General features: G+C 40.7%; 4 protein-coding genes across 25 annotated transcripts; 3 read left to right on the plus strand and 1 right to left on the minus strand.

Annotated features, from left to right (window-relative positions):
• Positions 1-33,936: 33,936 nt before the first annotated feature.
• Positions 33,937-49,717, plus strand: NFE2L3 (nuclear factor, erythroid 2 like 3). The gene is made up of 5 exons (XM_030444635.1): positions 33,937-33,946; positions 34,266-34,327; positions 44,887-44,988; positions 45,917-46,000; positions 48,395-49,717. The coding sequence occupies exons 1-5, from the start codon at positions 33,937-33,939 to the stop codon at positions 49,601-49,603; spliced, it is 1,467 nt and encodes a 488-aa protein (XP_030300495.1). The 3' UTR covers positions 49,604-49,717.
• A 6,320-nt stretch (positions 49,718-56,037) lies between these two features.
• HNRNPA2B1 (heterogeneous nuclear ribonucleoprotein A2/B1) lies at positions 56,038-69,703 on the minus strand. Of its 8 annotated transcripts, none has more exons than XR_003987171.1 (12): positions 69,462-69,703; positions 64,057-64,167; positions 62,968-63,114; positions 61,600-61,810; positions 61,166-61,267; positions 60,996-61,076; positions 60,452-60,514; positions 60,049-60,168; positions 59,663-59,785; positions 58,668-58,750; positions 57,216-57,346; positions 56,038-56,388 (listed from the first exon to the last, which is right to left on the minus strand). XR_003987171.1 is itself a non-coding variant. In XM_030444351.1 (11 exons), the coding sequence occupies exons 1-10, from the start codon at positions 69,489-69,491 to the stop codon at positions 58,689-58,691; spliced, it is 1,050 nt and encodes a 349-aa protein (XP_030300211.1). In that variant the 5' UTR covers positions 69,492-69,703; the 3' UTR covers positions 56,038-57,346; positions 58,668-58,688. The 8 variants fall into 8 exon arrangements, 6 of the variants coding, with proteins under 6 accessions (XP_030300211.1, XP_030300209.1, XP_030300210.1 ...); XR_003987170.1 differs by having other exon boundaries at positions 60,987-61,076; XM_030444351.1 differs by having other exon boundaries at positions 56,038-57,346.
• CBX3 (chromobox 3) lies at positions 68,573-89,143 on the plus strand. Of its 12 annotated transcripts, none has more exons than XM_030444357.1 (7): positions 68,592-68,948; positions 71,588-71,638; positions 73,410-73,535; positions 75,438-75,580; positions 77,118-77,283; positions 78,661-78,755; positions 80,550-81,194. In XM_030444357.1, the coding sequence occupies exons 3-7, from the start codon at positions 73,494-73,496 to the stop codon at positions 80,674-80,676; spliced, it is 573 nt and encodes a 190-aa protein (XP_030300217.1). In that variant the 5' UTR covers positions 68,592-68,948; positions 71,588-71,638; positions 73,410-73,493; the 3' UTR covers positions 80,677-81,194. The 12 variants fall into 12 exon arrangements, with proteins under 12 accessions (XP_030300224.1, XP_030300217.1, XP_030300222.1 ...); XM_030444359.1 differs by lacking the exons at positions 68,592-68,948; positions 71,588-71,638 and adding exons at positions 69,759-69,872; positions 88,596-89,143 and having other exon boundaries at positions 73,423-73,535; positions 80,550-80,678; XM_030444354.1 differs by lacking the exon at positions 68,592-68,948 and adding an exon at positions 69,759-69,868.
• Positions 89,144-101,926: 12,783 nt separating this feature from the next.
• SNX10 (sorting nexin 10) lies at positions 101,927-138,556 on the plus strand. Of its 4 annotated transcripts, none has more exons than XM_008494221.2 (7): positions 101,927-101,991; positions 118,194-118,248; positions 123,660-123,746; positions 125,829-125,929; positions 126,504-126,602; positions 134,760-134,975; positions 135,422-138,556. In XM_008494221.2, the coding sequence occupies exons 2-7, from the start codon at positions 118,225-118,227 to the stop codon at positions 135,498-135,500; spliced, it is 606 nt and encodes a 201-aa protein (XP_008492443.1). In that variant the 5' UTR covers positions 101,927-101,991; positions 118,194-118,224; the 3' UTR covers positions 135,501-138,556. The 4 variants fall into 4 exon arrangements, with proteins under 4 accessions (XP_008492443.1, XP_030301929.1, XP_030301928.1 ...); XM_030446069.1 differs by lacking the exon at positions 101,927-101,991 and adding an exon at positions 102,073-102,128; XM_030446068.1 differs by lacking the exon at positions 101,927-101,991 and adding an exon at positions 102,359-102,498.
• Positions 138,557-143,565: the final 5,009 nt, after the last annotated feature.

Consider the following 143,565-nt stretch of genomic DNA (forward strand, 5'->3'; position numbering starts at 1 on the left):
CACAAACACAGGCAAAATTTTACGTCTTAACTACAGCTTCCAGATGTACCTCAGAGCATGTAGAAATTATTACTGAAAAGAAAATCATATTTCTTTACTAGGCACTGTGTCCTGTCTCTGTCAGCTGTGTTTTCACTGTGATTTATATACATAACTTTTGCTCAGTTTAATGAGTGAAAGCTATGCATGTGAAATGAAGAGATTTATAATTCTCAAGGCTATCTATGACCAAATCCTGGCAAGAGTAAAACTGTTTACTTTTATAAGAGTCATTAAATGATAATAAATTGTCTCAAAGCTGTATCTTTCTTTGCCTTAAAAACTGCCTTATGGAAAGGCACTCTACAATTTTTATTACTTGTGCATGTGTAGGAAAGGAATTCCAGTGAGACACTCAGCCACACACATGCGGTCGGAGCAGTTCAGTAAATGGCAGTGTGGCATAAAAAGACACTTAGCAGCAAGAAGTTGTCAGTGACACATCTTGAAATGTGCTTCATCACATTGTGGGAAGCTGGTTCAGTACTAAGGCAACAGGAGGAGGGCTGAACCATCAGCAAAGCTGCCTTCTCTGCATAGAAACTTGGGGTTTCTCTCTGGGGCTTCCCTCCAAATGCTGACTCAGCTTTCTATTGTGCATTTCTGTGCATCGAGGTCGCAGTCTCTAGGGCAGCGTGACATTTGTGTGTACACACTTCAGACTTCTCCAGCAAGAATATACACCAGTGCTTTGGGGAAAGGATGTGGGTTTCATCTCAGTGTGAAAACCCTTGTCAATGAGTTAGCATGTGTGAAGGTCCAGAAGACTGCATGGCTAGTGAAAATTATATAGAAAAAGTCCTACTGCAGCCTCTAGAGGAGGGAAGTCTGTTGCAGGTGTGTTAAGTAGAAATATATGAACAACTTCATCACTAAATAATTAAAAAAACCCTCTTAGCAATATCATCTCAGTGCATGGAAGTAGTAAGAGCCCAATTCAAAGCCAAACACAAAGCCAAAGTGTAGTTAGGAGGAAGGTGCTCACTAAGTTTGTGGATTCCTCCTGTGGAATGAAAGAGGGCTCGTAGCCAGGTAAACCAGAAAAAATGTGTTGGCAGAAAATTCTTTTCACCTTCATTAATGAATTTGTTGACAGGTAAGGCATAGAAATGGATATGGACATTGCCTGTACATGAACAATTTAAGGAAAAATTACAACATGCACCCTTTCAGAGAAATGAATGACAAAAATAAACACCTACAATGAGAACAAAAGCATCTCTGAGCTCCACAATTCATCATGTTTCAAAGGAGACTTGTACTAAGAAAATTTACAGCTGGAAATTTCAGGGCTATGCTTTTGTGGACTTAGTCTTAACCAAGAATAACATAAGCCCTGTTGTGTCTAGAAAACCAGTTTTAAGTAGGCAAAGCAAAGTAATTATCAGACTAGTTTCTCCACCAGGTAAGGCTGCTGAAAAGATTTAAAGACTAATTCTGCAGGCTGGAGTTTGTTGTGGGTTTTTAATTTATTATTTAAACTACAGCTACCAGTGAGAGGGAAGTGTTTCAGCAAAAGAGAAAAGAATTTGAGATTATATTGGGAAAAAAACCCCAACAACGATTTGTCATTTACAGAAAGAATTACCTTTGGAAAATGACCTGGGGGGTGTAACTATGCACAATTGTTCTTATAGGAGCCAGCAATTGGGAAGTGGCTGGCCTAACCTGTTCCTCCTGAATGCAAATTCTTCACTGAGGCAGTGGAAGGGGTTGTATAATGTCTGTGCTGGAAGGGCATGGGCAGTAGCAATCCCCATGTGCTGAAGGAATAGGAGCTTGGCAATCAAGTAAGCAAAGCTAAAACCCCCAGCTGATTAAACCCCCTTTATTATCCAAGACAGGGGGCAAAGTGCAGGGATCAGGAAAGCCAGAACTTGTAGCTGCAGTGGTGGAATAACTCTACAGCCGAGGGGAAATGGGCTAGGTTCATTTTACGGTTGTCTAATTCTGCTACATTTGCTATTTCTACCCATAAATGCAGTGCAAGGACAGGAAACATCAAGAGAATATATTACTTTTCCTATTTTTTTGGTTTTTTGTTTGGTTGGTTTTTTTAATGTGTAATCTTTTCTTTAACACATGAAGTAAGGAAAGTGGTTCTTTTTGCTCCCTTTTCCAAATTTAGTTAACCCATCTCCTATGGCATCTGACATACACCTGGTTTCAGAAGAGTTTGCTCTTCCAGTCAAACTCTGTTCAGTTGGACTTGAGCTTGTATGTGGTATCTTACACTCCCTGTTTTTGCTTCTATTATAGTGAACTTGGAAAGTTAGCCTTGAAATTCAACATGTCTCCAAACCTGCAGATCAGTGGTACCTCCCCACTAGAGGCATGTTTTTTTACCATGCAAACACCACAATTCAGGGAAACCTCATTTAAAATCTTATAATTTCCAGGGTCATTTAGGTTACCACAATAAATGAAGTCTTTTTCAGACAGTCAAGCCTGACAACGCTGCAATTAGTTTTAGCCACTTACTGTTTCCATACATATATAGCTTAGGTTCTGAATTGCAAGTTCTGTCCCAGCAGTCTCAATGAAACACAATAAATGTTTTCTTTCTAGAGTTGATATAAAACTTGCCACAATAGCATTCTGTATTGTAACTTCATAGTTGATTATCATCACTCTTGCTCAGAGTGAAGTAAGATATTCCTAAACAGTTTGTATTTAAGAACAAGGATGCTTCAGAATAATATATAAAAATTGAGTTTTATTGATCATTGAGCATCTGCTGGCACTTAAGTATCTGGACACATAAGCATGAACATAAGCTTTGCAAGCTTGCATTTTTTGATGCTCATAAAATTATAATTTATAATCAAGTGCACCACTTTATGTTTTCTTTATCACCTTCATAAAGATAAAGTAATGTAAGCAGAGCCTGGATTACAAGACCATTACAAGATTGCAAAGACTTAGGATTTTATGATTTATGGAAGAAAGATTTCATTATTTTTCCTTTGCAGCTGACACCATTTTGTTGCATTTTGCCTCCTGTGGGAGAGGAGCTGTGCCAAACTGTGATTTTTGCAAACAAAATTGGAAATGTCATAAAATACTGTTTTCTTACAGCACATCCATTGTCTAAGGGGCTGAGCAAAGAGCTTTGTCCAGCTTTCTGATCACACAGTTTTGACCCATGCTTTCCAACACTAACTAATAGAGAACACAAGCCCGTGCTGCTGCAGAGCCTTTTTATAGTACATGTACTTCACACACAAGTGTCTCTGATGCTCACACCTGTTTGTGCAAGTTACAGCTTGAGCAAGGAGCTGGGAGGGGGAAAGGGATAGTACTGGAGAGAAATAAAATACGAGGATCTGCATTCCTTATGGGTGTGAATACAAGAAAGTCCTCTGGACATGGGGTGGGAGCTGGGAAACTATGTTCATGTATGAAAATGCAGGTCATAGGAACAGAAAGCAACTCAGAAGAAAGAACCTTTGTCTCATTTCCTGGAGTTATCAAGCTTCTTTCATGTGGCCCGACCTGATAAAATTCTCTCTGTATTCCCAAAGCCAAACGTGAGCTAAACCAAACATGCTAGCAGCATGTCCAGGCATGGAAGCAGTAATGTTGTCCCCTTTGAGTTTACAGATGTGCTCCTCTGCTGCTGTAGGTCTGACCAGCTCCAGGTTCTAGGAAGAGGACTGTGTTAAACACAGGTTGTGCTGGGCAAGGGTTACTTAGAGAGTCAAAGCCTACTGGAAGATGCGACTGCAAAGGTTGTGAGAGTATCATTATCCAATAGGAGTTGGGGGGCAGCTGAAGTGAAAAATGAGCAAACTTATATTCAAGACATAGATTTTGTAAGAAGTGCTGTCCTAAACAAGTATCACGCTTAGCTAGCTAAAACAGGCTTCAAAACGCTTAGGTAAGGTGATCTTTCATAGATAATAATTAGCAGTCCTCCATCCTTGATTTTTAGGATGCAAAATAACAGTGAAAACCTACTACATGCTTTTGCCTGTGGTTTTAATGAGATATTTACCCAACATGACAACGCTAATAAATTCCAAGATATTTCTTCCTCCCTCCTTCTCTTTCCTGCCCCCTCAGAAGTCCAGTGCCTAATCACTATTGCTCAGTAACTAAATGCTGCAGATTTAAATCCTATAGACCATGACACAGAGGCTGAATAGATCATTTTGATTCCTGCACATCCAACTCCTACACCAAGGTTATGGACTGTGTCACTTGATGGTCTCACTAGAGGGCAGCCGATAAAACCTTGCAAAAGCTGAATGTCTCTCTCTCTTTTTTTTTTTTTTTTTTTTTTTTTTCCTTCTGAAGTATGATGGGATATAAAATTTCACCCCTGAAATTGCTGCCAGCAACTCTTCCTCTGGAACTTTGTGTTTGTTTTTCCTACGTAGAGCTATGGAGGAAGATCCATTTGCCACTTTAGCTCCGTGTGATTCTGCAAGTCTGAGGGAGCTGGAAAATCTTTGTGAGGCTTTGAAAAAACATAAAGATGTTACTTATTACTAGAGATTAATTGTTCCTTTCCTACAGCTGTTTCTTTTCCATGACTCCCTTAAGATAAGCACCACAACTTACAACAAAATCTGCATGGTATGATATGTAGTCCAATCTGAGGTTTTCGCCATAAATAATAACTACTTCTTAAGTAGTTATTAAGGCTCCAATGTATCACAGTATTTCTTTTTCCTTTTTATGTAGTCCTTGTAATAAATTAAAAGATTAAATATCTCAAGGTTGTGTCACCTTTTGTTTCATAAATGCTTCCTGATACTTGTTTTATCCTGCAATACCAAAAAAGAAGTTTGCTATATGCTTTCCAGAGGAGCACAAGAACAAGAGCTGAAGAGCTTCCAACATAAATACATTCTCTGAATTCCATACATTCACCATGAAGTTTTTATTAGGCCAAAAGTTTGCTTACAAGATTTTATGTGGTTCTAAGATACATTTTCTATTCCTACAGAAATGTCTATTTATTTAATTGATAATCTAATCATACTGCTATGAAAAAAAAAATAAAAGCATGTGTTTTCTCCAGTCTTCAAGTACCAAGAACAATGTCTATCAAAAACAGTCCTCTAAAACATAAACTAATTCAGAAATAAAAACCATTGGATCTTTATAAAGCTGTGGCCGCTAAACACTCTGTCCTATGCAGAAGTTCAAGTTTTAAGTAATTCTTACTTCCTCTGAGGCAACTAAGTGTATCAGGATCTACTGTATTGTCCTAAATCCAATCTCATTTTAAGCTACATATTAAAAACCTGCCTTTTTTTTTTAATTTCAAAGGTAAATATGGAGAAAACCCACTAAGCTGGAATCTGATAGGTAAAGAGTTTTCATCAGGAAAAAAATTGTTTATGAAATAAAAGCTGTTGTAGAAGTTTCCATGTCACCACAGTAAAGAGTAGTTGTTTTTCAGTACCAATTAACAGAGCTGAGTGAGCAATTAAACACTTTTTTTCTCCTTTTTTGTGTTTGCATGACAGCTGTGCTTAGTTTGCAGCTTCACCAGTTTTATTCATTAGCCATACATAGTAACCTATTTTTGTTCATAAAGGTAGCAATTTGAGTCTTTGTTTCTTAATCAATTAAGAATGCTTGGTCCTTTTTTTTTTTTTTGGGGGGGGGGGGTGTCTTGCACACACAATTCCTACTAAATTGATTTTGCCTGTGATTACAAAGGTTCTGTAATACTGGCTCAGCTCCCTGGTTGGGTGATCCTATCCCATTCATCAGGAGAACAGCCTGAAGATACTATCAAACCAGTGCTTTATGGAGCAGAAACAAATAATACATGATCAGAGATTTCATAAAATGTTACATTGTTTTCCTCCTTCTCTGCACCCCATAGACTTTCCTGAAATCACCACTCTTAGACCAAGAAACTGTAAGGTATATTGGCTCAGAGAAGAGTTTAAGTCAGTTCTCACTCAATGCATTCACACCAAAAAATTGAGTATGCATGCAGAATCTGGTTTTGAGGAGTACAGTCAGGCCCTTATCTGATTCACCTGAAGGTCTCATTGATAAGGAATTGGCAATGATTTTCAAAAGCCTGGTTGCTGACTTGTCTCCAGCAGGTTTCCACCCTGAGGCAGGATTGAGTCAGAGGCAGAGCTATAAGATTGCTCAGGAAATGCATAGTGCAATATTTTCGGTGCATTCATCCAAAAGATCCTAAAAAGTTGAGATCAATACCTTGCTGATTTAAAAAAATATTTGTAAAGGCTTAATTTTTTATTACTGGTAGTACTCATTTGATATATGGGAGACACTGTCGTATGTTCACAAGAAAGCAGAATGTAAGGAACTGTGGCTTTGCGTTTAATTGCTTTTGTTCTTAGAAAGATACAGCTAATGTAGAGCCTACCAAAGTCCCTACCATATCCCCAGCTGTGTGACTGCAGCTGTAGATACCACTTAGATACCACTAAGGAGGTTTAAAACCCCCCAGTCTGCCTGGCTCCATCCCTCAGCTACCCAGCCATGAGGAGCTTAAGAATTGCTTCCAGGGCCAGCTGCAATAAGTCAATGTGTGTAACAAATTCAGGAATTTTTTTTTTTTAATTATTGCTATAGTAATATTGCCTTGTAGGACTGTAGCAATAACACTTCTCTTTAGTCATGCACAATCCCTCCTCCCCTTCTCTTGATTTCACTTGCTAAGGCATAAGAACCATACGGGGAAAGACTCTCTGAGCCAAAGACTCTCCGACTCTCCAAAAGACTCTCCGAGCCAAAGGAATCTTTCCTGGTGTCCAAGGGCCCCTTTCACACAGCTGGGACAGGGAATTTTCAGGGATAGAACTCCAAACAGTCTGACCTATTTCTCTCATGTAGGAAAAACAGTTTTGTATAAACATACCAGAACTATAGCTAAAATTTCTACACATATTCAATCCTGTTCAGGTGCTTACTTCCCATCTGAAAGGCAAGGTCCTACCACATTCAGGGCAGCTTATAGGACCTTGGGGCTGATACCACCTATCTCCATGTGTTTGGGGAGCAGTCATCACAACCCAGACCCCCCAGCAACACTGCTGATTTGCAGTGTGAATATGTGAGGGCCCAAATCCACATGACTTGATGATGGGGAGGAACTGCTCCCTTAGAGCAAGTCAGTGACCAGAATTAATTACCAGACACAGTAGCCTTGACTACACAGCTCCACATCTGGAAATGTTGACACCCATCCTCAGAAGAGGGGCCCTACTCACCCAGTTGGAGCAGGAGGTGACACTACCTCCCTGCTTCATAGCAAGAGGAGGAATGGCTCTCCCCTGAGTTTGTTTCGGTAACTCAGAACATGCTTTTCCATTTATCTAACATATGGATGCATTTTATATTTTTGTTACATTTTGAACGAGTGAGGCCATGAGTCTCTGCATATTTTCGCTTCCTGAAGCAATTTCCTCTCATGTTTCATGTTAAGTACAAGCTCCACAAAACAAATTTATTAATTACAGACATGGGCTGTCCTAATGTGGTATGATGCATTCCTTCTGCACATTCACTTAAATGTCTGTTGTGAAACAGTCATACATATAGTGATATTTTATCTATAAACTGTCTGAAATACAAGCATTTATAATGAAACATTGATTAAAGCTGAAATTCTGCAGTGAAAATACTCAGTTTTGGGAACAATATTTTCCATATCCCATAGTTGCCTCATCTCATGCTGAAGACCATTTCATTTAACTTCTTTCAGTTAAGCTTTTGCTGAAGTAGTTTGCTAAATCACAGTAAACAAATACCTTTTCATGGCACTGAGGTAGGTGGTAAAATACCCAGTGACTGGGTCCACTCCATCTTTCTGTCTATGAAATATCCTTCAAACTGCAAAGACAACTGTATTGACACTTCAAGCCCCCTGGTACAGAAACTGTCGAATCCCTTAAAAATGCTCATTTTAAGCCAAGTTCACCTTCATACTGGCTCTAAACAAGCACTACACAGACAAAAGAGTATGGGATTTGTTGCTTATTTATTTATTACAGTTTTTCAAACCATAGTTTCAATAAATGGTTGATAATGGACTGTACCAATTTCCAAATATCTATGCTCCTTTGCATTGGGAAGATGATGACAAAGAGAGAATGAAGAGTATAATAGGAAGAATACTATTCAAATCCAGGAAGTTGATGTTACTTTCAGGGGTGCTTAAATCTTTTCCTTTTTGCCAGTCTTACATAAATACCCACACAAATTAAGACAGAGAGTGGGTCTGTGGTTAATAATCTCACTAACCAGTAATTCTTGAGCAGACAGTAGGGAAAGAGGTAAACTGATGAGGAATTAAGTTGAGGAAAGACTCATGGCAGTGGGGTGCAGCCTTTTCATTTCTTACCAATGTACTGAGTTTGTCTTACTCTATTGCAGAGTGGCTGCTTTGATCAGATTGGTTTTTTTCTCTGCCAGAATTGATGATACAAGGTGCAAAGTAGTAAAGAATCTGGCCCAAGAGACTTTTAAAAGCTGGCCAGTCTAAAGTAATATTGGATTCATACTGTGTTCATTGACTACATCTTCACAGACCACTTAATTGTATCCCAACATGAATTGAGCTGTTATCATAAATGTTGTCTGTAGCAAAATAAATGTTTATCACTGGTGCACATTTTAAAGCAACTGCAGATTATTTTTCATTTATTAATGTTAGATCACTGTCACTAAGTTGCAGTGATTTGAGTGTCTCTGATGCAGCAAACAAACTAAATCTATGGAGATGCATTTCTCAGGTGCCTTTGTACCAAGTGTGGAGGTTCCTGTGATGTTCAGGGGAGAGAGGAGGTGAAACAGGGCATTTACACTAGGTTCCTGCCCTTGTTCAGCTTGATAGATAGTCTCCACATCAGTCAAACAGAGACTAGAGTATTAACACTAGTGCCCATATGGGATGAAGGAGGTCCCCTGTGCATCAATCCTGAACAGCTCTCAGCCCAAAGGTGGGTGTGAGTAGAGTTGAACATCATCAAACTGGGAGCTGGCTGTCTCCAAGGTGGATTTCCAACTAAAAAGAGACCTGGACACTGCGTCTTCATGATGCTCATCTCCACCAGCCAGCCCAGTTATCACTGCCAAAGTGACAGTGACTTACCCACTTCACTGCCACCCTGGAAACACCCGGTTTTGTGGGGGTAAACTCTGGTAAAATCAGGGGATGTACCCACTGGTTACAAGAGAGTAACGCAATAGGACCAGTGCTTGGCGTTACAACCCTGCTAAGCTATTTTTACTTGGTCACTGTAAGGCACATTAAATCAAACCCACAAAAAAAAGTGGACTTGGGTAAGGGGTTATTACCTTGCACTTCTTGTTTCTTATCATTAATAGCTCGTGGCTTTGCCAAGAATCTAGTGCCTTTTATGCAGTTCTCACCTCCCTCAGAAAAGCAGACAAACCAGCTTTGAGTGAAGGTAGGTATGCAGTGTAGCCAACAGTGACTGAAGCTAGAAGTAAGAGGCTTCAACATTTTAGGTTCCTCTGCCATACAGGAAACAAAGCTTTGCATACCTATGCTTCACCCAAGTGGTTCAGGGTTATTTTTGTCTCCAGAGTTAGACCCTGAGATAAGAAACCGACGCATTTACGTGCTCTGAAGCACGTAACTGTGTTTTAATGCTTAATTTAAAGCTACAAACACTCTGCTTATATCGGCAAGTAAATAATGAAACAATTCACAAAATATATTTTTTAATGGTCCTAATTTTCAGGATGTGGGGGGGGGAAGAGTACACTGACAACTTTTAACATGTTCAAGGTATACAACTGAAAGTGAGACAGCAGAAGGCACCAATTAGATGGATTGCCAATACAGAAAGCAGAGAAATAGATTTTTTTAAATAATCATTTAGTTTTTCTTGGTTTTCTCAGAGAGCTGCAATAAAGGAACAGAAAATGGAACAAACTTTTTTTTGGTTTTGCAAGTCATGTTTCCTAGGCTTTCCCACTTGCTGTACAGCAATGAAGCTGTCAGCATTTAAGATACTTATTTTTAAAGGAAACAGATTTTTCAGGGTTTTGCTCTGTAGCTTTTAGTTTCAATTGCAAAGCAATCTGAAGAAAGTCACCTGCTGGAAGACCAAAACCTGTCGCTACTGGATGAAGAAGACTTCAATGTAGCATTGGCAGCATCTCTATAGATCAGACAGTCAGAGTTTTCATAAGAGCTCAGATTGCCACTTCTGTTTTGCTCTTCACAGTTTAACAGGACTTCAGATTTTGCCTGCAATTTGTTTGCTGCTTTCTAGTGGGTTGGAAACTGCAGCAATAGGTCCAGTGGGGAATGTGCAGCATCACTGGGCAGCTTCTGTCTGCACACCAAGTGTGGCCTCTCCAGGCCTCTCAGCAATGGCATTGGTGTTAACATTACTCTGCTCTGCTGTCTGTGAACCAGAAAACAGCACTTTGAAATTAATCTAAAATCAGCCTTTTCACTCTCTTTTTAAACGATTTTAGCCATGCTGTTTCCTTCCAACTTCATTTCTTGATTTCAGCCATCTGTTACTTGAAGAAACATTGAAAAGGAAACAATTATATTTCACTCCCTGGTCTCTCACACTCAGTAGTGTTCTCCAGGTATTTCTAGCAAAAGTAAGGAAAGATGGCAGGATCCTAGCAGGATCTATAGCAGCCAAGAGGTAGCCTCTTCTCAAAGCCACACTGATGCTGAGAAAATGCAAGGGTACAGGAGAGATTTCCAACATGCTGTTTATGATAGACCAAGAGGCTATGTGTCTAAAGCATAAAAAGTGTTTTTTAGAACATTTGTTTTCTGCTAGGGATAGCGACATACCTGTTTCCCCTCCATATCCATATGACTGTGTTGGCAGTTCTGCAATTCTGCAGAATCTGAACCTGCAGTTTAGGGATTTATTCCAGGTTAGAAGAGAAGAACAAAGCTTCCAAGGATATGGCCTACGTGAGAGTCTTCTAGATCTGTGTGATCAAGACAGGTTGAGGAGGATTGATGCCAAGTGATAAAAAATTTTATATCCAAATTAGATATCCAGCATTGCCATTGGACCTGGAATTTCTGTAAACTGGAGGAAGATCCCCCATGCATGAGGATTAGAGTATTTGAATGGGTCTCAGAAAGGTGGAACAGGCTGGGAAATTATACTGCTGAATCTCTAACTATCATGTTACCAGAGTTCAGTAATATACAGATTTCTATTTCTGCAGCTGAAAGAAATACAAAGGAACTACTGCTATGGCTGAGCTGTCACTGCATCTCCTTCCCAGGCAAATGAGCCTTTACAGAAATCGTAGCTATGCTAAGAATAAAGGAAAAATTAGAGAACTATCAAAAGAGAATGATAGGGTTATATAAGGAAAAATGTAGGAGCTTTCACAAAATTATAGCACTACTTTAGCAGTTAAATATGAAAGAATGTGATGAATCACAGTGGATTGGGGTTTTTTTGTTTTCCTACATACATATTTATAAGTGTACAAACTTAGTATAAAAGGAGCATAAAACGTTCCCGTTCTGAGCTGAGGGTGTTTTCCATTTTGCCTGGGTCTGGTTAACTCTGAAGGTTTAGTAGAGGGAAAAAAAAAAAAAAAAAAAAAAGAAAAAAAAAAGATTCTGACAATGTAAAGTATAAAATTGTGAAAAAAGTGAAAGAAATGAGGCCCAAGGAATAGCTTTGAGTAAGAAATACTTTCAAGAAAACTGCCATCTCGTTTTGGACAATTTACAAACAAAGGAGGTGAAAGAACTCAGATAAATTATTCATTATCTGCCAAGCTCTAATTAGAACACACCCACACAAGGACTGAGGGGAGCTTTTTAACTTATGTAAGCAGTTTTGGTCTGCCACCTAAAACTCTGTAGTGGATTGCCAAACCAAAAACATGATGCCTCAAGACTTGTCTCAAACCTGAGCTTTCTTAGGAGGTTTATCTCAACAAATAGTTCTGAGGGCATCCCCTCATGCCAAAAAAATGCGCAGATGAGAATTCGTCCCGTAGCAATGGAATAGGGAATCCCATAGATTGGAGTGTTCATTGCAGCTGTGTATTTATTGATGATTGATTACATCACTAAAATAGTTTTCTAGCTGTACCTCTTAATAAAATAAAATCACACTTAATGATTGCAGTTCTTCAGAGCTTGCCAGGAGAACCGGATGCCTCAGAATGCATTCAGGTAGTGGCATATAAAATCCATCTGTCCAGAAACTCCATAATATCATTCAAGTCCAGTATTTTGAAGGTCATATTTCAAAAAAAATTGCTGGACTAATATTTAACTGATAGTCTTAATTTGGCAGCAAAGTTGTAACAGACTCTATACAGGCTTTGAGTCAATCAGTCACCATGAGATTTGGTCGTCTATTCTGTGACCTGACTTCCTTTATTGCACAAATAAGGGTTGCATTTGAGACCATGAGCCTGGTATTTCCCACTATTATACCTTCATGTGGAGAACTACATGCATAAATGTTCCAAAAAGAGATGTTAATGTTTTCATTTAATTGATCAATTTATGCAAGTTGCAATCAGACTCGTTTGCTCTCAAAAACATGGCCTAAAACAAAAGAGATTCTACGAAACAAAACAAAACAAAACAAGACAAAACAAAACAAAACAGAACAAAACAGAACAGGACCTGGAGACTTAGGTCTCTCCTTTTCTTCCCTTTTCTTCTTTTTGCCATGCTGCTGTCACCATAATTGTGAGGAATACGGCAGATGATACAGAAGAAAAGCATACTGAATGTTGTTGGTACTCCTGAATAACATGGATCAAACAAAACATAGTGTGTGGCATAGCCTAATTCCTGATGTGGTGGGGAGCCTATGCCACATACTATGTTTTGGTCAGCTCTAGCCCATGGTGGAGCAGGACAGAGAAGTCCTTGCTCAAGACTCAGACTTGAACCTCATGCTTTTGTAAGGAGGTATTTGATGGTGAAGTTTGAGAGCCAAAGGTGACTGGGCCTAATGGCAGCAAAAGTATTCTTGTGTTTTAACTGCCTGAGTTATTAAGCTCAAAAGAGCATTTGAGCTTGACCAGTTTCATACTCAGGTCATAAGGCTGAAGGTGAAAAGAAAGGATTTATGGCATTAGCAGAAGAAATAATCAATGACAGGCCTCTTCCAGAAGTGACATGATACTCTGAGAAGTTTTGGAAAGAGAGTTGCATCTTGTTCAGTCAGCTTTCACTAATTTAATGGTAACATTTAAATTAAAATATTGTTTTATCAAGACAAACAGTTCTTTAGGAGAAGAATCTTTATCCTTACAGAGCCATGCTTTGTACTTAAAGAGCCATGGTACAGGAGAGTTAAAGAAACAGAAATTCTTCATGTAAACAAGGGAGAGCAGCTCCGTTTTCCCTTAGATCCAGTTGTGTGCATTCAGGTCTTGCATTAAGCATAACTTACATACCTGCTTAACTTCAGGAATGAGCCCTCTTTTCAAAATTTGTGTTTAAATCTCTGTCTTCTTTGTCATGCGAGACACAGTGGCCTTTAACACTGTAAGCCATGGAAATATGATGATATATTCTGTTTTTCTCTGACTGCTTACCCATATATCTGCACAGTGATTACCTCTGCAATTAGCAGTTGTACTTATTTTAGGGTTCCTAAACAGAAACCCAAAACTATCTTGTCCTGGCATCTTTCCAATGCAGACAGATGTGAAAGGTTTTCTTTAAACTACTAAAAGAGAAAGGTTTTCTCCACTTACCTTCTACATTCACTTTTTCCTCTACATGCTGAGGAAGCAAAATGCAAGATCTGATGAATCAAAACTTCTTTTCAGTCTCTATGAGAGAGGCTGATCCCCTAAATTAATTAGTTCCTGGTAACAAATAGCAGCCCCTCAGGCACATTTATTGGAATAAAACAATGTTTTATTTTGCTTTGTGGAGGAAGTGCAGAGACCACCTATGAAGAAAAACCTAAGACATTATTAGAAGATTGTGAAAGGTATGCATAATTTCAGGATTACAGTAATTGACATGCCTCCTATTCTTAGATTTCTTTCAAGTCAGAGGAGCATTAGTAGATTTGGCTCTTAAATGATAATACGTGTGAATTAGCTATTCATTCCTGTATCTTTGCAAAGCATAACACATTTATGGAAAGCAATTGTCTTCCATTTTTTAATTGCTGACCTCAAGGGGATTTTGTTTTGCTTCTGGAGATTATAGTGGTAGATTTTAAATAGTGGTTTCAGTTTGCCTATCCAACAGCAAAATTACATCATACATTTTAGAAGAGAATTTGAAAACATTTTCTTCTTAGCTTGTATTTTCTTAGTTCCGCATTCCCAGACATGAAACCATCCCTTCATAAAGCCATAGGAAGCAAGATTCCTGCCCCAAGAAGAAGATAATTTAATCCAAATATAGAGGGTATGAACAAAAAGATCAAGTGAGGAGGTGGTTGCAGATAGTGCCAGGGGACACACCGACTGAAGTCTAAGTGGAAGGAGACATCTAAAGAGAGTTTTGAAAGCAAAGAAGGAATTATCTTAATGAAGGGGTGGCTGATCCAAGCAAAAAATGTTGCTTGAGAGTACATAGAACTCAAGGAGAGGAGGAAAGACAAAGAGAGAATTAGGCAAGAATGAGATGAGGTCTATCCCTCATCCCCATTAAAAGAGGTTTGCTAACACAGTTTGTGCCAATAAAAATCATGTGCTGGCAAGAATATTTTTTTTTCATGAATACATCAGTTCAGCAAGTGGTGAACCAGCAGCTTTATACACACACACATATTTATCTACAGAACCTTTTAGTCAAAGAAAGATCAAAAAGACAACAAGCAAACCCACTACAGTGCTAAAGACCAAAAAAATTTCCTGCACAAACCTGGCCAAGATTATTCCAGAGGACAGTGGGATGGACAGGAGACAGAAAAGCCAAAAGACCTTTCCTTCTGTGCAGAAATGTGGCCAGCCTTGAAGAGACCAGACCTTTGTTTGAATCCTACACATAAAAGAAAGGGAACCAAAAATGAAGTATATGATCTTCCAAAGGGGCAAGAGATAAAAGGAAGCAAGCTGTGAAGCCTGTGGTCCAAACTCTTGTGGATATCAAGTTCAAACTGTCCTCAGGTGAATATCAGCTCTGATAATTTAATTTGTGCTGAAAAAAACCCTTCTGATTCTGAACACAACATAAGTTCAGGTAAAAAAGGAGAGATGTACATTGAAAGAAGGCTATTTGAAAAATGTGTCATGATTTTAGCCTACTTTGTGTTTACAAAACAACTGTGCTAACTATCATGCTGGTAGGGTGCTTTGTTTAATTTTTTGTTTGCCCTAATTACTCACAATTATCCCTGATCTTACAAAATTAATCTCTTCTCTATCCTCCTGCTTCACCTCTTTTTCTGTAAAAATAATGTAAATAATTTCACTTAGCTTCTGGTGATACTTAGAATAAATTTATTTGAACAACAATAACTCACCAGTAAATAACTAATAATACTGGCTAATTTAGTATCCAGTTATTTTGTAGTAGATTGTATAGATTTGTATTACACTTCTATCTTCCAGAACTGATCAAGAAATGCAGCAGTCAGCACATCTAAGGGGTTAAGAATATTGTAAAGTTAGAAATCAGACAATGTTTTCAGCTAGACACTGTAGTGACCTAAATTCAAAAACTAATCCGTGGCTCAAGTAGTTTTACTACAGATTGTACCCATGACAGCCATCAAAGAAAGAGAGATTATGATTTATCTTCATGAAGCCACTTCTGCTCTTTACAAATTACTCTTTCTGGAAAGCTATCATCACATAAGAGTATTGTTTATTTATACACCTCTAGTGCTGAGGCTTGGACAATGGGCCCAGGCCAGAGCTGCTTCGTATGGAAGTAGCAAAAGTAATTGAGACTGTGTCCTTGTGTATCAAAAATAATTGACATTGAATCCTTGTATTAATCATTAAAAACACCATTTATAAAAAATAATTGACTTGATGCTTTGAAAAAAGGTGTGATAAAGAAACCCTGCAAATCACACCCTGGATTCTGGCCCAGTCCTGGTCATGGTTGGTCAGGAGCTGAACCAGATGTTTCCGCATAGTGTAATATGCAAAGTCATCCTGACTTGCAGGTTGTTTAATATATGAGGCTGTACCCCCCTGCAGCAACTTTGGATGCCTCACCTACAGGTAGATGCCCTGTGTAGGATTTTCCCACTCACTGGGAAGGATTCTCCAAATCCTCACTGCAACCGGAGCTCCCCAGCAACTGCGGAACTGGATGACGGCAACGGATGCAAGTGGTGATGGATCTCTCTTAATCATTGTCCTTTCTCTTCAGTAGTAATGATTTGATGATTACCCTGTATATTTTCTATCTGTCTGCTTTAGGTACTTTGTTCTGTCTTTTTCCTATTTGGTTGTATCAGTTACCACTTTTCTATTCTTTTCACTCTGTTGTCCAAATTTTGTTACCATCCTCAGCTGGCAAAACAACCTCCTGAAAGTATGTTGAACATTTGAGTGCAGAAAGAGGCAGGATGCAGAAGAGAGGAATTTTTCAGTCTGACAGAACCAAGACTTCGCACATCAACTGTTCATTTTCCTGGTGTGGGTTGTTGGGTGTTTTGGTTTTTTTTTTTTTTTGGTTTGTGGGTTTGGTTTGGGGTTTTTTTTGTTTTTGTTTTGTTTTTTTGGCACTGCATGTATTACAGAACACTCTTCCTTATCTCTCAGCAGTGAAGATTTGGCAGGTACTGCTGGATACTGTTTTAAAGGTACAGAGCATGATACAGTATGCCAGTTCCAAAATACTAACAACTTCTCCCAGAGGGGATTTCCCAGTGTTTTATTGGAGAGAAATTCAAGTCCAGAGCATAGTTTTTAATGAAAGAAAAAAGCTTAGAAATCACATTCATGGATCTTGTCCTGTAAACCTTTCTACCAATGCTGCTTTTTTTTTACTGGCAGAACATTAATGCATTACCTTGACAAGATATTATTTAGCTATTTGTAAACAAAAATGGAGCAACAGATAAAATTGACTTTGAAATTGCACCACATGGTTCCATAATTAATTTGGCTCAATTGCTCTATGATTTCATTTGTTCTTATTAATGTAGAAGCATGTCAGAGCTTACAGAAAGTTAATCACTGTCACTGGGACATAGATGTTCTACAGCACAGTGCATCATTTCCCTGTTTGTTCTCAATGTGAATTACTGTGATAGGAGAAACTTGAATAATGCCCCAGGTCCCTCATACCTTTGAGCACAGGTGTGCATCAGTTTGAGCTGAAAGGTAACGCCTTAAATCATTTGCATGTGCTATCTCAGAAATTAATTTGACCTGTTCACCTTTTAGGAGCTCCAAAGACAGGAAAGCCAGATGGGCCAGGGGTGCTGGGTGGGACTTACCTGGGCAGGGTGGCATGGATGGGACTGATCCTCACCACCCTGAGCCCTCTCCTGGCAGGACTCTGGAGAAGTGCTTGTACACACGACACTTCCTTAACAAGGCTGAGATTTTCTGACTCCCTTCTGACTTCAGAAGTCTTCACTCCAGAGTCCTTATCTAAGCCTCAGCATCCAGATCCCACAGACAGCTTAGGCAATCCGTAGGCAGCAGAGACCTAAACTTGACTCCAAAACATCATGCAGCTATTGCTGAGCTGTGGGGATGCCTAACTTGCCTATGTCCATCCCTGGCATTGCTTGTGGTCCTGCTTCCAGAAATGCCCCATCAGTGCAGGCTGGAGCTCCTGGCCTACCCCAGCTCACGGGCAGCCAAAATCTTCCAGGTGTGAACCCCCTCATCCATGTAGCCACAGGGCTGACCTAGAGCAGGAGAGTCCCCCTTCTTTTGCAGGCAGCATAAATGGCCTGAAAATTTCCCTTCTTGGCCCAAAAGGGTTCTCATTCCCATCTTTTATAGCCAGAGGGGTACCAGGCTACTGACTGCACTGGGTAGTTTGCTCTGTCTTTCCTTGGGTGAAGCTGTGCCACCAGACAGCACAACAGGCACAGAGCCCACCTTGGGCATGGATTCTGCATTGAAGGAAAGTATCAATAACACCAGAACCTACGTTCTGAACACAAAAACCTTCCTGCCTTGTGAGGTCCCCTGCCACCAGGTGACAGCATCTGGGTCCCCCATTAGCTTCTATTTTCTTTCTGCCCATGTGATGGTCACTAGGGACCTCTCCAAGAGACAGGAGTGAATGCTTTAACCAACCAGATCATTGAGAGAAAGATAAACACCTGTGTGCTGCTTTTAGTAAAGGAGAAAGAAAAAAAATAAACAGAGATAAAACAAAAAAGAAAAAAAGGGTGGAATGGGGGATATTGATTAAAGGCATGTACTCTGTGGAGCAGATTTCAGGCTCCAGATGCCAAGAGGGTGAGGGTATGTGGCATGGCTCTGAGACAGACATTTCAAATGTGACATCCCCTTACCCAGCAGAACTGCTTGGAGGAGAGGAGGAAAGGCAAGATCCCTCAAGATCCCTCATTCAGAGTGGACCTTGCTCCTAAGATTATGAGCTAAGTCAGTAAGAAAGGAAAGACCGAGGGAGGGTTTCACCTGTGGGGCACAGAGCCAAGAGCAGCTCTGGGTTTTGAGGCTTGCTGGAAAAGAAGAGAGGAAACTTCTCAGCATTTTGGAAGAAGAGTTAGCACTTCAGATTTCCTAAAATGCTCCCCTGTGCTGAGAAGGATCCATACAAACACCTTGACCTTTCCAGCAGGGATTTTTGCCAGATTCCTCTACTGGAGGCTGTTGTAACCTAGGCTTGCAACTCCCAGCAGTCTCTGAGTTATTTCTTTCCCTCTGGCAAATGGAAGTAAGGAAGGTTAACTCACTCTGCTCATGGAGCTTCCACCACCAATCCTTACCAGCACACCTAGATATAAAAAGGAACTTTTTTTTTCCCCCGCTGACTGCTTCTCTCATACCTGCCCCCCAAAACTACCACCTCTCTTCTGACACTATAATTAAAATAAATGCTTACTGAAACTGAGCATACGTGTCTACAAAAGTTAAAAAAGTTACCTCTACTCTTAAGGAGCAGGACTTAGCTTGGAATAGGGGTAATGTGATACATTTTGTTTTAAAGCTTGCCTGCAGAGAGAAACAGGATCTGGCATCCCCAGAGTAGAACCTTTGGATGTATAAGTATTGAATGTACTGAGAGAATAGACAGGTGATGTAGGGGTGTCATGAAGAACTCTGTTAATCACTTGGAGATCTCTTTCAGGGAAAGGCAGAATCTCCAACATGCCTTATTTATTTTTGACAGCTGTTAGGATTCGCAAAGTCACAGAGAATATTAAAGTCATAAGAGAGATAATGAAAGCACAAAGGCCTAATATGATTTTCCTCAAGGTTGCCATGCACTGCTTATGAAGCCAGCACATTCCCATCTGATAGAGAGCAGCAGATGTTTACTGTATCTTGTGGTTCTGCTCATCAGGTAAGTTTAAAATCTAGGAAGGGTTGGCACATTCCACAGGGACTTAGTATGAAATGTTTCCAGGTCCTTCATTTGTAGGAATGTATTTAAAATGTTAGATAATATAGTTATAATAATAATACTAAATTGCATGACATTATGGCAAATATTTAATGCAAATCTAGGGCACAAACTTAGCAAATGTCTTAATTTGCCTAAGAGAGAGGATGTTTTCTACTTGCTGGAAGATGTCATGCCTTTGTCACATACCAGATCTCACCAATTCATGTTCCAGTAGTTGTAACTTCAGTCCCCATCACTGAGAGATGGCAGATGACCTGTCTCCCAGTAAAGATATGACACTGGGTAACTGTGGACACGAGGTAACAGTGAAAAGACCCATGTTGCTAAAAATTAATTATTTGACAATATATATTACAAGGTACTGCACCGTGCAGTGCTCAAGCACTGAAATGTCAACATCTACGTTTTGGACTCTGTTTCGGCTCTGCCACATTTTGGGAGTTCCCTGCAGTGTTGTGCCAGTGCTGAACTCTGTCATGGCCCTTGGGTTCCCAGGCTGTCCCCAGCGAGGTGGCTGTGCCCAAGGCTGGGGCTGCTCTTGCTCCCTGTGGTGGGACAGGTCCTGCCTGCAAGGTCCTGTCCTGCTGCCCTTGAGGAGCTTCCATGCTCCTGGATCCCAGGGAGCCCCCAGCCCCTGTGCTGCCCAGGCAATTACTGCACAGTGACTATGAAGTAGCCAGGTGGGGTTGGTCTCTTTTGCCAGACGACTTTCAGCAAGACAAGAGGGCATGGTCTTAAGTTGTGCCAGGGGAAGTTTAGGTTGGATATTAGAAAGAATTTCTTTACGGAGAGGGTGATCAGGCATTGGAATGGGCTGCCCAGGGAAGTAGTGGATTCTCCGTCCCTGGAGATATTTAAAAAGAGACTGGATGTGGCACTCAGTGCCATGGTCTAGAAACCGCAACGGTGGTTCAAGGTAAGTTGGAGGAGAGGAGGAAAGGCAAGATCCCTCAAGATCCCTCATTCAGAGTGGACCTTGCTCCTAAGATTATGAGCTAAGTCAGTAAGAAAGGAAAGACCGAGGGAGGGTTTCACCTGTAGGGCACGGAGCCAAGAGCAGCTTGATCAGAGATCAAGCAGTAGATCTCTGAGGTCCCTTCCAACCCAGCCAATTCTATGATTCTGTGATTCTATGATTTTATATAAAAAGAAAAAAATATAACAGCTGGCAAAATAAATTGAGCCATGAGTGTTTTCCAGTGCATTATCCACACCTTATTTCTGTGTGTGTGTCTGTGTGTGTGTGTTTGCTTGCTGAATTTTCTGAATTTCAGCATGAAAAAAGAAAACCCAGTTTGCAATGGTTCTTAGTGAGTTGTGCCAGTTGGCTTGTTTCTAGAAAATCCATGCCTATGACAAGAAGATGCATAAAGACAAACTGAGCTGGCATTGTCCTAATCACCTGCACAAAACTGGGGAACTCTACAAAGCAAAGGCTGGCTGAGGATGCTCAGTTCCAGCAGCAGTGATGTGGTTGGTGCTGAGAGGCTGGGGAGAGGGGGCTTTGCTTCTTCCAACCCTGCCCCAGGCCCTGCTAAGCCCAGGGCTTAGCTTGCTAAGTCTGGATCTTACAAATTCAGACAAAATGGTCAGAGGGTGATGCATTTTGAGAGGGATGTGTATACAATTCGTTAGATATTAAGATCAGGGACTTTCTTGCACTGAGTTAGAGAAAAGTTATTCTCCTTCCCTCCTCTTTCTGCAGCCTGTCAGGTATATTTTGGCTATACTTCAGTTGTAAAGCAGTCACATAAAAATCCTCCCAGTCCCTTCTTGCTAGTCACCTTTTCCATTACCAGAGAAGTATAACCTGATCAATAAAGGCACATAAAAAGCAATGTCAAATATCAAATAGCTCAGATTTGTTTACATCCCTAGATACTTATTTCTGTCCCCTGGTGCAGCCACCTGATTACAGCTTGCAACTTGCTGGGTTGTCTCTCTGAAAACTTCTTGTTCCTTATGCCTTATACCAGGACCTCCCTGGTTAGTTATAACAGTCTGTCACATGTGTTATCAATTGTGTTCATAAAGAGTCCAGTAAAGCAGAGCCTGTGTGTTGGCAGGCTCTTGTTCCTGAACAAAATTGTAAATAAAGTGTTACAACATCCTGGAAACCAAATGAGAAAGAGAGCATCATTATGTCACTGAATAAAATACCCTTACTGGGTGCAGAAAGGTGTGGAAACAGGCAAGAAGATGGACTCAAAGTATGGACTGGCTTGCCTGAAGGGCTGGAGTGAGAGAGGTCTGTATAGGAGTGTGGCCAGGTTGCCAAAAGCAAACAGGAATCTGGGGTTTTTTTACTGTTTCTCATAACACAGATCATATGATATAAGGGACAGTTCATAAAATCATTAGATAGCAGATTGTCCCAAGCAGCATATGAGGACACTGTGAATACCCAAAGCTCAAATGGGTTCAAAAGGCAATTGGATTCATTCATAGGAAATAATAAACCCAGAAACAGATGATAAACATGATGGTCCAAATACAGCCTCTGGCAAGGGAAGACCCAGTCCTGTGCATTGCCAGAATCTGGAAGGGCTCAATAGAGGAAAGATCCTGCCCTGCTCCTTACACTCTTTCCATCAGCACTGGCAATAAGTAGATGTAATGAATGATGTAGTTCCTGTTTATAGGCTGAAGCAATCCAAACACTAAATAACAATTGATGAAAGTCCATTTACTATTAAAACCAGCTGTGGCAATATAAAGGACATCTTTCTCCTGTCTGAGCTCTGGAGGGAGGGTTCCTTGCTGCAGGACCACCTGCTGCAGGGAGCTTCTGTGACACATAAGTGATCTCTATAAGCAAAGCCTCTAAAATCCATTGCCACTTGGGAGAGATGTTGAAGGTTTTCAGACCTTTCTCTGTGACATATAACTTTTTTCTGCACCACCAAGGAAATCTTTCACTTCTTTTATGTGTGAATTTTCACAGAGATTACAAGTTGTTTCTTAGACAGATGGAGTGCTTGAGTCAGTCCTTCTATCCTTTCTTTAATATCAATATGGGATTTGTTGGGTTTTTCAGGGAGAGGGAGGAATAAGTTTGATGGCTTTTCCATGAGATCTCCTGTACTGCTGATTAAAAGGGTCATAATGACACCTGATAAAAGATCAGTAAAACTGCCCATTCTAGACCAAGAAGCATGATTCTGGCATGTAGCTGGCTGTAGCAGAGGACAGTTGTTTAGAATGTAGCTATTTAATTTTAAAAATCTGTATAATACCACATAAAAAGGCAGTTTATAAATAGACACATTTGAAGAAGTGTCTTTACTCCTCATTTATCCAGGGCATATGGACTAGTGTGATGATAAACTCAGTACATGCACATTCAGGATCTCTGGTTAGGCTGCATGTTTGCCTGATTCAGCATAGCATGCTTTAATAATGTAATTCAATTCTTCCTTATTTTTAATGTTATTTCAGCCTGTTAACGTAATTTGGTGAGCTATTATAGTTGTTACAGCTGCTAGTTTTGCCCTTAATACTGATTTCACTTATGACCTCAGTCAGAACTAGATTTAAAGTTTGAGATGATGTAAGTGAATAAGGATTATTAGATTTATTCATATGGCAATTTAAATAAGAAACTGCCTGGCTTAAAATAAATGGTAAATGAAAAATGCATGTGATTTATAGACCTGTCCATTTAAAAGATTTATACATACAGTAGGATGATTAAGTAAGAGACAGACCTGATTATATGAAATATGTAATTTTTGTAATGCAATATTGGAAGCAAGCTGCTAAACAGCACCAGCATAACAATGATTGCCCAAACAGCTTTTATTACAATATGACTGTACAGCTGCTATGCAGTCATGTAAACACAAGCAGCAGGCCTCCAACTAGTTTTTTTTTTCTTTGACAATTCTTAAGTTCCCCTGAAGAGCATCCTCCCTGCTCAGTGGCTGCAGTACCACCTCCTGTAAGCAGGACTGGAGTGCCCTCCAGGCTTTGTGTACCCCTCCTGTTTACCTGTGCAGTTTTCCTGTATGTTTCTGCTTTCCTGTGAATGTGTGTACATGCACTGCCAAGGCTGTATGCCAGCATTACTGCTTTTCTTCCACTAAACTCTCCCATATCAGAAATATTTAGAGATTTCTGAGGGTGGGCAGAAGCAATCATGCCTCTTCCTCAGGACCCAAGAAGGTCCAGATCCAACATCACAGCAAACACAAGACCAGCAAAAATCCTTCCACTCACCTACTACATATCTGAAAAGCAAGTTTTTTATTTGCTCCCCATTAAACTTGAAAAGCAAAACAAAAAAAGAAAAACATTTTCTTTCACAGGCTTTAAGGTTGGAAAAAGCTTTAATTATTTAATCTCTCTACCTGCAAAAGGCAAGATGCAGATCTCCATTCAGCAGTTGCAGCCCCCTTCTTTAGTTCAGGACTGGATGAAGTCCTGAAGCTCACCATTAATATGATGAAAAGCCTTTGTGAATAACACAGGAAAGTGATGCTTTAACATCAGAGCATTAGTACAACCTGTTGTGTCTCCTAAGGCACTATCTGATAACATAAGAATAAAATGCCAATGCTGCTTGTGGTTACTGTGGCATTTTTGTGCATATAGATGCAAAGAGTTGAAGACCAGGAGGGAAACAAACATATAGTGTGTGTAGGGATGCTAGGCTGTGCCACTCTACCTGAATTAATACACTTTTAATGAGAAAGCTTAATAAATGTGTTCCAGACCAGGGGGTCCTCCATAACATAATTTGCATGAAGCAGAATTGACCCAGAAAATTCTAATCTAAATCCCAATCTGATTTGTATAAAGTAATTTAATTTCCTTCCTAGTAGTTATATGGATTTTATCAATTATACCAATTAAATTGTCAAGCAGATTTATTGACCAGTCATCTACTAGACACTTTCTTTGATGTACTATTCTGGTATCATCAACTGGTCGTGCATGTCTAACCTTAGTTTCTTATGTCATTATGTGCAGCTAAATACCCAAAAAAAGAAGGTTCTAATAAAGTGTGGTGTGAACCAAATGTTGAAATGAGGATGGAAAGCTCCTTATTTTCAATTGCAGACACAAAATTACAGGTAATGTCAGATGCAATCAAGTAAAATGCTTAGCCAACTTATATGGAAAACACACATCTGATATCTGGCTTCAGAGCTGGACTTCACTTTGAGATCTTCATGCTAATAGCTGTTATCCAAATGGAATCATTCTCCCAAGAATGCTCATTGAGGAGTTAATTTTCTAAAACAGAGGCGTAAAATTGAAGGTTGATTTTGAACTTGGCAACCTATGTTTTTCAATATTTTGGATTTCCTCTATTGCCTGGCTTCTAGGCAAGTGGCAAATCTTCTTGAAATAACCCTATTATCGATCTTGAATAATTTCATTATTAAAATAAATGTTATTTTGTCAGAACAGATTACTAGAATCAGATATCTTGTTTCCATTGAGTGCCTCACAGTGCAACTTCTGATTTCTTTGTAACCTATTCCTAATTGCCTTTTACACCTTTGCCAGCGAAATGAGAATAATACTAGAAAAGACAGTCAAGAAGTTACAGAACTTTGTAGTCAAGGGAAAAAAAGAAGCATGTAGTTGGTAAATAAGGGGACTGCTGTTCAGCAGAGTCAAAAGTCTAAAGAAGAATAGGAAATGCAAATAATGAACTTGACACCCACTGGTGTTTTTTGGTCCCCTTTTGATTACTGCATCTAGACAGGGCACACTGGCATGCAGCCTCCTCTCCCATTAGGGCTTCAGAAAATATGCACTGTAGCCTATGATCTCTTAGAATATTCTTCTAAAACTAATGTTTTTTTTAAAGAAATACTCGTCATCCAGCATGAACAGGAGAAGACAAAGTCACCGATAAAACTTAGCCCTGTGGCATTGGTTGTACAGAGCCACACATCTGGTGGTTGATGTTACCTCCTTTTAGAACTAAACCTAAGGTTGACCTAGGAAGTCTGAATTTCTGGTTCATGTCACTGCAATGCACAAAATCTAGTCTTAAAATATTTGGAGAATTTTGTAAAAAGCCATAAATGGCATAAGAGAGTAAACAGAGCTGACATGTGAAAGTCAAGGACCTTTTGGAAAGAAAATAACTTGTTGAAGCATTGAAGAGCCACTTGAACTATTTCAGAAATACTTGGCTACATGCATAATCTCAGTGTTTTTGTTAAGTGTGACTGTGAATGTATGCTTTAGCCAATAGCTCTGTATCACTCTAGTAAATGATGTAATGAACAATATTTCATTATGAATATGAAAGATAAATATCTATTAGCTATGTCAGTGCCAAATACAGACCAGATACACCTCCTTAGCTGTTTAATGGCCCAGCACTCTTTCTCTGTCACAATTGTCCTTTCCCCATTCCACATCCACAGTCCCTCCTTTTCCTCTTCAAAATACCCAACTTTTCTGCAGCCCTTATGTACATTTGAAAAATAAAGAGTAAGGGAACCAAAAGGTTCATACACAAGAAAAGAGTGTGTGAGGGGCTCCATTGGACAGGTAGCTGCTTTGTCTGTTGTAAAAACATCTCCTAGAGTCCTGGACAGCAAATGCAGATGTTGAGATGCATGAAGGCCACAATTAGCCAGTTAGAGGACTGGAGAAAAAAACTGATTCCAGATGCATGGTTTCCCTTCACTGGTTTTCAGACACCAGTCTGGTGTCCAGTGTAGAGAAGCTGTTTTAATTAAAGCACCTGAAGAGGATGCTGATGAGTGGAAGTGTGCAGGTCAGTGAGAAGTCACACTTGTGCCTAACCAGAAGATTGCCATATATAACCCATTATAACCCATATTCTATATGATTCCTTGATTCCCTCCACTTTGCCATCTCCTTTGTGTAGCTGTAGCTGAACAAAAATGAACCTTTGGGCCTGCACTGGGGTAAAAATGCAGACATGAGATTGTGGAATTACTGATTGTTTTCACCCCATATAGGAATCCTTTATATATTTCAGGTTGTAGAAGCTTAAAGGGAGTTGCAGACAGGCAGTGGCAACAACTTCCCTGTTCCTGAGTCTGACATTTCACCTGGAGTAAGGCAGCAATGTTTTTACTGGTTTGTTTTGTGATGCTTTCCCATTAAAGTTCAGGGGCAGGGAGCCAAAACAAACACATGAAAATGCAGGGAGTAACTGAGCTCTTGTCTTGCAGAAATCCAGGCACTGCAGCAGGGACAACAGAATCAAAAGTATTGTTAACCAAGCTGCAGGGTGCCCCACCTGCAAAATATGACTTTTCATTTTGAATATAACATTGTAACACCCTGAATCTTAGGAAATACTAATTTTTTACTATGGCAATAGAATAGCCTGGGTTTGATTTCTGGCCTTCAGTTCTTAACCTAGGTGTAATTACTCAGGACCTTGATTTAAGAAGACAGTATCTCATTCCTTTCTCCTCATCTAGGAGTAGCTTAAAAAAAAAAAAAAAAAAAGTGGAGTCAAGAACATATTGGTATCATCTGTATGACCCAAGGGCAGATAAGGCAGAGGAGGAAGAACTGCTATAAAATGAGCTCTTCCATCAGGCAGGTCAGCATCTGACACTATGGGAGGAGAAAAGCAAGGTCAGGAGAAAGGTCCTTATCTTGGCCATGAGACCCTACTCCAGAAAATTACTAACAGATCTTGTTCAGTCCTGAACAAAGTGATGTGAGGGATATGAGTTGGCACCAATTCATGTCTCCTGCTCTCCTGGCTCTTTTCAGCCACAAAGATTGGTGATGTTGCCTTGTGGGACAGGGAGCTGGCAGCAAGTATCTGACCCATGAGGGATGGCTTCTTTTAATCATTTATGTGAAGAGCTGTGCTGTTCAGACATTTAAAAACATCCCCTGCCAGATGACAAAAAAAAACCCAAAAAACAAAAATCAAAAACCAAAAAAACCAACCAAACAAAAAAAACCAAACCAACAAACAAACAAAACCAAAAAACAAACAAAAAAAACCCCTCTGGCTTTGAAACAGTGTCAATTTTTCCCTAACATTGCCTTGCTTTAAGTCTTAAAAAAAAGAGAAGTATTTTGGGAAGTGCTTAAGAAAGTGGTAGTTCTGATTTAATTGTGGGGTTCAAAATCCATTTTCTATTCAGGAATAACTTTTACTCTATTAATTCTGTGAGTTCAGTACTCACTGAGACAGAAGAGACTGATCCAGCCAATGTAGCACTGCCAGATAAAATGCAGGTAGCAGCTTCTGTCACTCTGTGAGCTCTGTTGGCTACTACTGTTATTATTGTTGTTGTATCTTCAAATATTATTGTTACTGATATTCTTATCCTCCTTGCTGGTATTTTAGCAACAACATCATATTAAGGCTTTCAAAAGAAATATGAGAAACAGAATCCCAACAGATATAAGGGAGTTTTAGCTTTTTATTTAGACGTGCATAGCTGGTGCCTTCTAGCATGCTCATCCCTTGGAGGAATTGGTGCAAAAGATGCTTGCAATCTGGCAGTGGTGAACTGTTTTCTCTAAGTCATACAGACAATAAAGAATGCCACGGAAGAAGACAAGCAGATGCTTGAAAGAGACTGCTAATGCTGAAAACATCAACAAAATGGGAAAAAAAAAACAGGCTACCCAGTATCCAGCATAAGCAATGCTTCTGTTTGCACACAGCTTCCCAGACAAAAGATAGTATGATACCTGTACAGCTTCGACATACATTTGGTCTAATTGTGGTGAAGATTGAGTCATTGCAAAGGTGGCAGCTGTTATATTAATCTAGAACTATAGATCCTATTCTACCTTTCCCACCCTTTCTCTGGAAGCACCCCAAAGCCAGACAGGTTAGATAGAGCATGTTATTGGCACCTAGCAACCTAGTATGGGAGATCCATGCATCACAGATATAAGATATCAAAAATGAAAAAAGAGAAAGAAAGAGATTTAGAAACCTTTAAAATGCTTTAAAATATACGATTTTAAGCACCTACAGGCACTAAAGTGAGTTACAAAAATTGTGCAGGCGACTAGAAATAATACATCTGCTGCTTGAACAAGAAAACTCAGCACTGATTTTTTTTTTTCCAGGCATAGCAAAATATTTTCTGACAAGCATAGATTCACAGATGCCTAGGAATGAGGCTTTTGACCTGGTGTAGGCCTCTGCCTAAGAGAAATTCCCATGTTCTAGTTAAAATCTCCAGCCTAAATAATTTAGAACAGAAGTATCTGTTTTTATTCCAGCGACTTCAGCTGAGTCAAAATGCATTTGTCATTTAGCCATGACTAGCATTGCTGGCTAGATACTGCCTTTCTAAATGCTGAGGCTGCAAAGTATGATGCTATCTTCCCTTTCACCTTTCACTGTCTTACCTTTCTATCCTGACAAATTGTTCCTGGCATACTGCTGCATCGATAAGTAAAAAAAAACTAAATATTTTTAAAAATCGTTTCTTCCAAGACCTTTGGATATAAAGCAAACAAATCTTGGAAACACCAAGTGCTCTCTCCTTCCTATTTTCCTCTACTTTGGTAGTTAGTGGCAAACAGTAATGTGACACTTTAGGCTATCAAGATTATCAAGACACTGACTGCCTCCAAAAAGTCAGGATCTGTTATCACATCACACATCCATGGAGCCCACAGATTCCACTGTCATGGAAGTGATTATTTTTACTGCTAAAGAAATGGAAATGTAGTCCTTCCTACCGATAAGTAGTAGCCAAGTGTAGTAAGCAACAGCTTTTTTCTTCTTCCCTATTCACAAAAAAAGCCAACTCATTCCCTCATTCCTGCTACCTGTATCAAAAGATTTTAATTTTTGTGTTTCAGTATATTTTCTTCTTCTTAAGATCACTTAGAGGGTTTTCTTGTATTTTTTTTTCATTTTTTTTCCCTAAGCTTTCAGCTGTTGATCCTGCTGGGCATTTTGTTGTGGTCTTTTGACTTTAGGTGTTGAATTTTTTCTCTTATATGGAAGGATCAATGCTTTCTCATTTATCACCTTCTCCAGGATGAAGACAAGCAGTCCTCAGGTCACAACTGTTATTTCCACTAGCTCTACACTCAAAGCGTGTTTTTCTATGTGTGTACAGTCTTCTGCTTTGGCACATAGTGTTGTAAATGTGTTGGTAGGAGGAATTCCTGCTGAGCCATGGTTTCATATCATCTGAAGAAGGAAGAAAACATTAAGGCACAGATTCAAAATAAGCATGTAGGTGACTAAAACCCATCCACTGCTAACAACTGACCTTGCACTGAGATCCATTAATGTAATGACAAGATGCCCACAGAAGAAAAAAGAGGGGATTTTCCTGAACTAAGGCTTCCAAGCCAGGACAAATGGTTTCCCTCATGGACAATGGAAAGGCAGCTGGATCCTATCCAGGCATACCTCAAAGAAGGCAATGCTGGATTTGGGAGGTCTGTGACTCTTTGAACTGTATGTCAAGGAGGGAAAATGATACTTTCCTGTGTTAAAAGGAATTGACATTTATTTTCTTTTCTGTGGGTGGCAGAGAGAAATATGCTAGGTAGATGGGCAATGGTATGGGTCAAAGGAGAAACCATAGGAGCCTGCTGAGCATACACAGAGAGACAGCAAGAGGGGAGCAGTTCAGATAAGGTGCTGGAGAAAGAGAGTCAGCAGCTATTTTAAGTTGTCAGGATGAATCCAGGATACAGGTTGCAAAAAGCAAGTCAGTTGTAACTTCACATAATTTCTTGTAGCATGCTCAGCTAGTTCAGCCTGTGAATGGTTGGCTCAGCATCCAGGGACAAAGCTTTCTGCTTTTTCAATATCTTAAACATAAGGTCTTCTTTTGTTGAGGCATAATTGCCTTCCCATCTCCAAGTGTACATATATATATATATATACATACATATACACACACATATAGATATTTATGTATCCCTTGCAAGGGGATGTACTGGGAGATGAGGCATGTGTTACATACCTGCTAAAGAGGATCTTATGAACCATTCTCCCATTATTTGTGCTCAGATCTATAAACTGCTGCCTCAGCTATTTTGGAGCCCTGTCAAAGGATTTGTAGTAAGACCTTAATAAGATACATGTTCCATCCAGGTATTTCTGTGGTTGTTTCTCTGATATAGTGTCTGTGTTTTTGAAGTAAAGGAGAGATGGCTTGAGCCATGTGATAAAAGTAGAAAACATAGGAAAAAAAAAGAAAAGTAGAAAAGGTAGAAAAGTAGAAAAGGTAGAAAAGTGGGTACCAGACATGCTCAGCTTGTGCTATTTGATTTAGAATATGCCAGATCTTGCCACTGCATATTCATTCTCTTTTTACCCTTTCTGCCCAAGCAGAAACATTTAATCAATTAATATTTTTCAAAGCACAGAGGAAAAAAATGTCCAAAATTAACAAAGGAAACTTTTTTTTTTCTTATTTCTTTTATAGCTAACACTGCTGGGACTGATAACTGAAACCCTTTATGCATAGAAGAATTTACAAGAGAGTGGTTAAAACCAGTACCAGTTGCAGTATCTCTAGTGCCACAAGAAGGATGAAAGTACAATTAGAGTGAAGGGACCCATGAGGAAAGTAACAAAAACGTCCCTACATGGTCACAGTTAGGATGACAAACTAATGAGATGATAAGAAACCAGTCAGATAACGCAGTAAGAAAGTTATAAGAGTCTAAAACTAGGTGACAAATTCTTGACATTTGTATGTTTGTGACTGACAGTACCTGCCTGCCCTGAATAAATAAATGCCTGAACTTAGCACTTGCGTGAACTGCTGCAGGGATTCCTTCTCAGTCCCTTGGCCTTCACCATAAGTGCTCTGATGCTAAAAAGCCAGACCATCCTTTTCAGTGCTGGCATGAAGCTCAAAGACATTGTGGGGAGCAATGCACTCATCTAACACAGCAGAATCGATACCAAGTAATTGAGTAACATATTTATTAAAGCTGATGTTAATGCTTCTCTGTCATAAGATTATCTATTAATAGCTTGCCCCAATTAAAAGTATGTTTCACAAGAAGTAGTTTTATAAATTGAAATAATCAGAAAGGATGTACAAAATGTCACGTGGAAGAAACTCTGCTGAAGTGTTATTAAAAAAATAACACAGAATTTAGCAGTACAGTCAAACCAAGGAGGTATTTACTAGATTTACTGGGTGTCAATCTAGCAGAGTACTTTAAACTTGAGAGACTTCTCTGGAACAAATGATTACAGATTTATTTAAGAGATGTAAGTAGCTGAGATGTACTCTAACTTCACCTGCAGCCCCATACACAGACATATGTGCATTCTATAGGAATTCAGACCAGGAATGCAGTGAAAACACTGTGGCACGTACCAGGACTTGTGTGCTCAGCTTAGTCCTCTGTGGAGATGAGTCTAGGGGACTGTATGCCATACGGACCAACTCTCTTTTCCATTTGAGTAACTCAGGAGAAACTCCTTGAAGTAATTACTCTATTGAAAACCAAGGAAAGAAAGAAGAAAGCCTTCATTTTCACATCGTAACACTTTCATCAGATTTTAATCACGATTTTAGTCAGACCTAGGCATGGTCTTAAGTTGTGCTGGGGGAGGTTTAGATTGGACATTAGAAAGAATTTCTTTACGGAGAGGGTGATCAGGCACTGGAATGGGCTGCCCAGGGAAGTAGTGGATTCTCCGTCCCTGGAGATATTTAAAAAGAGACTGGATGTGGCACTCAGTGCCATGGTCTGGTAACTGTGGCAGTAGTGGATCAAGGGTTGGACTTGATGATCTCAGAGGTCCCTTCCAACCCAGCCGATTCTATGATTCTATGAAGTCGGTTGTCTCTTTTCGATGATCAGGGAGGGATCACAATAAAGTGAACTGATACAAACTGTCAAGTTTGCTGTTATACTATATTTGAATAAGAAGTTTAGAGAGATCTCTTGTTTAAAGGGTTCATGCTGAAAGAAGTATTCATACTACAGCATCATCTATGTAGTGACTTATTAGTACCAACTTTGCAGGTCAGGATGAGGGAATGTCTGCCAGGTATAATGGCTGCAGTGTTGACTGAGAGGACACTCACAGCTCTCTGACACCCACACCTTCTCTGTGGGACACTGCTAACTGCACACACCCTTTTTCAGCTCAGTTTGAAGGCAAGATTTTAAAATTCTGATACCTGAACAGCAACTCCAAATCTAACACCTTAAAATCTCTTCTGGGTGGAGGTTATCTCCAGTTTAAGGTACCTACAAGAGCATGGCAGAGGTTTTTGGTCCCTGCCTACTGGCCTGTGTCTTAAGGACCATGATTCAAAGCCCAGTTCAGATGAAGAACCAACAATCAAAAGCAACTTCAACAGTGCAGAGCTTCTGTACCCTCTTCGCCTTTTAAATCCCACCATCTTATCAAAGGCAAAGTCTTAAATGATGAGACGGGCCTTTTCCATGCACGTTGCTGTAGTGGCCTGAAGTGGCCACAGAGAGGCTCTTTTCTCCCTTGAGGAATTAAATGTGCCAACCAGCAGCCCCGGCCCTAGGTGAGGCAGGAGGAGAGTGCTCTGTGCTGAAACACAGGAGCCGCGCTTCAGCTAAAACTGGAGATACACTGGGCACCGTCAGTGAAAAGTTAAGGGAAATACAGCACCGGTTTCTAGCCCTTGAGACATGTTCAGACATCCCCCGAGGTCGTCTCCCACAGAATCTCCACCAGCACCTTCAAAACACACTCACCTTTTCTACTCCAACTTTTCAAAGAAAGTCTATAGGCTATATTAAATCATTATATACTTTCTTAGCATTAGAGGACTTGACCTAAAAGCTTAAAAATTATGTGGAAAGATCTTGATCATTCTGCAACAAAAACAAAAAGGGTTAACAGCAAAGAGTAAAGTGGAATGTAAGGACTTATTGTAGGGGATGTGTGTCTTGGCATTTGTGCCATGGATCGTAAGGTGCAAGTGTATTTAGCTCAAGTCACGTTTAATTTATTTTTTGCAACAGCAAAATTAACTTTTTTACCTTCTGTCATATTTCCACTTAAAATGACTGAAATTTCCTCCTGCATAAAAAAAAACAACAAACAAACAAACAAAAAAAAAAACCACAAAAAACCTGTCAATTTATCAGATTCTGTATCAACTGTATCAGATTCTAGTTCATCTGCACTTTTGAAAGAAAACTGATGTTTTGTTGGAATTCTAGAAGCAAGGTGCAAGAAAATGCTAGGAGTATTGTAACACACCCATTGCATAGTATCACACTGGACCAAAAAAAGGGAAGTGTCATCCATGATAACAGAGAAATGAGAAACTGAACCCACCACACACTCAGTTATCATTGACAAAGTGACACGTTCAGGGTCTGCCCCAACAGCCTTATGCCTTGTAAATGACAAAACAAGCCTGAAACACACAGATAAGTGATGAGAAGTCATAAAAGGCCTTTTTGGAGGACGGGGAGAACACAACAGCTGGAAAAGATACTCCAGCATGTGTGAGGGTAAGTTCGGGTAGTGCCTAAGTAGATGTGTTGTAGGAAATGCAGTTCAATAGATGGGAAAGTAGAGGCATTGGATAGGTATTTAGACACTAGGTAGATTGTATTATTATTATTATTATTATTATTATTATTATTATTATTATTATTATTATTATTATTATTATTTGATTCTAAAAACCAGAAGGATGGGGGAGAAGAATGTTTACTACCAAAGGCAGGTAGAAAATTGCTTTGTATTTTCACATCAATCTTTACTTTGTTTGGGTGAGATTTTTTCTCCTCAGCTCAGTACTTTCTAACTCATCTCCTCTATTTCTAGCTCGCTCCAGCAACCCAAGGCTACCGCTCCCCTCGGACACGCAGGAAGTTCCCAGCGCGCAGGTGGGTGCCCGGCTCCGCGGAGCGGTGCTTGGCCGGGTGGTGCCGAGGTGCGGGGGTTCCGGAGTGAGGAAGGGCTGGGATTTCGGGTTGCTGGGGTGCCGGCGTGCGGAGGTGCGGAGATTTCGAGTTGTAGGGGTGCCAGGGTGAGAGATGCAGGGTCCCAAGATGCCGGAGAGCCGGGACGCCGGGGTACGGGGGGTGCCGGGGTGCGGAGTTCCCCAGGAGAGGGGTTGCCGGGGTCTCGGGTTGCGGAGGTGCCCGTCTCCCTGTCTCGCGTCCCCGTCCCGACCCAGCACCGCATCCCTTCCTGGGGGAAGGGACAGTGCCGGGGCTGGAGGGCGGAGGGATGGTGTGCGCAGAGCGGGGCCGGGAAAGAATGATGGGTTTGTGTGTGGCTGCGGGAGCGGGGACGCCCACACGCAACCCCCGTGGAGTGTCGGCTGCCGGGACAGTGGGGCTGCCGCCGGGCAGCCATGGGTCACCGACTCCCCGAAACTCTTCGGGTTCCGCCGACAGCTGGAACTGCTCTGGCGAGTGCCCTCCTCGGCCCCCGTGGAGAACGGAGGTGCCCGGCGCTGCCCTCCCCGCCCCGGGGAGGAGAATGAGGCGGTGGCCCGGCGGGCAGGCGGCTGCCCAACGGGGGAGGTGAGGACGGCGGCAGCGGCGGGACGGCCCGGGAACGGGCGCTGAGCAGTCCGGTCCCCGGCTCCGGCTGAGAGAGGCGGGGGGATGAGGGAAAATGCGTCCAGGGCGGTCGATCGGGGTGGCGGTCAGGGGATGTAGGTGGGGGGCCAATTGGGAGGACGCGTAGGGGGACAAAGCTTAGCCAGAGACTCCCTCAAAAAAATGAAGGGGGAGACCTCCAGGAGCCTGAGGGTGGTGGCGGGGTCGCCTGTGCTCTTCCCCCTTCCCGCGGTGGCCTTCCGTGTGTGTCCCCCAGCCCCTGGGGTCAGGGGCATCGGTGGGAGGGAAGCGGCAGTGAAGTGACGCCATGCAGCCTTGTGCTGGCGAACCAACTGGTGGTGGTGGTGGCTTCCCAAGCATCCGAGAGAAGTGAACCTTTCAAAGCTGCCCCAGCCAGGGCACACGTGGCCCCAGCCCCGCTCGTCACCTTCCAGGCCAGGACAGTCACTCCCGCTCGGCATTTTCTCTGGAATCACCTCAGTTTTCTTCATGCGGGCACAAAGGCAGCTGAAGAATGTCACACGCTGCTGCAGAAATGCTGAGGAGAAGAACTGCACCCCTAACTTGGGGAAAGACAAGTGTATGGCATAGTCTGGTGACTACACTTGCCAGGAGTATTTCTTGCACGCTGGGATTCTTACTGTACCAGGGCTAAGCTCCAGCCTGGTTGTATCTGTTTCCAGTGTGTCACCTTGAAGGATACACTCAGGCAGTAAGTGCCTGGCAGTGATCCCTGCTTGGTCCCTACTTGGTGGCACAGCCCATCTACACATCTGTCTGAATGCACCCTCACAACCCCTTGCCCTGCAGAAGAGCTTGAGCACATCTGTAATTCGAAGATTAGCTGAGCCATTCAGGTGCTGGGACTGCTTTTCTGAGCTAAGTCACCTAGTGGGCATAGAGCTTCATTTTTCCTGGGTAGTTCATCATCTGAGGCTTTTGTCATGCACTGTGCAGATACAAAGGATACAACAATGTCAAGATGATGACTTTTTGACTCAGATGTTCATTACATTTTGAAATACACATTGAACTACCAATATTTATCAAGTTGCTTTTGAAGCATTATGAATAGCTGATTTGTACTATGAATTAATGGACCAGCATCTAACAGTTATTTAATGTGTCTTGTGTAGTACGTTTTCCTTTTTTCCACTTCCTTTCCTGTTTCCTCTTTTTTCCCCAGATTCTCCATGTAGATTGATTAATTTTTTTTAAAGTGTATCTGTAAAGGAATATCTTGTTTCTGTGGAGAGAAGGTGAATCATTTCTTTGCTAAATGTATATCTTGGGCCTCTTTCTTTGCTAAATGCATGTCTTGGGCCTCCCTCTTAAGTAAATTTTATTTAAAGGAAAGAAAGATTGGAGTAAGATAAGAGAGTATTAAGTTCCTGATCTAAAATGTAAATAGACTTCTTAGTGAAAACCCCCATGTCTCTTCCAGCAGACTCTTTGAAGTGTATGGCAGTTCCAAAAACATGAAACAAAGAGGAAAATGTTGATCTTCATTTTTAAAGTGACCTCTGTAGGTTTGAATAAAGCCACTCGTGCTGTCAAAATGTTATTGTAACTGCAGAATAGATTTCAAAGTGGTTTAGCTAATTTATAACCTTCATTTTGCCTTTTGTAAAAATAGACCCAAGCTATTTAATGTTTCTCCTATCGACGCCGGATCGGGACGAGGAGTCTGTGTATAGAGATGAAAGTGATTGCTTTGTTCTGCCTAATACTGTGGGATTGTGTGGCATTCTGAAAAGGTAGCAGCTGGATTCACCCACCCCTGGATTAATTTCATTCATTGGGCTCCAGTCGCTGCTGAGAACATTGCCAGCAAGCTGTTGATCCACATCCTCAGGGAACTGGGATTTTAAGCCACTCTGGAAGACAAATGTAGATGAAAAAGAAAATTAATTCAGTGGCTGAAGCCTGCTGTTGGAGCATGCTAAGCTGTGTGGTGTTGCCTGGCCTATTCTTTTGTTGCATGCTGAGATGGGATGTAGAGCAGTGTTAAGACAGCCTGAGCACTTTTTCTTTGACAATTAGTGAAGCAAACAGGTGAGTTCCTATATTCAGCTTGCTGCCCAACAGGCTGGGATCAGCCCTGGCCCTTTCATTCACCACATCCCCAGCAAAGTATTTCATTCAGTCTCTTTCTGTAATCAAACATAAGTTTGCTGATGAAATGTAATCCCCACAGTATTTTGCTGCCTTAGTAATAAAAATAACAAAATATATATCTTCTGAAACACATCTTTTGATTTAGAAAATAATCATATGAACTCAAAGTCTTTCTATGTGTTTTCTTAGATGGATGTGTGTAATGGGACCAGTGATAAAGTGTTTGTACCACAGCAGAGACCTTTTAAAAAGTTTTTTGTTCTGAATCCTATACATAATTCACGACCCTGCATTACTTACAGTGAGTCATAGTGGCTACTTGGTAGAAGATGTGCTCATATATCTTAGGATATTAATTTCCTGCCTCTGTGCTGTTCTAATCTGGGTCAACTACAGAATCAGAGCTTGTAGGTTTAGTTCTCATAGAGTTTAAGATTGAGACTAAGGTACCAGGACTCCTGCATGGGAGCCAGGAGCTACATCTTCAGTGGAAAAAAACAAAACAACAAAAGCAATAAACTTCTTTAAATAGCCAAGAAAATATACATCAGTTCATGCAAAGAAGCGGAATAATTTCTCTAGTACTGCTAGTGCCCTACCACTGGCAGAATACCCTGGACCAAGATTTTAAGTGTTACTGGGCATATGTGGTAAGGAAATAGAGAAAAAGTGTAAGAGTAGACCTTGCCTTTTCTTTGGAGTGATTATTTCTCATGGGTTTGGGTTTTTTTTCAGACACAACAGTGTGCACCATCTAGTCTTGCTTTTCACAGTTTGCTGGGAAAAAAATGAAAAAAAAAAAAAGACAGATTGCCATCTTGCAGCACCTATTTAATGCCAACATCCATTATTGAAAAAATTAGTCCCTAAATTTTTTTCCTACTCCCCAACTCATACATGTTGGTCACACTGGGTAGGCCAACATGCTTGTAAATTATTGTTGTATTGCTCAAGCAATAGCAAGGGAAATGTGAAGCTGAGACACTGTATGCCTGTGTAAATTTTTGAAGCTTTTAAGCATAGAAATAGGAAAAGAAAAAATACAGAAAAAAGACATACAGCTGGCACTGGATACAGGTCTGATGCTAAGGGGGGAAACAGAATCCATCCTGCGAGCACTATCCTGGGCTGCAGTCCCTGCCCCACTCTGCCAGCTGAGGGCTGCATTTCCCTCAGGCTTCTCACTGTACACTCACAACGGTTCTAAAAGCTGCTATGTTCAACCTCAAGCCCATATGCAAACCAGCAATCCTATGCATGAATACAGCTTGGGAGGGGAAAGGATTGAGGGCAGCCCTGAAGAGAAGGACCTGGGGGTGGTGGTGGAGCACAAGCTTAACATGAGCCATCAATGTGTGCTTGAAGCTCAAAAAGTCAACCATGTCCTGGGCTGCATCAAAAGTAGTGTAGCCAGCCAGTTGAGGGAGGTGATTCTCCTCTGCTCCTGTGAGACCCCACCTGGAGCACTGTGTCCAGTTCTGGAGTCCCCAGCATAAGAAGGACACAGAGTTCCTGGAATGTGTCCAGAGGAGAGCCACTAAAATGACCAGAGGGCTGGAGCACCTCCCTTGTGAAGCCAGGAAATAAGTTGGAGTTGTTCAGCCTTGAGAAAAGGAGGCTCTGAGGTGACCTTAAGGCAACCTTCCAATGTCTGATGGGGGCCTACAAGAAAGCTGGGGTAGGGGCTTCTTGCACAAGTGTGTAGCAAGAGGACAAGGGGAAATGGTTTCAGACTTGAAGAGGGGAGATTTAGATTAGATATTAGGAGGAAATTCTTTACTATGAGGGTGGTGAGGCACTGGAACAGGTTGCCCAGGGATGTCATTTATGCCCCTTCCCTGGAAGTGTTCAAGGCCAGGTTGGATGCAGCCCTGAGCAGCCTGGTCTAGTGGGAGGTGTCCCTGCCCATGGCAGGAGGGTTGGATCCAGATGATCTTTAAGGTCCCTTCCAACCCAAACCATTCTATGAATGAGCCTATGAAAATGAAGGAGACCTGTTTTCTGAAGCACCTTAAAAGATGTGGGGAAGTGTGAGGCCACAGTACCACAAGATGTAGCATCCATCCCATGTGTATGGTAACAGTATTCACAAATACATAGGAAGTCTCAAGTACAACAGTGTCTTAGCTGAAGATTTAGCAAGAATTAAGAGCTGCCTTCCTAGATTCAGTGGGCTTTTTTCCCTTTTTTCTCTTTGTTTACTGGTATTTTTGTGTGTATTTGTGTATGTATAGATTTGAACAAAGGGAGTATAAAAATTGGATGACTTTTTTACCTTTCATGGAATATATGTGGGAAATTATTTAGGTCAGCATCAATGAACTGCATAACTCTCTCTGAATCTTACAGCAAAGAAAGTTTTCAGTTTCCAAACCATGTGATCCCCCAAGCACTGGAGAGGCAGTAGCTCTGCAAGGGCAGCAGTTGCTGTTCTAGGTTACCTTGCCATATGTGGGACATGCTCCAGCTTGGGATGGGACAAAGGAGCAAGGCTCTGCTCCCAGAGAAATCAAACAGATTTGTTATATCTGGATATATTACATTCTCTGTGTAGAGAGAACTCCCTTCCCAAGAGCTCAATTCCCGTGCTTGATTAAAGAACAGCTGCTCTAATGAATAATTAACAGCATAACATTGATGTTGCTTATGAATTACAGAAGTTAGGGAAGAAGATGCACAGTGGATAATTTGTACCCTTTGTACTGTAGCCCCTATGTCAGTGTTTAAAAAGGCCAGTTTGAGTCAGGTTATGTGAAATCTCCTCCAAGCACAATTCTTTGAACACTGTTAGAGGCAGAGTTTCACAGTATTAAAGCAATGGATGGGGTGAATCTCTCCCAGACTTCGGGCACCATTTGAAGTATTTACACTGAGTAAGAATAGCTTGAATTACAGATAATTTTTTCCCTGGCAAGTGTCAAAAGTTTGGTAAAGGCAAGTAGAAACCAAGTAGGTTGTTTGGTTTCTGTTGTTTTTCTGAGGGCTTTTCTCCAGTCTGAAAGTAGTCTCACTAAAGCTACGGGTTTAACTTAGAGAACATATTTCAAATTATTTTTTTTCTTTTGAACTCACTTCACAGCAATATTACTGTGAAGGAGCACCTGCAAATAGATAAATGGCTGGGTCCCTGCTCATAGATCATAGAATCATAGGAAACCAGGTTGAAAGGAACCTCAAGGATCATGTGGTCCAACCTTTCTTGTCAAGCATCCTGTCCAGCTAAGTCTTCAAAGTGTCCAATGCTGGGAGCAGAACTCCCCTGGGAAGATTATTCCAATAGAATGTTTCACATTGCCATTGCGAAAAGTTTTCCTTTTGTATCCAAACAGGCTCTCCCCAAGAGTAACTTGTACCCATTATCCCTCATCTTTTCCATGTGTCTCCATGTAAAAAAGGGAGTCTCCATCTTATAGGTAAGCTGTCCTTCAGATACTATGACAGGGTGCTGAGGTGTCCTCTGAACCCTCTTTTCTCAAGGCTGGACAAACACAATTATCTCAGCCTTTTCTCATGTGGGCAGGCTTCCTAATGCTTGGATCAACTTCCTGGGCCTTCTCTGGACACTCTCAAGCCTCTGCACATCTTTTTTGTGTAGTGGGGACCAAAATAGAATGCAGTACTCCAGGTGTGGCCTGAGAAGCACTGAGTGGGATGGCACTTACCTTTAACCAGAACATACCTATGTGTGTAATAAGAGGGGGTGTGAAGAACCATCTGGTGTTTCAGAGAGACGTGGGGTAAGAGCAGAACCTCAAGCACCCGAGGTGCCTATTGCCTATCTAAGGACTGTGATTTGGCTCTTTGCTACGGTGTGCTGCAAGAGGCACAAGGGGTTTTGAAAAATGGAAGTCAAACAAGAAGGGTGTAGGCAGAGTCAGTCAGGCAGTGCTGACCCACACCAACATCTTCCCCAGGGAGGAGGGAAGGGGTTCCAGGTATAGGTCATGCATAAGAAGTATACATGAGGGGAATATCAGGCAGAAAGGAATAGAATTGGCTGGGTTGGAAGGGACCTCAGAGATCATCAAGTCCAACCCTTGAACCACTACCGCTGCAGTTACCAGACCATGGCACTGAGTGCCACATCCAGTCTCTTTCTAAATATCTCCAGGGACGGAGAATCCACTACTTCCCTGGGCAGCCCATTCCAATGTCTGATCACCCTCTCTTTAAAGAAATTCTTTCTAATATCCAACCTAAACTTCCCCTGGCACAACTTAAGACCATGCCCTCTTGTCTTGTTGAAAGTCATCTGAGAAAAGAGACCAACCCCCCCCGGCTACATCCTCCTTTCAGGGAGTTGTAGAGAGTGATGAGGTCTCCCCTGAGCCTCCTCTTCTCCAGGCTGAACAGCCCCAGCTCCCTCAGCCTCTCCTCATAGGGTCTGTGCTCGAGTCCCTTCACCAGCCTGGTTGCTCTCCTTTGGCTTGGTCTCTTCTTTGGAAGAATTAGTGTGTGAGAAATGGGGAAAATACAATGGGTATTACATACTGTAGCAGAGGGAAGGTGAAGATACTCGAATCCTTGGGGAGCTAAAATACCAGACTGTGGATTTTAACAGCACTGGGTATTCAGAGCTGTGAGTTGGCTGGCATCCCCTGTTGCAGTGAGGCTGGTAGCTTGAGAAAGTTGGGAATTGGATAGCTGGGGAAGTGTTTGCCCGGGAGGGCTCAAAGTGGACAAAGTTTTATCAGGAAGAGTGGTCTCTGGATATTTTTATGTTTATTCAGTAGTGAGTACATCATACCAACGAGGATATACCAACAATCTAGCCTGGGTAACAAGAGAGATAGAGAGAAGGAAAGAAGAGGGTCCCTTAGAGAACCCAATGAGCATCTTGGGACAGCAGAGGCATAGAAAGAGGTCTTTCATTTTTAATGTGCTCACTATGAAAGAGTGACGGAATAAACTTAGTAACCTTCCTCAGGCTTACTGTCAGAGACGGTGGATTCTGTAGAATGAAATTAGTTTCTAGTGCAAAACACCAGCACAGGACCAAATGGCTAGAGTATAAAAACTGTTTGGTTTTTGTTTCGGAAGCATTCAGTTTGAAGGGGCTATCAAGCTGTCTTTGGCAAGAAAACCTGTGTCTTGATTGGAATTAGTGGCTATACTATTTCTATCTGTGTCCTCAACTTGTACTGGTCCACGTCTCCATTTGGGAGGAGGTTGGTGTTAATTTTGTGTATGTGCCAGGCATGTAGAGTGCACAGTGCATGTGTGCTATGTTAGGTCTGACACAGACGAGGTATGTAAGGCATTCAGTGCTTTTGTTTCTGAAATATGTTGGTTAGAAAGGTGCTAACAACTCCCTGCAACAAGCAGAGACAGTGAGTGCCCCTAACAGTGTGTGTTTGGTGGCAGCCCAGACAGTGTTTGGAGTAGGTGTGTCAGAGACACCTGGCAGGTGCCACATTTGGGGTCACATTTATGCCTCATTTGATTTACTCAGTTACATTGCTTTGTCTGATTTTTAAGCCTAGTCATATGTAACATAAGAGTTACTTTGATACTTGGTGTCTCTGATGACCATTCTACCCTCTATGCTTTCTAAACCCTGGCTGCATTTCAAATAATAAAGCACTCTTCTGTTCCTGTGTTTCCAGGTTATTTCATGGCTCATTGTGAATAAAGAGAAACAGCAAGAAACATTTCGCTTTTTAGCTGAGATTAAATAGGTATCTACTGGAAAGGTTAATTAACATCTCATTTAAAATACATGGGCAAAGAGCAACACCTGTAATCTTAGAGCTGTATGAAAACAGTTATGCATCACCATATTTAATAATTAATTTTATTGAATCCTGCAAAGTAGTACAGTGAAGTGAAACTGCTGGTTACATTACTACAAGCTGTATTTCTTTTGTCTACTTGTATTGGTGTGGGAGAATTTTCTGGAAATGTTAATTATTCAAACCATGGCAAAGACCATCAGGCCCCGTGCCAGGTCTTTTCAGCTGGAAGGAAGGAGAGGGTCAGTTAGAGACAGAAGTGCATTTAATACAGGAGAAGGGAGGTAATTTCACAGAAAAGCATCTCAAAAGTTAATGACAGTACTGGAGCAATTTAAAGCTTGACAACTAGAATAAAGAAAATGTAATGGAGAGAAATTACAAGACAGGATACATGAGCAACCAGCACAAAAGATTACATCTTTCTGCAAATAATGGTGGCCACACACCTCTGCTCCAGCACTGGGATATTTGTAGAGGTAACTGAGAGTGACTGCAGTGAGGGAGAGCTTTGCAGGGGCAGGGACCACCTGCCTCTCAGTGATGCCTGGGCACCCCAGCAAAGCCCCCTGCCTGCTCTGTTCTGTTCTGCTGCATCTCCAGAGAAAGTTCAGATATTTCTGTGCACTCGTAGCCCTGAGCAATGTAGTTTTAGCCCTGCTTGCCAACAGCACACTGAGCAGTAACTGGAAACACTCTGCTTGTGCTTTCTGCTGCTCCTACAGAAGGATCTTGCACACTCAACCAGTGCATTGCAGTAGATCTTTTTGTATTTAGATTATCTTTACGTGTTCTGCTCCCAAGACATTGTTTTATGGCCAGCAAATTATATATGGGTGTGGGTAACAAGGAGGAGATACTTCAAAGGATAGTTTGATGTACAGTGCACTCAATTTATGCTGAGATAAATACTCTGGTTTACTTTAATGGAAACTGAAGCCTTTATTTTTAATAGGAAGAATTGTAAGGCTTTATTTTTAGTAAGAAACCTGCCAGAGCAGGCAGTGTTCTTCCAATTTAACAGAGCCCAGGCCAGCAGTGAAATCATATTTTCTCTCACCTCTCTCCTGATTCTTAGACAACCTTCAGTAGCAGATTTGATAATTTACATAATTTGATAATTTACATAAATTACTATTTTTCATAGGCTTTCTAAAGACTGACAAAGTGAACCTGATAGTTGACTTGCACTAAGTTGTTCCTCAGGGAAAAAGCAGATGCACAGTTAGAGCCCAGCCCTTCAGTGGAGAAGGCTGATGGATAATTTGGTAAATCAGACTTAGTCTCAGATTGTGTTCTCAAGCCCATCTGAAATGAGTAAATGACAGAAGCAAGGTGAGAATTTTTGATACTTAGATTTGTTTTTCTTGTGTGTGTGTGTGTAAATTAGTGTAAATCTCCTGCCTTGTGCTTGAACAGAAATCCTTCTAAATACAATTTGAAGGTTGTCATCAGGTAGGGTTGCAATTTACAGTTCAATTAACAGCCCGCTGTGCGAGGTGTGAACTTCCACACCCTCCAGTGGTGGAAGTGGAAAGGCTGTTGGAATAAATGGGTTTAGTGGTAAAAGCAAGTCTTACACCATCAGCAAGAAGCAGTCTTTTTATCTGTACAGAGACCACCCACATGTGAGCCTTATCTACCTCTTGGGCTCATAGTGGTATTGCTGTAACTCAATCACTGTTTCTGCTTCTACCATTAGTATAAAATAAGGAACAGGACAGAAACACCAAGTGTGGCAGTGCATCCAATAACTAGTATTTACACCTTATCCCTTTTGTCATTAAATGAGAAAGAGAGGGAAAGAGAAAGAAAAGAAGAAAGAAAGAAAGAAAGAAAGAAAGAAAGAAAGAAAAAAAAAAAGAAAGAAAGAAAGAAAGAAAGAAAGAAAGAAAGAAAGAAAGAAAGAAAGAAAGAAAGAAAGAAAGAAAGAAAGAAAGAAAGAAAGAAAGAAAGAAAGATACATTGTACAGAATAATTTTGTCACCTTGTTGTTTAACAGGACTTGTTTCTTTGTGTCTTCAGGATGTGGAACTGAAAACATGTCAGGAAGCTTTGGATGGCTGCTGTCCACACCAAGGGGACGATCAGCTGGAACTGCAAGTGGAGGAAGAAGACATGAATAAAGTAAATGCTGAAAAAATAGGAGAACTGTAAAGAGGAAGTGAGAGAGGCTATAGCACTTACCACTGAGAGAAAAAGTAGTGAAAGAAATGGAATGAATGCTTTTTGAAGGAGTATTTAATTTCCTCTTTTCATTTGGAGTGTCTCTTGCAAGAGCAGGAAAGGAACAGTGACTTTAGATGATACTTTTAAAAGATGCTCTTGTACACAGTCTTGAAAATTGCACACCAGCACCCACCACTTCCACTACAGTTTATGTAGCTGAAATTTTGTAAAGTTTACAGAAGTCACTTGCAACTAATCATTTTGTGATTTGCTTTTATTTTCTCTGTAGTGAAGGTGTTGTGTTTGTGAGCAGGGATTTTCTTTTGGCATACAAACACTTGGGATGTGGATGCTAAATTATATTGCTTTCACTATTTATGTAAAGCTTGATGCTCAGATGCAGTATTAACATTTGTGAAACTGGATTGTTCAGATCTTAATATGTGTATTTTAACTAAAAGACAAAGAAATAGTTTTAATGATGGGTGCACACTGGGTTTTGTAATCTCTGAGAGCTACAAGGAAAAGAGTGTTCACTCTTCTTAAGATCTTATGAGAGATGAGAACATGGGATCCAATTTTGTTGCAAGCACCTCTGTTTGCCACTGCCCTGGCAGCTAGGCCTTGAAAAAATACTTGATTTTCCCCAATGGTGAGTGGGTGCAGCCTAAGGGAGAAGGAAATCCCAGTTCTGCTGTAGTAGAGCAGAGCAGGATTTTCTTGCCATGCAGTTATTCTGCTGACTGCAGCAACATGACACCTCCTCTCAGGATGAAGACTTGATGGCAGGGTCAGCAGCAGTATTTCACAGAACTCTGCTCTGTTTTTACCTCCTTCTATGTAAAATCCCCTGCTTTACAAAGTGTTTCTGTTTCTTCTACCACAGAGCAAGCTCAACCATGTAGATTCCCTTCTCTCCTTGGACAACTATATAGAGCTTCTGTCATTGCAGATGGAAAACATGCTAGAGGTAAATGGGAAAACACACCTATTGCTGCATGGATTGGGATACAGTCAGTGATTATTTGATAAAGGCTTACCTTGTTTTGTCCAATTAAAAAAAAAACCCCAAAACAACAATAAATATATCAACAAATCAACGCAGTAAAACTTACCTGAAGATCCACCTTTTACAGCAGCTGTCATTGGCTCCAGTAAAAAAAAAAAATAATAAAAATAATAATAATAATAATAATAATAATAATAATAATAATAATAATAATAAAAGCCCCAGTAACACAGTAACATGCCTGGGATTTGAAAACTGCTAAATTCTGTCTTCTCTGTCATCTGGTGTTCAAAGTTGGATGGAGCCACTGGGCAACTTAATTAGTTCAACTAGTAATTCCCTTTCTGAAACCAAATGCCAATTTGTATTTGTACATCAGCTCTTGATGTGTTTCTCTGGAGCAACACTGAGTTATGAAGCCCTAGCAGCTATTAAACATTTGCAGCCAAAGCTTAGAGTTGCCAGAAATATTGCATCAGGTGCTCACAAGGATATTAGACAAGAAAAACAAACACATCTATGCTTCAGATCAGGTCAAGTCTGCATGAGTAGTAAAACCATTCTGTTTTGCTTTGCTATCTTCTGGTCTTCTGATACTGTTGTTTACTTTCTGGGTGCCCATCTTCACCAAAAGAAGAGTTTTTAGCCCAGTTGGAGTCTCCCTCCTCTCTGATAGCTCAATTATTAACCATAAAGCTATTCCCTACATTCCCTTTTTGCAATACTCCAGGGATATCTTGCATATGCTTCCCATCAAAGGAGCCTCACAAGGTCATTAGTATTTTCTGTATCACTTCATGTTTATCTCTAGAACACAAAATTCTGGGAATCTCTAAGTCGGATAGTGCTTCCCAGATCATAAATTAGGTCCTCCTCTGTTCCACTTTGGATTCCGTGCTAACAAGGTGCAGGATTTCAAGTTTTGTTTTCTCTGATCTTTCCATAAATTTGAAAGGAATTCGTCTATAGCCTTTGTAGAGCCATAACAATACACAGTTGTGTATTTTATTCTGTGATTTAATACTACTAATGCACTGCCATCTTGTGACAATCTATCTGTTGAAAATGGATTGCTTGTTTTTTTAGGTACCAAGCCCTTAGTGTGGAGGATTTTGTAGTTAACATGCTAAAAATATTTTTTTTCAAGGGCTGAACTGAAAATACCAGCTATATCTGTTAGACTACAGAAACTCTAGTACAAGGTAACTCCTTAGCAGAAATAAGGCAAGACTTCTTTCTGCTACCCAAGCTTCCATCACATAGTAGAGAACTTAAAACACTCTGTTCTTTATGGTGCATCATTCCTTCTCTGTGGAAAGGGCTTTTTACTTTGTTCAATGAACTACAGTCAGAAAAGTCCTTTCCTGTACCACAGTAGGGATGCTCAGCTACAAAAGAATCATGTCATGCTTCTTACTTCAGGTATTCACATTCTCAAGTTTTTTGTGTCCATGTATTTTATTACTTGTCAGCTAGTGCCCTGACATGAATTAGTGCAGTGGCTTTCTACTTCTAGGACCCAGCAATCAGTACTTAATGCTACTGCAGCACTTATTTATGCTTTGGACTTCAGGGCTGAGGGATCATACAGAAGCTTTATTGTTGTAAAGAACTGAGTAGTAATTTAAAGTCAAAAGACAACAGCAGAAGGGGAAATTATATTTCCTCCAATGGCAATTAGTAAAGGAGTTGAGTTGAAATCTGAACACAACAGACCTCAGTTAAGAAGGAGCTAAGCCAAATGTGGCAGCTCGTAGCCCCTAAAGCTCTATAAACCATGAGAGAAAAGCAGTGAGAATGTGCTAGCATGACCTTAATGTTCCTGTCCTCCTCCCCTCTTTTCATACACAGTTCTTACCAGTTAGGTCCTGCCAGGGAGCTATTTCTCTTTTAATTTTTTTTAGTTTTTTAACATTTTAGCACCTTGAACCAGCTCACCCTGGAATCAGATAATGATCAAAACCACTACCAGAGATGGGGGCAAGGACCTTTTTTTAGACCACATCAGATGAATGCCAAGGTGGTAGCTTGATGTACATATAGCAACAGTCCCATTTCCACTTATGAACACTTGTCCCACACCATCCTCAGTGAGTCCTTCTCCCCCTCTCATTCCTTCAGTCACTTTTCTTCCATACCCTTCCCACTTCCTCTTGCTGTGTGCCAGGGAGGTTATGCTGGGTACAAATGGCAAACAGTATTCAGGATAGAAGAGTTTAATGTACAGAATTTTTACTTTAATAGATTCTAATAGTGAAATATTAAAAATAAATTGATGAAGACTGCATAGGTGAGGACTGTAGAGGTGTTCATTTTATAAAATATTCCATTCCCCCCCCTCCAATCATCTTTTAGGCAAGTTTACTGGAAGATACACAAGTTACCACTTCTAATAAAGGCCAAGACCCATCATCCTCACAGCACAATAAAGGTGTGATGCAGACACTTTGCCACTGTTTCAGTCCTCATGATGCCCCACCAAGAGCAGACCACCCCACTCAATCACATTCAGAAACAAGACATTTGCAAAGGCATCAGTCTTTTCCTCAGCAAAGCTCTAATATTACAAAACCAGAATCACTCTTTCATGGGTCAAATTTGACAGGGCTGGTTTCAGCTGCTGACATTAGAAACCTATTGACCCATGATGATAATTTTGATGAAATTAAACTCCTGTCTTTGGCTTTGGAGGAAGGCTTTGATCCTACAGAAGCTTTTCAGCTCTTTGAAGAACCTGGCTCAGATCTGGGACTGTCTTTGAATTCAAGTCACAGCACTGCCTCTTATTCAGTCTGCAGTGCAGGTGCAGTTGGGTACAGCAGTGATGTTAAACCTGTTTCTTTGCATGGCTTTGGAGCTGTTGGTGGCCATAGCCAAGAACACAGTAAAAAAACCCACACAGAATATCCAGGTGATTCCGAGCATTTTAGAGAAGCCACACCTCAGCAGTTTCTTCATAACCACACTCATAATCAACTGCTAAGCCAAGCAGCATCCACTCCAGAGCATCACGAGCAGACATGGATGAAGAAGCCAAATGACATAAAGGATAAGTGCCATAATTCTATCAGTATAAACCTTAGCAGCAACAAACACTGTGGAAAAGCTCTGAAAGTACCATTTTTGGCAGAGGAAATTGTGAGCATGCCTGTCGACTCCTTCAATTCCATGCTAGCAAAGAATCATCTTACAGGTACTCAGGTATCACTTCTACGTGACATCAGACGAAGAGGAAAAAACAAAGTTGCTGCCCAAAATTGTCGTAAACGTAAACTTAATGCAATTCTTAGCTTGGAAGAAGATGTAAGTAGCCTTCAAAGACAAAAGGAGAGCCTTAAAAAAGAACATTCCCAGCACAACAGATCAATCAGCCAGATGAAGCAAAAGTTAAACAAGTTGTACCGTGACGTTTTCAAGAGACTGAGGGATGACCAAGGTAGACCTGTTAACCCATGCAAATACATCATTCATTGCAGTAGTGATGGCAGTGTTCTCATAATGCCCAAAAACTTGGCCAAATCACAACAGAAACAAAAGAACAAAACCGAGCAGAATCAAAATTAAGACGGCTGAAGATTGCTTAGGTTCAGTTTTCCCTGGAAGAGTATTTGTATGAGGACTGAAGTCAGTGAATACAGAAAACATTGCACTTGAGGAGGAAGACTGCATATTCAAGGATCTAGCAAACCCATCCGATAGTTATCTGTTAGAAGGTCAATCAGCTCAGGCTTCTGAATAAAGAAATCAGCTTCATTTTAATTATAACTAAAAAAGATAGTGATCAGTACAAGTGTGGTTGTATAGAACTCTGTAAAACTAGAAATTTAGTTTCTGGCAATGGGGGAGAACTTTAGTTAGCAGAAAAAGGAAAAGTTCTAGACCAAAGTTACACAGTGAAGAAAAATGTGTTTTAGTACTGAATATTTGATTCTTCATACACAAAATTACCTTATTTTATTTTCCTTTTTTAGCACTGAAAAGTTGTAGCTCAAGTTCATCTTCACCCTCTATTCACTGTGGATTTATGTATTCCTAAGAGATACTCTGTGCTTTGCATTTGTTCAGAACTGATCTGTTCATAATGAGGAGAGCAAGACTATTGCATTTTTCCTCACTACTTACACTTTCATAGCTCCAAGCAAAGATAATGTACCAGTTAATTTAACAACTCATACGGCAGATTCTGAAAAATAATTACTATTTGATTCAATATTGTCTTACCTTCGTCCTTTGCAACTGAATCATTCTCAATTTTCTTTCATTAAAATGTGTGATGGTGAACAAGTTCCTGATGTTTCCTAGTCTGTGATATATTCACTTGTGTACCTTCCCTTTTCTCCCCTTCCTCAAGAAGTGCTAAATTTTTTTGTAGCTCTTTAACCCAACTTTTTTTTTAAGTATCTTCAATATGATGATTTTTAAAGTAAATTAAACTGAACCAAATTACTATTTATCTGCACTTGTGACAATAAGGCTACACTCAGAAAGCGGCTTTGAATTAAGAGCTTTTAGTTTTGGTATTTATTTATAAAATGAAAGAAGACACTTTATTCACTCCCAGGTTTATTCACAACAGCTTATCCTTTTCTATTGTACAACATGAAGAGTGAAAAAAAGATGGCCTAAAAGATATGTAATGAATTATAAGGAACGAATGTTAGAGGCATACTAGGTTTGTAAGATATTATAATAATTACTACTATTAACAACTAGATAGCAACAAATACTTTTTACTAACTTTTATAAAGAAACTCCATAAAACTTGTATTAAATAATATTATTAGTCACAGCACGATGACAACATAGCAACTTTATGGCCAGGTAGGTTTAAAAAAAGCACACCACCAAACACATAAAAACTACACCTATATTCAATACAAGTTTAAATATCACATTGCATCTTCTAAAAAAATAAAACTGTGCCATTAGCATGCACATCTAGTTTGCATGTGCTTACAGTAACTGGTAGCCTCAGGTAGCATTTTCTAAAAAGGAAACGCTGGCAAAATGCAGTAAATTATTGTTAATGAAATCAGCAAGTTTGAACAGTTTGCATTTTATATTAAAAGATTTCTTTTGATAAATGTGTGTATCTGTTCTTTCATTTATCAGTTTCACCACAGCCTCCAACTGATAGGGTAAATTCAGAACCAAAACTTTCTTTTAGTGGAGCCTGAAATTTCTGTCTGGTTAAGCATCAGTGTGACGTGTTTACATCCTAACTGGTATTCACAAGGAACTGTACTCACTGGTTTATGAACTTCAGCCAGAACATGTACCAGGTAACAAATACATACAACAAACCGTGAATTTAATTTCTAGTTTCAGGGAAAAAAAATATCCATGTCTTGAGTAGTCTTCTAAATTAAATTATAAATTCTAAAGTCTATATATGTAGCTTTTGCAAGAGCAGGGCTTTAGGTCTACTTCCACAGCCTGTGTGTTCAAATTCTGACAGTTATCAAATTAGGCCACTGATAAAACCACAAGCCCATGTCATTTCTGCTTTAGAGCCTTGTAACACAAGTTTCTACAATCCTGTAAGAGGGAGAAGGTGGAAAGAATAAAATAAAGAGGTTAAAGAGGTTAAAGCTTCTGAGGCCTACTTCCTCAGCAGAACTGGAGTGAGCTCCAACGCCTCTTGTAAAACCAACTACTACTGAAGCAAATGCACATTTGGCTGCTATATCGTTGCACTTTGGCACATGGTGAAAATAAAGGTGATATTGCAACTGTCAGAGCAATCCCAAGGGAAGGAAAGCAGTGTACTCCGGCTGAATGCTATAAAATGAATACCCAAACCCCAACCCGTTATCTGTAAATTTGAAATTTGAAAGTAGCATGGACTGTCCTGAGCTAATTCCACTCCTGTTATTGCTCAGCAACTTTATTTCTTAAAGAAAATTTATGCAAAGTATTTATCGTGTAAAACTCAGGTAGCCACTATACCCCTACACAATCAGGTGCCTTACTATTTATGGATGGACTGCAATAGTACTGATGACAGACACAGTCTGCATGTAGTACACAATTTTCTAAAACCTTCAGCTACCTACCCACAGAACACCACACTCTAGACAGAATTTGTAATTTATTTTCAGTTTTAGTAGAATGCCATTGGTTTGAACTAAAACCAATTACGCAAACAAACAAAAAACCCCCCCGCCAAAAACCAGAACACAAACAAAAACAAGAAGACCCCGAAATACTTCTTTGTCTTGGCTACACCTTACATTTCCACATATTTTGTTGAGTGAAGGTAGACAGATCAGGCTAATAGCAACCTTTCCTTCCAAGGTAAAGATATCCTGATACTCAACCTATACACAAAAAGGAGAAACTGTACAGGTGTTGGAGCTACTTGTGAAAATAAAGATTGTTACAGAACATTTCCAAGTGAAATGGTTGTAAAAGGTGGGGGCTCCCGCAGTTGAAGTCGTTCTCAAGTCCACCTCATCTTTCTTACTGATCAGTTTTCAAGCAACCAAACCCTAAGCACACAAACCAAGAACTATACTGTATGAAGATAGGCTGCAAAATCAAAACGTGGAGCCAAATGCCTACTGAAAATTGTTATGGCTGCATGGTAGCCTACTTAGCACTAATATGGAGAAAAGCTTTCCTGTGAAGTAGAAACAGTAAGAACACCTCAAAGACCTGTTACACTGCCAGAAACCCACAGAGCTAAGGACCATTGAGTTGTTGATACTAGCAACAAAAATAATGCTAATACCTGTGTGGGAGTTCTCACCAAAATACTGTTCCCGTGGTAAAGCTAATAGTCTGTATGCGAGTGGTAAACTGCATTTTTGTTATATTAATCATGAAAGGTTATCTGCAAGCTAGAACCAAGGTCAGACTGATTTAGAGAGAGAAACACTTGGTAGTGGGGAAATCACAAAGCATAAACTTCCCCAACACTGCATGTAGCAGCACAGGTGGGAACTACAAAACCACACTAGCTGCGAGCTCTTCTTGGACCTCTTCTACATCATTCATTAGAAATGAATCCAAATTTCACACTTTATTAGAATATTGTAAGCATGGTTTATGAAAGGTAAGGCTGAACATTCATGCACAGCAAACAAGCCCTCACAGAAGACACGAGGCACGCTGCTGTAACACAACTCTGAATGACCACAGACAGCACTGCACTCAGTGCAGCTTTAGCTTCATGTTCTGGTTTTATTCAATACACTTTGCTTTTTACAGGAGCTGGATTTTACACATTTTCTGACTATTCCTGCTCAATAGCTTACAATCTAGTTTTAGATGGGGTAAACTGCAGTAATGAACCTTTAAGAAGATACAAAATAACTTCATCAAGAGTAGTCTGTTGACAGCTCAGTCTTAATCCCAGATTTAGTTACATATGGGTACTATGGGAGTTGGAACTACAGTTTTAACAGGACGACCTTGAGGACAAATAAGAGGCCTATAAATGAGGCAACAGGACACTCAGCACCAGGTTCTAGTGAAAACCAGATTTATTTGGTTTAAGAGATGACACATGTAACCATGTGAAGTTGTGCAGCATACCTTGTAAAATCACTGCAAGTTGATACCTCCCTGTATAGCTACCAAAACACCATTAAATGCATCAACCATTTTCATACAAGAATGCCTAAAAACACTCATTGAGAAAGAGCAAACCAAGCAAGAGGGAGTGAAGGAGAGGGAAATCATGTGCTGTTGAGAACTTAGGGAGAAGAGCAATTATCTAGGACTTGCCCACAAAATCACCTTTCTCATACAATGAAGCAGCATTGGAGCTCACAGAAGCTGCTTTGTAAACTACATGGTCCCCAAACATGGTTGAACCTAATACATTCACAGCAGTCCCTCAGGAAACCCACATAGCTAGGAAGTTTAAACACAGTTGACTCATAACTGTTGACAAATAAATCAGTTCTTGTTTGCATACACTGGCATACTTCTGCTGCAATGCAAATCATCTGCAAAGAACTCAACTGTTGGGACAGTGTTAATCAGGGAAAAATGGATCAGCACCACCAGAACACCCACCATATTACACTCTATGTATTTGAACAGTATTGCTGTTTAAGGGAGAAGTAGCACTGTGGCATCCCACTTGCATCATGCACTCTGTTTTTGAAGACAACCTAAAGCACTAAAGCTATAGAGAGCATCCTGCTCTCATGCCCTCAGCAAACCATCCTTTCACAAATGCGTCCAAGATGCCAAAAGCAAGTCAGCTAACAGCTCCTTCAAAATTCCACTGAATTCCTATGCATCCAAGTTCTTCTTCCCTGGACTGTGTATGATTTTGCCCCCTTTATAAATGCAAGTCAAACACTGTGGTTTGATTGTTGTTTTATTGCTTGGATGGGTTTTTTGGGGGGGAGGGGACAGGGCCGTGTCTGCTCCCATACCCATCACCAACAAGTTGCCTTGTCTTTCACATTATTCCCTCAGTTTGCAGAACTGTTTGTTGGGGGCAAGCTGGGCCTGGTATTGACAATCTGATAGTACCTGTTAGTACCCTTGAAAAACACCATGACTGGCAAAGTTACCCTTACTTTGGAAACAGAGAATCTGTAGTGTGACCCAATTTCTTAGGAATAAAAAAAGAGGAAAAATATACCTCGTCTACAAGTTCAGGACCGGTAATTAACCACACACACACTCACTGACTTTTTTTATTCAAAGTTGCTGGCTTTCAGTAGCAGCTTTACTCTGAACGGTGACTTTTGACACTGAATTAATCAGTAAATATTGTGATTGTCACTTGCTTCATTCTTAAGAACATGCTGAGAGAGAAAAGTGATGGAAGTTCAACAGCAGGGCACCAGGAAACTCATTCAAGTACTCCAATCTTTCAATACTTTAAATATCCAGTAACTTACTCTGCATGCTGTTGTCCCCAACGTGCTCCCTTTCCCCGTCACCATTATATCAAAATGAAAACAACCTCTTTATAAAAAAATAATGTACTTATTTTAAGTTAATTTTAAACCTTGTTGCAGAACTACTGGAAGACTGTTAATGCACCAAACAGAAAGAGAGAATGATTACTCCTGTTTAAAGTGGTTGGGTTATTTTTGTTCAATGTGGACTTGACAACTGTAAAGGAAAAAAAAAAACAACTTTCATTATCTAAATCTAAGTTGCAGGGAGCAAGGCAAATTCCTCATCAACTGCTCAACTCGTTCTGCTGGAAAGAAGAAAGTAAAGCACATTTTGGGCATCTTCATTTTCTGCTTCCATTGCAGCCCAGCAGTTACCTATGCAAATATTTCAAAGTTCAACTTAAGAAACAGGAGAAAAAAAAAACCATGTGAATCTTTATACAATTTTTGAATTACATGAAGAAGGTTAAAGACATGATTCTGACAAAGCTAAGCATATACATTTCAAGTATAGAATAAACCATATGTATAGGCAACAGGTTAGAACAGAACAGACTGAAGGTTAACATCCCTCAAATACATTCCCAAACTGAACCTTTCCCAAGCTCACACTTGGGAGTTTGATTTTGTTTATCATTCTGTAATTTTTTGTTGGCTTTCTCCCCCCAGAAGATGCAGCTATCAGTAATGCAGTTCTGGTAAGGCAGGAACTCTGCATTCCCATTCAGTCTCTCCCTCTCTTCATGCTAAAAGCTCTTTACAGGCAGAAAGGATAAAGCTATTGTCCTATCACATTTTTGACAAACTGTTTTAAGAGCTTAGTTTCTTTTAAAGGAAAGAAGGAGGTATTTTTATGAAGTGATATAGAGCACAGCCAAAAAACTATTTAAAACAATTGTGTCCAACAGCAAAAACATGAGCATTTTTAATTTGTAGCACTGTTTCTCTAAACAGAGAACAGATGCCTATGGTAAGAGATCCAAGTTCTGTGAATACATTTGCCAAGTTGACTGTTTTAAATCCACCTCAAGATGGAATGTTTCAGATCATGGAAGGGTCTAAAAGCTACACATAAACATTATTTAATGTTAGACACACACTAAGTTTTATTAAGCATTACACTAGAACTACTTTCGTATAAAAAATACTTTATTTTAAAGCTATGAAAGTTATAAAAATATGTAGTTAAACTTTTACTCACAGAATCGTTTGCTATTTTAACATTAGTGATTTGTTTCTCCTAACGAATCTGAATTTTATTTGAAAGGTTTACAAGACATTATTACTATAATTTAAGAAAAACCCAGCATTACAGGGAGCTGTACTAATTGTGATGTTTTATCAGTATTCATTTAACCTCTAGGTTTTTAATGAAGGCAGCAAAAACAACTACTTTCTGATGAAACAGAATTTCTTATTTCTTGAAGCGTTTCTGTGGTTGACCACTTCTTCATTAGTTACCTGCAGCATGGCACCTTCCTGCCAAAGAAAAAAAAAGTGTATCTGAAGATGTTTATCACATATGTCTAAACCAAATTACCAATAGGGGAACTTCAGCCATTTTTTAAAGAAAAAAGTATAAGCAGTTCACTGGTGTGTCTAACACAAAAAGGAACAGGACTTGTGTTAGCTGAGTCCATGTTCTTCAGTGGGTCACCTTTTAAAGGCAACAGAACTTTGAATTAGGGCATTTTTTGGTTACTTTTTTGGTGGGTTTTGTCGATTTTGATTTAAAAACCAAATCTAGTAGAGTATGCCACCCTTACTCTGAGTAACTCATTACTTGATGAATTTTCTTTAATTTGAGGTGGAAACATTCAATGAAGTGAGAGTAAGGCTGACTGAATTTGGCACTAAGGTTTACTAGCTGCAAGAACTATAAAAAATGGTGGAAACCTCAACATTCTAGCCAAATGCCAATTTACATAATTACATAATACACTTCTGAAATACCACCTGCAGTTTCATTTGAAGTTCTCACTTTCCCTCCTAAAGAACTGCTTATGCAGTTGTTAAAAAGAATGGACGACACATTCCTTCACAGAGGCAGATGTATTCTGTGGTGCAATTTTTTTCCTTACACGTAAACAGTCTACAGTTACTTGGGAACCTTCAGGATGAAACATGTTATATAAAATAGTTTACAGTAGACAAGACACACAACAACATAGCTCATTTTCAACAGCACAGAACTACCTTTGTTGCATTACCTTGCAACCACCATATCGTATAGACTCCCAAGAAAAAAAGAAAATGTTGCAGGATGCAAAAATAAAGTTGTATGATTTAATTAACTTGTGACCTACCATTTTAACTACCAACACCAGGGATGGAACCCTTGCAAAGCTTTACTAATGGACACTTGCAGGTCTCATTTGTTCAACTGTAGCAGTGTACAGTGGCAGCAGTCTATGCTTGTCCAGGGTTCATATCATAGCTAGATTCCAGTAGGAAAAAAATATGTTAAGTAGCTGAAATTAACAGAAATTTGTTTGTAAAAAAATTTAATAATACAAGAAAACAGGATTCACAAATTTCTTTTCAAGTGGTAATTGTTAACTCAATTCATTGCTATGTTAAACTACATAACGATTATCACTATACTCAACAAATACTGTCAAGCAATATTAGTTTCTTGGTTTTGAAACATTAAGAAAGGAAAAGTAAATAAGATCTTACCTAAAGAAGTTTAACTGAAGCTTAGAACTATTTTGCTCTACACCCTCAGCCTTCGTTGGCATCCTTATCAACTACTGTAGTTAAAGCTTTGCAGAAATACAGCGCAGCTTTTTAAGACTGGCTGAACTTAGAGACGTTTTCAAGAGTTCTCTTGTACTAGACCTGTGTCCCTGGAAGAGTACCTCGCTGGGGATATTTCCTTTCCTTGCCATTGAAGAAGCAGCATCTAAAAGATCTAAAAAGGTGTTTCTCCTTGCAGAGATAACCCTTAAGTTATCTAGATACTTTAAACCTGATCATTTACAGACAACATACTTTTTTTCTGACCAGCATTTAATTTTACATGTACAACAATAGCTTTATATTATTTGTGGGACCTTATACTACCCACTCCTTGCCTTATTTTACAATATTAAAAAAAAAATCTAAAATTACACAATATTTCCTTTAGAATTATTTTATTAAATCATAAATGTACAACAGCTTCTTAACTCTACACACGCACTTAAATTTTTAAAAGGAAAACGTTATGTCTTATTACACCATGATCCTGGCTAATAGCTTTTCAAAACTTTGAGAAAAATCTTAAAAAAGGTTCACATGTCACCTGAAACTTACAAATTTAACATTATCAAAGGAATGCTTCTACACTTACAAAGACCACTAGAAAGAAACAACAATTAAAAAGCTAAGAAACTGTCTCAAAGGCATTTTTACAATCCTTCCTCCACAGTAAGGTAATGTTATTAAATAATCCAAATCCATTCACAAAATGGCTCTCTGCATCTGCTCTGGTGTCTTCTGCCATATCACTGCATATTTATGCATGACTGAGATAAGTGTTTCCTTAACATTGTTATTTCGATAACCTGAAGCTGTTCTGTTACCTCTGGGCTCTCATCCTCTCCTATTTATACAGTGAAGCCTGTTTCAACAGAAGTAAAGAGTAAAAAAATAGGTTATGAAATTATTCATCTAACCATTTTTTAAAGGAAAGATAATATGAGCCTAAAAAGCTTTTAACTCCTGCAGCTACTCTCAAGAATCACTGCAATTTTAGTACTTAAAAACATACTTACCCATAGCATGCTTGCAGAAACTCAGTAACGGCTCCTCCCTCCATATCCACCACTTCCTCCACTGCCCCCTGGACCATAGTTTCCTGTTAATTGCAGACCAAGAAGAAACAGTTACATCAATACACTTTAAAAATCTATCAGTGCTTTTGTTATGGTTTGGTTTTTTTAATCAACATCCACATCACTTCCAGAGACAGCACACACAGCATTTTAACATTTTGGTGGTTTTCTCTAAGTAACATCCAGAACAGCCACCCACCACAAGAACTACATGCTAAAATCTTTGAAATTTTAAGTGTCCCATGTAATTTGGCACAGTTTACTGTCTCGTGACTGTGAAAGCTGACTTTTATTTCCCTGCTAAACCTTTCAAGAAAGGGATTCATGTTTCAGTTTCCATTTCTCAAGCCTTACATGCCATATTAAATAACTTCTATGCAACAATAAGAAACAGGAATGTCAGGAAAAAATGACACTAGAAGAAAAAAAAAAAGCCCAGAAAACTTAGTGGACATTAACTACTCTCTACAACTAATGAGAGTTGATAGGAAAGACCACTTGGCTACAATTTTTACAGACTGGAAACTGCAAAACATTTATTAATATTCTGGAAACAGTCAGCATACTTTAATTTTCTTTCTACATATCCCTCTTAGAATCACAGAATAGTTTTGGTTGGAAGAAATTTTTAAAGGCCATCTAGTTCCAACTTTCCTCTCATGGGCAGGCAGACTTTGCCTTGCATGAGTTTACTCAAAGCCCCATCCAAATACTTGGCCTTGAACACTTCCTCCAGGGATGGGCATCCATAACTTTCCTGGTCAACCTGTTCCAGTGCCTTACAGTAAAAAATTTTTTTCTTAAATCTGATCCTTCATCTACCCTCTCTTTTAGTTCAAAAGTTTGTCCTTGTCCTACCTTACCTTCCACCTCCCCAAAAAACTAAAGCCCACCCACTCATTTGGCTCCAAGGCTTGTCAAGACATATACAATACCTCCACCATATGGTCCCCCCATGTTCCTGCTGCCACCAAAGTTTCCACTCTTCATTGGACCGTAATTTGAAGGTTGTTGGTTGTAGTTTCCAAAGTCATTATAGTTTCCACTCCCATAATTGCCTGCATTATCAATGAAAAAGGGAAGAAATACATAGGTGAACCAAAATGCATACAGTGATCACAAAATTACCTCATTACTAGGAATTTGGTATAAAGTAAAAAATCATACAAGGTATCCCAGCAGTGTAGGCAACCAACTGCTTATTCATAACATTTTACACCATTAGGAAAACAAAGACATTCTTTACACAACATTTATACCACCACCACCCCTGCTAATTCTCAAATGACTTGCACTAATTTATTTCAAGCCAGTGAATTACCTCCGCCGTAGTTGTCATAACCACCTCCATAGCCCCCCCCCTGGTTGCCATATCCAGGTCCTCCTCCACCATATCCTCCTCTTCCTCCTCCGTAACCAGGGCTGCCACCAAAGTTGCCACCTATGAAAATATAAACCTTTAAAATCAACTTTCCAGCATAGCAGGCAACCAAATTCTGCATACCCCACGCTATTTCCCTGTTTAGAAGTCTACAAGGACACAGTAATCCAATAAATGATCATGCAATTTACCATATAAAGATTTAACACGAGATAACATCCATGTGTGCCTCTTAAAGCCAACAAAATGGCTTTGGAAATACCCATTTTACGTGAATAGAAGGTGAATGTAAAAACGTTTCTGAATCAGAGAAAGAATAATCACACTGCCAAAGTACACTAACCTCCAGGTCCTCCACCATATCCATTATACCCATCACCAAATCCACGGCCACTTCCATATCCATCTGTTGGAGAAAAAAAAAATCTTGAAGTATTTCAATTCACCTGTAGCAAACTAGATCCCCAAATCCTTAACGACCAAACCTCAGAGATTACTGGTTAAGCAAACATGTACATGAATTAAGAAAAAAATATGTGAATTGCTCTACATCTATCATTTTAATTGCACTTGCAAGGTGCTCAGTTTTAATTCTGGACACAGCCCTTCCTCTGTAAACGTCAGGCAAACGCTGCATAGAATTACAGAGAAGTACCTGAATTCCTTTAAAAAATGCATGAGGTTCAAGAAAAAAAGAACTGCATTTTACTTAACAGTCACATTATCAATTTGTGCACTACAGAAGAGGTTTTCACATTTTTCCCAAAAATTTTTCAACTGCTACAGCTACATTAAATTAAAACAGCAGTAGCTTATGAAGTTACCCAAAACCAGAAAGACTATCAATAAGGAAAAAAAAAACCATGCTACAAACATGCCTGTCTTACCAGCTCCCCCTCTGAAATTGCTGCCAGGTCCTGGACCAAAGTTGCCACCACCTCCACGTGCATCACCAAAACCAAAGTTACCTGTAACAGTTTTAAGATTTTTAAACATGAGACCATGGAAAGCAAACTCAAAAATTGACCACAAACCATTAACTGTTAATTGTACATACCTCCTCTTCCACTCCTAGAATTTTGAACTTCCTGCATTTCCTGTCTAGAGAGAGCTTTCCTTACTTCTGCATTATGGCCATTAATGGTGTGGTATTTCTGCACTGTAACCACATCAAGTAAGACAGCATCAGCATTTAAGTACTGTTCTGGCAACAAGTAAAAACAAGACTTCCAAAAATGAATTCATTTCCAAATGAATCTCTAAATATACCATATCATTAAGAAAACAAAAACACCATACAAATTCTAAACCAAGAAGCCAGCACTGATTTAAAATAAGTGTTCCCAAACAATCTGCCAGAATTCCAATGTAGTCAGTATTAATGCACATACATTGAAGAGATAATGGGATTAGGTAAGTTTAGCTTTGCTCAATTACCGTGTCTGAAAGGATTAATACTACCAAATGAAATAGTGAAACTAGCTTACTTACATACTATTTTATCCACAGGATCATGGTCATCAAATGTAACAAATCCAAACCCTCTCTTTTTACCAGACTGTCTGTCAGTAATGATTTCAATAGTGTCAATTTTGCCATACTCCTCAAAGTAGTCACGAAGGTGGTGCTCTTCAGTGTCCTCTTTAATACCACCAACAAACAGTTTTTTCACTGTAACATGAGCACCTGGTTTTCCAGATTCCTGTTGAAAGAACCCTTTAAATTACCAGAAAGAAAATCAAAGAACAAACTCATAAATGATTATTTTGCCAATTCCAGGAATGGCATTCTGATAGACTAAGACTTCTTCAAGCACTCAGGTAGACCTCTTACAGTCCACACCCCTTGCTTGGGGACCTTTTGGGAGGAAAGTACCAAGGATAATTTAGAAAATTTTCCTCCCCTAAAAAGCGCTGAAAACTATACATGCAGAAGTAACTATAAAACACAAAGTACATAAAATGTCTTTAAAATATGTAGAGGAAAAGTAAGATCAACTGTTCAAAAGAACTGCAGTACCTAAAAACTTAAGCTAGAGCAATTTTTGTATTTGAAACACAGATGTGTCAGCTTCCTCTGACAATTTCCCTCAATAGCAGTGAAACCCATATTCCACTCGTATCAAAAGGAAAGGTCCTTAAATCTCCATGAATTCACAGGTATGCACTTTAATCCCTACTCAAACATGAAGGGAACTCCTCATATTTATGGCTTATTTTTACACTCAGAGCTTGACAGACACAGTAGGTCTAAATGTTCCTCAAGTACCTCTGTTCAACAGCAACCTGGTTGAGTTTAGAGGTGCACTGCATTCCTGTGCACTAACCTAACTTGTACCCTGAATCTGAAAACCAAATATACCTGGAGCTAAAGCCAAAGAAGTCCCAGGACTATTTTGCATACCAACACTGGAAAAAAGTTTCCTTACTACATTCTGCATTTTTATCACTTCAGTTATGTACCTTTTAGAAATACCCAAGATGATCTTTGAATAGGCTCAGGAGAGATTGAGTTTATTAGACATTTAGTAGCAGTAACCATTCCAGAGAAGTTAGTTTGGAATTTGTGTTAATTACAGACATGCAGTATGTTTTTACTAATAATACTTTGTCCATGTCATGCAGACATGATTCTACAACCAGAATTCAATCTAAGAATTCACTTAATAGTTTGCTGTAATTACAGCAATTTATGAAATACCATAATTTAACAGACCAGAAGTGGAAGAAATAGTAGTCCAACTATGGCCTTCTGACTGAAGAATTTAAACCCAGCTACTTTAAACAAGAACAAAGCAGAACTGTCTGATTATTCCTTTTTTAAAACAGTGCAAGTATCTGCTTTTAAAGCTGTACTTACCTCTCTAGCCACAGCTCTCTTAGGCTCAACCACCCTTCCATCAATCGTGTGAGGTCTTGCAGCCATAGCTGCATCAACTTCAGCCATGGAGGAGAATGTTACAAAACCGAACCCCCTTGATCTTTTGCTCGCAGGATCCCTCATTACCTAAAAACGATAAATGTTTGAAGTATTTCTACCTGTCTCATGTTAAGCTTAACACTAGCAGCATTTGGAAAAACCATGTAAATTTAGTTTATGCTTCCCTTGTTTGATTTCGATACCCAATTATACTAAAGTAGCAGGGCATGCCAACTAAAACACACGACTGGCACTGCTTGGTATTACAGAAATTCAAACTATTGCTGTTCTTCAAGATTCTCTCTACAATTCAGAAACAATCCTGTATCACTGATGATGTGCATTTTTTTTTCCTCAAAAAAACTTACCACATAATTTATTTTAAGCTTTCTGAAGACCACAAACTTTAAATTTTTATTATGAAATACTCATTTACTGCTCACGAAACAAATTCAATGGAGAAACTTCTGTAGCAGTGACCATGCCTGGAGTTACTTAAGATTTGTAAGCATGGTGCTTGGGGACCTGGTTTAGTGGCAGACTTGGCACTATCATGTTTACAATCAGACTCAATGATTTTAAGGTGTCTTTTCCAACCTAAATGATTTTATGGAAACATCACACAGAAAGACATCTTTTTCCAGCTCCTTTAAGGCTGCTTAACATAACACCAGCTTTCAGCCAAAGGTTGCCAATCACACGGAGCTAATAGTACTCTATGTTAAGCCCTTCCTAATGCACTTCAGCCAATCACTCACAAGTTAATTTTAAACTGTTGACATCAGTGGTTAGAGATAATCTGGGAGATTTTACAGGAAACAGAATATGAATGTTCTCTAACTCTATCAATATTTTCCAAGGGAAGTCTATGCATAGCTACGATGGGCCAAATTATGTATAAACCAACCGTCCACTGACAATTCAGTAAATTCATTAAGCTATCCAGAAAACAAACTCCCCACTTTAACAATTTTCCAGCCTCCTGCACTGACATCATATCACCATTGTGCATTAGTATGCAAAACTTACCACACAGTCTGTAAGCTTCCCCCATTGCTCATAGTAACTCCTCAAGCTTTCTTCTGTTGTTTCAAAGCTTAGGCCGCCAATAAACAGTTTGCGGAACTGCTCCTTTTCCCTCTATCACAGAAAAGAAAATTACATTAATAAAATTAACAACACTCTCTCTGAATCAGCATAATTAGACACAAAGTTAGATTTTTAGAAGTGTCAAAAACTACCATTAAGACATGTCTTGCAAAATTAGATTTGATCCTTCTAGATGTTCTACCTCTATTCAAGAAATTAAACAATTTACACTATTCTGTGTCCGCTTCTACATTACAGATTTTAATCATGTGCTTCCCATCTCTCCCTCCAAACAGGAGGGAAAGAAAAAGGGACCGTACTCAAATGGATTTCAGAAGTGTTCTCCAAGATTTTTAGAATATGATTTTTAAAGAAAAATAAACCCTGAAGTTCTTATTACAGATAACAAAAAGTCATTCATATTGGCCAACTCTATTCCATAAGGCTTTTATTTATTTACAAAAATAATTCTAGTTCAAATTGTTGTACATTAATACTTTCATGCTATTTATCAAAGACATTAGAATTAAGGTAAGTATTTTCTAAAATGGGCTGCAGATTCATGTTTTCTTAATAATTATTTAATTAATGAAAACCAGAGCATTTGTAAAACTGATCTGGGATCCTGCACCACTGGAATTAGCAGTAAACCTATCCACCCTCAAAAGCAGCAGCTCCAAAACTCAGTGGATTCTCTTTACAATAAGTATTTGTATATATATCCACTAACATAAACTATGGTTTTGGTAGGACTATATTACCTTTCAGAGAAATTGCTACTGATTGGTCAACAAAAATTTCTGTTGTGCAGTACATTATTAAAGTACCAAACAACAGGACAATATGATGCATTACATTTACGATTTTGTATACAGTATTACTAAAGTAGAAAGAAGAACCTTCCGAACTCTACTTGTTAAAAATACTTTTATACTAAGATTTTATACTAAGCAGGAACTGTAACTTCAGCAATAGCATCACTAGTTACACATTTAAAACATTTTATACATCAAACAGCAATAAGTAAAAAAAATGCCCTAAAAATTAATTCCACAAAATTTAAGATTTCAGAATGTTGTTTCAAAGAGACCTTTCCTGCTAGAGACAACTGTAATTCAATGATTACTTCAACTTTATACTCTTATCTAATTTGATGAAGTCATGAAAATCTGCTTGGGTGTTTGATTTTGTTTCCTTTTATGGTGGTGGTTGATTTTTAAACAATCAAAGCACTGTATAGTTAGCTGTAACTGTCAAACACAACATTACCAGGCTTCCACTGTACATTAAGAATAAATGTAAAAAAGAAATTACCCTAACAGTATCACACAATGATGTTTGGAAAATAAGCAAAATAGTTCAGTGCACTAACACTTTTACAAGAATTAAGCCAACTTGCACATAAACCACCATGTTTCATGAGGTTGTCCAAGGCAGGCCTGGATCTAGATGCATGTAAAAGGGAAACAATTGCTGTGGGTAGCACTGGATCAGTTTTTGTTCAAAATGAATCACCCTATCACCAGCTTGAGTTACTGCAGTCTCACAAGGAACTCAATTATTAGAAAAATCAACTATTTTCAAGATCATCAGTTTAAATCCAGCATCTTAAAACCAGTTTGAATCTTGCTGTTGGATGTATTACTTTTTTCTTCCAAGGAACCCAGAGGAATTTAGCACTGTCTTGTACTTGTACAAACAAGTAAAATTAAGACACACAAGTTTAAGAGAAAAGGCTGTGATGTCAAGTTTCGTTTCACACCATCTCTTAATAGGATAAAAGGGAAGGGCACTGCATATCATACTTGCACTAAGAAGCTACATGTTGTAAGTCATACACCATAATTTATAAATTGAGTAGGCTGGCATGGAAATAATTTTATGCAACCATCCTGCCAAAAGAATCCTACCTTCCAAGTACTTCAGTTATGCTGCTTAAAAATCAGGCACTACTAACTACAGTTTCAGAGACCTGCCAGAAGACACTATTCCCTCTAGAAACTACTGTCATGCATCTAATAAAGCACAGTCATGCTTCTATAAAAATATGAGAAACAAGCAAACTCAGTAAGGATGTAGGATTTTTCCAGTGTTAGTTTTACCTTTGAAAACATTTTTAGAAACTGTGATCTACACCATACAAGACACAGCAACAGTAAAATTTACTACCAGTTCTTAAATTAAAACCACTGGAAAATATCAAAATCATGTTGTTCCACTAACACACAGCCCCTGGATGTAGAGGCTATGCGTCTGAAAAGTTTCCAGAAGCTCTGGGTAGCCTAGCATCTACTTCCTACCAGGGTCCAGAGCCTCCGATGTTTATGTAGAAGCTGTAAGATGTACGATAAAAATTACTATCTCACCAGTCCATCTCAGAATCTTCATGATAATCCTAATTTGGTAAAAACAACCCCCCACACATATACAAGCCACTGCTGCAAAGGCCTAAACTGTAAAAGCTGGAAGAAAAACAACTTTCAAGATTACCGTAGTAGACACTGTGTGTTAGAAACTGAGTGCAAGAGGGTATCTTTATAAACGCTACAGAATCTTAATTAATGCTTATTTAAGTCCCCCTTCACAAGCTTAAAGCAACACTTTAAAGGACTGGAAAGTAGACAGCCTTTGCTGAAAAATGTATCAGAAAAGCACAAAAACGTGCTTCATATAGCAATACTACCTCCACAAACACTCCAAGCTGACCATATACAAAAAATTATTACGAGACAAGCGCGTGGGATCTCTGTACTGCTATGGCTAGGCCTGCCAAAAGCACAGCTAGGTTTACTGGTCCCAAGCCAAGAAGACGCTGTTCTTTCTCCCCTACACACACCGCGCCAAGGGCCCCGTTATTCTCTGTCCGTTTTGCAGGGCTCTGCAATCTCACAGCGTGATTTCCCCCCCTTCCCTCGCCCCTGCAGCCTGATGTTATCAGGAGCGATGCGGTTACTGAGCCGGCTCCGCCATGTGGCGGGTATCAGGAAAACAGGGGACCCCGGAGCTGGAAGGGGAAAATGGCGCCCAGAGCCGCCGTCGCCTCCAGGGACTGTGATGCGGCGGCAAGGAAAAAACTTCCGAAAGCACCGAGCCCAAACGGGAAAAAAAGAGCCACCAAAAAAAATATTCCACCAGAATCCTTCAGCTCAACACAATCTGAGTGGTGCAAACTGTTCTAGCCTGCCCCTACGGTACCGGGAAGAGGCTGCAAGCTCCCTTTTCTGTCCCCGCAGACACCAGACAACTACCGCTGCCTCCGCGCCTTGCAGCCCCTTCCTGCTCTCCCATCTTAGTCGCTTTCTCGCCTTCGGAGCGACCCTCACAAGCCTCACGAAAAAGCCAATCTCGGCGCCGCCATTTTAGCCCTCCCCCTCGCCACCGCCATTACTGGCAGCGCCACCCCGGCCGGTCAGCACTTCGCAGGGCAAAGGCGACTCCCCGGATGGCGCACTGACCGACCTCCATAAGCCCCGTGTCCCCCTCCTCCAGCGCCACCTTAGCGGCAGCTCGGCCAACGGCTACGTCCGAACGATTTCGGTACTCGCCACTCGCCATGCACAACTACGGCAGCTTCCGCCTCCCCTCTCGGCTGCGTACCAGCCCCAACCGCCGCTTCCAGAACCTTCCTCCTAACGCTTCTGCGGGAGGACATCCAGCGCCCCCCTACCCGCCGCGCACCCACCGGGCGCCCGCGGCGGCACCCAGACCTCCGCGGACAAGGGCTCAAGCCCGCTCGCAATGCCCGGAAAAATCCACTCCGTACGCGTAACCGAACATTCCGCCCTCCTTAAAAGCAATCTCTTAACTCTCTCCCTTTTCACGTACCATATTCTTCATGGTTTACGTATTCCTGCTTGAGAGTACCGTACAACAAGTCAGTAATGGCTGCCTTAACTGTTACGTAATTTGAAATTCAGCTCCACGTAGTGCTAGCGCCCTCCTTCTCCAACTCAGGCTCGTTTCCGAGTTCTTTTTTTAAAAAAAAAAAAAAAAAAATGCAGCTCGAATCCGGGCTTAATATCTCCAAAGGGGCAGCAGTTCTGAATAACGCCCCTCCGTGTTTTTTTCGCGCAATAAAACGTAATCAACTCCGTTAGTAATGGCTGTCTCCGAAATGAGCCGAAGCAGCCGTCGTCGTCGAGCTTATCTGCCTCGACAGTCGCCGGAAAAAGCCGAAAGGGAAACTGAAGTGCGTTCGACTCGCTTCGGCAATTTCCGGAATTTGCCGAAGCAAGCGCGAATGGCGCTCGGAACCTCTTCGGCAATTTCCGGAGAAAAAGACGCAGGTCTCATCCACCATCCGTCCCCTTCGGCAATTTCCGACAACGGAAGACGCTCGCAATACGTGCCCGAATGGAGCCGAAACGGCCCCGATCACTACTCGCAGAGCTTTTTTTTTTTTTTTTTTTTTTTCCGGAAATTGCCGAACCTCCCCGAAAGCTCAAACCTCAGAGCCAGGGGTTATAATTAGCCCAAGGGGCACCCTCCCTCGCGTGGTGCTCTCCCCGCGGGGCACCTGTGGAACAGGCAGGGAGCGGCAGCACCAGAGCGTAACGCATCCTCGAAATTTCCTCCTGTTCCTGTCGGCCGGGCCCCTTCCCCCTCCGCCCGGGCAGGAGGAAGTGATAGAACTACCCAGATTTTGGCGCCTGCACCGACACACAGCGGGACCCCGGGAGTCAGCGGAGGGAGGCGGACTTAAGGGCAGCCCGCTCCGCTCTACTCCGCACCGCCGACTTCGGGCGCTCTGCCCGCTTCGGCACTCTATTCTTCCTTCCTCTCCTCCCTCCCTTTTTCTCTCTTCAGCGGCCCCGCACGCACCGCGACAAAGGGTGAGTGCTGCCGCCCCGCGTACCAGGGAAATGGCGCTGGAGCTGCTCCTTTCTTCCCGCCCCCTCTTCATCCCCCTCCCCCAGCTCCCGAAGTAAGCCTGCACGAGGCTCCTCTACCAGCAGAGCGGAACCTCCCCAGCTGACTCCGACGCTTTCCCCCACTAATTCAGAACCTTTCGAGCTTCCACTCAGTGCTTTACGGGGCCCCTTCCTTTCCTCCGCGCCCACGCTACCGACTAGGCCTCCCCGCCGCAAAGCGGGAAATGGCCGTGCTCCAAATGGACTCCTCGGCCATGCCGCAACGAGCTTCAAAGCCCACCCCGGCAGTCCCCGCCCGCCCTCCCCGTTCATGGGGCTCTCCAGAGCCGCCCTTCCTTCGCCGACTTAGGGCCTAGCTCCGCGTCGGGGGCATCCGCCCCAGCCCAACGCGCCCTCATGGCGGCGGCCATCATGGCGACTGCAGTTACCGGGCGCTGCGGACCCGTTTCCCCCTCCCAGCCTCCCCCGGCTCACCCAGTCGCTTTCTCTGTCGCCGCGAGGCATCTTCCTTCTTTTGGACGCCTGACGCGGTCCTGCGCTAGCCCCCCGTTGGAGAGACGTCTTGGCCCCCCTCCCTGTGCTGGCGGCGACGACGGTAGGAGGTTGCAGCTCACGCGTAGGCGGCGTCGTGCGCTCTGCCCCGTCAGCCGCCGGCGCGCAGTGCCCGGCCAGCCCAGCCCCACCAGCCGCCGCGCCCGCCCTGCGCTGCGCCGCGCTGCCGCCCAGCCGCTCCCCACCCCCCGCCTCCCTCCCTCCTTCTCTCCCTTCCCCCACCCCCCGCCTCAACCCCCCTCAGATGTCGCTGTTGCCGCCGCTGCTCAGTGCGCGCAGGGCGAGAGCTAGGAGGAGACGGGAGACACGAGCGGCTGGGCACCATTGAAGTCTGTATCCTTCTCTCTCTCCCTCTTTCTCTTGCTCCAGCCGCCTCCTTCCCCCTCCCCCGACTGCCCTTCCCTCAGCGCCCCGCGGAGCGGGCCTTGCTCGCGGGCCGCCGCGGGGAGATGCAGGGCGCAGATCGCCCGCTTCTCCCCCTACCCCCCTCGTCAGGACGCCGCCGCTTCCTTGGCGGCGGAGGTGGGGGGGGGGGGGTAACGGGCGGAGCGGGGCCGCCGGGGTCCGCGGCTCCAGCGCCTGCACGGCGCCTCCCGGCCCGGGAGGGAGGGCCCCGGATCGAGAGGGCTTTGCTGCGGGGAAGGAGGGCTGCGCCGGGGGGCGGAGGCAACGGCACCCGTGTGGCGGCGGACGCGCTCGGGAGACAAAGCCAGCCCGCCACCACCGAGGGACGGCCTCCGCCACTCGCCGGCCCCGCTCCGGGAGGTGGCGGCGGCGGTGGTGGCGTGTGCCGGGCCCGGGGGGGAAACGTGGCGGGGTGGGGAAGGCGGCGTGGAAAGGGGCCCTGTCGGCGGGGGCGCGGCGCACAGGGCCTGTCGGGCGGTGGCGGCTGCTTGGGCGGGAGCGGCGACCCCCCCCCCACCTCACCCCCACCCCTGTCAGCTCCGCCCTGGCCCTCGATGAGGGTCGGTGGGTCGGCCCCGCGCCGCCTGGGGCTGTCCCGTTAGGTCGCCCGGGGTGTCCCCGCCGGCCTCACGTGTGCCCACCGCAGGCCCGAGGCGCAGCCTCCCTCGGCAGGCCTCCGTAGTGCTGCCTTTATTTCTGGTGGGGCCGGCACGGGGGTTTTAATTATTGTTGTTTCTTTTCCCCTTTCTCCTGCCTTTGAAAGGGGGACAAGACGAGCTCCTCTGCACCGGGGCCCTAGTCCCGGTGCTTGTCCCACTTCACCTACCCCTCTGCCTAGGCGACTGCCAACATCCACCTCCTGTGTCAGGGAGAATTGGGCGGGATTGCTGAGTCCGGGAGGTTTTCTGGCCTTGAAGGACTTTCTCTTTTGCCTTGCTTAGGCCTATGGGGAATTCTAACAGTTCTATAGTTTGCGGTGGGGCGGGGACAATACATTCCTAAGGAGGTGGCCAGTATGAGAAATGACACGGAAAAGGGGATGGATACTGTTAAACATCATTTGCTTAGGTTAAATATGAAGTATGCACAGCTTAGTTAATACCTCTCGAGGAACTTAACTCTTGCCAACTTGAGAATCAGAAGGCAACGTTATAGTTGCATTGAGATAAATATTTGCTGTTTACGAGCATTTACTGTGCTGTAAGAGTAAGGGGTGACTCATTATTATCTCGCAGAAGCGTAGCTGCTCCCCACCAGATTTGCAGTTAATATACCTCGGTATATCGTAATTAACTGCTAGAATCTGAAGTACTGTTCTGTTGGGTTTAAGCAAGTAAGCATCCCTGATGGTCCTCCCCCTTTTCCCTAGAAATAAATACCTTTGTGCCTTAGAAGGCCGGGGAAAAAAACTTTTTTCAACCCATATACCACTTTGTCAGTATTGTTTATTCTGGCTAGCATACTGGTGTGTTACTGGGTTAAGCCAGACAAAGTAGTAACCTACTTTTTGTTCTGGATTTAATCCATATTAGAAATGTTATATGCAGTGAATACATGGGGGTTGGAACAAGGACCATGCTTGTATTGGGATGCCTTTCTTTGAGTAATGTAAACTTCCTTTTAATTGTCATGCATTTTTCTAGTAAAAGCTCTGCAAGTCTGCAATAAAAATGGCCTCCAATAAAACTACATTGGTAAGTTCATGCACACCTAAAGTATATAAGGATTTAATCAACATATTTTTCTTCAAACGTATAACTTTTGGCATCTCCATTTAAAAGATACATCCACATCTCCCCTCCCCAGCATTATTCTGACCAAAATTTCAGATCCAGAAAGTAAGGCTACTAGAAAGGACATCAATCTGCCATTTCTAAGGAGTCTTGTTGGGAAAAAAATAAAGGACTCCACACTGTTTCATCTGTCCTACAAGAGAAAGCACTAAGGATTTTATTTTTTTTTTTTAGCCTTCATTCAGCACACCATGCAATTCATGATATAAGTTTAAAAAAAAACAAAAAACAAATTATATGTTAATTTCTCCCAACGTAGAAAAGGCAGTCTATATAGATGAAAAAAATTATGTGGCATGGTTAGAATGCCTTTTGAAATTATTTTTAACAAATAACAGTTTGTTTGAATTTCATAGGAGCAGAGATTATCAGATGCCAACCCCTCCTGGACCGTTTTAATGATGCATTCATGGAACTCAAATCCCGTAAAGCTTTGCTTGACATTAAAATACGGACTTCTAAGGGCAATTGGTTGCTGGTTACCATTCAACTAATGCATTGTTTTTTGAAAGACAGAACTGAAAACGTATAGTGTCAGATGCATCAGAGGTTGAGGTGGGGAAATAATCAGAAGTACATGTCTGCAGTTCAAAATCTGTGTAGCAGAATAGCTGATTTACAGCACGCTAGGAGTCCACCTCAAATTTACTGGAATGATTACTGGTGACCTAGATCAATGTATATTAAAGTCTTGCATTAACTCCTGGCTTAGAAGTGCAGTAGAGTGTTTCCTTTATATTGTACAGTAACTATTTAAAAGATTTCACCAAGGTGAATGTCTGAACTTTCTTTTAGTAGTTGATTGCCCACTTTTCCCTAATTGAGGAAGAGGTGGAGTTAGGCAGTCTGGGGAAAGGGTGCCTTAGGGAGAGGAAAGAATCTATGAGTGCAATATTTTTAATCTTTTGATGTTGTTGAGCATTGTGCTGCACAGGTCAGGAAAATCAGTTATGGTTCCCATGGGAACCATAACTAATTCTGCTTCGTTATGTATTTGCATGCAAAACCTAAATGTATAATGGGATAGTGTAGCCTTGGAACTGTAATACCAATTTTGTTACCTCTTCTGTGTTAAAACAGTGTCACATCAGTGTTTTAATTTTGCCCCTCAAAGTAGGGGGGATTATCCACTGGAGAGCATCTGCATCTGTCGTATGTGACTTCTGAATGCAGAAAGAGAAATGTGCTGTAGATGAACATTCAGTGGTCAAACGCCCAAGATCCAGTGTACAGCATGCAACCCTAGAGAAGGGCGTGTTTGGGGGTCTAGTGGACATTTAGTATCCTTTAACTTCAGTCAGGTACCACATTCACATGTGGGCCAACATTTACATTGGCTTGTGTAATCTCGGGATGTACAGGTTTTTAACAAATCTTCGGTGTTTCTGCAGGCTCTGCAATCAAGTATTATTTTAATAGGTTGGAAAGGCTGGAGTTTGCGAAGCAGTGCTGATGTACACAAGACCTAATTAAATCTCTAATACTTAAAACAAAAGGCAATATAATCTTGATTTCGTTATTTCTTACTGCGCCTCAAGAAAAAAGTATGGACCCCCATGACATTAATTTTCTTCTGTGGAGAATTATATAGATACTGAAATCTTAGAAAATAAAAAAAAAATTAAATAAAAATGTTGCTTTGATACAGAAATCAAAAATATTTATCTTTAAGTGACAAGAATTAGTGAAGCCGAAAAGAGTACCAGAAAACAGTCTTCCATTGAATCAAAGAATTTTAGTCCAGCGGAGAACACAGATGGAGATGTTCCCCACTTGTAGCCTGCTTGCCTCATCACCAGTAATTATATTGTTATTACTATGGTATAGTGAGTCTGTGTCTTTTTTTTTTTTTTTTTTTTTTCCCCTTCCCTCTGCTTCTTATTTTGTTTGTCTGTTTTCCTCATCTCTACCTGTACCTCTTTTTCACACTTCATTTCTTGAAAGAAGCTGCCTTCACAGAAGCGTTGGACATCTTCCTGTTTTTATTTTCCTTCAATTTCAGTCTTAACGCTCCTTTTCCTGTGGAGGCAAAAAAAGCCAGTGTGCTTAAGCTGACACTTTTCAGACATGAATGCTGTGGTCAAAATACACCTGGAATATGCAGTCAGTTAAAATCTAATTGGAAATACATACACTGTTTCAGATAATCTCTCTTCTTTGCTTACAAATCAAAACAAATGTCACATGACATATAACTATATACAGAAATTTGGGGTTAGACAAACTTGTAACTTTCTGGTCTTTGTTGTTTGCACCTTCAGTTTATGAGTTGCTAGCTAGAATAAAGCTATTTTGGGAAGGGGTTAAAATTAATTATGTGAAACAAGGGACAAAAAGACAGGGCTTTGGAAAGCAAGAATTGGCTTCAGATCCTCAGTTCACAAAACGATAAGTTTTTCTTGTGCCTCACAGATAAGGGTTATTTTTTTTTACTTTGTCTTTTTACCTTTCACTACATGAAGACAAAATTTTCAAAAGTCTAAAATTTGACAGTTTCAAAATTGTTTCACAGTATTCTCAAACTAACCCACGATGATGCCAGAGAGGACTAGAGAAAGGCCATTAGGCAAATAGAGGTGGCCTGTTATTTTTGCTTGTCTGTTTCCTGTTCCATAGGAAGTGTATTAGTGAGGAATTAGTTTTGTCCACTTGGATTTAGGGTGCTGCATGGCTATGTTCTAGGAGCTTAATACTGCTCCCAGAAATGTATGGCTGCCACTTTAACAATTTCCTTTTTCGGTGTTGTCCAAAATGGCAAGCAAACTGCTTTTGGTCTGCTAGTGCTCCAGGAACATGATACAACATGATAGCCTAGTTCCAACCTTTTTAAGATTACAAAAAAGGAAATTCTGAAATGTGTCCTTCTATGACTATTTAATCGTGCCTTATTAAACTGGGAATGCCTTGAGGATGATGTGGATGTAATACTTACTTTAAGAACTTAAGGAATATTATTTGAAATATCAAATGTAGACATTAAAACACTTAAGTTTTTTAAGTTAGCAAAATTTTATTTACATGTTAAGTGCTGTACTTAAGTGTAACTGTCTTAAATCTTTGCACCTTTGTGACATCTGTTCGAATGCAAGAGACATTGGTGCGTGGCTAAGCAGTAATGGAAAGCTCCTAGCATGCATCCTTTTCCATAATTACAGATTATTGTTGAGTATTTTGCTTAATGTAGCAATACATCATAAACCTTGCTTCCATAAGCTTCCCATATTTTTTTTTAAGTAAGGTAGTACCACTTTTTTGAGTAGCATCCCTTTTCTATATGGGTTTTCATAGTTCCCTTATTACTTTACTTTACTTCTGCCTTATGCTGTTTCTTGCCCTCTGCCTTTTCACAGGCATAGAATTAAGTTTTAGAAGCTTCATAAATTTTTCAGCATGTAGCACTCTTTAGAGTTAAATTTCTAAGGTTAGTGGAGGCACTGAGTGTATGGACAAAAATATTTCACCTTTTTAAAAATTAGTGTTGGGTATCTTACTAAGCAACTGAAAAAAACCCAAAACATTTAACATGTCTTGCTCAGGTTACCTGACCACATGCACTAACGTAAAAGGAGTCTGAGCTTCTGGCTTTATTGTGAATAAATACATTCTTTGCTGTTTACTGAGCAAAGTTGGATTTGGCCAGTGAAGTAGCAGTGTAAAAAGCAAAAGAATGAATAATGTAATTCCAAATTTCTTTTTTTAGCACAAAATGGGAAAGAAACAGAATGGCAAAGGTAAAAAAGTTGAAGAGGCAGAGCCTGAAGAATTTGTTGTGGAGAAAGTCCTGGACAGACGTGTTGTAAATGGAAAGGTGGAATACTACTTGAAGTGGAAAGGATTTACAGAGTAAGGCTTTACCTTTTTTTTTTTTTTTTTTTAATTTTTCAAGATAATGTTAAATACTAAGCATTTATTTGAGATAGGTATGCAGAGAGAGGAGTGAATGATAGGGATACATTTTTAAAGAACCTCAAAGGAAAGGGCATCCATAAATGCATGTTAGGGTGGAGCAGTCAGGAATGAAGATAGAACAGAAAATAGGTAGCTCAGTGTGTGTGCTAAATAAATGTTCCGAAACTTTTACCAAGTCCTTAGTCATCAATCTTGTAGTATTGTTCTTCGGTTTAGCTTGTATTGGTATCTAGCAAGGTAAGCTAGACTGACAGTTGTATATATATATATATATATATATATATATATGTGGTTGAATTACTATTACTTCTGAGTAAGAAATTTTGCAAGGATTTTAAGCGTAGGTAGCTCCAAAGCAATGAGTTCGAAGCAGGTCATTTGCTTATTACTCACTTTTCTGAACTGCTTTCAAATTAATTTGCGTAAGGAATTCTGTGGTGTTCTGGTTGCCTTTTTTAGGCATACCTGAAAGGTATCATTTAAGTCTCTCATGCTTTATGGAAGGACAAGAAAAGTGGTCTTAAAGAGATTGTCGTTTAAGTAGACATATAGCTGTGACTCCTCCTTCACACAGTACTTTTTGGCAGGCTACTTTACTAGAGGAAAAAAGGTTGTACACTTAGCATTTGAACATAAGTAGTTACATATGCAGTGACATTGTTGCATGCCTTCTAAAGTGAAGGTTGCATGGTGACATTTTCCTTCTAGCACCTGAAATTTTCATAGTGGTAGCTGCAGAAACGCAAAACACAATGTGTTTAATATTCAGGGGTCTGCTTTGTATGGTTTAGTAAGTGAAAATAATTTGTAGGTATCCTGCCTGTGCAATATAACTGTGGCAGTATTTGTGCTTGAGGACTTCTGGTGAGGTGCTTAGCTGTAGGGAACATTCTTGGGCTTCTTAAAGTTTTATTTGGCAAAATGCGCACTCGCTGAGATATTCGCAGTGCCCAGCTCTGGACATGGACCTTTGTTCCCTCCTGTAGTCAGCTGAAGGAGGGTCATAGTTCTAGGTATAGTTAATCTCAGTGCTCTGAGACAGCTTCTGGGAACTCTCCTTGTTTATAGGAGCTTAGACAAGGATACTTAGACTGCTTGTAGTGAGTGTTGGGTGCATTTTGTTTTCTGTAAATCTTAGTACTGTTGTTTGCATGGATGGTTAGTTAGTTTAAAGGAACAAGTAGGTTTTGGTTGGGTGAGGATTGCTTGTTTTAATTTTTGGGATCCTACCCGGATCATAGGAGAGCTACTTACTCTGCATCTCCAGTTAAGAACATTGTTTTTCAACAATAACAGCATAATTCTTTCATTCATCAAGTGCAGAACATGAAGGTTACTAAAGAAGGATCCTTAGGCTTAAGAAACCTGCCTTAGATAATTAAAAAAAATTAACTTGCTTAAAGTGAGCCATGTGGCTAGTTTTACATTTTTCTTCTTTTCCTAGTTTTACATAAATGTGTGTATGTTTCAGTGCTGACAACACATGGGAACCTGAAGAAAACTTAGATTGTCCAGAGCTAATTGAAGCTTTTCTGAACTCTCAAAAAGCTGGTAAAGAAAAAACAGATGGTGCCAAAAGAAAATCTTTGTCAGATAGCGAATCTGATGATAGTAAATCAAAGAAAAAGCGTGATTCTGTAAGTATATGTTCATACATGTGCTTTGTTTTTCCTGTGTCCCTTCCCTGCCTCTCCATCCCCACCAAAATTATGTTGTGACTTTGAGAATGAGACCAAATGTGGGTTCAAAACTGTAAAATCATACAGCATCCTGAACTGTGGTTTGAAAAGAGTAATCATTGACAGCAGTTAATGAGATTGTCCAAATGGTAACTGAACTATAATTGATTGACATGATGACTAAAAGTTGTTGCCTTGTCCCATGGTGCTGACTGAATAATTAAAAGTAAGACTGTTTAAGAGCTTTTTCTATGAATTATGTTAATTGGTCAGATTGTATTAGAGCAAAAAGTTCTTGAGAGGAACAAAGATGAAGTTCTGTTTTGGCTTTTGTATTTAGTATATAATTTTTAATAGGTGAGTGGCAAGATGACAAAATCTCAAGACCAGGCATAATGGTGGAGAGGGAGTGGAAAGGGTGACTGAAGAGGGCCTACCTTTTCTTAAAGGTCTGGGTTTCTCCTGTAATTTAAATGAACAAATGACATGACAAATTTAGTGCCGATGAGTACAAATAATGCACATGTAAATATATGCTCAATAGTTCACCCTTTTCTCTTAAACTTTGACATTAGCAATTTGAAATTAAACAGGCTGGCAATGCCAGTTGTTTACTGAAGACAGATGTTGGGTGTGTGTTTACTGTCATGAAGTTGGAAGGCATCAGAAGGAATAGTTGATGAATAATACAAAGTATATTTTAGTTTCTATATAAAGTCAGATATTTGTCTTCATATGGTACAGTAGTAACCACTGTCTCAAAAAGGATATTGTGAAATTAGGGAAACCAATACAGGCTATAGTTGTGATATTCCTTACCACTAGTGCTATCTCAGTGAGTCTAGAGGGGCTGAGCTATTCCCCAAGGGCGCAGTTTCACGACTGGCTTAAGCCAACCCAATTCTGTTTTGGTGAAAACAACATGTTTTTCCTGCTTCCAGGGGTGCATTTTTTTTGCCTCTTGTTTTGCCTCTTTTGTTGCTTTTGATGGTCATGATTGTTTGTTTGTCTTCTATACGGATTTTTGGATCACTTGTTCCATCTATTGAGCCTTCAGAAATAAATGCTAGAAACTTTGATGTAGTATTCCTTCATTATTACTCTACACATAAGGACGTGGCCTGAGGGTCAGGCATGAGAAAATAAAATTAATGTAATCTCCATACAATTATATGTAGTTATAGCTTTTATAATTATGTCAGGATACGTTTTTTGCTCATATATGTATATATGTATATCTATATTCACAGTATATAAGAATACATGTATCTAGCTCTAATGCCAAAACAGAATTTTATCTTAAACTATATAATAATCTTCTGATTTATTCAATAGGTTGATAAACCAAGAGGGTTTGCAAGAGGTCTTGATCCTGAGCGGATAATTGGGGCTACAGATAGCAGTGGAGAGCTTATGTTCCTCATGAAATGGTAAGTCTTATATATCCACAGTTCTGGTCCATATTAAGGGAGGGCAGCAGTTGCACTTAGGCTATTGAGACTCCTTCATTTCAGGAGTAAGACAGCTGGTGAGCTCCTTATAAACCTTCTGTTCTTAGAAAAACTTGTATAATCTTTTAGTACTTGCTCTCTTTTCTTCCAAAACCAAAATAACTTTAAAAAGTTCTATTGGTTCGGTTTTGCAGAAGTAAGAAATTTGAAAGGTAATTTCTGGTACAATACAGAAGAATTGGTGTTTGTATGGTCCTGCTGAGGGAATGGCAGGCAGAATGTTTCAGTAAGCAGAAGTCAGCTCCTGGATTGCCAACATTTTAACCACCCATGCAGTCCTCATGCAACCAAGCAGATACAGAATTGGAAGGAACTAGTGGGAGGGAAGGTGAGGGTGAAAGGAAGAACAAATAGTATGCAGGGGAGACTTACTATTATGGGCTAGTAAGAGGGGAGTTTGCATTTTTTTGAAGGTAGAGGGGAGACTGTCTTTGTTAGCTGCAGTGTTGACAGAAGACTTCTCATCTCTCCTCAGTGAACAAGTGGGATAAAGTTAATTTCTTTTTCCAGTGTTGCAAGCAGAAGTGGAATTAACATTTGCTTGGGGGCAGATTTCTTATGGCGGTGGGATGAGAGAAAAATGATAGCTTTCCACAGCCTTGGAGAAGGGTCTAATTTTCTGAATGGGACCAATCTGAGTGGTCTCCTAATAAATAATTTGTCATGGGATGTGCTTGGTCTGTGGAAGATTAGTGCTCTGGAAGATTCTGTCTCCCTGCCTTTTCAAATTTTCTGTAAATATTTTGTGAAACTTAGAAGAGTTGCAGAACACAGATTGTGACTGTTTGAATTTCTCTTCTGTTAACTGAAGAGATGAATGAAACGCCAAAGAAGCTCACAAAAAAGTACCTTTTTAAGCACTTTTTTTTTTTGTTTAGTTCAGTTGCAGTTGATTAGTTTTTCATAATTGATGGTAAGCAACAAACATGAATATGTGTGCATGAAACTGACTTATAGAGACAGCATACACTGAAGCATGTCAGACTAGAAAGTATGTTCTGTTACCTCACTCACTCTCCCTCTGCCCTCCCAGGGAATGGGGAAGAGAGTTGGGAAGGTAAAGAGACTCATGAGTTGAGATAAGAACACTGTGATAATTTAAATAAAATTATAATAGAATAGTCAGACAAGTGATGTGCATTGCAACATAGCAACAGCTGAAAACCTCAATATGATATCAACATTATTCTGATACTAAACCCCATACTAAATCCAAAACACAACACTGTTTTTTAGCTGCTAGGATAATTAGCTATGTCTCAGCTAAAACCACCATATTACCCCAAGACAGCTACAGCAAGTTACCTGCATTACCAGTAAACATAATTTGGATGCAAGTATCACCTCTTAAAACTGATGCTATTGATTTTCAAAGCTTTTACTTTGACGTTTTGATTATGCTTTAAAAGACAAAACTGGCAAACTTACACTTCTTTTGTTAAATACTGCAATAGGTAACTATAAATGGTACCCTTTGAATAGCATTTTCCTTTGAAAAAGAAAAAAATACGGAGAGATAAGGAAGATGCAACTTTGAAACCTTGCCATTAATTAGCACAGAAATTCTTGGTAGCTGTAGTGAAAGGCATACTGAAAACTGATACCTAGCTGACATTCTTTTCAGAACTTGTGACCTATCAAGAGCTTCTAAATTTACTGAATTAATGACTAGTAATTAATGACTTCTCTAAATCCCACTCTATTCTACATCAGGAAAGACTCTGATGAGGCAGATCTGGTGCTGGCCAAAGAAGCTAACGTGAAGTGTCCTCAGATCGTAATTGCTTTTTATGAAGAGCGACTAACTTGGCATTCATGCCCAGAAGATGAAGCACAATAATGGTTTGCATTGCTTTTTTTATATATATGAATATTAAAACCTGAAATTTGATTTATTAGCAATGTGAGAAGCATACATTCTAACAAGAATCAAATTTGATATTTTTTGAAGTAGTACGTTTTGCATCAACAGCAAGAAAATAAAAGCTTTCTGCAATTTGTTTCATTTATCACAGGAGAGCATTTGATACTACTACTTCCTCCATATTAGGTAAAAGCTTTTATAAAACATTCATAACTTCCGTAGTTATTACAGAATCATAATGAATGTCTAAACAAACTCACAGATGTTTTGTAGTCTTCTATACTATTGATGTGCATGTATCTTCTTTACCCAAACCTAGCCCTTTAAACCTGTAGAATCATTCTTTTTAGTATTTGGGAACACTTGGTCCTGAGAAGGCCAGGTGAAAACTAACTTTGTAGTAATTTGAATGTTATCAGACTGTATATTGTTTACTTTATTGTAAATACTGGTGAACAGTGGTCAATAAAATAGTTTTATATTCTTCCTTTATACTGATAGGCTGTGACTCTTTTGAAGCGGTATGATATTTCTGAATTTTTGATATGTTAAGCTCTCAGTTCTAATATATATAACTGTAAGTTGTTTTCTGGGGGGTAGATGGATTAATTAATATTACCCCACTGCTACTCTGTAATCACAATACCAGACTTTGAGCCTCTGTATTTTTTCAGTGAACAATGCCTAAGGCATAGTTGGGTTTTTTTTTGGTCAGAAAGGGTCTGTGAATTGAATGTGCTTTGCATACTTGTTTAAGTCACAGATAGAAACTATACCCCTTGGGTATGGCTGCTGGTCACAAAGCCAAGTGGTCTCTGCAGGTATACTAGGAAAACTTGACATGTATCATTAACATTTGACAGTATCAGCTCTTGCTTTAATTTCAGGTTTTAATACAAGACAGTAGTGTAACTAGTAGTGGGTTGGATGGAATTATTTTTCAGGCAGTGGCCTGAAGAATACCTACATAGATCTCTGCCTTTAAAGTGGAATTTTTTAAACAACGATCCCTAAGTTATATACTTTAAACAGAAGACTTTACAATTCAATCTGAGGTAGAAACAAAATTATTCCCATAATAAGGCTGCTTTGAGAATGCCTTCAGAAAGGCAGAGGTAAGGGGTGGAGAACTTGGGGAAGGAAGAAAGTTGCCTTTTTCTGTTCTTTCTCCAGTTGCCATTTCTCTTTTCACTTGCTTTCATCTGTGTACATTCTTATACTGTTTTGACTGCCATGATACAGTTTGTCTTTGAGCTCTCCGTATGTCATTGGCCAAGCTTCCCCTTAATTTGGAGTTATGACTTTAAAAAAAAAATAAATCCTATAATAGGCTCCTGTCAGTGTCCTAAGTGAGATATGTAAGATTGCCCAACCATATTTTCTTCAATTAAAAAATTCAGTTATTCCTGGAAACCCTCACATTGTGTGCTGAGGAGCAAAGAGAGGAATTCAGGCTGTGCTGCCACGTTCTTTAGGTAGTGTTTCACAAATCATTACTGTAACTATTTGTCCTCACATAGTTTCAAAAGCCATTTTACATTCTGAATCCAGATTTGTCACTGTAAAACAATGATAGTTAAGCACTGCAGTGGCTAAACCGATGCTAAATGAGCTTTTTGTGTCACTGCTTGGTTGTCAAGATTTTTTATTGGGCAAAATTTAGTCACCATATATAGGTGACCCTAGGAATAATCTGATGCCCCTATTAGTGTGGGGGTTCCCTTGTACCAGGTAATGGTAATTCCAGAGTTTAGCTACCTTGTTTTACCTATTCTTTAAGACAGATTACCCCAACTTTGTGATTTGTGTCTTTTACAGAGTTCATGGTTTAATTCTTTGGGGCTTTTATTAGGAATATTTATTTATATACCCTAGTATACAGGATTCTGAAATCCTTGCTTTTTTGTCCAGTAGCTTGAGAAATCTATGGGCTAAACAAGAATTCCAAAGCAGCTTGAGTTCTACCTGCTTCTTCAGTATGGAGGGCTTTTAGAAGAGTCTTAAAACTGTTAACTCTGCAGTTTGCAATTTTCTGTCTGAAACTTTGCAGTTTTTATACTTTGTTTCAAGTGTGGGTATGAAGTTTATATGACATTGCTAATTTGAAGCATACAGGTCAAGCAGTTTATCTAAATTATCGGTTGTTGTAAGTGGTAGACATAGAGATTTTTGTTGAAAGATTGATTCTCCTCAATTTGTAACTCCTAATATACATATTTGCATCTAGATACAGCTTATATTTGGTTCTTCCTTCTGACTATCCATAAAGGTGCACTGTTGTATTTATATTTAAGCAACTTCACAGATTGTTAGGCAATTATTTAGAGTTATAATTTTTTACATCATGACTGTAGAAATGCTGACTGGTATTTGTTTCCTTTTTTTTCTTCTCACTTTGTGTCAAACTGCATTTTGATAGTAACGAAATGCAACACTTTAAAGTTACAAGTTATGTAAAATTATGCTGAATGTGCTGCATACATATGCAAAAAGTTAACAAATGTTATTAATTTAAAATTAACTGATTAAATAAATGAGATATGTTCTGTAGTTAGTGAGTTGTGCGGAGGTTTCTGGTTATTGTCCTTTCTTGTACCAAACCAAATAGGTTTCAGGCTCTCATTTGTCATTTCATGATGACTCTGTTGATGCTGCTGTCCTGGGGAAAAAAAAAAAAAAAAAACAAAAAAAACCTGAACACAAGAAAACCCAAACAGACAAAAAAACAACCCAACCAGTTGTCCTCTCTCCAGAACTTCTCCTCACCCTGGCTGGGGAAAATACTCTTGAGTTGAACATAACCAGGTAATGCTTGCTTATGCAAAATTCAAGTCATGATCAGTTACAACATCATCCTCTCACAGCCTAGCTTTTACTTCTTTGCTAAGAAAGGATGGAACTGAACTAGTTCATTAGTATTGAATTAATTGGAAATTATCTAAAGAGCAATTGATGTTAAAGAAAATAAACCAAATATCCTTAGTACCTGCAAAAAAGTATCAGCATAGCAAGTGGATCAGCTCAGCACAAGTGGATTCTTTATACTTCTTGGTAATTCTAGATTTACTGTCTAGATCTCTTTAAAGGTGCTTGTCTGTTTCTTAACAAGAGATTATAGTACATCTAGGACTCAACATCTGTTGCCATAATTCCAAACTCAAAGTGACTTTCTTTTAATTGCAAATTTTATGTCTTATTACCTGAATTAGGCTCTTGCACTGTAAAATATTGTCCTCCTTACCCATTCTAAGACCCTTCTCCAGCATTCTTAGTGTTTTCTTTCCCATTGGTGTCCTCTTTCTTTTGGAATTTCTTCAAAATACTATCTCTTGTTCATCGTATAAATTTATCTGCTGATATTGACACGTTTACTCTGCTGACAGAGGCCTCTGAACTTGGATTAGCAGCCAAGTCAGATGCCCCCCAAACTGGTTTCTCAGATGCCCTCCCCCTGAAAAGTCTTACTGCACAGACTTTGCATCTTCTAAGCTTAAGTGCAATGCCATGGAAATAGGCAGTACAGTTCCTGGACAAAAGAAAAAGTTTGCAGGGTCAAATGGAGCCACATTTTTCCTTCCCTGTTGATGTCTTCAATAGCTCAAGGAGTTGTGCTTTGTTTTGCAGAGGGAATGTGCCAGCTAGCCCTTGGGAGGTTTATCTGTCTCAATGCATACTGTTCACTGGTAGTCAGTTGTGTTTTGTTGTTGTCCCCAGCTTTAGCTGTGCAACACCTGATTTCATCAGCTGACATAAAAAGTGTTAGGTACCACCTAAATCTCAGCAGGACCTGCAGGAGCTTTGAGATTCTTTCTTGCTCTGTTGGGACAATCCCAGCCATCAGACTGGGTAACATCAGATTCTCTTGAAGTTCAAATGGAAAACTTCCATCTCTCAAAATCACTTTCAAGGACTCCTATGAGAGTGCTCGGTGCTCTGATTTGAAATAAAGGATAGATGATTTAAGCTAAAAAAACAATACATATATATAAACAAGCCAAGCAGAATTAAAGCTCTTGTCCAGAGAAAGAATCTGCAATTGATCCAACCCCATGCAATCAGCAATGGTGCTTTGCTTCCTTGTAAAGTGCTGTGAGATTTATTAACGTGGTGGGAGAATTGGATATCATTCCCAGGGCTCCAGATGGCATCTGCCAGATGGGAGCTTGTATTCTTACATCTAAAGATGCTGGCATTGATGACATGGTGTCTAAGAATGCAATTACCTTTTGTCATGGGTTTTCCTGCTACATAATGGTTTTAGTTAATGGTCAAGCACTTCCATTCATTGCAGTGTCTGCAAAATTATTTTAATTTGGGAAAAAGCCCTTCTGGGTATGGTATTGGATGGCAGGGTTTGGTTTCTTTCTGTGGTTGAATATACAAATCCTGCAGATTTGCTAGACCAGCAGAGGAATCATTGGCTTCCATATCTGATTCCTCCTTCCAAAAATGTTCTGGTTTTTTGTTTGATTTTTTATGTTTGGGGTTTTTTTTGTGTTGTTCTGTTTTGGTTTTATTGAGTCACTGCTCTACAGAGTTTCCATTTTGTTGCATCAAAATCTTTGTCAAAAAACTACTAGGCCTTCTTGCCTGACTTTATAAACATGGTCAACAATCCGGAAGTTCTGTCTTTATAAAGAAAAGGTGCGTTAAAAGAAGTTTAAAATAATAGAATCAAAGAAAAATTTATGTTGGAAAAGACCCTTAATCAAGTCCAAGCATAAATCTAACACATCCAAGTCCAGCAATAAGCTATCTATGTGTGTGCCTAAGTGCCACATCTACGCATCTTTTAAATACCTCCAGGCATGATAACCTCTTCCCTGTGCAGCCTGTTCCAATGCCTGACCACTCGTTCAGTAAACATTTTTTTCCCTAATATCGATTCTAAGCCTCCCCTGACACAACTTAAGGCCATTTCCTTTCTTCCTGGGAGTATTGTGACACCCACCTTGCCACAGCCTCCTTTCAGGTATCTGTAGAGAGCAATAAGGTCCCCTAATCCTCACTTTATCTAGACTGAAAAATCCCATTTTCTCATAACGCTTCTCTAAACCCTTCACCAGCTTCATTGTCCACCTTTGGACACACTCCAGCACCTCAGTGCCCTTCTTGTGGGCCCAAAACTGAACACTACTCAAGATGCAGCCTCACCAGTACTGAGTACAGGGAGATGATCAGCTCCCTAGCCCTGTTCACCATTCTGTTCCTGACACAAGCCAGGATGCTGTTGGCTTTCTTCACCACCTGGGCACACTGCTGGCTCATATTTAGTTGTCTGCTGACCAACACTCCCAGGTCCTTTTCCTCTGGGCAGATTTCCAGCCCCTCTTCCCCAAGTGTGTAGCTGTGCATGGGTTTTTCATGGCTCAGGTGGAGGACTTGACACTGAGCCTTGTTGAACCTTACACAATTGGCCTCGTGATCACTGTGCCCAAGGTGGCCTCCAGCCATCACATCTCCCACAACTCCTTCTCTGTCCGCATAAAACAGGCCCAGCAGGATGCCTTCCCTGCTGAACGGACTCACCAGCTTGTCTAAAATACAAATGGTACTGATTAATTTTATCCAAGGAGTATATAATCCTAAAGATTAGAAGTAATCTTAAAATGTGGAGACTATCACAAGATTGTTTGCCCATCCAGAGCAAAGACAAGCATCTCTTTGGATGGAAGATGAGCAAATGTCAACCTTGTTCCCAACCTGAAGGTACTCAGAATTCCAGAATATTTGTTTGCACATCTTAAGGCATATTTCTGCTCTGGGAAATCAAAGTGAAAAGAAGATGGTGGTAATTCATTTTTTTTTCAATCAGAAATGGCCTCTTTTCAGCTGATGCTTCTATGTACTATGGCACAGAGCCACTGCCTTTGTTTTCCCTTGTCTTCATTAGGCTGATGGCTTTTCTTGGGCCTGACATCCAAAACTCAGAGTTGGCTTAACTTGCTAGAGCTCTTCATTTATAGGAGTTTATACAGACTGAAAGTCTGTTCTCATTATTTTTGAGTATAATCTAACCTGCTCCTAATGAATAAGACCTATAAGTTTCAGTCATACTTAGTAAAAGATATATTCTGTTTGTTTGTTTGTTTGTTTTCTGCAGTAGTTTGATGTTTTGTGATGGTATCTATAGAAGCAGCTGTTAACAGGCACAACATACATACTGAAGCAAACTGATGCTCTGCATTAATGTTGTTCATACTGGAACACTGCTTTTCGGGCTTTATTTCTGAAATTATTTCTCACAGTATTTCTACCTGAAAGAAGAACAAGGAAGAGAAGTCTCTGTCCTGGTTTGGGCCAACATAAAGTGATTTTTCTGTCTTGTACTTTTGCTTTTAGCTAAGTCTCTTGTAAGTAGTTGCACTTGCTGAAATTAACAGCAAGTTTCTCAGACAGTGTGTGCTTCTAGGGTTGATAACACTTGATGTTTATAGTTACTGCTAGAGACTGGTATGCAGAGCCAAGGACACTGCTCAGCTCTGAGGAAAACATTTTACCGTCCAGGAGGATACAGAGGTCCCACCTGAGCCCTCCTTTGGGGAGGAACAGACAAGATAGATGCCAGAATTGACCAAACAGAGTATTCCATCCCATATACGTCACACTCAGTATAAATTTGAGGCATCACGAGGGCCGAGCCAGATCTTTTCCGGATTTCCAGATTTCCAGACTTCTGGATTTCCTGATTTCCTGCTTCCCTTCCTTCACTCGGCATCCTGGAAGGATCCCGTCCATTCGTTTGCCTGTGGTCCTGATCCGTGCCAGCCCACATCTGTGTGTTCCTGCCTCCAGTTCCCGACTGCTGCCGACTCCAGGAGTCCAGCCTGGACTTTCCCAGGGCTGCCCTACAGCCTCGGTGGTGACGTGAGAGTTATTGGGGGAGAGGGGGGAGGAATGTGGTATCCATTTTCCTGTATATTTGTATATATTTAGTAATTTTACCTATTTATCGTTACTGTTCATTAAAGTTGTGTAGTTTAGTTTCCAACCCATAAGTCTCTCTCCCTTATTCTCTCTCCTCTCTCTATCAAGGAGAGAGAGATTAATAGAGAGCGTCTGTTATTCGGTTTAATCGCCGGGCCAGTGTTAAACCGTGACAGTCTCACAGGAGCACACTTCTCCTGCAAGTCACAGCTGAGCTTTTTACAGCAGATTTAAAACAAGAGTTTATACTTCCTACATATTTACTCAAGCTGAAACCTCAGGCCTTCCAAGGCTTGCTTTCCTTGTTTTGATCCCTTTCAGCTGCTTCACAGGACACATAATCTTGTAGGAAGAATTAGTTTCTCTCATCAGTATCAAGTTTAGCTACTGTACACAGTATTCTTCCAAGCAGGAACATGTAATAAGAAGCATCACAAGATATTATATATTTAATAATATACTTAAATGTTATTTTAGTGATTTTCTTTCAATGCCATGATATTTCATAGTTCATATGCTTTAAACTCACACTTTAGTTCTTTGTGTAATAATAGAGTCAAAGGAAATATTTGTATCCCAACTTCTCATGAGCTTGGAAGGTAAAAACTGTGAATTGTAACAATCACAAATGGGATGGCTTGTAGTAATTTCATGGATTATCTTCATGTATCAGTACATGACATCAATGTAACACAGATGTTGGCACAGATGTTAAGGGGAACATTCCCCAGAGGGGAGAGGGGGGAGGGGAGAGGAAGGGAGGGCAGGGTAGGGGAAGGGAAGTTAGCACCTATTGGTCCTGCTGTCAACCAGCACCCATGGATCCCTTTCTGCACAGCTGTTACCTAGTCACGCCTCTTCCAATTTATACTTGTACCAGCTTTACTACATCCCAGGTGCAGAATTTGGCATTTGGTTTTGTTCAATTTCATGTGATTGATGGATGCCCAATGCTTCGGTCTATCTAGGTTCCTCTGAAACACCTTTTGTCCCTCAAGAGAGTCAAGAGCTCCTGGTTTGGTATCATCCGCAAACTTGCTACTGTTGCATTCGACTCCTGCATCCAGATCATGGACAAATCTGTTGAACAGAACTGAGCCCTGAGGAATGCTGCTGATGACTGCCTGCCAGTCAGATACAGCCTCGATCACTACAACCCTTTGAGCTCTCCCTTTCTTTCAGCCAGTTCCCCACTCAGCACACCATCTACCTGCTCATCTCACAGCTGGACAATATGTCCAGAAGGACTATGTGAGGGCTAGTAACAAAAAACTTCCTAAAACTCAGAGAAATTACATCCACCACCATCCCTTCACTCACTAGGCAAATGACATTAGCATGTAAAGACATTAAATTACTTGAACAGGACTTTCGCTTTGTGAATCCATGTTGGCTGTGCCTAATGATTTCATTGTTCTTTAAATGCTTTTTAATAGCACACAGAATGATTTCTCCTTAATTTTTCAAGGAACTGAATCAGTTCTGCACATAGAGTTGCACACCAGTCCTACATCTCTGCAGTAAATGAGCTGATACAATGAATTGGGTGAGGTCTGATGATTCTACCAGACCCCACGGGTCACTGCACTGTAAATCAAGGCTGTGTTCAGTTTATGGTTTACCATTATTCAAATGGTTGACCTGAAACAAACAAAAAAACTCTTCAGGTAAGCATTAAGTCTTAATATTTCAGGAAAGTGTATATTGGTGAAATCATAGTTACGTAAAAGAAGACACTGCATAACTAAGAAATGTACTTTTATTGAGCAATTTGTTTTGGATTATATGAGCAGAGTTGCAATTTGGGTTTTCAGTTCATTTCAATTTATTTGATTAATTTTTGATTTTTCCCTTTATGACATCCAAAAGCTAGTTCACACCAGGTAACTATAGTTACATCCAAATACAATAGAGGAAAATACTGAGAAATACATAAATGCAGTTCTCAACTATAGGCAACACTAAGACGTAACTACTACCATACTGATTTGTACTGTCTTTTGCTGTCCTATGGACAATAAGAATTTCTCCTTAGTGTGAACATGCTATGGGTAGCAAGCTAAAAATATTTTTTTTTCTTACAATCCATTTCAAAAGAAGACAAGATAATTATACCAGTCAAGGTTAATGGTGTTATAGAGCCTACTACACAGGAATCAATATGCTTGGACAAAGTGGATGACACAATTTTTGCTTCTAATTTTTTTTCTTCCGTTGTCTGACATTCAAGGGCTGCTTGAACTTCTTCCTCTACCTTTAAAATACCAGTCAAAAGGCAGGCAATTAATTGTGATTTACGTTTTCCTGAAACTGTAAAATGTATTTAACATATTGGGGAGGTTAAGAACTGGAAACCTATTCGCATCTTCTATCACTGAGCACCACAAACAGGCTGAACAAGAGGCAACATTTCTATTGAAAAAAAGGCCAAATGGAACAGTGTGCAGGCATCATTCTTAGAGTCACTCAAGAAATGCTTGTGTTCTTGCAGTGTTCATAATCATAATATCAATGATGTAGTTGGAAGTGCTTTAAAGCCTTTGCTTTTATAGAGCTATACATGGCAGTACTTAGATAAAAAGCAGAATTTGTGGGTTTCCCTTTGGAATTCTGTCATTTGTCTTAATTGTCACATACCCACAGGTGCCAGGCCTGTCAGTTTCTCCACATCACTGCTTAGAAAATTTACACTATCCCCTCAATTTAGAAAAAACATCTAGTTAAACCTATCTTTTTTTCAATTAGTTGTTCAGTTAGTTGTTTGACTCCTTTAGGGGTAGCTGAAGAGACAAGTTGCTAGGTTTAAGCAGTTAAACGTGTTGATAAATGTTACGCAGAATTAAAATATCTTGTGTATCTGCTTTTATTGCAAAACCCTAACCAAACAGGTATAGGCAGTGGTGGTGGTGGTGATCCAGCAGATGGCATTCTGGCCTGGGAGCTGTGTTGTGTCCTGTAGATGGCCCTGCCAGGTGGAGTGGCTGTACCCACCCTGGCTGAGCAGGCACCCATCAGGAGAAAATGATGGAGAACCAGAGGACATCTCTAAGCATACCTGGTTGTGCATGGTGTGAAGAGGGCCTTGGCCTTGCAGGGAATCATCAGCCTGTGCCATCCTCCTCTTGGATCTTCCAAGAGTTTCATGGCTAAAGGGACACCGGTGTGTTGTGTTTTACCAGCCAGCTGCCAGTCTGTTCCTCCCCTTTCAGAAGGGTGCTGATGTTTTAGAGGTGATCTTTGGTTTCTTATGCATAACTGCAAATAATTCATAGCTAATGTGGTATGCTGCAATGATGAAGCCCTGTGGGAGAGAGTTTACAGCCTTCTGAAATACTAGGGATTGGAGTAAAATTAGAAATGTACCCTTTTTTCCATGTTCAGTTCTCCACAGTCAGTTTGCTGCTAACACTTCAGGTGTCATTACTGTGCACCACCTTTCTGAAAACCACTACTACTGAACAGTTTTTCAGGCATATTGGCCTTCACTTTATAGATGACTTTGAAGAGCTTCAAGAAGCTTAGATGAGCTTTGAAGAGCTTCGTAGATGAAGAACCCACTGGCCTGACCACTGTGACATCATGTGGACAGCACTGGAGAAGAGGGATCATGAAAGCAGCTGTTTCTGTTTGGCCATCTCCTTGTGATGCTCCATTCAGGATGAGATAGTCCTCAAGAATGGAGTGGTGAGCAGTGGCCAAGGAATCTGAGAGACGAACAGCAGCTTCCCTCAAATGGTTCCAAGCACTGATGTCTCCTTTAGGAATCGTAACCATGCTCATTGCTTTCTAGCAATGAATCTACTTGCTGCCTGTGGATCAGCAGTTGGAGCTGCTGTCATGAAGATCAGTGCCTTCATTGAGAGGATGTTGTGTTCGTTAAAAGGGAAGTAAGTGGGCCTGGAGAATAAAGATAGTGATGTAAATGATCAGAGCCAACGGCTTAAACATGGTCCAAGGTTTGGACAAAGAAACTTGCTTTACTTTATCCCATGGCTGACATGCAAGAACCATGCTGAAGTTTACAAATCTATTTTTAGGATGAACAACTGATAAAGTTAAAAAAAATTAAATTTAAATTGAATAGATATTTAAGATAACACTAATTAGAATATTAAAATCCCTTACCAAAGATATCATGAATGACTCTCAACCTGCCAGTAGTTCTGATGAAAAAGGTCAGCTTCTCAAGCTGATTTTGGAACATTCATAGTTATTTTCCTGCTTGTGATTTCCTGGCTGCTAATCACATTGACGGTGGTCCTCTGTTGATCCTAGTTGATCCTAAAGATCCAACTTACTGCTTTATTCCTTGGCTTCCAGATGTTTTCACAGAACATTTGGACAGGAGGCAGAAGTTGTTTGACTTTATCCAGCACAGCTGTGGAGTAGCAGTAGGGAACAGAGGTAGAAGACTGCAAACTTGGTATTAAGCATCAATGGTCCCAGTTTTCATGCTATGCATGTGTGCAAGGGCAACAGAAGAACCACAGCAAATGCCAGGAAACAAAGATTTGGGAATCTTTCTTCCCAGCTGAAAAAGTTGCCTCTGCAAAATGCAGATATTTCAAACTGGTTAAAAGATTTTGCACTGATAAATCACTATCTTTCCAAGAAAGCTGCTGTGCTAAAACAGGACTTGAAGCAGCACCAACTGGAGTGTTCCTGTTCCTTTTGCAGTTACTTCAGTAAACTCTGGACTAGAGTCACAGGGCTGACCTGCTGATGCAAGGCTGAAAGTGCAGCAGAGTGGCTGAAGAAAACCAATGGAAATAAATGAGAGTACTTTACTGAAATTAATAGAGTGACTACAGCATTTATTGGGGATGGGTTGTGGAAAGAATAAATACAGAGCATTTTGCTTTTCTCTACACTATTGCAAGAAACCCGCAACACTGAGACCATCACAAGCTTGATTCCTAGTTCCTCACTCTTTCCCATTATGAATATTAACTGCTCTCAAAATAAGAGATGCTTTATGAGGTGATTTGATTTCATTTCATTTCATTTCATTTCATTTCATTTCATAGACAGTGCTTTGCAAAAGCAAAATTGAAGTTTAAGGTAGTACTAAAGCTTGAATTGGTGGAAACAATGTATGTATGCAATGCCACAGGCACCGGTGTAAACTTCAAAGACAGAATTACAAACTTACGAGATACTTTCTGTTAGTGGAGACCTGAAATTCAGAGAGCTGAAGGCCTCCTGCTCTTCCTGGTCATCCTCTATTATTTGCCAACTGAACCTCCTCAATTAGACACACTGCTGACTGCTTGATGCAGGTGTCTATTTTGAATAAACAGAAACCAGAACCAACTTCTTGTGTCTGTCCTACTCATACCTTACTATTAAGACAACTCAGCAGGCTCTCACTTTAAATTTTAATGCCTGTTTCCTGTTCTTCGTGAGAAATGAATTGTTTGGTTGCTGAGGCTGGTCTGAGTGGAGGTTGGTGTATAAAGACCTGGACTCTTGCAGATATGAAAGACAACGTTCTGAATAGGCAGGTGAGCACTGCAGGTAGGGTAGAGCTGCTTATGTACTCCCTTGAAATCTCAATTCTAGCTGCACTCAAGATATTCCAGAACATATATGTAATTAAAGTTCAGTCAGCATGACTGCACCACCAGCAAGCCCAGCTGCCATGCTCTCGGTGCACAGGGGCAAAAATCTTTCTTAAAAAAATTATTTTATGTCAGTAATATAAAGAATTTCTGAGAAAATAAGTAAGTTATTGCAAAAATAATTTCTGTTTTCTTGCTTAACTGTGCTAAAGAAGAGAGGGAGTGCAGCACAGTACAGTATGGGAATACTTATTTGAAATTATAGGAAGCACCTATGGAGTATCACATCACATGCTGAGGTGAGACAGGAGGCATTGCAAACCTCCCTAGGAATACTGCTATGCCTACAATTCCTGAGCTCAGACCGATGAGTTTTGTAATGATTTAACTAGGAAATTCTTACCAGTTCTTCCCACCACAGAACATACACTAATATCCAGCACTAGTGATAACAAAGTAATTAAAAAATAAGACCAAATGTTTCACAATTTGGAATCAGAGGGAATCGAGCCACAGGTGGAAACCAAAGAGTCACTCAAATGCCAGAAAGCATTTTTTAGCTAAGTAACACACACTTCAGGCAATTCTTGGGCTTAGCTTTTGTGGCTACCTTAGATAATGAATAAACTTCAGATGAAGTCATTAAGAGCAGACAAAGCAATAATCTGCACCATAGGACTTGTCTACACAGGGAAGAGCTCAGAACTACTACTGCAGAGTGTCTGTTCTGCAACAGCTCCCTGAGGGGATGTTTTTTTGCAGTAAGTATGCATTTGTGTGGTTTCACTTAATACACATGAGAATTGAGCTATGTTAAAAGCAAACAAGGGCATCTGTCATGGAAAATAAGAGCACCTACTTGAGTATCTGGTGCAGTTTGGCTGCTGGGCTTTGGATTCCTCACTTCAGACACTTGGACAGTAACCACCTTATGTAGATCAATCCAAAATGCACTATTCCTTCATGGTAAATGTAGAAAATGAAGGAAATGGAACCACAGACCACGTGGCTCCATGATGAAGTAGTAGTTAGCCAGAAGCTGCTTGTAGTGCTGAGCTATTTCTGCAGCTCACACATGTAGGCTCCCAAAATTCAGGCTGCCAACTATAAAGAAGAAACCAGAACCACTCACACATTTTTTGTGGCCATAAATAGCCTGCAGATGTTTATGAGACAATAAAAAGCTTTTTCAAATATACTAATGCATATGACATAATTTATATTGTAACTTCAGATATGACATTGAGTGACTTATTCCACACAGACTTCAGAATGAGTCTGAAAAAAACATTAGTTTCTCCACTGTAATGCCTTTAAGGCAGTGGACACAGTCTTCTAAAAGGGACAGAATACATGGGCAGCAGGAATGGCAAAGCCTCTCTGATACAGTTGTGCCAGGCAGTAGGAAGTATCTGATCCACTTAACTTACTACTGAAAGAACTAAACAAGACCCCCTAAAATAGTGTCAGGAGGAGATTCTGAATAACAGATGGTTTACTTGCCCATCTCTTCTGTTTAACAAGCCAGCTGGTTCAGCAGTTTTCGTCCACGTGTGCTTCTAAAATTCATGCACAGCAATGAGGTATTGATACAATTAAAATTGACAGCCACTGACATATTAAATGCTGTACTAGAGGTTGTCTGTGCTTGAAAATCATACTACCACGTGAGAGTAATACCATTCTAACTATGCAGGTGTGTCTAGAATAATAAAATTTTGTCAAAGAGTTCATTAAATTGGCATTAGGAGGGTGTATAGATAGGATTATGTCTGTGCTAAGGAAGAAGTTAAGTCACACTAATGTATGATAGCTTTAAGTCAGTGTAATGCAAAAACCACCGGTTACATCAGCACAATCCCTGCACATAATTAGGACACAGGGCCAAGGGGAGGTAATGGCAAGAGAATCCCAGCAATGAAGCAAGATCCCATTGTATGGGACTGGTGAGAGCCGCCCACAGATGTGATTTCAGAGCGCTGGGAAAGCAAGGTGATAGCACTAAGCATAAATCTTTCTTGTTTCCTGCTAAATGAGCTTGTATGATAGGATATTTACATGAACCAACAGCAGAGCCTGTCATAAACTCAGCTGCAGCACTGTGACCTGCTCGGCTGACACATCTTTGGCACAGACACAAGCACAGACACTTTGCTGTCAATGGGAAATGTTCACTGAGTGTGCACTTAGAACAAGCACACACTTCCCAGCTGTTCAGAAAGAGGTTCCTTCCCCAGTAACACAGATCTACCAAGTCTTGGCCTTTCCACACTCAATTCTCTTAATTATGTCTCTGATGTTCTTGGTCTTCTCCTAACCTACCTCATCAACCTTGCTACAACGTCTTTCAAAATATTGACCACCAACTTGATCCCTCCCATCCACTCTCATGTCAGACCAAAAGTGTACACCCAAATACCTCTGAAAAGGAATAATTCCCCCAAGCCTCTTCATCATCTCTCTCCTGGTTCCCATCACTGTTCCTCTAACTTTCTTCTACCTGTGGGCAACAAAAAGTTGTCCTGCCAAGTCATTGCACAGACTGTCTAGAAGTCACCTGCAGAACTCACCCCAAAGTATCAAACCTACCTGCTCCTAAAACTCAGGGTGCTGTCAGTAGAAGAGGCAAGTTCCCAAGATTTCAGGAGTGTCATGAGAACTGTGGGATAGTCTGCCAAAGGAAAGAGATGCTCAGCTGGAAATACACATGTACAATTTGCTTAAATCAAAGCTGTCAATGAACTTTATTAAGAATGATTCATTTTTTCAGATGTGGAAACATCTGAAACATTAACAGACCATGAAATTTATCATGGGTTTCTATGCATGAAAAGAAAAAAACAGAAGACATATATAAGAAAGGTACTTTTTATCTGAGAGTATGTGGCCTGAAAATATTGCAAGCCTTCTTATTCCACCTATTTTTGCGAATGTATCAGAACAATAATGGGGAGTAGACAGCAGTCCACGCAGATATTGCCTTTTATAAGACATGCACATTTTCTGTACCCAGCAAATGTCAGCTGATGCCCACCCTCTGGAAGCCATAAGAAGAAACTACAATTTTACAGCCCATCTGACCCAGATGTTTCCCACTTGAAGACACTTCCAGACGCTGGAGGCACAGGTGCTTTTGGAGGAAAAATGAAATCCTAGGCAAGCTGAATTGTCTGAGGGAGGTGTTTTGCTTCAACTACAGAAAGCTGAGGGACCAGTAAGTCCCTGGAGTAGATAGGCAAAATAGGGCAGCCAGCTCTTTGGCCTTTGTGCCTCACATTCCAGTAAAAAGGGTGAGAAGTAGAAGAGGAGACTGGGAGATATGGAATTAAACACTCAGCTGGAATCCCCTTCAATAACAATATTGTTCTGGTCTAATATTTTGCAGGAAACCAATACATAACCAGTAAGAAACTAGATGGAAGAACAGCATCTGAGGCTTCCTGTCAACCACTGACTTAACTGTTATTATCTTCTCTGAAATAGCCATAAATTTCAGGCAAAATGTGAGGGTTGTATATTTTTTATTCCAGCATTTTCCCTTGGTGAGGGTATTAATTTGAATGTGTATAAATAAACATAGTGACTCTACGTTATTTTGTCAAAACTAAAAAGAACAAAAATTGCCGAGGAATAAAGGAAGGAAACAAAAAATACCTTGTAAGAAAAAAAGAGGGGAGAAACAAAAAGAAATTCTGTATTCCTTTGCTTCTATTGAAGATGTAAAGGGGTGGGGTCCATTAAAAACACCACCTTTATGATAGTTTTCAGGTTTTTAACAAGGCATTTGGTTTCTCTAGCGCTGAAAAGATGGCATAGAGCTGTTATTAATAGTTCTTTTCTTCTCAATTGATATCTTTCTTCCTCTTCATGCTAAGAACAACAAAGTCTTCCATTTTAGCTTGTCTGCAAATCAGATCTAATACGGAAAAACAGAATTACTTAATAGGGGGAAAAAAAAAAGAAAAAAAAAAGAAAATAAACAGTCCTTTTTCATACTACATGCATATCCAAATAATCCTCTTCCTCTCACAGTCTGACCCAATTTTTCTTGTTTAGACTTTGTTTTTCAAAGCAAGGCAACTTTGAGACTTCAAACTTGGCAGACACTGCTGAATATGAGAACACAGCACTTGTAAAATCAAGTTCAAAGCTACTACACCCATGGCACTAAAAAGTCAAGTGTACTGACAACTTACCTACTGTAGCTAAATGTCCTCTCTTTACCATGCTCATATAGATGGACAAACCTAAGTCAAGAGTTTCATTCATCCAGCAATTTTAGGTGCCAGAACATCTATCCAAGTTTCTTGAGGGAACATCCTACTCACAGGTAGAGTATTTAAATATATTCAAGTGCTTCTTGTTATACATACTTGGAAAAGGGATAAAAATTACTAGCAGGACATGGACAAATGTGTTGATTTCATGCTTTGTTGTAAACAAGCTACAAATAAATCACTACTTGCCAAATACAATGTGACAACATGGCCGAGGGGCCATTTCTTTCCATTGCAGAACACAAACCAGTACAGAGAAATACTTGCAGAGTTCATTCCTTTCATCTTCTCACACTTTTCCTAATCCTTACACCTTCTGCAACATGAAAGCACTGAGCTCCTTTTAAAACTGCAGTCAGTGACAACTCCTGACATTTTTTTTTTTTGGTGCTTCCTAAGAGTAAAACCTAAGAATCCCACCCTGGCCTAATGCTGCATCATTTCCTCCCCTCTTAAGCTAAAAAAATGAAATTATTTGACAGCTTAAAAAATTTACTTATTTTACTTTGTGTCCATAAGCCATCATGCGTGTTTGTACTTGTTACGGTCAGAGGTAACATTAAAATTTATTTTTGTTTTGGATACGAGAAACAAAGTCCAACCATAGAAAATGGTAGAGTGCAAGCAGATTTTATTTGACAATTGACACAGGCAAACAACTACATTGTAGACAAAAGAGGTACAGAGGAAAAGAAGATATAAGAAAGAGAGAGAAAAAGTGGTGAGAAGTTGTAAGAAAGAACGAGAGTGAAGAGAGGAGAAATAAAGGGTAAAAACATGGGAAGAATGAGAAAGAGAGAAAGAGAGAGAGAGAGAGAGAGAGAGAGAGAGAAAGTCATCACCAGGGGTCCAGCTGTCCAGCGAGGTTCTTCGGGATGGCGCTGATCCTGGGCAGGGTCCGGTGCAGAAATGGGGGTGGGTCAAAAGACGACCAGAGTCAGAGCATGGACAGCAATATATACCCCCGAGTCCTTTTGTTCCAACGGGGCAGTTATCAGTCAACCAGGGTCGGTAGAAGACAGGCTGCCTGGAGGAGAGCAGAAGGGTGTAGTCCTCCACCCACTCATCAATTCTTACCTTCTTCCAGATGCCATTCCTCCTCTGTTCCAGCCACTTAACCAGGTACATAATCGTGCCTCCAGGGGCGTCTCAGCATTGAAGGCTGGCCCTCAGGAAAGGGGAGTAGTCTGCACCCATTCAACAGTTCTTACCTTCTTCCTGATGCCATCCTTGCTCTGCTCCAGCCCCCTTAGCCAGGTACTTCACAAGTACAATCAAGGTGGCTTAGTTGTGCCTGGAGGGATGTCCCAGCATTGAAGGCTGGTGCTCAGAGGAGAGGAATAGCCTCCACCCAATAGCTCTTATCACATCCCAAGGTGTCATAGAATCATAGAATCATAGAATTGGCTGGGTTGGAAGAGACCTCAGAGATCAAGTCCAACCCTTGAACCACCGTTGCGGTTACCAGACCATGGCACTGAGTGCCACATCCAGTCTCTTTTTAAATATCTCCAGGGACGGAGAATCCACTACTTCCCTGGGCAGCCCATTCCAATGCTTGATCACCCTCTCCATAAAGAAATTATTTCTAATATCTAACCTGAACTTCCCCTGGCACAACTTAAGACCGTGCCCTCTTGTCTTGCTGAGAGTTGCCTGGGAAAAGAGACCAACCCCCACCTGGCTACACCCTCCTTTCAGGGAGTTGTAGAGAGCGATGAGGTCTGCCCTGAGCCACCTCTTCTCCAGGCTGAACAGCCCCAGCTCCCTCAGCCCTCTGTGCTTGAGTCCCTTCACCAGCCTGGTTGCCCTCCTTTGGACCCGCTCCAGGACCTCGACATCCTTCCTAAGTCACCCCTGCTCAGCTCTGGCCAGCCAGGTCCTCCACCCTAGCCAGGGCTATTGATTTTAAAATTGCTCTTTTGAGACAGTTGCAAATCAGTGAGGTCAGACTCACACAGCACTTTAACCCTAGTTCTCTATTTTGAAGAACCATACCCTGTGAATTTAAGATTCTTCCTCTGTATCTGAAACTGCTCATAATGTGAGCAAGCAACCAGGATCCAGGAAGCCCTGTAGCATTTGCTGGATGCAGTCTAATGAAATAATTGGGGGATTATAAGCATGTGGTAACAGAAACAACATTTTAATCACTCTGTCACATTGTTTATGTCGATGTTGGCAAGTGGAGGGATGCAACAGGAAAAACTCTGCAGTGCAAACCAGACTGTGGGGAGAACATAACCTTCACAGTCTGAGGTCTGAGGTTTTGTTCCAGGCTGGCCCCATCTGCGGTCAGAGAGCAGCTCTTGGTAATGTTTCAGTTGAATTGTTTCTCCTGTGTCTTCTGGGGCTGCTCCAAAACATGAACTGAAGAGGAGGAAGAGAGAAACACCAGAGATTTACTTCAAAAAATGCATACTTCATCTGAAACCAAGTGCTAACATAGGTGAATGTACACGTAAGTAGCATCATTCGTATGTTCATTCTGCTGCTCACTGCAGATAGTGGTCTTAGTAAGGTCTGATGTCTTCCAGTCTCCATTCTTTCTTGGAAAATATCCATACACCATATATTTAGGGAAGGAGAAAATGCAGCAGGACACTGAAGAGGGACAGAAAGAAAAACATCCTGGAAAGGGAATTAAGAGTTGGAATCCTATAAACAAACAGTTTGGAAGGTTTGACAGACCTTCTCTGAAAGAGAGAATTGTTCCCTTTCATATTTGTTCTTTCTTTTTATTAAGAACATTTGCCTGTACAGCCTCTGTCCACTAAATTTAACTACATCTAATTATGACTTTTTTTGCTGGCAAAATTGTGCAGCTTTATGGTAGCACTGTTATGCATTTATGCAGAGATAAATAAAATACCAATGATGTTTATTATATAACATCTTTTTTTTTTAAACAGCATTTTCAAAAATTAATTTTACCAACAATCCCACAGAGAGCTGTTCAGTTGCCAAGATAGCCAAATTCTTCCTTTTTTCACTCCAGTCTTCCTCTGCTGGCCTTCCTTTGCATCATTTTCAGGATGCTCATCACTGGGCTACTGCTTAGCACAGGGTCTGACAATAACAACAAAAAAAGGGGATGTCTAGCCTTGGTGCTATTGCCATCCTACCACAAAAATGGGCTCTGGAAAACTCTCTAGGACAGGTGCCAGGAGCTGCATGGAGCCCTGCCTACACTCACACCAGGTCTCTGCTACCTGTGATGCTGAGCTACAATGATAAAAAGTTTGGGGAAAAGGCTGATGTAGACACCTCATGCAATTCCCCTGTAGTTCTCTGTACTCTGTTACTATGGATAAATTTTTATTCCTATTGATCTCTACACATCACTGCAAGTGTTTTGCTTAAGGGCTCTTACCAGAGGGAAGTTTTTGGGGTACTCAAGACAGATTAAGAATAATTATTTTCTTCTAGCAGAATTTTATTCCTGAACCTGCTTTGTATTTTAGTATCATATGGGAGAAACAGCCTATAGTTTACATAAAAAGACTAAGGAAAGATTCTGGCCTTTTCAGCAATTAGAAATGAAGTAAAAATGTATAATAACATTCAAATTATTTCTCCTTTATAAAAGATATGCAGCTGAGAGAACTGTACTTATTTAGTCTGAAGAAGAGGGGATCGAAGGGAGACCTTATTGCTCTCCACAACTACCTGAAAGGAGGTTGTACTAAGGTAGATGTTGGTCTCTTCTCCCACTTAATGAGTGACAGAGCAAAAGGAAATGGCCTCAAGTTGTGCCAGGAGAGGTTTAGAGCAGACATTGGGAAAAATTCCTTTACTGGAAGAGTGGTCAGGAACTGGAACAGGCTGCCCACAAAAGTGGTGGAGTCACCATCCCTGGAGATGTTATAAAAACAGGTGGATGTGGCACTTTGGGACATGGTTTGTTTGGCATGGTGATGTCGGGTTGATGGTTGGACTCAACAGTCTCAATGGTCTTTTCTGACCTCAATGATTCTATGATTTTGTGGTTGGGTTTGTTTTGGGTTTTTTTTGTTTTTTGTTTTTTTCCCTTAAGTCAACAAAATTATTAGCATTTTGCTTTGCTGGATAAATCAAGTAAAGCTGAAAATAAACCTCCAGTAGAGATTTATTTAGCTTTTTTTTTTTTTTTAAAAAAAATGGGATTTATCAATCTTAACTTCTCTCTTTTTTTCTTTTCCTCCTAAACTAAAAGCCTCCTAACACCCCCCTCTTTTTGAGCAAAGCTGCTTTTCCCACCTTGAACACCAAGCCCCGTCCCCTTTCCTCTCTGCCCTTTCCTCTCTTCCCTCCCTTCCCTCTCTTCCCTCCCTCCCTTCCCTCCCCCTCCCTTCCCTCCCTTCCCTCTCTTCTCTCTCTTCCTTCCCTTCCCTCCCTTTCCCCCCGATCCCCGCGCAGGCGGAGCATGGGGCGGGGCGGTGGGCGGGGCTTGGGAGAGGCCCCTCCCACTCCTGATGACGTGCGGCCCCCTCACTGCCTATGGGCGTCGGCGGCAGCGGTGCTGTGAGTGGCGGTGGTGGCGGGCGGTGAGTGGGGCGGCAGTGGGTGAGGGGGGGGGTCCGGCATGATATGACCCAGCTCGGTCAGGTTTGGCCCGGCCCGACCCAGGCTACGGCGCGGTGCAGCGGCAGAGCCCGCAGCTGCAAACGCCGGCGCGGCGGGGGTGGGTGTAGAGCGTTTACTCTGCGGTCTCCGGGGAGCGGTGAAGGCGCTGCCTGAGCTCCTTAAAGTCACCCGGGGTTCGGGGAGAGCCCGGGTGCCGACACCGAATCCTGCAGCTCTGGTGCCGGTCGTGACGGGGTTTGGGTTCTCCTTGTCTCTGTAAGGCTCTTTATTCCCCTGCTCTTAGATGTGGGGCTGCGCTGTGATTTACGGCCCTATAAGTGTCTGCTCTTAGTAATGATTAACACCCGGCGGGAAGAAACTTAGATGTAAATAAATGTTAAGCTTGGTTTGGACCCTCGCTTTTTGTTTTGCTGAAGCAAGCCCGTCGCCTTTGGCAAGTGTGGTGTTCATCGGGATGCGCAACGTGTGTACGTACATTATGTTTAAACGTTATAGGGTCGTGCTTATTAATATATGTTTCTTTGTATAATGCATATACATGTACAGCGTATGCCATGCATAATAGTTATGTAATATGTTGTTGTGAATGGGAGTGAAAGGTCTTAAGGTGTTTTTCAAGATTCAGTGACAAAGGTATTAGGAAAAGGTGATTTTAATATAGACTTACAGAAGCACAGCTTAACAGAGTTCGATGGCAAGGTTCACCCTGCTGCGAAGAAGGAATATGTAGGGTTGGGATAGGATAGGAGTGAGGGGGAGGGATCTGCACAACCACATATGGCATTCTTATTATTATTTTTAAACTCTGTGTTGTTTAAATTAAACATCTTAGAGTACATATGAAGAAAGCCTCTGAAAACATGCAGTCAGAGCTAACTGATTTATGAACCCAGGGAAGTTCCAGTGACTCAATTGCCGGGTTCAGGTTGGGCCCGGTGCTGGTATTAGGCACTGGGATGGGTGAGCAGCTGCCCGTGCTCTTCCTCCGGGATCACCCCTGCTTCCACCGGGATCACCTGGCAGAGACCTCGAGTCACCGCCTGGCTGGCTGTTCCCACAGCCTCTTCGAGGATGCGGCCATTTTTGGGTAAATATTGCCCAATTCTGCTAGCAGGGGTGAGGAGGTCGAGGTGGATGGAGGTGTGGAGCCGGGACACCGAGGGTCAGGGGCTGGTGTAGGCTCCCACCTGGAACATCCCCATGGAAAACAGCCGCATGGGTTTTCATTTCCCTTTTTGCATCTCACTTGGATGGGAAATCAGCTGAAGGGGACGATCTTCCTGTTTGTGCTAGGGGAAACTGAAACCAAAAGTAATGCGAGGCAGAATTTTCCTGAGTGGCACAAACTGGGCTTTCCCTAGAGAAATGGAAATACTGGTGTCTTCTTTGTGTAAGAGGTGAAAATGGTATTTATACCTACTTCAGCCTAAGGTATTACGCTATTTTAATAATTCTTGACTTAAAATCCGGAAGTCTTTTGTTTATCCTGTATATTTGATACTGAATTTAAGAACTATTTACCTTTTAATGACTTTTAATTTCAATTTAAATTGCACTGGTGCACCATGTCTGTATTAATATACTTTCAAGGGCTTATAATACATGTGATCTTTAATATAGAATATTGTGATTTTTAATTTTATTTTCAAATTAATTGCATATAAGTTATGTACTTATATGTACGTATGTAAGGTACTGTGTATGTACTTATACTTACAGCATAATCTCTCCAGTTGTATAGTGTAATTCAAAGACAGTAGCACCTAGAAACCTCATCCAGTTACTTGTGCTCTGTGGTAGGAGCTGTGCAAGTACAGGAGAAAAGGTGGCCACCAGAAAAGGTGGTCCCAGAGAACTTAGGAAACAAAAACCAAGGCACTATTTGTTAACATAGACAGAAAAAGTTATTCTATCAGGTGCCTCCAAATGCCTATACAAGTGTCAAATCCGTTTGTTATATTGGTATCAGAGTCCCTCTTTCATTTATGTCTGTAGTTTAACTGCAATTAACTGTTTTCAGCTGAAGAAATGGAATTAAGGATTTGTAGCTGGTTTGCTTATGTTCTTGCCTAGAATTAACTGGTTTGTGATAGAATCAGTTGCAATAGTGTTTATATGTAAATAAGAGATTAGTGTATTTGAATGATGCAGTTTTGGTGGTGATTTTGGTTTTTTTTGGGGGGAGGGAGGGGAGAGGGGGGGGGCAGTTGTGCTTGGGTTTTTTTTGTTTTCTTTTTCTTTTAAGATAATGTTTATGGTACCATCAGTTAGGGGTAGCCTGAAAGCTGGAGTAGCATCACAACAGTGTGTTGCTACGTTTCATTAAATATTACCTAGATCCAACCTCAGTGGACTCTGGTTTTCTGTTGTTTTCCCTTGTTCCTTGCCTTGCAGGCAGTGCTGAGTAAACATTGCTGGTACCCTTCAGGACCTCTCCCTTTGATCTTTTAATAGACTTAGAAGTTGTCTTCAGCTGTTTTTCTCTCTCAGCTCCTGAAGAACAGCTACTCTGAAGGCAGAACCTTTCACCAGCCCCAGTGGACCTGCTTAGGCTGCCTCTGCACTCACTGCATGCCCATGGGACTGGGATGCTTCTGGTTGAGATGCAGCATATGGGTCAGACCTGAGCCAGGCTGTGCTGCAAGCTCCGAGTGTCCTTTCCCAAGCACAGTGCCATGCTGAGCAAAAACCACTGGGGATTTGGGTCAAGCTGGGTAATTCTCAGGCATAAGAGGAGGTGGAGCATTAAATCAAGCCAGGAGTTTGTAAACAGGTTGTGATGTGACTTCTCTTGCTGAACTGTGACTATCTAGCCAGGACCAGTGATGTGATTGATACAAGGTAATAGCAACAAATGGATGAGGACTAAGGAATAGTATAGGTGAAGGCTGCATTATCAGATTTTTTTTGGTTTTTTGTTTTTTTTTTTTTACAGAGCTTACGCTGCTGCACATTAATATCTTTTAGAATAGCTTTTCTCACCCAGAGGAGGTCATAGCAGTCATAATGTTGAGTCTTCCAGCATCCTGTTATTGTCCCTGTTGCAGAGCAGCCTTGCCTTCGGCCTGAGAACCTGCACCTGAGGGTACCAAACATGTGGTGTGGTGTTCCCTTCCAGCTGCCTTTCTGCTGGTCCTCTGACCCTGTGGAGTGAAACACATTGTCAAGGGTATCCATGCAGAAGTTGAGTCCTTCTGACTAAAAGGCTGAATCAGTCTTGCAGCTCTTTGCTAGTCAGTTACCTCAGTGCTTTTCCTAATTGCCATCATGTCAGGCAGCTGCAACCTTCTCTGCTTTTACCATGCAGTTTTGTAATATCTCCATATGAAAGAAGATAGCACTTATCTGACAGGCTGATTTAAAAATAAACAAATAAATAAAAAAAATAAACCCCAAATCAAAATGGCTGTCAGTGTTTGCTCAGCACCAAGGACTGCTGGAGGTGTTTTGGACTTCCTGAGAGTAGATAGGGAGGACAAGAGAGGTGATGAAATCAGTGTATCACGTCTCTGCAATGTATCACAGGACCTGATTTCCGTGCATGTGGTATGTAGGATGAATAAGCTTTTGGTTTTGGTAAGCAGAGAAATAGATCTGGTTAATTTAGGATATTGTAGGGGTTTTTTGGGGGGGTTGTTTGTTTGGGTTTTTTTGTTGAACATTTTACTTTATTATCTATAAAAACCCCCAACTCCCCCCCCAACAACTTGTCATCTTTTTGGTTCTAACACTAAAAATGCTCAGAGGAAGGCACAGCTATGTGTCCTACAGGAATTTCCTAGCTTCTTGGTAGAGTAACTTGGGATAGAGAAAGAAATCATGCTAGAGTTTCTTGTTGATGACAAGGAACGACATGCATAAGTCTGGTGCATGTATTTTGGCTCTTGATCTGTTTATTTGTAGTATTCCTTGCTATATCCCTACATAGTACAGCTAGGGCATGAGTTGGTGGCCTAGATGTTGGTGAGTGGTTCCTTCAAGGGGGATGTCAAGGGTTTTTAGGACATCTGTATGAGGCTGGCATCACAACACATGGCCTACAGTTGATTTGCCACCTTGAGCAGCACATGAAGAGTAAGTAGAGCATCATGTGAATGTTAACAAATGTTTAGGCACAGCTATCTGAATCCAGCTGGTCCAGATTTCTGCAGGACAAAGGGAAGCAGTGGGAGACTTAATGAAACAATCCAATAACGCAATTGCAAATGGTCCTGCATTCCCCACTGTTCCTCCAGTGACCCTCTTTTGAGTGGGAGAACGTCAAAGTAGTATTTCCATTCTCAGAACCCTTAAATACCTTTAGAGCATTAGTTTCTGCCCCCAGAAACCAGTTACCATTTGGACTTTGCTAGGTAAATTATAAACACGCTGTCTGAGTACCACAGAGGGATTAATCAAAAGCAAAGACCTTTACAGCTCAGCATCAACCTGTGAGCCTGGTTGAAAAGGAAAGACTGGATTAGTTTGGAAGGAGTTTCCTTCTGCTCTAGCATCTTCATGTGTTTGACTTTAGGAATTGCTACTGAGTCATTTAGGAAATGTTAATTTGTTGAAGAACAAATAAACCAGTGGTGGTTTTGTTATGAGTCTCTTCTCCAGGAACTCCTGTGCATAAAAAGAGAATGCAATTTGGTTTCTATACCTGCTTTACCTGCTTTTTTGTGGTATGAAGAAATTAGTGTTTCTTGGTATTTAAAGGATTTATGGCTTAAGAAAATTTGTGGCTTAAGAAAATTACTTCTCCCTTTCTTCTCTACCTAAGTTGTCTAGGAGGCTAAGCTCACTTAGAGCTATCCTGCACCTCAAAGCTAAACGGATGTTTTGCTCCTGTAACAAAGCATTGATTTTGCTATGGAGCTGGCAATGAGTAATATACCCTGTCCTCTGTGAGTGTGTGCTGCCAACACATCCTTCAAGTTCAGGTTCCTGCCCCTCCTTTCCCTCGGGGAAACCCGAGCTGCTCACCTGTTTTGCACCGTGGATACAGCAGTCACCAGGTTATAACTTTGTGCCTTTTAATAGCCTCGTTGCTTTACTTGTGTAATGGTGATGTGTGGTTTTAATTTGCCACCCGTTTTAATGAGATCTTCAGCTGTCTTCCCAGAGGGGAAGGCTTTGTTTTCCAAGAGCCTCTTCCCAGAAGGAATGAATCTCTGCTAATGAGGCATGAAAAGGCGGAGTGGTAATGGGAGTGTTTACAGGGAGAAGGGAAATATCTGTGGGTCTTGGGTACTGAGGGGCCTTGTGATAATGCCAGAGCCTGTGGCACTGTATAGATACCCATTCCCATTTATAAATAGTCACGTGTGTGCGTGGTGTCCCTGGCATCCTGCTGGCTTTGGGAACAGCGAAGTGTAACAGCCTCATCTTCTGGTGTGGAGGAAGACAGCCTGGTTGTGGTGTGGCCATTAGGAGCTAAATCAGTTGTTGGGGAGACAGGAAAGCAGATCCCTCCTTCCCGGGAAGATAAACCCCCTTGTTTCTTCCTTTCCTGGCAGATCAAATGGAGGGGGGGTTGCTGTGAAAGTGATGGGGGGGGAGGCAGCCAAGTGGCTGGCGTAAACAGACCCTCCGCCTCCCAGACCATGAAAATGGGTTTGGGCAGTGAGATCCAAGAATCAGAGAGGATTTAGGGCCAAAATTTGCATTTGGGGATTTTATGAAAAACTGCTTGAAGCACAAATACTTTAACAGAAACGAAGCCTTCCTAATCTGCTCATCCGTGAGGGTCTATCTGACTGCTATTTGGGCCCCTCAGTTTAGGAAGGATATCAAGGTCCTGGAGCGGGTCCAAAGGAGGGCAACCAGGCTGGTGAAGGGACTCGAGCACAGATCCTATGAGGAGAAGCTGAGGGAGCTGGGGCTGTTCAGCCTGAAGAAGAGGAGGCTCAGGGGAGACCTCATCGCTCTCTACAACTCCCTGAAAGGAGGGTGTAGCCAGGTGGGGGTTGGGCTCTTTTCCCAGACGACTTTCAACAAGACAAGAGGGCACGGTCTTAAGTTGTGCCAGGGGAAGTTCAGGTTAGATCTTAGAAAGAATTTCTTTACGGAGAGGGTGATCAGGCATTGGAATGGGCTGCCCAGGGAAGTAGTGGATTCTCCGTCCCTGGAGATATTTAAAAAGAGGCTGGATGTGGCACTCAGTGCCATGGTCTAGCAACCACAACGGTGGTTCAAGGGTTGGACTTGATGATCTCTGAGGTCCCTTCCAACCCAGCCAATTCTATGATTCTATGATTCATTCGTCATCACAGGTAGATTTGTAAGCAAGCTCTGTTTGACTTGCTGGCCAGGAAGAGGATGCCTATACCAGGTGTGTGGTCCTAGGCTAAATCTTAGAGTAGGGATGCAAAATTCTCTTCCAGCTTTGGTCTTTTTGGTGAGCTTTGCACAGCTAAATTGCAGGGTTTTAGTGCAAACCCTGGTTATTAGGTGTTGTTAGTTCAGGTCGGTTTGCAAAGAAAGCATCTTTCTCAGGAAAACTTAAGTACATGCACCAAACCTTGTAACTAATGCAAGATAATAGTAAAGAATATTTGGAGTGCTTTGGACTGTCTTCAAGAAAACATAAAGGCAGTCTTCAGGCTTCATATTTTATGTTTGAATTTAAATACAGGTTTTGAAAAACAGTATTAATATCATGTACTATATCAGATAGGTTTAAGCAATTATTTTATTTAAAAAATGATTCTTCCATGTACTCCAGACTCTTCAGTGCCACAGTTTTCTTTCTCCAAGGGAAGTTTTTCACATTAAATATCTTTTATATAATCGTTATCTAATTACCAGCAGCCATGTCATAGGTATTTATTAAGGATTTTCCTATAGGACCACAAAGTAGGATTTCAGATATGTCCATACTTAGTGTGTAGGTTTCAACTGGTTTAACTAAACGTGTGATTATATAAACTGATGCTTGTTTTATTTTAAGACTGGATTGTGACTTTCTTTTTTTCATATTTAAGTGAGCCTGGAATAAGCCTTCCTGAAACAGCACAAACTTAAGGCAGTTTGTCTCAGTCCTGTAGGTTAGTAATACAATCTGAACTGGTTAGATTTAAAATAAATGTAAATCTGTGCATTCTGGTCATTTAGGCATCATGGCTCTGTGAAAGGGAAGCTTTTCTCCTGTTAAAGAAAGAAAAAATCTTTCAGATTACGTAGGGGTCTACTTGAATTAATTGTTGGAAAAATATATTATTCAGGTTTGGGCATCATAAAAGCTGTGGGATCTATTTGCCCTGCAGTTTTCTATCTTTGTTCTTTGTATCTTTTGCTGCTTGACCTTAAGCAGTGTTTATTCCAGCCTGGCCAGTGACTCCTTTGACTTGGCTGTGATGGCAGGGCACTCAAACTCAAGTGCTGCTTTTCTTCTCTTCCATCTATTTTTGTGTTTGTCATGCCTCCTGCTGTTCTCTCACAACTTCTGAAGGGAGTTTTCCATACCAGAAATCTACTTCCTCTGCTGAGAGTTGGCCAAGGGCTGCTGACAGTCTTAGGAAGTCATGGTGTAATAGTGGGGTTCAGAATCAGGGTGAATGTAACCAAAATTATGTCTTAACATTTAGTGGACAGAAAATAAATGAAAAGCAGAAAATCCAGGTAAATGGATAAATCACTGATTTTTCAGCCTGATTTTTCTCATTGGTCAGTCTCATGGAAAGTTCCTCTTGCCAAATGCCATTTGTTCCTCAGAATTGCCAGCTTTGTGTAGTATTTGACACTATATAGAAGATATGTACTTTCAGATATTGTTTTCATGCCACTGACATACGCTAGCTCAGAAAGAGAGCAAAGCCCATTGAATAAACAAGCTGTCCAGTTGAAATTGCTGTTTATACATCACCAACAGTTAAATTAATAATTTTAAGAAATCCAGTTTGTAAGCTAGTTCAATGTACAGATGCAACTACACCAACGCAACTCCTGTTACTTTTAATTTTTACTGTATCTGTGCTTGTTCTTTCTCAGCCATCTCCCCAGTTGTTCGTCATGAGACTGGGACTTCTAATTCTGTGGCTGTGGCCAAGACTGGTGCTTTTGCTTCACTTTCCTCTCTGGGTACAAGACCAAGCACTAGCACTTCTTAGGGCCAGGTGGTGCTTTACCTAAAGTAGCTGTTTTGGTAGATTTAAGGAAGTCCACAGCAGGAAGAATCTCAAGCTAAAACACAGAGTGCTGTGTAGCAGCAATTCAAGCAGCAGAGAGAAATCATACCAAAAATTACCAGTGTTGAGCAACAAATGTGAATTTTCTGACACATGAAATTCAAAATGTTCCAAAGGGTGAGTCAGGAAGAAGAGGGTCAGGTGATGTCAGCATTTGCATTTCAGAGACTGAAAAGAAATGTTGCAATGACTCTGTGTAGGATTTGTTGATTTTTTTTTTTTTTTTCTCTGCTTAGTCAGCAGGGAAGATACAGCTCCATCAGCCCTCTTCCCATAAGTAAAAATTAGTTAACTTCAGAGCAGTATCTTGTGCAAGATAATATTTTAGGGCAACTTATTTTGATTTAATGCAATTTAATATATAGTTCCTGTAAGAAACGTGAAGTTTGGGGATAAAGAAAAGCATATATTCTCTGAATATAAACCCTTCTTTAGAAGCATCATTTAATATTTTTCTTAGGATCTTAATTGGAGCTATGAAATGCTGAGTTTTTTTTGTTTGTTTGTTTTTTTTTTTGTTTTTTTTTTTTTTTTTTGTTTTTTTTTTGTTTTTTTTTTTTTTTGTGATTCAGCCTGTAAAAGCAGCAGCTGTCTAATGTGTTATTTGCAACTGGCATCATATAAAAATATCTAGGGGTGGCTTATCTCTCCATGATTTTATATTGCCAGTTCTCCTTGGTGTATCTAACAAGATGTGCTGGGCTTACTCAAACCATGTGCATGTACCTCTTCACACATCACTTCAGTAACTGAACAGAACTTTGGCTTGGAAAGTACTTGGGCACCACGTCAGCAAACAGTTTTAGCCTCACTTCTGTCACTTTGTTCTCAAAGGTGGTTTTGCTGCCAGTGGTATGCTTTGTTTGTGTAAGTATTGTAAGAAGTCAAGTGCCTATCGAGTAGTTTCCATGTTAAGAACAGCTGCAGCTGAAAGATGGTTGAACTTGCTAGACAGCAAATGTTGCTCCTTCTTTCGAAATCCATTAACTCATGGGATCTCAAAAGTCTCTGGAGCAAACATACTTACTGAGACTTTACCTCGGAGAGGTCATCCATGCTTCCCTTCAAAGGCTGCCTCATCTCCTCACTGGCCTCTGGAAAATGCCATAGCAACAAAACCTGCAATTATTCACCTACAAAATCATTTGGCATAGTCTAAGCTACTTACCATGCCCCTTAATGCTTGGAAAGAATATCAGAGGCAGGTTCATGACATACTGCCTGGGGAACGTAGGAGCTGAAGCTGCAAAAGAGTTTTGAGTGGTCCCCATGTTTTCCGCAGAAACTGCGTCAGCCCTGAGTAATAATTAATTACCATGATGAAGACTGGCATATACTGTACTTTCGGTGTGTTGACCCACAATTACCCTTTTCTTTCTACTGACTAAGAGCCCAATCTGTCAGCATTAGCCTTAATGGTATTCTCTAATGGGGGAAAAAGAAAGTAATATTTGCTCTGGGTTCATCAGCCCACTGAAACTGCAGAATAGACATGATTTCCTTTGCTTGAGCATATGTCTGCAATTTGAGACTGGGGGAAAAAAAAGAAAAAGCATTGAGAGTGAAGAAAACATCTGATGCCGTCTCCTACTGGGAACAGATTTCTTAGTACTTCTTCCTTGTTTGTCTTTAGGCTTTCAGAGGTTGGCATATGAATCATGCTGCTGTCCAGCAATATGGTATTAAGTTAATGCAATTCAAAGTTTGGTCTAACACCACTATAACTGGAAGTCTGTGACCCACACCTGACACTGCCATCCATGTCATGTATATATTTTAGAGGGGAGAGAGGAAATTCATAGGTTCAATTAAATCTGATTCTCACATTCCTCTGAAGTAAATGCAGATTTAATAATTTTTTTAAATGGACCGTTTTCATTGTCTTGATAAATTGGGTTTCAATAGGTAAGAAGATTGCAGAACAAGGGAATGGCTGATCCACAGAATCATCAAATCATAGAATGGTTTGGGTTGGAAGGGAACCTTTAAAGATCATCTGGTTCCAACCCCTCTTCATGGGCAGGGACACCTCCCACTAGACCAAGCTGCTCAAGGCCCCATTCAACCTGGGCTTGAACACTTCCAGAGAGGGAGCAGCCACAACTTCCTTGGGCAACATGTTCCAGTGTTTCACCACCCTCAAATTAAAGAATTTCTTCCTAATGTCTAACCAAAATCTCCTCTCTTCAAGTTTGAACCATTTCCCCTTGTCCTCTCACTATACATCTATGTAAAATGCCTTACCACAACTTTCTTGTAGTCCCCCTTCAAATATTGGAAGGTTGTTATAACAAGTACATAGTAATTGAAGAGGAGCTGCCTTATACTTGATGGATCTCAACAAGCATTTAGCAATCAAATGGAGTGAAATCCTGTAAGAAATTAGTGAGCTAAGATCTTTGCAGTGGTGGCTGGAAGTCAGAACTTCAAGGCATGATTTTTGGCAGTGTGTTTCTGCATAGGAGGGAATGTGTGTGAATTCTGTGGGTGATTTGGAAAGCTTTTCTTCCTCTAAAAGCAATTTAGACAATGTCCTTGATTCCTGCTCCAGCAGCAAGGTTATTCTGCTGCTACTGTAGCACAGCACTGATGAAACTGGTATCTAGAGCTGAAACATGAGATGGATTCACTTAAGGAGCACTTAGTATAGCTGTGCAGAGTTTGGATGAAAATGCTTAAGTATTTGATGTTTTTCTCACTTCTGATGAGAAGATCTTTATGGTGATTTGCTGAGGGGAAGGTGGGGCAAGTAGCCAGCAGAGCTGATGAAAGAAGGAAGGATGCTCCGTGACCTGCACAGTCAAATTTCCGTCATCAGTCTGTTACTGAACCATGGCAGTCAGATGGGAACTCATGACTGCTCTGATGAACTCAGCTGAGTTGACCCAGGTATTAAGATGGACAAGGTGAAATGAAAGGCATCTGCTAATGCTGAGTTACTCTGGGCTGAGAGGAAGTCCCTGCTTGTAGAGTAGCATTTGAGTAATATTTTTCACCATCAACAAGAGTAGTTATTCTGTGGTGGCTGTGTACCCAATTCCTGTAAATGCCAGGCTAAGCTGCTATGAGGTCAATTTGGCATCACAGAATGGTACATTTTTACATGTATTAATATATGCTACCCATATATAGTTTTCATGTTATTTTCTTCAAAACTGGAGAATAAGTGCTGAGAACTGTGCTTATTTCTTCACCTCTGAATGTTCCAGTATGAGTCACTGTCTAAGTCACGAGATTAACCTTTCCATTGAGATACACAGCATGGCTGGTTTTATGATTTGAAGAAGTTTTGTTCCATAAACAAAATAGCATTGCTTTCTGCTGCTTGTTATCCTTTCATTTGAAAACTATCATAATATTTCATCCATGCTTCTGACTAGCTGTGAGCTAGCACTAAATGGGGATTTAGCTCCATCTATTTCCTACTCCCTTGCAACAGCAGTGGCACTGCCGTCTTTCAGGACCTCTGCTCCATGCAGGAGGTGCTTTTTCCCCAGTCAGTGGTGCTCCCTGTCGCTGACTGACCTTTCAGAAGGTTACAATCAGTGATTCTCAAAAAAACTTGCATTATCCTATCCTGAATCTACGTAGTACTTACATTTTAGCGTGGGATTGTTTGGTTTATGATAACCTTTTCTACAGCTAGCATCATCTTTTATTACAGCTCTGTTCTTCATATCCTTCCACCATCACCCTATGCATGTGTATTTTCCTGGCAAATCCATTTGGATGGAACATAGTGTCACAGGGCACGTACAGACCCTATGAGGAGAGGCTGAGAGAGCTGGGGCTGTTCAGCCTGGAGAAGAGGAGGCTCAGGGGAGACCTCATCACTCTCTACAACTACCTGAAAGGAGGGTGTAGCCAGGTGGGGGTTGGTCTCTTTTCCCAGACGACTTTCAACAAGACAAGAGGGCACGGTCTTAAGTTGTGCCGGGGGAAGTTTAGGTTAGATATTAGAATTTCTTTACGGAGAGGGTGATCAGGCATTGGAATGGGCTGCCCAGGGAAGTAGTGGATTCTCCATCCCTGTAGATATTTAAAAAGAGACTGGATGTGGCACTCGGTGCCATGGTCTGGTAACCACAACAGTGGTTCAAGGGTTGGACTCAATGATCTCTGAGGTCCCTTCCAACCCAGCCAATTCTATGATTCTATGATACAGGAATGTTCTGTGGTGCTGAATTCCATGTACAGATGCACTTGAACTTCCTACAAGCTGTAGATTAAAGTTCTTACGACATTTGGAGTGAGTGTTGAGGTAAAAAAAATGTAAAAGGCAGGAAAGATCTCTGTGTATTTTGAGATTTGTTATCTCTCTCTCTCTCTCTTTTGGTCATATTGAAGCCTTTAACAAAAGTTTAATTTTGATAGTGATGATGGGGGAACAACCTTGGAAGTGCAGCTGAGGATTTTGCTTGTGACTGGATTGCACTTTCAGTCATCAGTGAAGTCTAAGAAGAAGTTGCTCTTCTCTTTTAAAGGTTGATGGTGGTCGTTTAGTTATATGTTCAGAAATAACCAAAGGTGAGTGGGTGGGTATTTCTGGAGCTGAAGATCACCATTTATTGCTTGAGGGAAAACACTGGCCACATGGAATCTGAGTAGTCCCAAAGGAGACAACATAGCATTGGCCACTGCCCAGCAAGGAGTAAAATCTAAGATTTAAGTGCAACTAAACACAGGTACTAGTGAGGTAGCTGAGAGGGCTTCCATTTGTTTGTGTTTTGCCATAGTTCTTGTCTGTGTCTTGTGTTAGTTTTCATATTTCTCTTTGTGAATGTAAGGGGGCAGTTACATCCTTCTTTAAGAGAAATCTGTTTACATAATAAAGATATTACCAAATAATAATTAAAAAATTGGTTTAATTTAGATTTTAAAATATAAAATTAACTCTAAAATTAATAAAATGGAATACTTAATAGTGTTTATCTACTATCCCTAAGAAGAGCACTGCAGTTTCTGTTATCCCTAAGAAAAATACTGCACTACGTATTTGTTGGTGTGTGGGGTTTTTTTCTCCCGATTTATTTTTTTTAGGCTACAGGAAGTATGGCAACTCATCCTACATAATCTTTTTGCTCTGAGTTGTTATTGTTGGCAGTTGCAGAGTCATTCCTTGTTTCCTTGGTTATGGAATTAAGAACTCTCAAAAGCAGGTACTGCAAGGAGCAGGTGTTATATTAAGTACATGAAACTAGTAATAATAATTGAAAAATCTCCCATCTGATCACAGATCAGAAGCAGATTGAAAATTTACTCAAAGCAATGTTGGTTTTTTTCCCAGCCACAGCAGAAGGCTTTTTATCAGAACTACATATCAGCTGCTCCCGTGGTTTTTTGTTTGCTTTTTATTTCCTCCAGCACTGGTTGATTTCTATCTGTGGAATTAATTTTTTTGTGTGCGAAAAGACCACTAACCTTCTGTTCATCTTCTGAGACTGCTGTTCTCTGTCTATTTTGGGTAGGGTTTTTCTAAAGATAAAAAGGCATCTTCTTAAGCAGACAGTTGAACTGTTCTGCTTCAGTGACTTTTCCATGCATTAAAAAAAAAAGTCTGAAAATATATCTTGCTACTAGAGAGAATACTGCAATCAGTATGCTTGCAAGTATCTGCAGCATGACTGGGGAAATCTTGGACTTGCTGAAGTGTCTATGAAAAAGGTAGCTGTGGTAGGCTTGAATTTCCATTTTTCTTCAAATTACTTCCTGAAAAAAATGGTGACTTTAAATATTTCAGGAAGGTTTTTTGGGCTGAAATATTAATTTTAGTCATTAAATATTTAAATTGCAATGGATGTTTGGAGTTTAAAATATCCTTTCTAACCTGCACCAGCGTATAACTTGGTCATTAGGAAGCAAAAAACAAAATGTGTTATCTCAGCCCTGTCATTCACTAACAGTGCCATGAATGAGATATTTTGGGCTTGCATAACTTCTTACTTAAAGCAATTAAGAGACAGGAGTGAAAGAGTTTGCAGGGTCTGGTAGAATAAAGATATATAGCTGAAAAGAATAAATAACTGAATTGCCATTTAAAAAGCAAAACCACAGTCAACCAGAGCAGAAAGGAGCGGGGAAAAAAAGCCCCCAAACTATATAGGTTTACAACTGCATCCAATGAGGAGAGGTAGCAGGCAGAAACAACCCTTTGCCTTCTGACAGCCTGAGCCTTGCATAGTGTTTTCTGTGTTGTGGACTTGTGCTTGCCTGAGAGGTAAAATCCATTTATCTCCACCAGGAGGAAAGCTCCTGACATGCTTCTGTATAGCAGCAGTTATAACCGAGGAGCCAAGTTCTTGCCCCTCTTTGCTTGGGGCTGCTGAGTCTGTGCAGCAAGAAATGCTGAAGTCTTCTTCTGTTCTTTCAGCCCAGAGTATGTATAGCAGTTAAACATTAATACAATGAGCAAACCCCTCCCAGAAGTTACTGGGAGTGTGTTTTCAATAGCTGTGTTCTCTTTTTATCAGCCAAATTCTAGCTCCAGCAGTAAAATGGTGGCCTTAGGTGGGAACCATGCTGGTGGTACCACTTAGGCAGCCTGAAGTTCTCTGCATGGGCATCTCTATTTGGAGGCAGAGAATCTTGTTTTGGTAGAACTGATCCTATAGAAAATTGACAAAAAACCATGTTTATTCCAAAATAATTTCCTGGTCAAAGATATACATGTGTGCTTATCTCTGTCCTCAGTTTTATTAAAATAGGTGGAGTTGTATTTTGAAAGCAAGGCATGTTTCATTGGGCAGGGGTGTGGGGTGTCCAGGAGTCCTTAGCTGGGTTTGAACTAAATACATAGTTGTATAATAACAAGAGCAGCTCCAAGCTCTGTATCACTATACCTTATCAAACCACCTCCAAAAATGTGGCCATGTGTCTTCCCTAGTTACAAGTGAACATTTTGCAGCTGGCTGCCTACAGCTGCCAAAGATTGCCTAAGAAAACTGCAAATCCACCTTTCCCAGGGCAGGATGCCTGCCCAGAAAGATGCCCAGGAGGATCTTTCTCAGCTTCTCCTGCTCTTGTGGTCTGTCCTGACCCTGAGGCCAGCATGGGGAGTTGTACTCCGGGGATGAAGGATTTTCTTGTAGTTTGAGGTCATTGCAGGTGTGAGCTGGCAGTGGCTGCGGGGCATGTGGGAGAGGTAAAGGAAAAGGGCACATTGCAAGTTGTTTTTCTCATGGCCATTATTTTTAGGCAGCCAGTGTGTATGCAAGCTAGCAACTAAATAAAGTCTCCCTGCTCTTCCTTTCGGGGTGTCTGTCCTGAGAAAACCAGATAGCTTACAGGACTGCAGAGGTAGTTGATTTATTTCCAGCTAAAGAAGAGGTTTAAAACATAGGTTTTAAACTGGGAGATGTGATTTTTATATTCAGTCTAATTATATTCTTCCCTAGATGGAGGTTTTAAAACCATGGACACCATGGAATTTAGCCTGAGTTTTCACTGGCCTGCAGGATCTGAACACTTTGTCTCTCTGCTTATCTCTGTTTCAGAGAAATGGTTGAGAGGGGCTTTTAATTCTGCAGGCTCAGATGTGTTAGTGTCTCCTGGACCTCAACTGCAGTCAAGTAGACCTGTGCTTGGGTGCCTGGGAGCAAGGCATGGGCAGCACTGCTTGGGCTGTGCTGGGGTTGCTGGTACTGGAGATGCTGGCCCCTCAGAGCTGCTGGGAGGTGGGTGCAAGGGGGATGCTCAGGGTGGCTCTCAGGGCAATGGAGAAAAGCACTGATACCCAGAGATGGAGAGGCACTGCTGAACTGGCATGTATGACACACATCCCCAGAAGTGGGCTAACCCAGTACTTCTAAAATGGGGTTTTTAAAAATGGATGAAATCCAAGATACAGCTAAAGCAAATGTGTTTTCTGGTGTATTTGGCACTAAGTCTGTCTCTTTCTACTGCCTACTAATGTCTAGGAAAAATGGTAAGGACTTTCAAATAATTACTAAATGCCAATGTGATATCTAGTTGTTTGTTTTTTCTTTTTTTTTCAGGTTGATTTTTATTTAAAGCAAACCAGTGAAGATGACACCAAAACACGAAAAACAAGTAAGTCACATCTAAGCTTTAATAAAAAAGGATTCTAGTTGGGAGGATTGAATTTCATTAAGCTTGAACCAGGAAGGATTGATTGTATTCTTCAGGCTTTTAATTGCCAGGCTACAGAATATTTTAAAGTGATGTGGTGCCAGTCCCTTTTGTTAAAGTTTCATGGAGGAATCAAATATTCATTGGGTGAGAGAGAAGAAGCGTAAGTGACTCTGTGCATAAGGGGCTCAGACACTGAGATGGGAGGGAAGGGCTTGGATTTCAGTCCTTCTGCTCCCCATGTCTTCAGGTATCTTGTAGGAATAATCCTTGGAGTCTGGGTGTGAGCTCTGAATACCAGATGAGTGGACCACACACTTGTGAGTTCTCTTTTGTTGAATCCCAACGAACTTTAAAAGTTTCAAGAAATTATTTTGTCTCAGCTGTTAGTCTCTTATCAGCCTTTCTACTTAAAATGTGTGGAGGGAAGATGGCAACATTACCAGTGTGAAAAGCCCCATGTCCTTTGTGGTTGATCCTTTTACTAATAGGCAACCTGATGGGAAACTCTCTTTTTCTTGGAAGCTTTGTGGAAAATTACTCTTAAGGGCTAATTGACTAATCAAATGTGTAACAGTGGCACCATAGAGCATGAGGTTATCACCTGATTAAAATACAGTTGAAATGATTAATGCAAATAATCATCCAATCCAATATTATTTTTATTCCTTCTCCTTGTGGGAGATTTTTTTCCCTCCTATTAAAAATAGATGTTCCCATTTCAGGTTTCGTATTTTCCTTATAGGAAAATGTTAAAAAGACTTCTCAGAAACACAGTTTTTGTGGTCAAATACTATACAGTAGAGCTTCTGGCTTATACTTGTCTTTGAGCAATCCAATCATTTTGCAGAAATATTTCCAACAGGATAAAGAAAGGGGGAGAGGGGTATCAGGGCAGGAGGGGCCGAAAGCTTGTGTTTGCTTTAGCTGCTTTTATGGTGTATTCTTCCTTTGGAGGCAAATCTGAATGGGAACATTTCAGTTTTAAGTGCTTGCATCTACATGTCTTCAGTGCTGCCCTTCTCCTCTGGTGTCACCACTTAGGTCCTTTGCATAGGACTTTAACCATGAATGAGTAAGTGTAAGCCAGGCTTGGGGGGCACTTTGGCCATTTTGTCATTTATTTGTGACCACTAATTACATAGACTACTCCGGGCCTTGAGGACAGGGTAGCAAAATGCCACTGGTATCATGCCTAAACTGGCTGTTTTAAATGGGAATTAAAAAGCACATCCAGCCTGAGAAGCTGCTCTGCTGATTCCTGCTTGGGAAGTAGTTATGACTCCGTGTTGTAGTAGTTGTAACTGCTTTTGGCATTCTTCATGAGGATGTTTAGGCTAATTTGTCTGCTGAGATTCGTATCAAAGATATAGGGGTAGCAGTTTGCATAGGAAATGTTTTGCCTATGAATTTAACAGTTTCCAGAAAGAAGGATTAAATGGAGATGCCACAATTTTTTTGTTGTTGTTGTTGTCTGTATTGTTTGCTGTGCAATAGGCCTCCACAACCAATCTTGGATACTGAATTGTCAGCAATAAGTTCTGGTTTTGAGTGAATGTTTGCACTTAAGAGTTACAGGACAGATATAGTTCTTGAGTGCATGATACACATGCATGTATTGTGCCCCTCCATTAAGGAAAAAAAAAGAAGTGTATTCAGTGTGTCATAGTAGCTAGATCTGCAATTCTGGAAAAACCAAACAGAACCATCATACTACTGGCTGTAGATGTTGAAAGTAAAAGGTCTCTGAAAGCTTATCTGTCTTTGGGCTCTGCTTCCTGGCCATAGGGCTGGGCTGTGATGGAGTCCTGTGACAAAAGATAAAGTCTGCATGTTGGCTGTGGGAGGAAGAGGTCAGCCTTGCCTTCCTGAAGTGAACAGTGCATTACTTGAAGGTAGCCATGCCTGCTGAGAGTATCCTCATCTTTATAGCAAGATGGGGAGAGAAGGGGTTATATACAGAGGACAGAGGCAATTATTAGCCAGAACTGCTGTTATCTGGTGAGTGTGAATGCAGGATGGGCTGAGCATACAGCAGCAATCTCCCAGAGGAATATTCTGCTAACTAAATCTGCTAACATAGATCCTAACATAGCCTATATGTGAATACTGGCCCTTACAAGCTTACTTCTGGGAGACATAAGGACCTGTCAGCATCTATGCTGGGCAGTTAAGGCTGCTTGGATGAAATCAATATTGCTGTCCTGGTGTGAGGTCCTTTATCCTGGAAAAGGCTTAAAGGTTCAAAGAGAAGGGATACTCTGTGTGTGAAATGCTACTGTTCTGGAGCAGCAGAAACTGTAAGGGGAATTGGAGTTAAAGCTTCCTGGATTCAAGTTGTTTACAGGGGAAGTAGCAATGGGTCTTGAGAAAGGCTGTACAATTTTGGTTTTGTTCTCTAATTGCTTAACATTTATCTTGCTTCATTCTGAACTCAGCCTCTGTATTCTTTGGTAAATAAAGAGGAGAGGAAAAAAAAACCCCAAACCAACACCCAGTCTTCTGCTGAAATCATGGTGTTTTAGATCACAGCTGACATTGCATATGAGGACTGCAGTTTGCTGAGCTGCTCTGCTGTACTGCAGATCATTTTCGCTCTTAGGTCAGTGATACACATCCCCAACACCTCCTTTGCACAGTGTGAACAGCAAGTCTCCTTTCTTTTATAGGTAGAAACTGAAGGATGCTTGATTGCCACAGTATTGAAACTATTTAATTGGAAGTTAAAAGTATACAGAGTGGTTTCTTTTGTGTGTTAATTGTGGTCTGGAATGATTTACAAGGTGACTCATAGCTAATGCAACCTTTATCATAATACTTTCATATAATAGAGGGTGAAAAAGAATCATTTTACTTGGAGGATTTTGATCCTGTACAAAGGAGAGGGTTACAGAAGTTTATTTGGAAATGAAGTAATATGGGGAAGCTGGACAAAAGGAAGGGCAATGAGATGCCAGTTCAGCAGTGGATGAGAGGAATGGGGCTGAGGTTGAGTTGTCAGGAGGTCATCTTCAGCTGTGCCTTCTGGGCTGCAACAGTTGAAGGGAAGAGGAGAGCAGTGATGCTCCTGGCATAAATCCAGTGTGTTCAAAAGTGGTTGCAGGTCTGGGGAGGAGTGGAACACAGGAAAATAGGAGGCTGAGGAAGACAAAAACTTGGAAGAACATAAGATGTGTATGTGAAAAGATGTTACAGTGGGTCCAACAGTATGTAATGTCTATATGTATATTAAATAAGATGGACAGTCAGGCAAACAACAACCAAAAATCTTCTTCTTTTGTTCAGCACATTGCTCAGGATCTGCTCAGCGAATAACTTCCTCTAGTCTCCCACGAGTGTTTTTTGTAAAAGTAAAGGCATGACCCTGAGCTGGTAGAAGTGATTACAACTCTGTCTGTTTGTTCCTCTCTTGCCACTTTGGTGTGGGGTTAGAAAGCTGCAAAGGAGACTCAGGCCTCTGGTGGTCTTCGGTGAAGAAAGAAGCAACAGGGGTGGTGGATGCTTTCTTTGACAAGGTGCTTGTGACACATCCTGAAAGGGTATCCAGCAATACTGCAGAAAACACCCCTGTGACTAGGAGCTGAGCTAAGTAAGATAAAACTGTGGGCTGTATCCAGCCATCAGGCCACAGGCTCCCCATCCCTGAAGTACCACCTGGAACTCAGAGTGGTAAATGATTTATTCCAGACCACGAAAGCCTCCGTGCCATAGACAGAGTGCAGTGACTGTTCAGGGAAAAAAATATCTTTTTTCTTCCAAAGTTGTCATTCTTTTCCTGTCACTCAGTTGAAGTTTGCTCCTGGTGGCATATTGAAATGTGTGTGGTGGTGGCAACAGAAGACTTGGCAGAAGAATAAAGGTTTATTCTGTCATTTGTGCATTTTGGGCATGCAGCGACACATTTTTGAGAGCTTTCTGTTATTTCCAGAGATTTCTTTATGTACCACTTTTATGCAAAGTCATGCTAAAATAGCATATTATTTCTCAGAGACACTGTCATTCTTCCCACAGTTGATTCCTGTACATAGAGATCTTGTGCAGTGCCTTCCTCTCGGGGAGAATATATCTGTAGCTTAAAATGATGCAGTTTTCTTTAAATGAGTCATTGCTTAAGTGGCTGGCTTAGCTTTTTGTGTGAATAGTTTAATTAAGCAACTGAAATAGGGTAAAAAATTGCTTGGGGAAAAGCAGGTAGTTATGCAGGTTTTTAACCTTTGTATTTCAATGAAACAAAGCTTCTGCCCCAGTATGAACATACAGATTTAGATTTACCAGGTTCTTTTTGTTTTCAGTGTTGTGGGGTGGGGTGGTTTTGGTGGGGTTGGTTTTTTTTTGGTTTTTTTGGTTGTTGTTTTTTTTTTTTTCAAAGAACACATGATACAGCTGAAGTAATTATCTAGTTACATTCTTTCTTCATCCTTTTCCAATTCCTGTTAGTGATGCTAGATGACCTTAATGCCCTACAAGATGCCTCTAAATTATGACATAAATATAAGAATTAAAAGGAAGTAGACTATTTGTGCCAACTTCTGTAACAAATACTCTGTATCATTGTCCTTCCAAATGGGGAAGTACTCTCTGCAGCTTGGCTGTGTTGCTTACTTGGGGAGGTTGATGGCCAGGTCCTGCATCCTCAGGTGGACTCTGACTTATGTTCCTGGTGTTTCAAGAAGTGTATATGGCAGAGGAGAACTAATGTCCTTCCATACAGCATCTGGGATGCTAGGCTTGAGACCTTGAATTCTCTGAAATGAGTCTGTCCAAGGCAATTGATGGTGGTTACACCTTTTTCACTGGGCTGGAAGGTGTCCTATATTTTGGATATAGGAAAAAGGCAGTTTTTCACCACCTTGTGGGTGTACCTACCTGTGAATACTGGATTTAAAAAAGAAAAAAGTTACAATGACAAGAGAAGATTTAGGAGTGAATAAAATGCTATGTGTGTGTATTTGGTACACGAAGCAGGTTTGTAACACATTCTTTGTAAATGTTGACTACAAGGATGGGAAAAGGCTAAAATACCTACCTAGTTCTCTCTTGCATGTGGGACTTTGAATATTAGGTTTTCAGTTTGTAGCTACTGAAATCACTGAATCTCCCATGCGTGAAACATGTGTGACCCTTCACAGTATTAATCTGAAATATTCATTTTCAGCTAGCAGCTTGGCAAGGAATTTCCCAGACATGTGGTGTAGCTCAGATGATTCATTGCTTTTTGCTTCTCCATTTATAGGGTTGCAAAATTCAGTAAACCAGCAGTTCAGCTTTTAATCTGGGCACAGTGGTTTGGGGAACAGCAAAGCAAGAAAGAGTCTTTCAGGCTCCCTTTGTCTTCTGAAATTAATTGCTTGATTTTTATTATGCGCTTGCAGGAATTTGTAACTGTCTTGGTGCGAGATCCCAGGACACAAAAAGAAGACTCATGGCATTCTTACATAGACTATGAGATATTTATTCATGTAAGTATTAAAGAAATCAACACAGATTCTTTGGGGTATTTATGAAATCTTTTTTACACCACTCCGGGAGGCTGTGGGATGTTATTCTCGTCTTAAAGACTGAGATGCTGTGGAAGAGGTGAGGTGTGTTGGGCAAAGGCTGCACTTAAGGTCAGGGGGAGAGCTGGGAAGTGAACCTGGTGTTGTGTTTGTATGTGCATTTCACAATGTCTTGCAGCAGAGACTGTTCTTAGCTTTACTGATCAGCTAGAAGATTGTCATAGTCAGTGATATCTTGCCTTTATAGAAGAAGGTTGGTGGTCAGGTATTCATGGCAAAACAGGTTTCTTTTCAAGTAATTATCTGGTTATTTGTCCTTTTAAATTCTCCTAAGACCTTCTTTTGGCCATTTTATCTGATTGCTGCAGTGTGGCTGTTTTTAGTATACCTTGGTATTCATGTTATGCTAGTTTAGTGGTGTTTGGATATGTCAAGTAACTACGTTTGGGTTTATGACTGTAATCTACCATGTGTTAATGGGAGTGCACTTAGAATTACGGTTCTCTTGTGTCTTAAATCTGCCCTTCACGTGATTTTGTTGATTATTCTTCTTTGGTGGATGACATACAGAAGTAGTTAGCCTAGTTTCCCTAATCTAGATCTAGGGATTTTAATTACAGTGAAAAATTAAATTGTGTACTGTATCAATTATCGGGTGAAAAATCTGAGAGCACTCTGTTCTATGGTTAATGTTTGGCACAAGACCAAAAGCATTTCCTTCCTGTGTGGGAGAGTTAAGCATTCAGTGCAGTGAGAGCAAGCAGTCCAATGATGGCTTCTTAGATGTCCATCATGGTAAGTAAGTACTTCTCCCCTGTGGGGCAATAAGAGCTGTGAAATTTTTACATTTTGCAGTGTGGTTTAAGTACTGATTCCAAAGTGATTAAATTGTTGACTGCTGGTAAATGGCAGATTTGTCATCATCATCATCCATCTTCAGGAGATGGTTTGAGGTGAAAGAGACCTTAAAGATCACCTAGTTCCAACCCACCTGCATGGACAGGCAGGTCCATTTGTCAGGGTGGGTGCTGTATTACTGTTTCACAGGCATTGGTGCTTCTGAGCAGAAGTGGATCAATGATTTCTCAGTGACTGCTGTGCTGGGGTGATATCATTGAGACCTGGAGCTGCCTGATTCAGGCCTGGGCATCTTTGAAGCTGATAAGCAGCAGATCAGCTTCTTGCCAGGGCTTTCAGAGACGAAGTGTCTAGGTCATTCCTACCATCAAGGCTTCTTAATGGTGTAAACATCTTGTGTCTATTAGGGTCTTAGACCAGCAGGATTTCTTTTCTGCCCACTACTTCAAGTATCTGGCTTCTTAAAATGTGCAGTGTCTCTGATACTTGTATATTCCAGAAGTCTGGCATCTTTGGGCCCTGTACAATCTGCATCGTGTGGCTTGTCTAGGAGCTGTGGCTCTTGGCATGTTATTGAGGGTGGGTTGGACTGCAGGCAGATTTATAACAGATTTATAAACCCTCCTGCAGGGTGGGGTTTAGTCTAAGCATATGATCCACAGGAAAATTCAGCAAATGGATTTAATTTTCATGGATTGTTTCTCTTTTGATGAATTGGCATTTTTCTAATGGACTGATAGCATTCTGTGGGAAGATTTCCAAGTGCTGCTACTTGCAGAGAGCAGTTTCTCTGATTTAAGTAGGATTGCGCAGTGGAAGAACTCTACGTAGCTGTTTGCAGGTTTAGAATTAGAATAGCTAAAATATTTTTTTCCCTGCAAAGACTGGCGCTATCTGCTGAAATTTTTTTCTGAGATCTTTTTTCCTTTTCATGCAAGTTGTACTGTAATTCAGATCTCTTGCTTTTAAAAAGAAAAAAAGAGATGAAAAATACTTCGCTGAGAAGCAGAGTAAACTGTCACCAGTCCTGTCTGAGATAAAGAGCAGTCCTAAATGTAAATTAAATTATAGTCAAGGTTTCTCTTGGTGTCTCAGGGATTAGCATCTCAGATGTGTTTTTAATACCATGGCTGCATGTTAGCTTAAGCTGATTTGCAAAGTAACATGTTTTTTATTTCTCAACAGACAAACAGTATATGCTTTACAAGGAAAACATCCTGTGTTAGAAGACGCTTTAGAGAATTTGTTTGGCTTCGGCAGAGGCTTCAGAGCAATGCAGCACTTATGTGAGTTACCTTATTTATGGCTTTTTAATAAGCTGTCAGTCATGGAAGGGGAGGTTTGGTTCATCTTAATGCTGACAGTTAAAGAAACTGGAGCTGGGAAGTATCCTGCATTTCTTACTAGCACGAGTTTATTCATTACAAGGCATTTTCTCTGCTTTAAACCCAGAAGAATGTGATTTGTGCTGATAGACTTTGGTGACATTCTCTCTCCTCTAATTCATAAGAGATTTGATCTGTGTTTCCTTTTGCTATGTACAGGTAGCAGAAAGAGCAATCCAGTGTAGGTAGACGTACCTCCTCTTGGTGCTTCTAGGGCAAGTACCATAGGAGAGGCAGTCAAATATGCATGCAGGCATACCAACTGAACCAGAAAAATCTGGTTTATAGACTTTTGCCTTTGAGGTGTGTGGGAAGCCCTCTAGTTTCTCAGCCTAGTGTTCCCAAGCTTAATTTCATGAGCTTCTGGAACATGAGCCATGAATTTCATGTGCTAGGGGTTGGCATTTGCTCATTGCATTTTTCTCTGCCATTTCAGACTTAGTCTGTACTGTGTTTTTGCTTCTTGTTTATACAGACAGTTACCTGAACTGCCATCTAAAACTCCCTTTTTCAACATGAACAATCCCCATCATGTGGACCATCGCCGGCAGGGTCTGCAAGAATTCCTGGAGAAGTAAGTACAGCCTGTCCTAGAGATACTTGCATTTTTATGATGTCACCAGTTGTTTAGTGTACAGTAGCTGATCCCTGGTACTTGAGAGCCACCGTGTGGTCATCTGCACATGGTACACGCTTGGTTTTATTTTTATTTGCTAAGTCATATTTCATACACGTGACTTCAGCTCTATTGGTTGAAAGGAAACTTCAACTGTGCTTCATAGCATTGGTTATAAATAACAGTTTTGGATTTATGTCACTTTACAGTTGCATACTAAGGTTGGGAGATCTCTCATTGGGATGTCTGTGTCTAGCTTTCAGGAATGAGCTAGATGTTCTCATACAAAAGAACAGACTTTTCTCCGTCTTTTTTCTCATGTTCATGGAAAATGAGTTGTTGTGGGATCAGCCCCTTCGAGCCTGGGGAAATTTTGTGGCAAGATCTCCTAACACAGGTATTTCCTATAATGCCAGTTACTTTGTTTACTGGTTTCACTGGCATAATCAAGCTCTAGCAGCTATGGCCATTTGCAGTACAGCTGCAATCTGTATAAAAGCATTCATTCACCTGTGGGGTTGTGTAGAGGGTGAGTGTAAAGGAGGGGTGTAGCCTTTGCTTAGATGCTGACCATCTTTAGGAGGGAGTACTGTGCAGGTTTCAGTATTGCATCCATCAGTCTCGCTGCTGTAGCCATGTCCACTTCTGCAGTGCCAGAGACCCTGTTGGTGTAATTTTCTGCTTTTGCTGCTATTCTGGTAGTACCTGGCATTGCTGGTGTAGGAGCAGGCTGCTCACAGCTGCCGGGGCAGGAATTGAGTGCATTTGCAGGCTCTCTTTAGCCACCCCTTGTGTTAAGCTCATGGTGAAATATTGCCAGTAGAGGCTACTTGTCTTCTTTCAGTATTGGTGTTTCCATGGATCAGAACTGCCACAGCAAAGGAAAAAAAATTAGTAATTTAAATAGGCTTTAAGTCTTGTGGTCAGTGGAGTATTGGACCCACTAATTTTCCAGTCAGTATAAGGTAATTATAAGCCTCCCTAACAGACAGAGTCCTGAGATATATGTGCTAGATTTAACAGCTGAAGGTGGGGGAGGGCTGGCTGCTGCAGGAATAATATTTTGTATGGAGGAACATGGGATCTGTGGCCAAAAGGATAGATAATAAGTACTGGCTGAAGGTGTGTAAGATGGGAAAACAGGAAAGATTCAGAGGTTTTTTTCTGCACCTCAGGAAAAAAGGATGGTGAAATAGTGACTGTGTTTCTAGAGGCAATAACCTTAATGTTCAGCCTAAGAGTATGGTAGTTTAGGTCCCCAGGTCTGAGCAGCTCTGGCTTAACTGTGTGCCTCATGGAATTGTGTGTTTCCAAAACAAGCCTCATTTTAAAATAGCAGCGGCCAACCTGGTAAAAAGGTAAAGTATTTCAGCATCAGAAATATTTACTAGACTGTCTGTGCTGCAAAAAGTGAAAGGTAGATTATCTTAAAAGACAACCTTTCTCTCCAGTTTTGTGGTGTCTATAGCTTAAATGGGTCCTGACAGCAGAAAGTGACAGCGAGTGAAGCGTTTTGCCTTGCTGCTGCTCGCCCAGGAGTTGGAATAGATCTCTGTAAGATAATGATTTAAATATGTGAACTTGGATGCTGTTTAGAAAGGTGTCAGCTTTCACTCAGCCCTGGGGAGTAGTTGGAAGGAATTCTCCGAGGTAGAGTTGTGTTGAGATGAATTGGCTTGGCACCTTATGTGCTGTACCGTTGCCCTCTGCTGGCTGGCACCTCTGTGCTGCTGCTTACAGAAGGGTTTTTTTTTCTTTTCTGACTCATCTAGGATGCCATTATGTTTTCTTGTTTTATTTTGTTCCCCTCACACTTTTTTTTTTTTTTAATGCATCTGAACCAAAGGTTATGATTATGATATGTGTGAATCATTGAGCACCTATGTATATCTCACCAATAATATACAGTGTGTATTATTACATACATTTAATACAATATACAATTTATATATAACATATAACCTATATATTAGATATTACTTTACATAATCTATATCTATATGTATATATCTATCTATCTTTGGGTCTGGGTGCTGCATGTTCTGTAGTGTGGCAATGCCAGGAGAAGCAGGACTTCCCAGATGTATTACAAAGGGGAGAGGAAAAGAGGCAGAGATTAGTTGCATAGGGTGGTGTAAATCAAACCTGCAAATCCGAGTGCTCCCTTCGCCCCAGCAGTGACAGTAGTCACCATGCACAAGCTCACAGCCCCACTGGTGTTTCTTTGTGACAGTGGGAAGAAATGGGTTTTGAGCCTTTGTGGACCTTCCAGGGGAGAGGTTCACAAACAGCATTTTTCAAGTGCTCAGAGGTGATGCAGGAACCCGAGCTCCTGTCTCTGCTTCAGTGCCTCCCGAAGTTCTCAGAACCTTAAGCCATCTCTGAAATGGTGTTTAGATCTTTCAGAGTCTCAGTTTGTGCCCTGTGCCCATTGCTGTGTGAGCAGGTTGCTTTAGCATCTGGCCAGGAGCCACATACCCAAGGAGTAAGGATCAAGCTCTGGAAGCTTTCTGGTATTCAGCCCTAGGAACTCCTCCATGTTGCCTATACAAGAGCACCTATCACCTTCTCTTCCTTCATGTGTCCCTACAGAATGAGTTAGCAGGGGGCAAGGTGCATACTTAGAGCCTTTGTGAAGCCTCTTCTTGCTGACAGTAGTGTCAGATTTAGGCCAACAGTTGGAAGCCAAAGCAAAGCACCAGAGTTTGGTGAAACCTGGAAACAGGTGTCTCATTTGGGCTGGGCTGTACTGCGCAAGTGCAGGGTAAGAAGACCTGCTCATCTTACAGGTTATTATCTCTGAGTGATGAAGAGCTGTAAAGCTCACTTCTTGTCTGGGTATAATTTAATATTTCAAGAGGTCATTTGCATTAACGGAAGTCAGCTCGCCCCTCTTCAATTATGAATTGCTTCACAAGAATAAGGAAAATTATGTGTTTTTCTCATACCTTTGAGGATGTCTGTAAATCCACAGGAAAGGTCTATTCTGAAATTGGTGGTCAGAATGAAAACAGCCTTGTACTACTAGGTTCTGTAAGATCCTCTTTGCTTTCATCCCTTTTTAGCTGCACAGGTTTAATTTTGGGATTTAGATTACCTTCACAGAAGATCATCTGTGCTCATGTATTAGAAAACTAATTAACAAAACTCCTTTAAATGAAGCTGAGTTCAGTCACTGACACTTTTTTATTGAATACAGTTGGGTGCCTAAAATGTGGTTTAGGAAAAAGGATTAGTCTTCAATTACTTACCAGAGAGACAGTTTAAGATGGGGTGGAAGGCATACTTGAAGTTTTGAGAAATGCAGAAGGTGAAGGGCATCCATCCAGTGTTACTGCTCTGCATGGCTGTGAGTCAGGCTCACTCGGTGCCAAACAAGCCACCCAAAGCTCATCTACCTAAGGCAGAGCCATTCTCTGGAGGTGGCTGAGGTTTTGCCATCCACCTCACCTTCCCCACCACAGTCCCACAAAAGCAGGAGCTCATGTTGAATTAGAGGACTTTCTCCTGAAGGTGTCTCCATCAGGTGCTCTCTTGGGGGATGAGGAGAGGGGTAGTCTGGCTCCAAGGGGAATGGGTGCCAGTTCTCTGGGGCTCAAGCAGGAGCATGGGCAACCTCGGGGCAGGTGGGATCTACACAGCCAAGTGGTGTCTGCCTCTTTCCAATTGAACCCTGGTAATATTTCCTATCTGGTGAGTGAAGTGAATAATGCTTAGAAGGCACGTGTCACTTAATCCTTAACTTATCCACTTCCTTAAACATATGCACTGTCAGATGCCCAACAGTTGCTCCGCAGTTGCTTGCTCTCAGTAACATTTCTCCTCTTCTAAAAAATGAGGGAGGAAACAATCAGCTTTTTTTAAGAGGAAACCGGGGCTTTGTTTACTGTGCTGGGGCTGACAGGATGCTCAGTAGAGGGCACCACAGCACAGGCTGTCATCCCCTGCCTTCCAACTCTTTCATTTTTTTTTTTTTTCCCTCTTGCTCTTATGATGATGTAAATGGGCAGAATAAATTTGTCAAAAACAAAATCGGAGAGTTAACCTTCCACACACATGCAAGTGTGCATCTGTCATTGTATTAAGTTACAGTAGATACAGGAAATCTTTAGTTAGGATTAAGTTGTTCAGCCATATGTTGTTTTCCTCCAGCAGAACAATGTATAATATAACTAATAAAATCATGTTGAAGAAAACCAGATTTTGGACCTTGTCCAAATAAGACAAAACACATGTTTTGTCTTTTGTAAATGTTCTTGTCATAACACAGGGAAGGAGAAAAGTATTCCTCATGTGCATTATCCAGCATTTTCTCAAAACCATTATTTTTTCTGCTTGTGATGCTTTTCGACCCAGCTTCTTTAAAGGGCTAGAGATCACAAGCATTTACTGAAAGCTTACAAACAAAGATTGGCATGGCTGCAAATAAATAAAAAAAGAAAGAAATATTTTATTATCTCTAATTCAACCATATAGCCTTACCCTTCATCCCCCTTAATCACATAAGCAGTCATTATGCGTGTGAGCAATCTGGCCGAGAGGAGCGAGATCTCTGACAAGTAATGACTACTGATGGGATCAAGACTCGCCAAGGTTTAGCCTTCCCTTCTTATTCCAGGCGTGCACAGAAACTCTGTTGTCCTCTCCAGCGTGCTGGGCCAGTTCACAGGAGTTATCACTGCCAGCCATGGGAGGGAGTGCTGATGCACAGGGCTGCGGCCGCAGCTCCGCGCCCGGGATCCCGCAATGGAGCTGCGGGAGCAGCGCCGGGAGTGCCGCTTGGTCACGTTCAGACTGCGCAGGCGTTCAGCCTCTGCCAAGTCATCTGAGTATTAATAATTATGACACTCCGCCTCTCCTCCTGCCTTTTTAATTTGGCGAGTGGTGCGCTGTAATTTCAATTTTTTTTTATTATTATTATTTTTTTCTTCTAAAGTCCTTGGAGCCAAATCTGGTGTTTTTTCAGATGTGTGGCCCTTTGCAATGGTGAGTCCCCAGGACAGAGAAAGAAAGCCCCGGAGAGCAACTGTGATAGCAGCACTTAATACTAGTAGTAACATCTGGTGACAATGTATGGTTATTTCCTCAAAGGAGGAGTATTTTGAACAGGAAAACATAATGCTTACGGATAGCGCGCAATTTATTTTTCTTTTTGATTGCTTGAAGGGTGCAATTAAAAAGCGATCTAACCTGTTGGTTCAGAGGCTGGGGGAAAAACAGGAGTTATTGTTTAATTAAAAGAAAGAAGAAAACCTTCAAGAGGATGACTGAGTGAAAGGTGTTCATATATTTGCTTTCAGGATAGTTTCAAATGGTTTGCAAAATGCATTGAGGGTCTGATCCCTTCCCCCCCTTATGAACATGTATGTGTGTGTATATATATATATATATAAATACGTATTCTCGTGTGATTAGCTTTATGAACATCTTTCCATTTCTTTGCCTTGGTTTCTCTTCACTCCTTTCACCTCCAGATGGCACTCTGAAGCAAAGGAGAAAATTACTGTGAAATAATGAGTCCAATGTAAAGTAAAATTGGAAATTGAATTATAGCTGCAGAAAAAGGACAGTAGCCTTGAGGTCCTGATCAGTCTGTACTCTTATCACTTTTGTTTGCTGTTCCATGTGTTAGGTTACTGCTGAGTTAATAACAGTGCTTTAGCAGTTCAAGGTTTGGCAGAATTGTACTGGACATGAAATAAAGCTAAAATGAATTTGTGTCCAATATCATTGACATTAGTGCTCATTACTTCTCTGGTGTAATGCCTCAAACCATCTAGAATCAATTTTAAAGATTACCCATTATTTTATAAAGAAAATAAAATACATTTCAAATGGCAACAGAGCTGTAAGTGTAGTGTAATCTCATGAACAGTTAGTTACTTGTGTTTTCGCTGCTTGGAAGGAAACTTTTGAAGGTACAGCAAGAGGAAAATCTGTGAAACTAAATGCCATCCACAGAATTGAACGTCTTGGCCTTTTGCTGGGTTAATTGGTATTAGACACGCAAATGTTAGAATTGCAGAAATGTGCATCCCCTCCTTCTGCACGTAATCCTGGGAAAAACTCTAGTTACTCTACAATAAACTCCAGCATGTTAATTTTCTTTTCCTTCTTTCTTTTTTTTTTTTCCTTTTCTTTTTCTTTTTTTAGTAAGGGGAAGAAAGGAGTAATAATATTTACTCCCTCAAGTGTATCATCTGGAATGATATTTTTGAATTTTACTTTTTGTTGTAATGTTTGCCTTTGTTTGGAATACATGTTTATCAAGAGTCGAGACTGAAATGCTCTTTTAGTGGCTGCTGAACGATGGTTTTTCAAACTGTATTAATGAAGCTGTTGCTGTCAAGGTGTGTAGACCTGTAAATTCTGTGTTTTGAATGATTTTTTATGCAGCATTTGCTGGCTTCTTTCAGACTGTGAAGAAGTTTTTCTGTACGTTAGTACACTGCATGCATTGATTTCACAGATGTCTCTTTGCTGTGTTTATTTTTAAGTAAAATTGCAAGAAGTTAGATGGGATTAAAAGAGGCTTTCTGTAGTATGAAAATGTGCTTATTTTGAACTTCAGCAATACCTGGTCCTTTTAAGACTGAAATGTAAATGCACCAGGTAGATCATTAGAGTTGCTGTGGACATTTCCTCACTGGCAAGTGCCAAAGTTTGAGTTATTTGGTTGAGACTCTGTGTGTGTTTAGGTAGGCAAATGAAATGTGCTTTTACACAAATATCCTGGGTTTTAGGTTGGGTATCTCCTATTACTTATTTTGATTTGACAGATTTTATAGGCTTAGATGCAGCCAGAAATATACTTTAGCGTATTTATTAAACATTATTGTAATGCTGGCTACTTTAGAGAACCGTTTGCAGTACGTGTTTGTGTTTTAAAACATTACAGTCCAAACACACATTAATCTTACTTGAGAGAGTGAACTAATCGGTTTTACTTTTCATTTTAGTCAGAGTACCTATAGAATGCAATATTTCTTCTTGCTTTTACTAGTTCTTACATTAATGTCATCTCTTGTTTCCTACTGGAAAGCAATGACTTTTTTTGGTAACACTTTGGTAACCTAAATGGGTAGAAGTAGGTAAATATTGACACTTAAATTCTAATTTGTTAAAAGATATTTTAATGATTTTCTGTGTGTGGTATGGCCATAGGCTCTGCGTATTACATGGGTAAAATTACAGGTACATATAAACAAAAGAGTCTGCTACTAATTTTAGGATTTGTGTATTAAAGAATTCCTTCTCCAGAGAAATGTTGTAGTGAAGTTGTGGTTTTTGTTTGGTTCCCACTCCCCCAAAAAAGGTGGTAATGACCCTCACTTCTCTGTCCTTGTAAAAGTATTTCTACAAGTTTCTGTGTTACTGGAATGCATTGCATCTTGTTTACTGTTACTTGATGTAAGTAAATGCTCCGTAGCAACTAAATTTATTTGAAGATTTAATTTAAAATGGACTTCTGAAAAGAATAGCTGCAAGGAAATAGTATTTAAGATTAGCTGAAAACAATTTGCAAGTAAATTTAAATCAGTGTTCAGTATTAGCATTTTCATTCTAGCTTAAATATATGCATATTTGTAAAAGCATCAGTGATTTTGGCTAGTGTTGGCTTTTGTTTACAGGTATTTCAGGTCCTGACACTGTGTGTGTCTGAAGTCCTCTCTCTGTACACACTTTGTCCCCTCACTAAATAAATTGGTGGCTTGTAATTTTTAGAAAAGCCATAGCTATTACAAAAAGTAAAAAAAAAAAAGGAATTCTCAGATGGAGACCAAATTTTGCAAGAGTATATGCCTCCAACTGCCTAAAAATCATTAATTGATCCATGTGGCAATAACAGATGGTTAAATGGAAGAAGTGTCCTTGAAGTTATTCTAATAGCAGATGTGTCTAACTATTAGCTTTGTGGTTTTACTCACCTAAAATTCCAAATAATGCAGTACGAAAGTAACACACACCTAATCATTTTAATATGTTCATTACCTTCTGTTACTGGTTTAGGATTCATCTGAAAACTTAAAAAGCAGGACGTCGTTTGGTCTGGTAAAACTCAAAATGTGTGTATGTGCATCTATACAAAAAGATTTTCTCTTTTTCTTTTTCCAGGGTCCTACAAGATGCGTTATTGCTGTCGGACAGTAGGCTTCACCTCTTCTTACAGACTCAGCTCAGCCCTGAAGACATGGAGGCGTGTGTGTCTGGACAGACCAAATACTCTGTTGCTGAGGCAATTCATAAGTTTGCTTCCTTGAACAGACGTTTTCCTATTGAAGATGAAGAGGGAAAAAAAGGGGAAAACAGTGTGGAGCCTGACTCGGAGAGGTGATTTCTCTGTATTTCCTTACTTTCTGAGATTGTAAATACATACAGGCGCGTGCGCGCATGCCTTGCTTTTTTGTTGATGTAATACTAAGATAATGAAAAAATTAATTGACTGAGATTTTATTGAGCTGTGACAGCTCATCATAGAAGTCTTCACACACACCTCCACACTGAATTAATGAATGCAGTAGAAATTCAATTATCTGCATTCTGATTATGTGAATTTCATTTAGTCAGACTTGAATTATTCGCGTTTAAATTATCTTGCTAAAAAAATATCCAACTGCACTCCAAATGGCTAATTAAAAGTCCAAATTTCCTGTCTCTCTTTGTGACTGGAGATAATTAAAGTTCTCCTCTGTTACTCAGGCTTTGAGTGTGTTGTGAAAACCAATTTCCTCCTTTTATTTCCACCCACCCCCCCCCCCCACTCTTCTTTTCTGCAGTTCATCCTCCGGGCTGAGACCTAGTGATGACAGCATTTCATGTGGATGTAAAGCAAGCCCAGCTTCTGAAGAATCATGAAAAATCATTCCTGTGTTGCTATGGTATGGACAGTACAAAGTGGTTTCTTCTCTGTTTACTGGTTACATGTGCTGTGTAAACACGGCTGGCTGGTAACGTGTACCTACCAGACCTGTCGCCAATACAACCCGATGTCCTTACAAAATTTTCAAAACAGACCTTGATGCTATTTCTTTTTTGATTTATTAGTACGTTGATTCAGGTCTACACACTACCGATTTGCATTTTGTTTTTTATGACAAACTCCCTGTGCTGGGTAAGTCTTGCTCTACTGGTGTATGTGGTGGTTAAAATACTTCCCTTTGTGAGTATATGTCTCAGATCTGAAAAATAAAGATGACTTAATTCCTCAGCTTGAAAGCTGGCATATCATACCAAATATATCCAAAGCATCTTTTTGTAATTTGCATCAGAGAAGCTTCATCTTCAGAAGTCATTTGACATCAGCGATGAAATTACATACCCCACAAGGTATTAACTTTTTGAAGTAGCTCAGCAACATCAGCAAAACAACATTTGTATGAACTATATGCTGCTGGCAACTTGAGATGTATTTATATCTTCCCCTGGTCTTTCTGTAATGTTTATGGAAGGCCTGGTTATATCATGTGTAAGAACTGAAGGCCGAAATTCTTGATCGTGGTTGCTTAGCAGTTAGAAATATTAAAAAAAAAAAATTATACCGTGTCTGCTGGAGATTCTCAGTTCCCAGTGAATTACAGATACTTGTTGTCAGTGAAAATTGGGTATGAGATCCACTGAAACCAATAGCTCAATTTTGCATCAACCTCACCAGGGCCAGGATTTTATTTTCATCATGTTTAACTTTAGGCACCGATATTTGAAGATGCCAAGAGAGATGTTTTAGTTTAGCAGCTGAAATGGAGGGTATCTCCCTCTCGAGAGGATGATAATCACCTGGCTGGTACACGTGGTAGTGATGTGGACCTCTCCACTCTTTGGGAGTAACAGGAGCTGCTGATTGCATTGTGGCTGTAGTTAACACGTTGGAATATTGACTTTCTCACAAACAAAAGGCAGGCTGGAGCACAACTTCATAACCACCAGCCCTGATTTGTATTAAACGTCAGTTTTGCTCATTATTGTTAACAGCAGCTGCATAGTGTCTTGTCCCAGATTCTGTCAAAGGAATATGTTTCGCTGTGGTGGTGTATTTATATTTGACATTTAACTGCTATTAAAAAGAACTTGGGGGTCTGATCCCTTCCATTAACTTCAGTGCTGTAGTTACCAGCCTAGAAATTGATATATATATACATATATATACACACACACACATACATACATATATTTGTATTTTTATAGAATTCTGTAGATCCTTTCAAAGAAGGAGCATTTTAAACCTGGGAGTTACAGAAACAACAGATTATTAAATGGCCAGCCAATAAAGGTTAGCATAGGCATGTGTGGGCATGCTTGTTTAAAGCATCCAGCTGGGAAGCTGTATAATTTTTAGAAACATGTTTTAATAGTCTGAGGTTTGACATCTCTTAGGTAACTACTTTCATCCACTGTATTTTGTCGGTGATAGCACTTTTATAAGATAAATATCCATGTTTCTTTTTGCTTGGTCTTATTGAATTGCACAAAAGTATCTATATTCACCTTCTCAGCTTGTGTGTGAGTTAGCAGCAAAGCTATTTTAATGTAAAAGTGATAACATTTAATTAAAGCAACAAGTTATCAGGAAAGGTAGCTTTAGAATAGCTGTTCTTGCCAGGCAGAGATGTTTGATTACTTGGATCCTTTAAATTTTTTTTAATTTTTTAATCTTTTTTATTTTTTATTTTTAAGTTTTATTTTAAGATGTTACAGGGAAAAATCACTTTGCAAACTTATTTAAGAGATGGGGAAAAATACAAAACCAAAAACTGGAGCTACGGCTTAAAAAAATTAATGTTTTTATTTAATGCAATGTTAGGCTAGTGGCTTTTTAATTTTCTTTTAAAACCTTTATCTAAATTGTTTGATGCACTTTATAATTCTGGCTTACTAACATGTCCTCACTATCATGGAAATTACAGAAATGCAAGGTTTGGAGCAGAAAAGCAAGGTTTGCTTTTACTTTTTTTATTTCTGGGAGCTTATATATGCCAGTGTTTTCAAACTGAAGATGTTTCTGAAATGCTTGTTTTTAATAGTTCTATTACTGTTCTGTTGGATTTTTTTTTTTTTTTTTTTTTTTTTTTTTTTGTTACCCTATGCAAAAATTCTAAGACCACTCTAAGAACTTTTTTCCAGTTTTGACAAAAATTTGTTTAAATATTTATTGTTTGAATAGCTAATGTTTGTGTAGCGAATGTTACTGGAATTTTTCCTACTGAAGGTGAAGGAAAAGTATTGAATGTTCTTGTATGTCTTTGTTTTGGATCAGCTGTGTGTAACTGCATGTACGGGTTTTAAGACATTGCTTAATTTGGAACATTTGAATGTAACTTACAAATTTAAATGTAAAAAAAATGTATTTTTAATTTATTTTATGACTCCAATGATCCAGTGATTTTATTTTTTCTTTCAACATTATGTAATGCATTTTTGATTTGGTTGATTTTAAATTTATTTTAAATTTTTGAATAATGCTGATATTTCCTGCTAGTTTGTTAAACAGTCTAGTATAGTTTATAATATAATCTAATAAACTAATAATATTACTATCTCTTTGCAATAATTCTTCACCCAGACTTTGCTTTATATTTTTCTTGGAACTTTATATTCTTACTTTCATGATGATTTATTAAAAGCTTTTAAGTAATTATATTCCTACTTTATATTTTGTGCTTAAACCTGCCAGTAAGATTTCCTTTATTTTAATATCAATATCCTGATCACTTTGATTTACCAAGTGTAATTACTCTTCAACTATTTTTGCGTTTGGTTTTTGTTGTTACTGGTTTTGTAGAGAATGTAAAGAAGTGAAAATAACTCCAGTCATATGTGCTATCAGATTCTACAAAGTGTAACTTAAGAATGTTGTAAACTAACATTAAGCAACCTGTTAGTCTCAATGAAATACAGTTTCAAGAAAGATGAGAAAATTGTAATTTAAATGTTCATTTAAATTACGACTTAATTTTATAAGAAGTGAGAATTTTTATTCTTTAAATGCTCCACTCTATAAAACTGTAAAATGTCTTAAATATTTTTTTGACATCTGATACATTGAATTTTTTTCTGCCAGAGCAGTATTTAGATAGGTATGCAGAGTTTATGCTTTGCTTTGTTTGTAAAACACAGGGTACAGAAAAAGTCAGCATGTTCAGTGGGGAGTAGGACAAAAGTGTGTGGGTTTGTGTATGGTATTTGTAATTTAGGAGAGAATTTAAGGGAGTCTTTAAGGCAGGGGGCTGTTTCCCCAGTAGCTTTTACCTCGTTGCAAAAATGTAAACCATTATTTTCAGTATCAGGTTGAGTCTTTTCCTGGAAGGTCCTAAGTGCTTGAGGGAGAAGACACAATTGTTCTCTTTTTCTCTATTAAAAATACTCTTCTTAAATGGCTTCTCTGTCTTTTGGAAGAAAGCCGACTTGGAAAATAATCCAAGTGCCCTTATAAAACGAAAATTAAACTTTCTTCTTAGGGTTAAACCTCTCGATTTTAATTAATGTATTTTATTTATTTATTTATTTATTTATTTTTAGTTTAGAAGCCCGAGAAAAAAGAACAAAAAAAAAAAAAGAAAAAGGCAGCACCATCCCCGGGAGCCCGAGAGGCTGGAGCATCGCTTCGGCCCGGCCCCGCTCCCCTCCCGGCCGCGGAGCGGAGCGGGGCGAGCGCCTTACCTGAGGCCGCTGTCCTCCGCGCCCCGCTCCGCCTGACCCAGCCCCCCCCCTCCTCGCCCCGCCGCTCTCCTGCGCGCACGCGTGTGCCCGCGCGTCCCCGCGGTGCCTGGGGATGGGGAGGGAGTTTGGGGGGGGAGGGGTGGGGGCTGTCAGGGAGCGGAGCCGCCCGCCCTTGATCCGGTAACTCGGGGCAACCGCAGCCCATGGCAACGGCGAGGGGGGGCCGGGGTTGGTAAACCGGGGGGTGGGGGGGAGGCCTGGCAGCCCACGCTCCCGCACCCCTCCCCCCCATCCCCATCCTGCGGAAGGCGCCGGCCCGGGTCTCTCCTTGGGGCGGTGCCGGGAACGGCTCCGTGTCCCGCCCCCCCCCCCCGCATCCCGTTGTTGCCCCCCAACCCCATCCCCGCCGCCCCGGGCTTCCTCCGACTCCCCCCCCCCCAACCCTCCCCGTCTTGTCTGGCCGCGCCCCGCCGCTCCGCGCCGCCAGGGAGCGCTGTGGGGCCGGGAGACGCAGGCGGCGGGGCGGGGCGCGGGCAAGGGAAGCTGGAAATCCGCGGGGCTCCGCGGGGGCGGACTGCGGGGGTTACAGAGGGGTTGGGTTTTTTTTTCCCGTTTGTTTCCCGGTTTCACTGTTCCCTCACCCTTTTATTCACTCTTCTCCATCCCGAAGTCCTTCCCGGGGCCGCGCAGCTCCGCAAGCAGGGGATACAGGGAGGTGTCCCCGTCACTCCCCCCACGCTGGGGATGGGGCTCAGAGGGGGCGGGGGTGGCGATGCTGCACCTGCTTTCCCACGGGGAAACCCCCCACGCACCGGCACGGCAGTTCCCCCATTTAAAGAACAAATAATATAGATATTATTATTTATTATTATTATAATTATTGTTATTATATACAAAAGCAATTAGGGGCCAGCGCAGATCCAAGGCGTGACATTTAGCAGCCTCCGTGGCAGGCGGGCTGCGCTTAAATGGAGGCTTTTCTGCGGAACAACAGGAGCCAAAAGGCCTTCTGTCACCCGGTTATGTAAGACACAATCTCGCCTGAAAGTGCACAATGAATCGGGAAGGATTTATGTAATTAATTGACCAGTCTTAACCTGTTATCGTGATGTAAGGAATTTGGAACTCATTAATTTGGGCCCTGACAGATTTCATATTAGAGCTGGCAAATATGGATTGAGCCTCTTATTCTTGTAGCAGCTGGAATTTCCATGACAGTGAGGATTAGTGAAGAAGACCTATTGCTCGAGTCAAACTGCTGCTTTTGTAATCAGCAGCCCTGCTCTGCATTAAAGGGGTAATGGGAAAAAGAAAAAGAAAGAACTACCGAAAGGGAAGGGAAAAAAAAAAAAAAAGAGAAATATATTCATGATATATTCATGTATGGAGCAGAGCAGGGGGAGGGAGAAGAAGGATGGATCCTAGAGAGCAGACGCACCAGAGTGAGTCTCCTTGCCTCCTTGTCAATGAACATGCCATGAAGATAGACCTGGCATGGTGGAAAGGGAAGGTGCCCGAAGGCCTGGTCAGCAGCATCAGCACGAGGCTTGCTGCCTCTTGGTCAGACCTTCAGATGGAGCCTCCCAGGAGGCACTGAGCACTTGGGGCTGCAGCATCACAGGTCCTGAGAGTGGGTCCTGGGCTGCCAAGGGCTGGAGGGATTCAGGAATAAAGGGATTTGGGTTGTGAACCTGGGGAAGTGAGGACTGGGAGGTACCTGTCCTCCAGCTTGGACTGTGATGCCTTCCCCACCTCAGCAGGGAAAAAGATGCTTAGGTCAAGGAAGGGCCATGTCTGGGGGCAGCAAGGACAGACTTCCAGGCTACTGCAGCAAAGGTGACTCCCAAACATGATGTCTCTCAAATTCCTGTGTACAAAGACAAGATTGAGACAACTCCCTTTGTCTGCTGGTTCACAATGACCTCTCAGGATGGGTTTTCATGATGCCTGGCTGGAGAGGGCCCTCATCCCATTATCATTTCTAGGCATTGATGTAATAGTAATAACACTGAATGCAGACTGTATGGAAACAGTCTAGAAGCTTTTATTTTCTCTCCTGACAACCTGTTAATGACTGTGCTGGTAGTTGTTAGAAATTACTTTAAAAGGTTTCCATGAGACATCATCATATTTCTCCCTGCAAAGCGTTTGCCTACTCTTGTGACAAATGCCGCGCAAAGACAGAGGGGTATTTTTCCTTTTCTCATTGTTTATTTGCTTTATGCTTTTTGGTAGTTGAACATTCCTCCCCCATGATCCATCAGGTCCACTGTTCGCTCCTGTGGGCTGTTTCTGCATAATTATCAGGAGAAAGGATAAAATGTGAAACAGGGGGAACTGACGCTAAAGCCACAGCTTTTTTGCGAAGGCTGTAATTGCAAATGCAGACTAAAAAGAAAATGCAGCAAATAAAGACAATGTGGTTTGAATCCTCTGGTCAGTCTCATCCATCTCTTCCATCATCACACTCCCTGGTACCAAACCTCAAGTTCTGAGGCCTAAGTTTGGACATTCCCATGGGATCGAGCACGGTGCTGGAGACCTGCCCTTCCCAAACTGCAAACTGTGTGGGGAAGGGCTACTCTGTCTTCTTTGGTGAACCAGATCCAGCTCCGGGGCAGCTTTTGCACTACTCTTGTAGTTGTCAGCTAAGAAGCTGGATCATATCTTTATGTCCTTAGTTTAAAACAAAACAAACAAAAAACCCAAACAACAACAACAAAAAACCAATCCAGACCAATAGATTACAATTTGATTGTGCTCTTTCAAAGAATATATTTTGTCTTACTGTCTCCTGATAAATTAAAAAATCTTCAGTCATGTCAGCTAGCTCAGATTTCCCCCAAAGGTAGGGAATAATTTATCTTTTATGGTGGTACACAGAGACTTGGCTCAACCACTGTCTCCCTGAGTCTATATTTGCTTTTTTAACTATCAGGAGTGTCAAACTGCTCAGGTACTACTGCAGCTTTAGGTAACTTATGAGGTTTTGTATGTAGCGAAGAGAACAGTCATCAGCTGAGGTGGGAATTTTGAACAGAATCTTAACACTATTTTTATTCTTTTATGATTAGTCAGAAAGCAAAGCAAAAACACAGAAAAAAAAACCCACCATGAAACCTTCTGAACAAAAATATCTTTAGGGCAGGCATTTTGAATATTGTATCAATACAGAAGGTTTAATTCATGTGCAAATACTAAACTCAAATTTCAGAGTAGAAGTGGTTAAGAAATATCAAGTGATGATTCAATTGAAGTTGATGGAAAAAACTTTCTGCTGCTTGCACTGAAGGTAAAAAATTCTGTCCTCTGACAGAATGACACTGCCATTAAAAATGACATTCTTTTTTGAGCCAATAGATGGCCTTTTTGAATGTGCTATAGTTGATATTTTCCTGAAAACAAAAATATCTGCTTTAATGTAGAGAACACTTTCAAGTAGCAATTTTTGAACACAGTGAAAATGTATTTTTGTTTCTGAAAGACAATCAGTAGTAGATGAAGTTCTGGATGCATTTCCTAGTAACCTAAATATTTTCAGTATATTTATGTTTACATTAAATCCTGAGTCTTCAATGCACAATGATGATCAATGATGATAATCATCAAGTGGACTACAAAGTCAAAGCTTTATTTTTCATATGTTTGTGCCCTCAAAATGCCATATATTTCCAGTTTCTAAGACTTCTTATAGATTCTTGTACTATTTACATGGGTAACTAAAGCAGTTTTAAAAGAACTTTTCTTTTAAAAGAAAAATGAACTAGTGCAACAGAAGGAGAATTTCTGATTTTTCAGAAGTCAGCCCTCTGAGCTGAGAGTCAGGGAACTTGATTCTATTTTATTTCCTATACAAGAAATACATTCTTAAAGGGTTTCTTCAAAGTACAGACAACCAGCAGCCTAAGGTGGCCAAACTCTCTTAAAAGCCTAGGTTAGGTGGGGGTGTTAAGCACTTGAAAATAGAGCCATGAGTTCTCCAGAACATCCCTCATGTAGGTCTGGATATCCTGAGGTATTTTAGCAGCTGACTTGTATTTTTCTGGGTTTATTAATATTTCTTGATTTTTTTTTTTTTTTCCCAAATTTTGGACTTGCAGTTTTGGCCCTAGGAGGACTGTGTGAGGCTGAGAGCTGGGCATGTATCCCAGGAGGGAGGCATCACCCTGTGCCTGTCTTGCCCCCATGGTCTTCTCTCGGCATTTGCTGTTGGCCTCTGTCCAAGAACAGATTCAGTGTCACAAGGACTTCTGCTCTGACCCAGTTC

Source organism: Calypte anna, chromosome 2 (genome assembly GCF_003957555.1).
Source record: "Calypte anna isolate BGI_N300 chromosome 2, bCalAnn1_v1.p, whole genome shotgun sequence".
In the NCBI taxonomy this organism is placed as follows: Eukaryota; Metazoa; Chordata; class Aves; order Apodiformes; family Trochilidae; genus Calypte; species Calypte anna.

What these genes read in the sequence shown, in the direction of transcription:
- NFE2L3 (XM_030444635.1), top strand. An exon ending in AGGAAGAAGACATGAATAAA is followed by an intron (nt 44,989 to 45,916) that starts GTAAATGCTGAA and finishes CTTCTACCACAG; the next exon opens with AGCAAGCTCAACCATGTAGA. An exon ending in AGATGGAAAACATGCTAGAG is followed by an intron (nt 46,001 to 48,394) that starts GTAAATGGGAAA and finishes ATCATCTTTTAG; the next exon opens with GCAAGTTTACTGGAAGATAC.
- CBX3 (XM_030444357.1), top strand. Translation starts at nt 73,494, where the DNA reads ATGGAGATGTTCCCCACTTGTAGCCTGCTTGCCTCATCACCA. An exon ending in GCCTGCTTGCCTCATCACCA is followed by an intron (nt 73,536 to 75,437) that starts GTAATTATATTG and finishes TTCTTTTTTTAG; the next exon opens with CACAAAATGGGAAAGAAACA. An exon ending in CTTATGTTCCTCATGAAATG is followed by an intron (nt 78,756 to 80,549) that starts GTAAGTCTTATA and finishes ATTCTACATCAG; the next exon opens with GAAAGACTCTGATGAGGCAG.
- HNRNPA2B1 (XM_030444349.1), bottom strand. Translation starts at nt 69,491, where the DNA reads ATGCCTCGCGGCGACAGAGAAAGCGACTGG. An exon ending in GGAAGCTTACAGACTGTGTG is followed by an intron (nt 63,115 to 64,056) that starts GTAAGTTTTGCA and finishes TATCGTTTTTAG; the next exon opens with GTAATGAGGGATCCTGCGAG. An exon ending in TCCTGTGGATAAAATAGTAT is followed by an intron (nt 61,268 to 61,599) that starts GTAAGTAAGCTA and finishes ATGTGGTTACAG; the next exon opens with TGCAGAAATACCACACCATT.
- SNX10 (XM_008494221.2), top strand. Translation starts at nt 118,225, where the DNA reads ATGACACCAAAACACGAAAAACAA. An exon ending in CTGCAAGAATTCCTGGAGAA is followed by an intron (nt 126,603 to 134,759) that starts GTAAGTACAGCC and finishes TTCTTTTTCCAG; the next exon opens with GGTCCTACAAGATGCGTTAT. An exon ending in GTGGAGCCTGACTCGGAGAG is followed by an intron (nt 134,976 to 135,421) that starts GTGATTTCTCTG and finishes TCTTTTCTGCAG; the next exon opens with TTCATCCTCCGGGCTGAGAC.